Source organism: Lepidochelys kempii, chromosome 1, assembly GCF_965140285.1.
Source record: "Lepidochelys kempii isolate rLepKem1 chromosome 1, rLepKem1.hap1, whole genome shotgun sequence".
Classification (NCBI taxonomy): Eukaryota; Metazoa; Chordata; order Testudines; family Cheloniidae; genus Lepidochelys; species Lepidochelys kempii.
The window spans coordinates 71,535,883-71,680,061 of record NC_136380.1 but is presented as its reverse complement, the minus strand read 5'-3'; the positions used below and the strand labels follow the sequence as shown (position 1 = coordinate 71,680,061).

General features: G+C 40.4%; 1 protein-coding gene across 1 annotated transcript; it reads right to left on the bottom strand.

Annotated features, from left to right (window-relative positions):
* Nucleotides 1-24,746: 24,746 nt before the first annotated feature.
* Nucleotides 24,747-117,334, bottom strand: LOC140913172 (uncharacterized). The gene is made up of 4 exons (XM_078853666.1): nucleotides 116,581-117,334; nucleotides 115,472-115,993; nucleotides 28,188-28,386; nucleotides 24,747-24,816 (listed from the first exon to the last, which is right to left on the bottom strand). Exons 1-4 carry the CDS (start codon nucleotides 117,161-117,163, stop codon nucleotides 24,747-24,749), a joined length of 1,374 nt encoding a protein of 457 aa, XP_078709792.1. The 5' UTR covers nucleotides 117,164-117,334.
* Between the last annotated feature and the right edge of the window lie 26,845 nt (nucleotides 117,335-144,179).

Sequence of the window (144,179 nt, the reverse complement as noted above, 5' to 3'; positions counted from 1 at the left end):
GTGTCCTTTAGTTTACTGATTATTTTTTCCCCCAACATCTTGATTTTGTGCTGAGTGCTAATATCTTCCTTCTTTTTACCCTCTCCTTTTGCTATTCATTTAATCCCCTCCTGATTACTTTTGGCAGCCTGTCCCCAAGAATATTACCCCCCCCCTTCTTCTGAGGTAGAGGCTACACAAACTATACAGCCCTGTCTCCCGCATAGAAGAGGAACGGTGAAGGTTTTGGAGAAAGAGTTTTGATATTTCCTTTCTCCCATCCCATGTCAGATCTCCAAGGACTTGAAGGAGACTCCATTGCTTCCAGGCCTAGGAATTGGAGTAGAAACATTTCTGTGATCAACACTTGTTTTTCCTGGGCTCACACAGAGATATCACTCTCAGGGGACTGACCCCGTTTTCACTACTGGGTTCAAGGAGAAAGGAAAATGAAACTTTTAGTAAGGGGACAATTACTTATGAATGCCCTGTTTTGAATTTTCTTCAAAAATCCTCTGTTTAGTACTCTACTTTCCTTCTCAGATGACTTCATAAACCTCCCTTGTAACAAATTTTGTTTGGGGTTTTAATTTATTTTTAGTGAAAAATGATAATTTTATCATAATAATATATGATAAAATTAATTCACCTTGATAGTGAGAAAATTCCAGTTAAGTCTCTCTCCCCCCACCCTGGGCACTTCTCACTTTTTGATGCTAGAATCTGGGCCAGTTGCTGCTGCTTGTAAATTTTTTGGTGGTGCAGTTCTAGAATACCAAACTCCTGTGAAGACCCAGTATGGAACATGGGGTTTCTATGGTGCACTGTGCAGTTAAATTGAAAAAGGGCAGGAATAGGCTCAATAACTCTCCATGATAGTGGTGAGAGTGGAAGGATATCCTCACTGGAAAAATGATCTTGGTGGATGGAAGACACACAGTCTGATACAATCCAAAAAAGGACTGATGCAGAGGAGTGCTATGGAGCCTTTTGCCAAGAAAAGTCCTGCAAGTGGGGTGAAGTTACCAAGATTCCCTTGAGGAATGTTGTTAATGTCAGAAAGGAAGGAAAAGTCCTCCCACAGCAAAATATATGGGTCAAGAAGGAAGGGTCACAGAAGAACAAAGGACTTGATTTATTTGGATAAACCTTAGATAAGCATCTGGTACAAAATCCTAGGCCCATTGACGTCAATAGGAATGTTGCCACTGATTTCAATGGAACCATAAGTTCACCCCTGAACTTTATTAATATTTATCCAAAAGTGAACTAAATAACCCAACCTTTCAACACATTGGAAACTCCATCCCATCTCTCATTCTTAAATATTTCTAATATGCTTGGTTCATGGAGGGATAGCCTCCTTTTTCTGGGCTTATGGGCACAGATACCCTCAATTGAAACCCTAATTTTATAGTTATGTGTGACACACAGACATGCACATGAGGTGTCTTCTTTAGTAGAATGAAAGAAAAATAGCATAGGCATTCAATGGCCATTTCTAGTGCCGTTTAAACTAACTGGTCACATACCTTGAGGGAACATGACTGCAAACTAAAAACAAACACAAAGACTAACTATATGGGTATACACCATTGTTGTGATTGATTTCAGCTGCCTTAAAATTGTAAGTAGTTAATTTTAGTTCTTTTGTCTAACATTGGCTTCATTAAAAACTCAGTGTTTGTAGATTCTACTATTATATATTTTATCACCACATAGTCACGGGTTTTTAATATATGTAATCGTACAACCACATAGCAGAGAAAATGAGATTATTCAAATATATTTCTCCACCTCAGAAAAATTCACATGAATATTACATATATACCGACAACCACATAGTAAAAATAATGAGATTCCTACTCACACTATGGATAATAAGACAAAAACTATATTCTACATGATTACATTTCTGAAGTAATTGTGAAGGACAAAGGAGACTATGGCTGTCTAATAATGAGGGTGCAGAAGATTCACTGTTAAATCATTCAATAGTAGCCCCTACAATGTACCATCAAACTGCATGAAGAGAAATTGAGATATTCCCCATTATATTTTCTTACTACCCTAATGAAAATACATGGAGAAAAGAGCTTTAATGGCAATGTTCATTTCAGCAGTAACTACAGTATTCTTACTATAACTATTGGAAAGAGAAAAAATCAGGACTAAATCATGAATGCCCCTGTTAACCAAGGTAAGATATTATTGTCTCGAGGTTGGTGTGGGGCATACTGTGAATTTATTGCATCTCTAGAAGTGAATTTATTATTAATTACATAATTTATAATAAGCCTTTGTGAGGGACTGAGTTTGGAAGCATCATTGGATCACCCAATAACTGTTATTGGGTCTGCTCTATCTCTGAAGAAATACTCTTCCCATAGAGTATTGTGTATAAGGTGAATCACCTCACGTCACTCCTTTCTTTCCCCTTCTCCCACCCAGCAACTGACCTCAGCAGTAAAGCTGGGCAAAATGTTCCAGTCAAGAATATTTTTTCCAGAAAATGCTCCCTGTTTGGCGTGATTGAAGCTATTCACAAATTTGGGCCAAATTCAGCGAGTAGTTATGACAGAATAAAACATGAGGGATCTTTTTAACGTTAAAATTTGTATTTTGACACTTCTAAAATAACCTTTTCAGCATTTCATTTTAGAAAAAAAACCTTTTGAATTGACATTCCATTCTGAAAATGTAAATTTGAATCCACATTTCATTTTTTTTAAATGGCTTCTCAAATCGACATTGAAAACATTTCATTCGACCCAAATGATTTTGGGGGAGAAAGGAGAGGTTCCGTTAAGGCAAGAAAAGCTGAAAAAAAATCAGTTTAGATTTGAAACTCACCAACTTCCACCACAACCCCCCAGTTTGGTCACTGAACCAAAAAAATCAATTATTCACTCAGATATATGCAGCAGCTGTATAGGTATACTATTCACTTATTCTTGCAAGTGGATTTGTTAAGTGACAAGGTGGCAAAGAGAATAAAGGTATCATCAAATGGAGGAATCATAAGAAAAGCAAAAGTGTTGTTGCTATCTGGCTGCCAACATACACACATTGAAAGAGCTATTTGGTCCGTCTTCATGTTTTTCATTCTTCTCCTTTTTCTTCCCCGTATCCCATCAGTTTGTTTTCGTGTCTTAAATGCCACCCAGGTATGCACACAACAGAATGAAGAAGGATAAATAGTATGAGGAGCCATGAAAACTGGAAAACATGGGATGAGTAAGTCAGAGTGTAGTATGCAGCCACTGTTCACCACTGACATTATTTAGTGTTTAATGTATACATCCATAAAAAAAATGCAAAGAGAAAGTAATGTATACAGAAATGTTTTGGATATAAACTGGAATAGCCACATTTCCTCAGCATATGAACTGCATCTCTAATCTGGTTTAGGCATCTCTCCCTTTCTCACTTGCAAGCAAACTAACATTGCATATAAAGTAACTAAGTGTTAAGAGGGACATAGATTATATTTTGATTCAAATACATAAAATATTAAATGTAGATCTTAACATGGAAATCAAACTTTAATCTTAACTCTAGTTGAGCTCCCACCTTCTGTTATGAAAATCATATTAAAGCAAACACTTGATTCCAAATGCTATAATTAGGGTTGCAAAATAGTTTAAATTGTAACTCTGGGTTCACATTGTCCAAACTTTCCAAAAACTTGTGTTAGTGGATGAAACAGTCTATGCTTTGTCTCTGTCCAGAATAATTTTTTTGTGTGGTAAGTCTGGGCAAAATCTGGTCAGCTCTTGAAGTTTGAAGTTTTTCTCCATGCTACAACATTCTAACCATAGTTGTGACAGGACTACCCAAAGCCATGACAAAGCAAGCACAAAGTATAGAAAGCAAAACCTTTAGCACAACCCTTTTCAATTTTGGTTTCAATTCTCTTCTGTGGGAAGGGTATGTGTGACTATAATCATGGGACTACATTCCCCATCCTGTACTGCAAGACAGAGGTTGTCTGGAAGAGACAGCATTTTGCTAGATCACTCACCACTAGAGGAGAGAGGAAATTACATCTCATTGTCCTCTTTGAATTTTGGTTTTGACCAATAAATGGGTCAGCAATGCAGGTTTCTTATGCATTCCAGTCTATTTCCTTAAGAGTATTTCCTCCTCCTCAGTGACCCTGTCATGTGTCTCCCAGAGGCAACCCTGGAATAGGAAATTCCCCTCACAAGATTTATAGAACCAGTAGATTCCATTTCACAGAATAACGAGTGGTTCATACATTAGTAGCCTGTACTAATAGTCCTTTCTTCTACCAATGTATTGAACTCAACAGGACCTTTCATGTGAATATGGGTTACCATTAGGAAACCCTAAAAAGAAGTAATTAATGGCATTAAGGAATAGTTACTGAGGGACAAATTTAAACCAGCAAAACCATACATAGAGGAGAAAGTAGTAGAGAAAGAAAAACAGAATTGAAATAACAAAATGGAAACAATAAAAAATAGTTTGGGAACTACAAATCCCAGGAATTCTATTATGTATTTTTGAGCTCTACCTACTGACTATTTGCATATGTTTTCTCTTACATCTCTCTTCGTATTCTGAAACCAAGTAATTTCAGCTATCTAGTTTTTAAAATAACTGGGGGAAGTTCACAGCTCTGTGGTGTGTTTTCACTTACAGTGCCTTCCTCCTGCTGTTTCTACCCAGATTTCTGTGTCAAAACATTTTCTGATAGTATCTTGACCAACCCACATAGGTTGACAGCTTGTAAGGGGGCTTGACTGTCTACCTCTACAAAATGCAAACCTATAGCATTCCCACTGGAAACATTCAAGATACAATTTTCAAATGAGTATAACACATACGTCAAAATCAAACTTTTTCAACCACACCAAAAGCTTCTTTTCTCATTCAGGCCAGTCTATGAATCCCTTATTCATATTGCAGAGAAATTATTCAACCAGTTGGTACTCAGGTAAGTAACTACTCACCTGTATAAGTAAGAAGTTAAAAATCTGGCCCTAGGAAAGACAATTTACATGACAAGTTTTGAACTTCAGCCCTGTCTCTGGGGATGTTCTAAACCAGTTACTAAAAAACTGAGAAAATAATGCTCGTTATATGGAAAGGTTTTCTGAAGGCCTGATTTATATAGCTCCAAAGAAGGAAGATGATCAGTGGAACTGGAAACAGAGGACCAATGCATGGACTGTTACTGATGGGACCAGTGGATCAGGGAATACAGGGAGTTAGGCTGGAAGCAATGCCCAGGGTGTAGTACATTTCTATTTGCTCAACTTAAGCTGCATTCAGCCTCACTCCTTGCAAATTAAACGATGGCAGAATCTGAGCTGTGAGTTCTCTGAAATGCAGCAGCTGGCAGCGTCAGCCATGGTACTTGGTCTGTAGATTTTTGCAGATATAAACCTAGCCCTGTGATGGATCCAGTGGAGGGAGAAGTCTGAACTGTACACAGACCTGGCCATGCAGGGGGATGACAACAGCAGGAAAGTAAAAACTTTCTATTATACTTCATTGGGGAACAAGGGACAGAGTCTGCATGACTCTGAAGTCCCAAGCCTCAAAGCAGTCCTAGGAGCCTTGGGAACCTATTGCTCCTCCAAACAGAACAAATCTGTGGAGTGACACAGATTTTTCACCACAGGCCAATATGAAGGGGAAGGAATAAACTCCTATGTTACTGCCTTATGCACACTGGCTACTATATACAATTTTGGGGACTTGACAGAGTCCCTTATTCAGGATAGCATAGTCTGCAGCACCTGGAGAGTGGCTGCTCTGGGAAGGTGATCTCACATTAGATAAATGCTTAGACACAGGGCATGGAGCAGAAGCCTCAAGAAAAAAGATGAAAGTCCTCGGAGGCACAATACAATTAGAAGGAGCCAATAGGCACCAGACAAGACAAGTGTTAACCCTGGTGCCTGCAGTGCTCAGTAAATGGTCCCTGATGCAAGTCAGGCAATGGAGAGAGGTAGAAGGAAGATCTTGACCTTGACGCTGAGTTGTTTTGGGGTACAAGGGATAAAGATCGAGCCAGTCCTGTGGGAGTCAGTAACCTTTCTGAGCCATCCATCACCCAGAATGAGGCAGAGACGAGCACCAATGATGGAGTGGTATGCTGGCACTGAGTAGACTGGTGCCGGAAGTGGTGTTGACCCTGAAGTCAGCGGCAGTACAGAAGGAGCTGATGGTGCCAAAATGGAGGGTGGTGAGAGCCATCCTGGTAACAACAGTGGTTCCAAATGCAACAGTGCCGAGGAGTTTACTGGTGCCCAGGAGGTCTCTTGCACCAAGCCTAGTACCAGCCCAGCTTCCACAGACTGTGGAAGGGGAACATCAGGTTGCAGTGCTGACAGACCCAAAGGTTCAGAGGCCTGTCCAGCCAACAGGGCTATAAGCCACGCAGCCCTGGCAAAGTCTTGGACCAAAGGAGAGGTCAGGATGGAAAGGCAAAGGGTGTCTGTAGCCACCTGGTGTGCTGCCAACATGGGGTAACAGTCGGTGTCAGCATCACCCTCATCTGTACCGGACTCAAGGGATGTGCTGGGGCCAGAACCAGAGTCAACTATAGAAAGTCTCTAAATTCCCTACTCGGTAATAGGGAGCAGGTAGAGGTACCCTTGCCATCCTGAGCTCCAGCACTAACCCCATGCTGGTCCACACTCTTCCTGGGGGGAAGTAGAAGAGTACCCACAAGACCAGGAGTGGTCTCAATTGCACTTATGCAACATTTTCTTCGGCACACTGGATGGGGAACAGTTCCTACATCTCTTCGGAGCGGCATGTGCTCCAGAATACAAAGCAGCAGCACTTTCAGATCCCAAAGGCAATCTCTAATCTGACAAGGGCATTGGTGCCAAAACAGGCCGTATGACCTGTTGGAGCAGGTGTGGCTTTAGTGACGGTCCCTAGCCACCTGAGTCCATTTTGTGAATGATCTACAGATCGAACACCACTCCTTGATGGGGGCCTCACCCAAGCACAGCAAACACCGCATGTGGGATCATTGTTGGGGATCACTCCCCCACACAACAGACAATGCTTAAACCCCAATGAGGGCATCAGAGGGGAACACTTCATAAATACAACTAACACTATATCTAACACTACGGGTGCCGCTAACTATATACAACTAGAAAAAATACACGAAAATAGTGAGAGGTTTTGAGGTTTAGAGCACACAGAGCTCTGACTTCAGCCAGAGGCAGTAAGAAGGAACTGAGGGGGGAGGAGAGGTCCAGGTGGTGCCACCTCATGGGAGAGGCTATGATCACAAGGCACAAGTGTTGCTCCTCTACAGGTACTGCTATGCAAAATTCTCTGGCTCCAGTATGCTGGGCATGCATACACCAAAGTGTAATACATGCATCTACTCGAAGAAGAAGCCAAAATACTGGTAGAATCAGAACCATATTTTCAAATGAAAGAAATGCTGAATGTGCAGGATGGAATGATATTTTGAGGACAGAGGGCTGTTGTCCTTACCTCATTATATAAGGATGGCATGCAAGACATACATGCCTTACACCTGGCCATTGACAGCTAATTTAGATGGGCCTGAGAGTGTTTACTGGCTGGAAATGAACATACAACTCCACTCCTTGATAGAAAGGTGTGACACATGCCAGTAATGCGATAACTGCCAGCAGAAAAAAGACTGTTAACCCCATGAGCTGCCCACCAAACCATAGGAAAAAGTCTAAGAGGACTACTTATTGTCAAGGAAAATCAGTACTTGCTTTCAGTGGATAACTAATTTAATTTTTAGGAGGTTGATCCCCTACCTGATAAAAGAAGCAAGTCAGTGATTGGGAACCTGAAGGCTCACTTTGCAAGATAGGATTTCTGGTCATTGTATTCAGTGACAGCAGGCCCCAATTTGTCTTGCAAGAATTCAAGGAATTTTCTTCCAAATGGGAGTTTGACCACCACACCTCCTCCTCACCATACCCACAGAATAATGGAAAGGTGGAATCAGTGGTGAAACACATGAGACTGTTACATAAGGCTTTTTATTCTGATTCAGACCTTGATGCGTATTAGCATTTTTGATACACAGGAATACCACATCACAGGTGTCCAATCACACTTCAGTGCAGGCACTGAAGGCATGAAGGACAAAAACCCTGTTATCCACAAGGGGAGATAAGTCAGCCGTGGACCTACCAGCTTTGGAGACAGGTGCTCCAGTGAGGATCCAGCTATCAGAAAGACATCAGAAGGAGTGGACTAAAGCAGTTGTGAGGGATGCAATGGCACCTAGGTCATATGAGGTGACTATGCAAGATATACAAGTGATCCAAAAGAACAGGAGCCACTTTCGAGCCAGCAGACACAACATCCAGAATGAGTATACAGAGATCATCAGAGAATGGAGGGACTGAGAATAAGCCAGAGGCCAACTCCACTGGGAAGAAGGAAACTCCACAGAGTTGGAGATGGTATCAGGGAGATAGAGATTGGTCTCCTCAAAAGTCAACCATATTCTTGTCAGCAAGTTAAGGAAGTATGGGCTCGATGAATGCACTATAAGGTGGGTAGAAAGCTGGCTAGATTGTCGGGCTCAACGGGTAGTGATCAATGGCTCCATGTCTAGTTGGCAGCCGGTGTCAAGTGGAGTGCCCCAAGGGTCGGTCCTGGGGCTGGTTTTGTTCAATATCTTCATAAATGATCTGGAGGATAGTGTGGATTGCACTCTCAGCAAATTTGTGGATGATACTAAACTGGGAGGAGTGGTAGATACGCTGGAGGGGAGGGATAGGATACAGAAGGACCTAGACAAATTGGAGGATTGGGCCAAAAGAAATCTGATGAGGTTCAATAAGGATAAGTGCAGGGTCCTGCACTTAGGATGGAAGAATCCAATGCACCACTACAGATTAGGGACCGAATGGCTAGGCAGCAGTTCTGCGGAAAAGGACCTAGGGGTGACAGTGGACGAGAAGCTGGATATGAGTCAGCAGTGTGCCCTTGTTGCCAAGAAGGCCAATGGCATTTTGGGATGTATAAGTAGGGGCATAGCGAGCAGATCGAGGGACGTGATCGTTCCCCTCTATTCGACATTGGTGAGGCTTCATCTGGAGTACTGTGTCCAGTTTTGGGCCCCACACTACAAGAAGGATGTGGATAAATTGGAGAGAGTCCAGCGAAGGGCAACAAAAATGATTAAGGGTCTGGAACACATGACTTATGAGGAGAGGCTGAGGGAGCTGGGATTGTTTAGCCTGCAGAAGAGAAGAATGAGGGGGGATTTGATAGCTGCTTTCAACTACCTGAAAGGGGGTTCCAAAGAGGATGGCTCTAGACTGTTCTCAATGGTAGCAGATGACAGAATGAGGAGTAATGGTCTCAAGTTGCAGTGGGGGAGGTTTAGATTGGATATTAGGAAAAACTTTTTCACTATGAGGGTGGTGAAACACTGGAATGCGTTACCTAGGGAGGTGGTAGAATCTCCTTACTTAGAGGTTTTTAAGGTCAGGCTTGACAAAGCCCTGGCTGGGATAATTTAACTGGGAATTGGTCCTGCTTCAAGCAGGGGGTTGGACTAGATGACCTTCTGGGGTCCCTTCCAACCCTGATATTCTATGATTCTATGATTCAACACGCTAAGAGTGACCTAACTATCTCCAACTCAGCTATGTGGTAGCAACCTGTAGCTGAAGGGACACAATGTGGGAGTCTGAATATCAACTGGGTCTCAATTATTTGTTTGTAATGTTTATAACAATATGTTTGTAAAATAGAGAAGATGTATCATGATCAGTGGAACTGGAGACAGAAGGCTCAAGTTCCCTGGAAGGACTGTTATTGCTGGATGTGATAGTGTATACAAACTCCACACTGGAGAGCAAGGGGTTAAGGAACAGCTTTGGGCCCGGTGGCCCCACCCAGCCACACTTGTAAAGCCTGCACAAGCTGGAGCATGGCTTTAAAGTGGGGAGCAGAGCAGCTCAGAGTTAGATAGTGGATGGAAGCAGAGGCTGCTCTGAAGTCTGAGACCTGACAGCACAGACTGGTGCAAACTTACCAAGGATAGGCAGGTTATTGTGCATGCGGGTCAGATACTTGATTGGAGTGATTTACTCCAGGAAGCTAAAGGAGACTGAAGTAGGAATTGGTTGGGGGTGCAGCATCTTAGTACCCCAAGTTGTTGAGTATAGCTGTCCACCATTGAGCCCTGAACTGAAACCTGGCAGAGAGGATGTGCCTGGTATCCCCTACTCTGAAAGGATGTTATTACCCCATGAGTCTTCACCTAGGTGTGAATCCAGCTGGAAAAGTCTTTGATTGTTCAAGCGCCCAGTCCCCCACTTCCCCCCAAATATCCCTGTGCTAAAGGAGAGGATAGGAAACATTTGAGACCGGGGTGCTGAAGAACCAGACTGTGCTTTTAAAGGGAGATGCCCTGCCAATCCTTGCCTAACCACTGTTCATTGTTGGTGGTTTTGCACCTATAATGGGACATTTAAAAAAAAACAACAGGAAATGTGGGGAGTTAGGGTGGAAGCAACAGAGCCACATGGAGAAAGCAGTGCACAGGGTTTAATAAAGTTTCACTCACTCGGCTTAAACTGTATTCAGGTTCACTCCTTGCAAATGAGACAATGGACACAGCTTTCATTTTCTTTCACCTGCAACTTCAACTGATAGTAAAAATTATTCATGTGAATAAGGTCTGCAAGACTGTGCATTTGTTTATTTATTTTCCAAGGAGTGCCTGGGGAATGAAAATATTAAAAAGCTTATTTTAGGTGTTTAGTTATCAAAAATCTTTGTTGTTAACTGCCGTTCCACCGTGCATTATAGGAGGTCAGGCTGCCATATGCAGAACCATGCAGACAGCTTAACACTTCCACTTACCAATTATTTCTATTCCTAGCTTGTTTGAAGACTTTTTAGGTAGTCACAACGAGTTGGAGAGAGTGGAGTTTGCATTAATCAAACTGTCAACTATCAGGAAATCTCAAAGTTGCTTTATGAAAAATTCATTACAGTGAATCTTAGTAGTATAAAATTATTTCATGTTTTCTACCCTGAAATCTGTACCTGTTATGAAACATTACACCAGACTTTGATTCAGTTTTCATAATTGTGGTCAAAATAGATCTCATGACAGGGCTCATTTTTAGACTTGCCAGGAATTAATTGCTTTCAGAACAATGTATCCTGCTATTCTGGAATCTGGACCAAAAGTTCCCATTGTTCCCATTTTCCAGCTAGCTCTGCTTGTCTTAAAGTCTCAGTTTATAAACATCCAAGGAAAGGAGAGTATTTAATCCTGGCTCCCCTTAAGTCAATGGTAACGGTCATATTGATTTTTATAGGGCCAAGGTTTTACCTGAGGTATCTGATTATTCTGTTTCTTACACTGGGGTAAATAAGCAGTGGCTCCATTAAAGTCAATCAAATGTCACCAGTATAAATCAGCTGTAAGTAATAATTAGGCCCACAATTTTCTGGAACTGGTCCATTTCCAAATCCATGAGGTGAGGAGAAAGTAATTGGTCATAGATGGAAATGATCTGAATGTAACCAGTAATGTCACAAATGTATTTCAAACACTATAGGCAAACTAAACTTAAACACTTACCATTAGAAGTCAGGAAAAAAATGTCTTTGCTGGTTACATTCAGTTATTTTTTCCCCTGTATATTCACATTGTCTTCAGTTTCCTCTATAGCATCTCATGGGTGTAGAGACTGCAAGCTTTGCTATGAGCTCATGGCCATCAACTTCACCGTTACTCATTTCATTTTCATCTTTTGATAGCAGAAAGACAAGTGTAACATCCTTTGCAAATGTCACATAATTAGTTTTCCCAAATCAAATTCACTACAAGGTTGTTCCACTGAGATAAGTTTATGATGTATATGACCCAAGGGCTCTACAGTGGCTTTAGGTGTTTTATACAACTTAGTCTGGATCACCCTAATCATGTTACAAGAGGTATAGACTGATGTATAAGAGACAATATGTTTTTCGGACTGACAATAATTAACATTAAGCTTATAATACTGTCTACTCTAGCTCTTCTGTCATCTCTAACTAATTATATCAAATCAATATGATTTCAACCACTTTTAAAGATAGGCAGCTCTCTTGGTTAAGATTGATCATAGTTAATGTTTCTGGGAATAATATAAGAATTACTCAGGGAAAACCATTTGTTATACTAATTAGGTCAACCAACTCCACAGAATCTACAGTTACCTAATGTGAAACACAGATATACAGTGAGAAGGGATATCATAGTAATATTCTATAAAACAACAATATAACAACACAGATTTAGCACTTGACTTCTTTCCTGATCATTTTGGCAGTATTTTATTTCTTGCTTAGCTTTGTCACTTTGAATTAGAATGATATGAAGCCACTTCAGCAGTCAACTATCATAGTACATTGTTTGTGTATTAGTCAGGAAGAAAAGCTTTTAGTTAGTTAGTGCTGGATTCTAGGACAGGGGCTAAGATGCAATCATTTGTCTTTTTGTTTAATGCAAAATAAAAATGAATTTGTGTACATCATCCACCAGTTTTATGGCACCTTTTATCTGAAAGATTTTAAATAAACCCTTGAAGAAGATTGGTTGAAGAGAGTATCTTCATTTAAAACACAACATACTCAAAAGTCTACAGAATCTGAAAAGAATAAATCTAAGAATAAAAGCACTGATTAGCGCTCTTTGAGCATGGTACTGAGCATGTGCTACCATTTTAGGCTTTTGTGCCTCGCTCATAAACAAAGTATTTGAGCACCTAGCACAAAGATCTTAGAACTAATGTAAATTAATGAATGAATTTTTAGATTTTAAGGCCGGGGGAGCCATTATGATCATCTAGTCTGACCTGCTTAACACAGGGCATAACTGCTGATTGAACTAGAGCATCTCTTTCAGAAAGACATAAAATATTGTTTTAAACATCTCACTTGATATAAGATAATAATATTCTATATGTAGTACACACTGGCACCCACTGGGAGCCACTTGAAAACAGTGGATCAGCTTATTTATGAGGCAGTTCTGCACTCAGTCTCAGTATCTTTGCTCAGCACTGGAGAGTTCTGAGTAGAAAATCATTGAGTAGAGCTGATCAGGAAATTTTTGACAAAAAAAAATTGTTTGTTAGAAAACGACTTTCAGGTTCTGAAAATATTTGAAATTTTGACTTTTTGTGTCCATTTAGGATGGGGTTTTTTTGCAATCTTGGACAAACAGACTTCTCAGCATTTAGTTCTGGCCTCAGTGCATTCACGGTAAAAATCTCTCTCCTACAACTCTGTCTGCTAGCAGCATCACTTATTGTGAAGAAAACAGACCATATTCTCTGGTCTGACCAACCAATCCGTGGGCCCCCGATTCTGGCTCTGGTCTGGGAGAAGTCGGGTCTCCAGCAAGAGTTGGACCAGTCCCCAAATCACTTTAACTTATATCCAGCATTCAGGAATTACCAGAGCCCAGAAATGACCTATCCATGCCCCATTTTTTGCTCTGGAGCATCTATATGTTGGAGACTAAGGAGGGGCTATCCAGATATCTGGTTAATCAGACTTTTAGGCTGTTCTGTGCCATCTCAGCAGAGGCCAGAATCTGACTCACCTTACCTCTGTCTATAAGAGTACTCTTTGAAAGAAGGACAATGGGAAAAAAAGATGTGTCTTATCTACATGCAGAAATTTACTGGCATATCTAGACTGATATAATTATCCCACTCTTACGAGCGAAGGTTAAAATTTCCCAAAGCACTTAAATTCCATTGTCAGATGTGCCTAAGGGCTTGTCTCCACAGGAAAAGTTAATGGTATAAATATACTGCTATAGTTATACTGATGTAATTCTTGTTCTAGTTAAGCTTACATTGCTTTCAAAGTGATTAAAGCCGAATTGTAAAAATTTACTATTACTCCAGAATAAGAATGCCTACATGGAGAGTTATGCTGGTATAACTATAGCCGTATAATTATAACAGTATAGTTATGCTAATACATTACTCCGTGTAAATCAATCCTGTCACTTAAGAGCAAAGGGTACATTTTTTGAAAGTACCCCAGTGACTTAAAAGCCTCAGTTCCATTTTTAAACATCTCACTGACAGTCAATGGCTTATAGAGGTTTTAATGTTTTTACCAATATATTAGAAGCAGAAGTATCTGTTTTGGGAAAAAACCCAAACCAAAACACCTAAATCACAGTTATAATGGTGACTGACAATGCTACGACTACTAGTACTAATAATGATGCATAGAATAATTTTCTCAAGTGATCTCAAAACTTGCGCTCCGAAAAAAAAAATGTAGGTAGTTTTAATTGATGCTAGCAACTTACGCTAGACAGCTACTGGCACTGCTGTCAGAAGAGAAGCTCTTTAAATCTAACCATAGATCACAAATATGGAGGTATGGAAGGGGTTAAGGTAAAACCAGCAAAAACAAACAAGTTATACAGGATGTTGAGGTACAACTTTCCCTAACAGACAGTTTCATGTGAATGATGTAAAATGCTGTCTAACACTCATTAGATCAACAATGACAGTTACTTTTGTCCAAGATGAATCAATCCTAGACAGGGAAGGAATTGCATTTCTAGGTATATTAATCTCTAACTGCTTGGATCAGTCATGACTACTCAGACTTTTCTCAGATGATCAGCCATAGAGTTCAAGGTAGATAATAGGGCTTACTGAACAGTTTAACTAGAAATATGTTTCCTTAAAGCGCTGAAAACAAATGAAAAATGTTTTATCTATTGCTGTTAAAGATAAATGCTTTGGGCCAGATCCTCAGCTGGTATAAACTGCCTTAGCTCTGTTTTCAATGGAACTATGCCAAATTACATCAGCCTACAATCTTTGCGTACATGTCCACTAAAACAGATACTTTTTTTTTTTTTTTTGGTAAAGGTGTTTTGTGATGCTGTCTTCAACCATCTAATCATTTAGCCGTTCTGGCTTGGTCTTATTGCACTGACAAGAGTATTTTATAAAATGTGCTGCCTCTGGGGACCAGTTTTCACTTATAATTCATTGACATTTTTTGTAAGACAGTAGTAGCTAACATTAAAGACTATTGTCAGGATATTTATGCATTAAATCACCAAGGTTTGAATACTGTGGGCTAAAATGTCTGGAAAATGTTATCCATTAAGTAAAGGTAACCACTAAAAAATTAATTGAAATTACCAACATTGTTTTTCCAGAAGTTTAGTAAAATAACAGTTGGAAACAAATTCAGGGGAAAAGCCTCCAAGGCCAGGATCTTTGATGTGGTTTCAACTGAAAGCAAATTATAAAAGATACTTTGTAAATACTAAAAAGTGAAATCACACTTCCCTGCTGTACTTCATGGACAGAAATCTCATCAGAGCCCAGTCCGATCATGGGTTCATTTCTCGTGCTGATGGGCCATATCCTTAGCTAGTATATATCTTCATCCAAGACACTGGAGCTATATCTGAGGAACTGTCCCTCTATCTTTTGCACATATGAAACAGTTACGCTGATATACAGCAAGTACTAAACTAGTTTTGTGTCATTCTCAAATAAAATAAATTATTTCAGTTGAACTTCCACTAAAAATAAATGTATTGAAAGTAGAAAAGCAGGTAAATATTTCAGCAGTTGTCTATATAGCTGCAACTTTAATTATATAAGTTCTCACAGATTTTTTTTTAATTGTTTCCTTTTACACTGATTAAGTGCTAGCATCCTCTTTATAGCATTTATATGTTATGATGAAAGTCTCACATCAAATTTCAGTCTGCCTGTGTCTAGAATAGAACAGAAATAAGAAAAAAAGGTGATGCATATTTACTAGTTCCAGATAAATAATTTGTTAACCCTGTTTACTTTAATATATAATCAATTAATTGTAGTATATAAGGGACACAGAAACATCTTATCTGTGTATGATAAAACACAAAGATCTAGGTATTCCTTTCCCTTTCCTCACAGCAAGAATATCTTGCTATTGGAAAAGAATACTTAGCTATCTGTTTTGATTCCAAGTACTAGTTGAATTAAAGTTGTGCCAATATACAAAATAATGAATGGCACAGAAAAGATTGACTGGGAACTTCTGTTGCCCTTACCTCATTACACAAAAACAAGGAAAGATGAAAGATGGGAAGCTCAAAACCAGTAAAAGGGCAAAAAAACCCAAATCTACAGTGCGATAAAACTGTACAAATTGCCACAGTACAAAAATGTATCAGTTTTCAAAAAGGGATTGGACATTTATATGGATAAAGAATATCCACAGTAATCATAATTAAGGCCAAGATTTTGTCATGGATATTTTTAGTAAAATTGGGCAATAAATAAAAATTCTCGGAAGCCTGTGTCCTGTCTGTGACTTTTACTAAAATTATCTGTGACAAAATGGGGAGCTGCAGAGTCCCCACACTACCCGCAGCCACTGGGCAGCTGCAGGGACACTGGTTTGGAGTTCCGGAGTCCCCCCCAACCTGCGATGGCTGGGAGCTCATGGGAGTCCCCACTGCCTTGGGCGTCGGGGTACCCCACAGCACCCAGCAACCATGAGCTAAAGTCACGGGGGTCTCTGGAAGTCATGGATTCCATAACTTCCACAACCTCCATGACAAAATTGTAGCCTTAATCATAACTCATGATAACACATTTTTGTGCTTCAGGGTTTAAGTCAATCTCTATCAGAAATAAGGATGAATCCCAATGTGAAGGCAGATTATTCCATATCTGCCTACTGCAGGATTCCTACCGCTTCCTGTGAAGCATCTGGTACTGGTCACCATCAGAGACATGATACCGGACTAGTTGGATCTCAGGTCTGACCCCATATGGCAATTATAATGTTCCTGTGCCAACTGCTTCCACAATATTTCATGGCAGATTATTCTGCAGACATTTTAATAATTGTGTGAAAAACACTGGGAAAAATATCACTGAAAATAAGGAGTATTTAGTACATTTAGAGTGGTTACAGAGTCACTACTATTGTTACCAATCCATAAGGGATACTGCTGTGCTTTCTATAAACATTACATCTGGTAACATCATACGAAAGTTATGTCCCCAGTTTATGTAGTAGTGAGTTTTGCCAGGACTGTAACATAATCCCTCTTAGTATACCTGTCCAATGTAGTGCTTTCAGTGCATCTAAGGCTACTGTGATAATTTTCTATGCCTGTAGGCATAAATATGTATGTACTGGACAGCTCATTTTTTTGTTGAAAAAAAACAGCCTGCCTTTCTTATGGTCATTGATGGCCTCCTTGATTCATGTTAAAATAGCTTCTCAGAAGCCAGAGTTATTACTGAGAACAACATTGAACTCTAAGCAAGTCAAGCAGACGCAATCAGTTAGCCAACTGTTTGGAAGGCATTTTTCTAAGGTGTTGGCACTGGAAGTCAATTCTCTTCTAAATTTAAACAGAAAAACATTATATGAAAATTATGGGATATATTAATAAAAGAACATTCATAGGTCAGATTATTTCAGCATTTTTTAAAACAATGTGTGAATCATGGTATGGATTCCAAATGCAATTCCTTGTGAAAAATTGCTGATTTTTGTGAAACCCTGATCATTGGGTAAAGCTTCAGGATATGGATTTCATTTCCAGCAAACAAATACAGACATAAATAAAAGCTAATGTTTAACCATGAAGTCCTTAATCTCATAGCCAGGAACTGGAAAAATACTTGGGGTCTTTGGTTAGTGAATTGGAAACAAAGATAATTTTACAACCATTTTCTTGCCTCTAGTCGTTTTATATGTCTATTCAATAATGTTTTAAATCAGTTAAACATGACAAGTTTAGCATACTTATTGTGTCAAATCTAGACAGTTTATTGTATAGTTACAAGAATTGCCCTTACTTTCTTCAAGTTGATTATTCAAAATTATTATATATTTTCACCAGCTGAATTATGTGTAAGCTATCCTGAAACTTCAGTTTAATATTGATCAGAAGAATTCTGAGTATAAAATCATAGAAATATAGGACTGGAAGAGACCGTGATGGGTCATCTAGTCCATTGCCCTGCTCTGATGAAAGATTAAGTATTACCTAGACCAGTGGTTCCCAAACTTGTTCTGCTGCTTGTGCAGTACGTCCCTCGGCCCGCGTCACTTCCAGCAGCTCCCATTGGCCTGGAGCAGCGAACTGCGGCAGGGAAACAAACCATCCCGGCCCGGCAGAGGCTTTCCCTTCACAAGTGGAGGGAGCCAAGCTTGGGAACCACTGACAGGTGTTTGTCTAACCTGTTCTTAAAAACCTCCAAAGGTGGAGATTCCACAAACTCCTTAGGTAATTTCTTCCAGTGCTTAACTATCCTTACAGTTACAAAGTTTTTTTTTTCCTGATGTCTAAACTAAATCTCCCTTGCTGCAACTCAAGCCCATTACTTCTTGTCCTATACTCCATGGTTAAGTAGAAAAATGTATCACCCTTCACTTTATAACAATCTGTTATATACTTAATGACAGTTATCATGTCCTGCTTCAGTCTTCTCTTCTCCATACTGAACAAACCCAGTTTTTAATCTTTCCTCATAGGTCATGTTTTCTAGAGCTTTATTCATTTTGTTGCTATCCCTCTGAATCGTCTCCAATTTGTCCACATCTTTCCTGAAGTATAGTGTCCAAAACTGGACACAATGCTCCTGTTGTGACCTTATCAACTCTAAGTAGAATGGAAGAATTACTTCTTGTCTCTTGCTTACAACACTCCTACTAATACAACTCAGAATGATGTTTGTGATTTTTGCAACAATATTCCACTGTTGACTCATATTTAGTTTGTGATCCACTATAACCCTCAGATCTTTTTCTGCAGTACTCCTTCCAAGGTAATCATTTTCCATTTTGTATTTGTGCAATTGATTATTCCTTCCTAAATGTAGTACTTTGCATTTGTCCTTATTGAATTTCATCCTATTTATTTCAGGCCATTTCTCTGGTTTGTTAAGATCACTTTGTTATCACCTACAAACTTTATAATTGTACTCTCTATGCCATTATCCAAATAATGTATGATGATATTGAATAGAACCAGACTCGGGACAGATATGCCTTTCCACCTTGACTGCGAACCATTGATAACTGCTCTCTGAGTATGGTTGTGTAACCCACCTTATAGTAGGTTAATGTAGGCTATATTTCCCTAATTTGCTTATGAGATGGTCAAGTGAGACAGTATCAGAAACCTTGCTAAAGTCAAGATGTCACATCTTCTGTTTCCATTCCTCCATCCACAAGGCTTGTTATGAATATTAGATTGGTTTGACATGATTTCTTTTTTATAAATCCATGCTGACTCTTGCTTATCACCTTATTATCTTCTAGGTACTTACAAATTGATTGTTTGATTATTTGCTTTATTATCTTTCCAGATACCAAAGTTAAGCTGACTGGTCTATAATTCCTTAGGTTATCTTTATTCCTCTTTCTATAGATAGATACTATATTTTCCCTTTTCAGTCCTCTGGGATCTCTCCAATCCTCCACAAATTCTCAAAGATCATGATTAATGGTGAAGATATCTCTTCAGCCAATTATTTAAGTATTCTAGGGTGTATTTCATCAGGCCTTGCTGACTCAAAGACATCTAACTTGCCTAAGTAATTCTTATTTTTTTCTTTACCTATTTTAAGCTTAGATCCTACACCATTTGATCCTATTAGTTGTCCAATCACTACTAAACTTTTTGGTGAAAACTGAAACAAAAAAGGCATTTAGCACTTTGGTCATTGCTGCATTTTCTGTTATTGTCTTTCCCTTTGTACAACAAAAAAGAAAGTAAAAGAAGCAAATTTAAGTCTGATAGACAAATGAAGGATAACACTTGTGTTTGCTTGTGTATGTTTTTCGTTATACTACAGGAAAAGCCTTTTGTAAGGAAAGAAATTGCTTAATGTTACACATTGATAACACTATCTCTATAAAAAAAATGAGTTGAGACGTATGCTTACCTCATGCATTTCTCTCTGAAAGGTAGAGCATTTAATGCATGATCAGTTTTCTACATTGTTATGAGATACTGCTAGAGATTGCAATGCGGAGTCTTCTGATTAGTTTACCTGTGATGTTTCAGAGTATTTGTAGATATATGTGCATGCAGTGTAAATCTATGAATCAACCTTAAAAAGAGACATATGTCTTGTTTAAACATATTTTAGAGAATTGAAGAACTCCGTAATACAGTGATAAATTTAGAAGTTGCATTTTCCTCATGTTTGAAATTTTGGTCCCCTTGAAATCAGTGGTAAACTTCTTGACTTCTGTAGGGTCAGGGCTTACCTCTGTTAAACTGAATAAATAAGAATGCTTCAGTTTCACTGCAGTCTACCTCTCTTGGATTCTCCACCCTCTACTTGTTAGTGGCAGAAAATATGACAGTAACCTATTGCAAAATAATAGAGTGTGGAATATGATATAAAATAGTTTTTTTTTCTTGAATAATGAAATAATTTAGATTGAAATGTTTTGGTCTCACTTACACGAATATAAATGGATAAATACCACAAACAGAAGATGCTCTGCCATGTTTCTCAGCTCCAAATGATGGAAAGTATCTCTGTGCATATGTCTTGCAAGCCCAGCTCTATTGGACAGCTGGTGCTGGCCACAAGTGCCTCTAAAGTTGAGTGTGCTGGCCATTGAGGAGATTTGCACCTGAATTCTATGGAGTCTGTACATTATCTTCAAGCTTCCTTCTGATGATGACACCCTTGTTGGAGTTTGACAATGCAAACACAACTTGCCCTCACCAGCCTTGAATCTCCCTATGTCAAAGAGACATGTTCACCCCTAATGTGCTTTGCTATATATAGTCCTTTGTTTCATGTAACCCAAAATACTTTGCTAACAAAAAGAATAATTTGATATTCAGACCAAGAACTCAGTCCTCCTCTCCTTCAGTCCTCCTCTCCTTCAGTAGCTCACAAAAGCTTATGCTCAAATACATTTGTTAGTCTCTAAGGTGCCACAAGTACTCCTGTTTTTTTTTCTGCCAGAAAGTTGCCGCAGTTCTGCCTTCTGCCCTCTAAAGGTCACTATGCTGCTAGAACCGTACAGCCTCAGCAGAAAATAACTTTAGCTGGAAAGGTTTCAGAGTAGCAGCCATGTTAGTCTGTATCCACAAAAACAGTGAGGAGTCTGGTGGCACCTTAAATACTAACAGATTTATTTGGGCATAAGCTTTCATGAGTAAAGTGGGGGGGGGTTTACCCACAAAAGCTTATGCCCAAATACATCTGGTAGTCTTTAAGATGCCACAGGACTCCTCGTTGTTTTCATTTGTCTGGAAAGTTGCTGAAGTTCCACCTTTTGCCAACCACAGTGTGCTGTGGTGATAGAACAGAACAGCAGCTCCCACATAGCTAGGGAAGAGAAAGAGTCTGCCTTCTTCACAGCACCTGTTGGGTCAGGTCAAGAGACAGGGGATATGAGGAGACCGACTGTGGGGCTGCTGAGAGGTCAGGCAGGGGCTCAAAATGGCTAGTGAGGGAAGGCAGACTGGAGTAGTAGCTGAATGGGAGTGGAGGCACAGGGCTATGGAGGGAGATAAGTTCAGGGCTACGTAAGGACAGGGGGTGGCTGAATGGGGGCACAGAGACACATGTGGATGGGGGAGGGGGTGCAGGGCCACATGGAGATGGGGTAGTCTGAGTGGGGATGGAGGGTCACATGTGGAAGGGGGGGTACAAGGATTCATGGGGATGTAGGGACACATGGGGACAGGCACATATGTGCCTGACTGAATGGGAGAGGCTAGGGATCAGCCAGGGTCTGCATTGGGGATGCTCCCTAACAATCCCTCTCCTCCGCTCCAAAAAAACCTCTTCCGTACTTTTCAGACCCATACCCAACAACCCTCCATGTTCACACCCAGGCTCCTTCCCAGCAATTTACATCTCTCTCCCTCAGCTCCTCTGTTACCCCTGATGCCCCAAACCTTTGCACTGCTTCTGAAGAGTGCAGGAAATATGGTTCTGTATTGTAGTTTAAATGAATTATTACTCAGAATTCTGTATTAATATGCCTAGTAAGGAATCTATTTGTCAACAAACATTTCCTGAATCTTTTTTGTTGTCTGTATTGTTACAGACATACTTGCTGACAGGTATTTTGAAATAAATGACCAAAAATAATGGAAACTGGTGTGATTATATTGTGTTATTTTGACAAATAAAATTAACACAATACTGGCTGCAGGGGCTGGGGGGAGCCGGGCCCCCATCCCTCCTGCCCTCCCAGTCCCCCTGTAATTGCCCTCCCACCTGAAGTCAGCTCCCCTCTCCCCCGCAAATATCCCATGCCTGCTATGCCACTCTCCTAAAGCCTAGATTTAGGAAACTATCTCTGAGAAGGGTAAGTCTTGGCACACACCCCTCAGCTTGGCACCTCCCATTGGCTATTATAGATAAGGCAATACCTATGTTGCTGCCATTTCTGAATCCCATTCTGAAGCCTCTCTCTCCCCCCATTCATTGTATAGGGAGCATAGGCACTGAACTCAAGCTTTGTGCATCCCAATGATTTTCTAGGTGCCTAAATGTTAGATGTGATCATCATTATCACCATGCTCAAGTTTCTTTGTGAATCTAGCCCTTAAGAGCCAAAATGTCTTTGACAATTGGCTCCTAAATCCCTTTTTAAATATAGGCTCCTAAGTTAGTTAGTCATTGCAATGTTGATCACAGCAAAGCATAAATACCTTTTTAAAATCTGGCCTTAAGTATTTCTGCCTCGCTTCCTCATTTGTAAAATGGAAATAAAAATACTTCCCTACTTTTAAAGGATTTATCCCCCAACATTGTGATGATTGTAAAGAGCTTGGCTACTATGTTAAAAGGAGCCATATAAGTTCTTATGACAGATGCCATATCCAGGTTTCACAAAGAGCAGAATGCTAATAAATCTCAATACATGTTGTATGACAAATTGTTAATAAATGAAGATAAATAATATTTGCAGCAGTAGTGTTCACTCATTTATTTTAATTATGTGTGCTCCTGGTTGTTCAGTTAAAAAAATTGCTGCTCAGCAAAATAATTCTCTGCTCATGACATAAAATGGCTTGCTCATGTCCCCAAACATTGAGCAACCATTCAACCAAATCCTGATACCCTAGTAGATATTTATATTTCATTTAAACATAAATATATATCCCCAAGGAAGCTAAGAATAGAGGTCTCAATACTTGGAGGGGTGGAAATACTCAGAATTATGCATTTGTTCATCCTACAAAGCCCATTCTTGTCAATGGGAAGAGTTTTGTTGACTTCAATGGGTTTTGGATTAGGTTTTTTAATGATGTTTTTCATACTGTATATGCACATTCTAGTCCTTACACCTTTTTCCACACTGAGGTACCTACACAGGCCCATGAACAGTCTGACTCTTTATGTTAAGCAATCATAATATCTTTTAACTTTCCCCAAATTGTTTCCTCTTTTCGTCAATCACTAACATTAAACACAAACAACATATGAGCTAAGAATAAAACTGTGTGTGTGTCTGGGGGCAGAGGAAGGAAACATCCTTTCCTCATTTTTTCTTTATCTAATGAAAAGCAATAGACTGATAGTTATTCTTGATACATGCTTCAGATATCAGGAAGGAAAAAAAATCATGAGCTATCATGGGATAGAACTGTGTTACCTATTTGCAATACCAGGACAGCATTTCACTGTTAATAGTATAGGTAATTTTTAGTGATGAATCTGATTTTCCCAAATTGATGAGGAAATGGCTGATTATATTTAGCTTCCATATTTAGTAAATATTAATGTAAATCGTTTGCAATGATGAATTGCTAACATAGTGCATTGAGTATGCAATCAAATACTAAATACATTATTCACTCGTTCACCTCAAACACACACACAAAAGAAAAATTATACTGACATTCTTGGGATCTGATTTAATGTCCATCCATTTTCATGGCAGAGTATGGATCAGATTGTAATGCTCCACCAGAAAGGGCCCAATGTTGAGGGCCCAATGTTGTTAGCTGTGCAATGTGAGGTGCACTGCTAACAGTTGAGTGCTCCCATGATCTCACAGAACTGGGTTCGATGGCAGGGAACATTAGGGGGAAGAAGGCGGAAGGAAAACATTCTAAAAAGTAGTTTTGCTTTGTATTTTTATAATCTTATTCATATCATAATATCTTTTTGTATTCACACTGCACTATTCTATCAACAACATAGCAGGGGGAAACATTTTAATAGGACCCATACAAACAATAAAAGTGAGATTTTTTCTGAGCATGATTGTGAATTTAGAAACCCTCCTCTATTTAATCTGAATGGAAATTAAGTGTCCAAATCCCTTAAATGGCTTTGAAAATCATACCCTAAATGTCCACTTAGAGTTTACTGTGCCTTCATCTGAATGGTCTCATGCTGTCCACTATCAATGAAAGGAACTTGCCACTGATTTGATCCATCATTGCAGTTCCTTTGTTCCTATGAATAATGTACCTAGCGACTCTACACTTAGGACTAATTGACTGGCAATATTCCTTACTGCAGCAATCCAGCTTTGCTTGCTGTCTGGAAAAAAAATCCTTAAACAAAGAATCTGAGCTTTGAGTGATTATTCAAATTTATATTTTGTGACTGGAGTAAAGTAAAGATATCAGGGCTCCTTCATCTCTTTGTTTGCTAAGAAGATAATTATGATCATGATGATACATACACCAGAAAAAAATTATTTGGCCCTGAATTATGTTTATCTTAATATCCAATTCTTAGGGTATTGCAATTTTGCTACTCATCTATCCTTCCTATTGGCACCATTATAGTGAGATAATCACTCACTGTTGCTAAAGAAATCCAACTGTGATAAGCAGAAAGAAGTGTAATTATACAGAATTCATGTGTTGCAATTAGTTATTCTACCACAGATAGCAAATACCAATTACAATGGTTTTTCATTTTACTTTTAAAACCTCTCCAAGTCCCCCCAGCTCCCTTCTGGCTCCACTCTATTAGCATCATTAATATACAATCCACTGAAAGACTAATGTCTCTTCTGCTACTTCTATCTTGGATTTAGTACATCTAGGCAACTACAGAACAGGCCTCAAATATGTTTAACTAACCTTTTTTCTAGGGACCATTGATATAGTTCTTAGATCTTGGTCACCAGGAGACTGATCCAATTGAATGATTTCCATTGACTTCAGTGAACATTGGCTTGGTCCCAGTTAGTTCTGTTCAAATTGAACTGGAGCTTTTGGGGTCGATTTTTCTGTTCTGTCCCTGAACAAAAAAATCATTATTTGCTACATTAATGTTATCAGTGTTGTATTGGTCAAACTGGGAAGACACTTCTAAGTGTGGTGCCACAGGGGTCTGTTTTGGGTTCAGTATTATACAATATTTTCATTAATGACTTGGATGATGGAATTGAGATTATGCTTATACAATCTGGAGATGACACCAAGCCAGGAGGAGTTGCAAACCCTTTGTAGGGGAGGACTGGAATTCAAAATTACCTTGATACATTGTCTAAAATCAGTAAGATAAAATACAGTAAAGACAAAGTACTACACTTAGGAAGGAAAGATAAAATGCATAAATATAAAATGGAGAATAAATAGGTAGACAGAAGAACTACAGAAAATAATCTGGGGTTCACAAATTGACATTGAGTCAAGAATGTGTCATTCTGGGACGTATTAACTGGACTGTCATAAGTAAGACCCAGGAGGTAATTTTTTCTGCTATACTCAGCACTAGTGAGGCCTCAGCAGGAGCACTGTAATCAGTTTTGGGCATCATACTTTCAGAAAGATGTGGACAAATTGGATACACTCTGCAGGAGAAGAAAAAAATGATAAAAGGCTTAGAAACTATGACCTTTGAGGAAAGGTTGAAAAAATTGGGCACGTTTAATCTAGAGAAGAGAAGACTGAGTGGGGACTTGCTACAATCTTCAAATATGTAAAGGACTGTTATAAAGGGAACAGTGATCAATTGTTCTTAATGCCCAGTGAGAGTAGGACAAGATGTAATTATTGTAGCTTGCAGCAAGGGCGATTTAGGTTAGATATTAGGGAAAAAATTCTAGCTATAAGGATAGTTAAGCACTGGAACAGGTCCACCTAAGGACGTTGTAGTATCTCTTTCCACAAGAACAGATTAATCAAAGGTATGCCAGGGATGGTATAGCTGCAGCAGTGCAAGAAAGTCACTAGATGACCTCTTGAGGTTCCTTCCGACCCTACATTTTTTATGTTATCTATATATAATCTACTCCAATTTTAATGTGTCCTATTCAGTGCTTACTATAGCTAATAAGGTACCCATAATTAAATATGATTTTCATAAGTAAAAAACAAATGAAATGCTAGTCTTATCTTTTATTTACTGCCCATTAAATATCAAGAACAATAAGGGTATTAATGTAACTAAAATATAAATCAGACAATGAGCTGTTTTTTATTAAATTGATTGTTTATTTTTTTTTCAAAGAAGACTGGGAAAAATGTTTTTTTCTAAGGTTTTTGTTTGTTTTGGTTTTTAATGTAGTGAATTTTTAGTTGATATTCTGTAATGCTTGCTGTTTCCTTGATTAAGTATTTATGATCTCACATATTTAAATTAGGGGCTGATCAATGGGAGTTGTTGGGCTCTCTGAACTTTTGAAAATCTTGACACTCAGATAGATGCCTAAATATGGATTTAGGAGTCTACCTTCAGGTACCTATTTAAAATAAAATGGCCTTGGCTTGCACCACCAATCAAAAGAACACTGTCAACAAAAATGTAAGTAAAATTCAAGAGTAGTATTCAAGAATGAAACCAGTAACTAAAAAGCTGATATTCCAAGAACGAAAAAACATTCAAAAATTAATAGCACCATGCAACAAATGCTACACCTCCTTACATTTTCCTCAAAAAGGGACAAATTGCAAAGACATAATTAATCTGTGGTCATGTTCCGACCACATAAGATGTGACAGCACCATCCCTGAATGACTGTCCAAGATTATTACTAACACTGGTCCTGACTGAGGAAAGCACTTAAGTATGTGCTGCCGTCTATCCCTATTCAGGACAGCACTTAGGCACATATTTAAAATTAGGAACATATGTAAGTGCTGTTCAGACTAGGGATAATTTCCTAAACTGCGACCACCAAGAGAATGAATAAATGAAATGTGTGAGGGTGCACAGAGATACCAAGGGGACAAAGGACATTAACTCCATTACTTGACAGAATGAGAATTTACATCAGGTTGAGACTGTAGAGCATTAATTCCACTGATTTGTGGGAACAAGAACAGGGTTCACTTGTTATATACTACAATTCTTCTTCCAGGTGAGGATATCTGATCTCATTTGTAGCTCAGGATTTCAATCCAAAGAATGTTCAACCTCAAGTAACTTCACAGTTATTGAAACTCATAATGTAAATATTGAAAACAATATGGCACTTAAAAACACTAGCATTTTCCAGCTCAACAATTAAACTAAGAATAATATACATCTGTGCTCACAGCCTCAAAAGGTTAATGTGAATGAAAAGGTGGAATAGTTTATAGAAACATCGCTGGCATATCTGGATGTGCTGTATGATTACTAAGCAGACACCATTGTGATGGGTGCAGTATAAACATGAGATTAAATCCATGTTCTCTCAATGTGAATGGCTAAATTCCCATTGACAACAAGTGGGTCCAGGATTTCAGCCCTGGGAAGAGAGAAATCTTTCATTTGTACATGTAACCCTTCTGTTCAGTCATTCAGAGCAGCAATAAGGGCTAGCTGGGCTCAGTCTATCTACCTTCCCTCTTGACAAATACCCAAACTGCTGAGCCCCAAGCTACAAACCTGGCAAATTAAACACACCTTTAAAAGGCAGAACTTCTCTACTAAACAAGCATTCTGAGACTGTACAAACACAGAAATCTTCATTTGGGGAAAGGGAACATAGTGATGAAGTTGGGAAAACACAGCAGCAGAATATATATTCAAAAGAAAAAAAGAGCAAGACACATCTATCTTCAAGTAACTTTGACAGTAGTCTAACTCTCTTCCCACCTTGTGATGAGAATGTCCCATGAGTAATAGTGCCTTAGCCACACCACCTCACCTATACACCAAACACCACTCACAGTTTAGATAAATGAATAGCAGTCATCCAGGTGTCTTTGTGCAGGTCTGTCTCCATCTCTAAAGGAGTTGCTTGCCTGGACTCACCTGAAGATGTCACCATCTAACCTAGTTAGTAATTCAAATGTACTAAGATGCTGCATAGGCCAGATCTCATCAGAGTCCACTGCATCATCTCTTGCCATAAAATCCTCTGCACCATTTCTTGCAGCAAAATCCTCATTCCATGTTATCTCTCTCAGAAAAATCCTCTCCGGAGGGGAGCCAAAAACACTTATGACTGGAGCTGGGCAGTGGACAGAACTTCTGTTTCACAAAGGATTTTGAGACTTTGAAATTTGGCTTCCTTCCGTATCTGAACAAAAGTTGAAAATTGTGGAAAATCTCTGTAAAGGAAAATTCTGAAAACCCTTTTTATTTCAGGTTGATCAAAATATTTCATTTCAACAAAACTAAATGGTTTATTTCAAATTTGACTTTTTATTTCATTTATTTTTATTTTATATTGTAAATACAAAAGAAAAAAAAGTTATTTCAAAAGAAGAAAATCAAAATGTTTCATTCCAAAGATATCAAAATGGGTAGTTTAGATATATGTTGGAATTTTTCCCCTTTTTTTGCTCTGAAACTAGATTTTGGTGAAATAAATATGATTTTGCAATACTTTTCAGTTCTGACAGAATTACATATTTCAGTGGAATATGGCTCCATCAAAGTTTTTCATCTCAGCTCTACTTGGGAGCTTTGAGCAGAGTCCTGGCAACTTGGAAATGGGCTTTCTGCCACAATATAATGGGCTTTCTCTCCACTCTCTGAGTCTCTCTGGGAGCTCACTATACCTCAAAAATCCAAATGTATGTACAGTTATAGTGACTCCCCAGCAGAGATAGTAGAGAGAGTTCCATTTTGTGGTAAATATTTTAAAAGGTATGTATCCAAATGTGTTTACATAATAAATAGGGCAGATTTTCTGAAGTGCTCAGCACCCACCAGATTGCATAAAGTATCAAAATAAGTGGGCAGATTTTCCATAGTGCTTAGCACCCAGAACCTCCCTGTGAAAGTGAAGAAAGGGGCGCACTGCTAAGCACATTGAAAAATCTCTGCACCTCATTTAGAGCAGAGCAGAACTCTTTTGGAAATCTGGGTCCAGTTGTGAGTGCTGAGCACTTTGGAAAATGTGTCCCATAATATACAGTGCTTTTGAAATACATATGGATAAATAAACACACATTTACTATTATTATTGGGTCTAATACAGTTATATATTTATGGAATACAATTCAGGAAATTAAGATATAACAAATTAGCCTGGAAATTTAAAGTTACATCTCAGGCTTTATTCTTAAACTGAACATACATCACAGTAGCATACAGAGATGAAAACAGCAGGCCGTTTTAAAGAGCCTTTCCCCCTCCCCGCACCTCCTTCCCAATGTTGCCTGTCTCTGGGAAACAGAGTAACACCAAAGTAACTGGAAAAGAACAGGATGACCTACTATAGAGTGTAGCTGGCCAATTGTATTTGCTGCTGTAATTAATTTATATTCAAATAAAGTTATAATGAAATAGATGGTAATGTGAATGAATTTGGCTTTTGGCTTAAGGCTAGGTGAAATTGTTCTTGGAAATTAGATACATGCATGAAGAGTTATCATAATAGCCAAATGTATCTTCACATCTGTCTCTTGTTGCATTATATTTGCTTGTTAAGATACACAGACAGTATTGATGTTGAATATCCTATGGTTTGGGTTAAGTGGTTAGTTACTGGAATTTACTTCAAAGAATTAAAAGAAAAATCTTTAGTGGAAGTTGATTGATTTTTAAACAAATATGTACTCAAGACACTGGAGTAGCTCCCTCCCGTTAAACACATACTTAAGCAATGTAAATACAAGTGATGGGATAAACTCATAAGATTTAGATTTGGGGGAATTGTTCAAGATGGTTCAGTTCTTATTTTATTCAAACTGGTTCACCCATTCCTTTTCAGGAAATATTTGGAATTAATTACATAGATAGTATGTTTAGACATATTAATAGACATGCTATTATTGACTACTAAGCATTGGATGGGAAATGGATTATGAAAATCCAGGGCAATACGGCATTCCACTCCTACTACTGTAGGTATAGTGCAGTGATGGCAGTGGCAGACAATTGCAAGCAATTCCTGATGGTTTCATTTTCCAACCCAGAGACTAAGATTCTACTTGCGATGGGCTGATCTTCTTTTCTGAATGGGAAGAAATAAAGAGAAGAGGAGTGGAGGAGTGTTGGAAATAATAACGGAACAGAAGACAGACAGAGGCAAGTGGTAGAGAAATGGCAAAGCCAAACTGATAGATTTCAGCTGAGCTAGTGTCAATTTATGTAAGAGCCATGTGAGTGATCCAACTGTCACATACAGATATGAGCCACAGGAATACTGCATTTGGGAGAATAGTACAAGTGAAAGAGTCCATGGTGCAAGTCAAAGTGTGGTTCTACAGCTGGTAGAAAGATGTCTCTTGTTGCTGTACTCTGCTGTTTCTTAAAGGAAGATGCCTTGTGGGGTTTGAATGGTGTGGCTTGTGGTTCTCCATGGTGACATATGTAAAATATTATTTCAACAATATCACACTGAACATTTTCTCCATGATATCTTAATCATTGGGTAGTTGAAGCAAAATAGTGTTTCACTTTTGTGCTTGGAAGTAAAAAAGCTATTCGCCACACCTTGATTTCAGGCATCACAAAGCACAGTTTTACTGTGTTATTAAAATACCCACAATATTAACAATAATGACTAAAATGCTGTTCAAGAATGCTTCAATGGGATTTACAACTTAATGAATATCTTTAGCATTGACTAAAACTAACTTCTGTGATGTAGTGGTGCAATGTCTAAATAGAATAATATACAGTTTTCTATAACGCATTTAAGTTCTTCAGCATGTACATTGTGTACGTGACCAATAAGATTTGCTTTGTGATTAAAAAAAAATCACATTAACCTTCTAATGCATCCTTTGCTTCAATAACCTATTACCACTTCCTCCTATTCTTCATGTGATAAAAGATCTGCAGGCTGACACTCTTCAGGGATTTCATTTAAACATTTTTGTGCCAAATTCATCCTGTTTGTAAACCCATGGAAGTCAATGGTGTTAGACCCTGAATAGATTTGATCCTTTGTGTTTAATAGAGCATATATTGTGACAATTGTCCAGAATATCAAGTTATCTTACACTGTAGTGTGCCTACAATATGTGTAATAACAAAAACATTTGAAAAATTCTGCACTGTGCACCTCAGTCATGTAAAGGGGAACATTTAAATACTATCAGTACTTTTTTACCCCGTCTGTGCTCAGTCCTGTTTTTTTCCAATCACGTACCTTTACTTTGAGCCTCCCTGGGTTTATGTTCAGTCAGCTATTAGATTTGTTCCTTCTCACAATATTAAGGCCATTGATTGTGTTTAGGATTGCTGCTATGAATTGTCGTCTTCTTACTAATCATGAGACTAGCTTATCCTCTTTCTTATCCTTCTATGAGTCTATTGATTATTATATTGATCTTTCTATTCATTGTGTGTTTGCTCTTTTATACTAGTTTGCACCATTAACAGAATGTGTATTTTCTTCCTTGTTCCCTAAGGTTTGCTCCAGAGTTAAGCATTAGAAAGAAGCAATGTGTTTATCATAAAATAAACCTTCTAAACTTTGCTCTGTGATAAGCAATTGATCCCCAGTAATGAGTGGTTTATGTTTACCTGATAAAAGAAAAGGAGAGATTGGACTAGAGGAAAAGAGAAAGTGTGGAAGTCAATAATGAAGGAGAGTTGAAAAAAGACAGATACCAGAACAGTTTTAATATAAACAAATATTTTAAACAACAGTTAAGACCAAGGATCGGCAACCTTTGGCACACAGCCCACCAAGGTAAGCCCCCTGGCAGGCTGGGCCTGTTTGTTTACCTTCAGTGTCCACAGATTTGGCCAATCGCAGCTCCCATTGGCTGTGATTCGCCGCTCTAGGCCAATGGGGGCTGTGGGAAGCAAATCCCTTGGCCCGTGTCTGTTAATGTGTTTCTGTGTTAGTTTGTTGTGTGCTTGTTTCCTTGCAGATTATCGTGTGGTCTATTTTCAAAATTATATCATGAGCCTAGTTAGTAATCTCTTAGCTCTAGCCTGCTGTCCTCTGATCCCTAACCCCTTTAAGATACCTTAACAAGGGGTCCGGGTGAATAGGGGTTTAAAAAGCCAGTTTCTAAGTGACCAGAGGAGCTGGTAAATAGGGAAATATTGCAAGGGAGTTTAGAGTAAGAGAACAGAAGAACATAAGAATGGCCATACTGGGTCAGTCCAAATATCCATCTAGTCCAGTATCCAACAATGGCCACTGCCAGGTGCTCCGGAGGGAATGAACAGAACAGGTAATCATCAAGTGATCCATTCCCTGCAGCTCATTCCCACAGAGGCTAGGGACACCATCCCTGACCATCCTAGCTAATAGCCATTGGTGGACCTATCCTCCATGAATTTATCTATCTCTTTTTTTTAACCTTTTATTGTCTTGGCCTTCAGAAAATTATCTGACAATGAGTTCCACAGGTTGACTGTGGATTTTGTGAAGAAATACTTTCTTTAAAAAAAACAACAACCTGCTGCCTATTAATTTCATTTGGTGACCCCTAGTTCTTGTGTTTTGAGAAGGAGTGAATAACAATTCCTTATGTACTTTCTCCACACCAGTCATGATTTATAGACCTCAATCATATCACCCCTTAGTCGTCTCTTTTCCAAGCTGAAAAGTCCAATTATTAATCTCTCCTCATACAGAACCCATTTCATACCCCTAATCATTTCCATTGCCCATTTCTTAACCTTTTCCAATTCCAATATAACATGGAGCAAAGCACCAAGACCCCCAGTAGACTCCTCACTCAACCTAGATGATCAGATGGCATCAGTGGAAAAGAAAATGCCTTCTACTACCTCTAGCTTGCTAGGAAACTTTGCTCCTTCTTCACGTATGAAGAGCGTGAGAGACAAATATAGCTAACAAACATACTCTAAACTTAGGCCAATGACTTCCTGAGTGTAAGGGACTGCGGAAGATTTTGTTACGGCCTAGCTAGGGAACTTCTGCTTTCTCGAGGCCGGCCAGTCACTGTAGGACATGGGGAACCAATTCTAACTGGTTTCGGCTGGTTCTGTCTGCCCTGTGCAGGGAGTGGAAAGCCCATGTTGGGAAGTACCTTATTATAAATTCATGAGCTGATTGTGTGTACTGTTTATTAGGGTTCAGAGTAACAGCCGTGTTAGTCTGTATTCGCAAAAAGAAAAGGAGTTCTTGTGGCACCTTAGAGACTAACCAATTTATTTGAGCATAAGCTTTTGTGAGCTACAGCTCACTTCATTGGATGCATCACATTCATTGGAGCAGGTGGCATTCAGTGCAAACAGTTCATGGTCCTCAGACACACAATACAAGCTCTTGAAGCCAGAGTGACTGAACTGGAAGAACTAAGGGACACTGGGAGGTATAAAAAGGAGACTTTCATGGATAGAACAGTGTGGTCCTACCCGCAGTCTGACAGCCTCTGTGCTGTTAAGGAAGAGGAAAGTCTCAGGAAATAAGAGCATCAAGCTGGAGCCAAGAAAACAATCCCATAGTTGGGACCCTCCTTCCAGATGATGTCATGGAATCCTCTCACATTCATGATATCCTTGTCCTGGGGAAGGAATCCCACTTAGTAGGAAGAACAAGGTAATAGTAAATGGGGGATTCAATTATTAGAAATATATATATAGTTGCATTTGTGATGACTGGAGGAACCACATTGTGAATTGCCTGCTGGATGCAAAGGTTGTGGAGCTTACTTGCCATCTAGACCAATATATGTGCAGAGCTGGGGAGGAGCCAGTGGTTATGGTACATTTAGGTACCACAGAGATAGGGAAAGGTCAGAAGGAGGTTCTGGAGGCCAAATGTGGCTGCTAAGTAGGAGACTGAAGTCCAGGACCTCCAGGGTAGCATTCTCAGAAATACTTCCAGTTCCATATCTAGGGCCAGAAAGACAGGCAGAACTGCAGGGTCTCAGTGCATGGATAAGATGATCATGTAAGGAGGAGGGTTTTAGGTTTATTAGGAAATCGGGAATCTTTTGGTAAAGGAGGAGCCTATACAGGAAGAATGGATTCCACCTAAACCAAAATGGAACCAGACTACTGGCATGAAATATTTAAAAAGTCTGTAGATAATTTTTTAAACTAAGGGTGAGGGGCAAATTGACAGGTGCATCAGATCACACAGTTTGAGCAGAGACATCCCTATTAAAGGTGGAAATCTATATCCTAGTAAAGATATAGTAAAGAGTAAAATTAAAGTAAAAATCTGAAATGAATCTAATTATGAGTAGAAATTCCAATACTATGATCTGATAAAGATCAATTGATGCCTCCTGGAAAACTTGGCAGTAAGTAACAGTCTACTGCGAAAGAAATTGACTTCTTTATAATAGATTCTCTGTTTGTTTCTTCCCTTATTTCTTATTGTTAGGAGCATTTGTATTAAAACAGTACCTCTAGATTTGCTTCTGCTCCCACTGAAGACAAAGAGAAAACTTCCAAATGACAGGACTGAGTCTTTTGTCTCTTCAAAGTTCAGCTATTCCCCCTGCTTATTCTTTGCCCTACATAACAACCCACTCATTGTGACATCATAATCCTCTTTAGTATATCTATAAACAGCGAAATATTTGCCATGCTAAGAAAGACAAAATATTTTATTCATCACTATGCCATTTTCAAAAATAACATAAAAATGCACAAAGAAATAAGTATCCTACCACAGTGACTTTCAAACTTTCCAATCTACTGTACCCCTTTCAGGACTCTGATCTGTCTTGTGTACCCCAAGTTACACCTCACTTAAAAACTACTTGATTACAAAATCAGACATAAAAATACAAGTATTACAGCACACTATTACTGAAAAATTGCTTACTTTCTATTTTTTACCATATAATTATGAAATAAATCAAGTGGAATATAAATACAGTACAGTACTTACATTTCAGTGTATAGTATATAGAGCAGTAGAATCAAGTCTTTGTATGAAATTGTAGTTTGGTCTGACTTAATTAGTACTTTTTATGTAGTCTGTTGTAAAACTAGGCAAATATCTAGATGAGTTGATCATACCCTCCTGGAAGACCTCTGCATTCCCCAGGGTTATGCGTACCCCTAGTTGAGAACCATGGCCCTATCATATACTGGCAGAGCTATTTCTAACCAGGAATATATTACAATGTTTTTTTTATTTCAAAAGAGGCATCTAAAATGCTTAATGTGAGATACAAAGTTCATATATATAGGAAAGTGGTACTATGTCAAAGATGAGAAAATGTCAAATAATTTCCCTCCTACTTCTATCCTTCTGCCGTAAAATTATGGATACATAAAAACAAGCTTTTTTTTCCCTCTAGTTAAAATCACTCACTATTTTATAAACACAGCAAGTCACTCCAGGGCATGAATTGTGTTATATTAATTCATTCCTAGGTACATTGATGGCACTCAACCTTCAGCCTCATGCTTAGCAACACAGTAGGTGTGAAATATTATAATACAATTCACACCCTGTCATATCTTATTGCTTAATTAGAGGTGTTTATGATCTTGTTATTCATACTTTGTCAGTAAGAGACAACTTAAAAAGAAACAAGGGAGCATTATAAGAAAACTGGCATCATAACAGCACAAGCAGACTGCTCAAATAGTGGATCACTTCAGACTGGGAACGAGTAACAAAGGAGAATAACCACTTAACTAGCAAAGCAGAAATACAGTGTTCATATAAATAATTGGAAAGAGACTTAGCATTAAGCTTTTTTTTATTTTCCTGTGTCAGGAAGATAGCATAAAAGACAGGAAGGAACAAACAGTTCCTCAGATTCTCTATCTTGACTTTTAGGAACATATGTTGTTTCACACAATAATAAATAATGACTACAATATACTTGAGAGTTATACAGCAGAATAGATAAAAATGGCAAGTTTTGGCAACTCTGTGGTCTTCTCTTTCAGTAGGATAATGGAGTCTTCTTAAATCCTTCTACTGTATCATATAGTGTGGCTATATTACAATGGTGAAAGATGAGGAATAGGAACATGAACATCAGCAGACTGACTACAGTACAATAAATTATTGGCTTGTTAAACTACATAAAAGTTGTTAACAATCTGACTTTTAGAAGATATACAGGAAGCTCCCCAGATTCCATCTTGAAAGCACAACTGTGCTGGATTTTTCAGTCCTTCTAAGATAAAACCTTTAAGCGCTTAGCTTTTACTTTTCTTTTCCATGTTTTGTTTCTTTATGTTCTCTGTAAGTGCAGAAGTATATTAGGACTAGTTAATATCTAGGAACTGGAAGTAGAACTTAAGAAATGGGCAGCAATTATTCTACACAAATAGTATGCCTAGGATTATCAACAAAGATTTCAGGGGGAAGTAAAAACAAATTTCCAATTTCTAGTTATTTAATTCACCTTACACAGGTTCTGTTTTGTGTTATACATCATAAAAAAATCTCTAAATATCCTTGTACCTTTTGTATCTCCATTAGCAATGCCAAACAAGAATAATTGTTATAGCCCTGAATGTAAAAATCAATGGTGAAGACAGAAGAGTAAGAAAAGGCAAAGAGTGCAAGTAGGAAATTAAAAATAAAGCATCTGCAAAATTAAGCCATCCAGCAAAGTCCAAGAATGGACAAAGTGAGCTGGCAAACTTGGCAACTGAACATTAAGATAAGAATATCAGAGAAAGGATAAATAAAGATAAGGGTAAACAAAGTGTAAAGGGTAAACAGGATAAACCACATAACACAGTGCTATCAAAGATGAAGCAAAGCAAGCTAACACCAGTGTGGAAGGAGAGAACACAAATAACAACACAAAAAGCTGTAAAATGTGGACCTATAGCATCCAAAGCCACAGACACTCAGAGCAGATGCATCATTTACTACAACTGACTGCAGATTTAGGTGGGCTATATGTGCTGTACTAAATGTTGTTTGTAGTATTGTTAGTAGTAAGCCACTTAATAGGAGTCATCACCACGTATTTTTGACAGGTTTTCATGCACTTTTTTGCCATATGTCCCACCCTCCAGTTCTGTATTTGTACCAGTTCACGTTTGGCACTTTCAGCCATTTGGGAAAAAAAACTTTTTTTTCTTTTTCATGGGGCATGTTGTATGTGTTTTTACATGTGACGAGTTGGGTTGTATTTTTTTTCCTGATGAATGTTGTGTGTGTGTTTTTACATGTAAGACTGGGTTTTGAGAGAAAAAATAAAGAAAGAGAGAGAAATTAAATAAGAGAGAAGAAAATAAAGGTAAGTTATTAAAGAAAAGAGGAAAAATAAAGAACAGAGAAAATTAAGAATAGAGATAAGGATGTTACAGAAAGAATCCTTTGTTAGGCCAAGAGAGAGAAAAAAATAAAGAAAAGAGGAAAATAAACAAAAGAGTTTTAGAAAAAATAAAAAGGTTTATTTTGAAATAAAGAACAGAGATGAGGCTGTTACAGAGAGAGAAAGAAGCAGAGAGAGAGAGGGAGAAAGATTTTAAAGCACCTGGCAGAAAGAGAGTCTTTGTGACTGACCTCATGGCAAAGAGATTTTAAAGCACCAATAAAACCTGTGGTACTGAGCACGTGGCAGAGAGAGCAAAGCAGCTTACCCTAATGGCTGTAGTGAAATGATAGCTATTCTGGACTGCAAGCCTTGGAAGCAAACCATGCCCTCTATTGGACCAGTCAGAAGAAGAATTCATGTTCCTGAACCAATCATATTATCCCAAGAGGCATAGCTTTTGATTGGTGGTTGGTTTGAACAAACAAACAAATCACACGCCAGGTATTTTTTAAAAAGCATTAGCTATTTTTAAAAATTTAAACCAAGGAAACTTTTACCAAAAAATAATGTAGATTTAGGTTTGTACCTTTCAACGTGATGGAAAATTATATCAAGCACCTTTTTTTCATTTAATTAATGTTTTACAGGAAATTAGCAATTCAGATGTAAGCTCTGAACATGCCACTAAGAAAACAGAATTTTACAAGAGGCACCCCTTCTAACTGTTTGAAAATATAAGATAAAGACTGAACCTGCTCACCCTTGTTATCTGAAGAAACAGTCCCTTTTCTTAATTCTTTTGCTAACATACAGTTTTTAAGCTTCACATGAAAAAACAACACTGTGACTGAGATGTAAAGATCTGTTTTGTAGTGAAATAAAAGATTCAGCACCCTATCCGTTTAAAAATGTTTAATAAAAGCCATTCTACTTATAAACTGTAAAGAATGCCTGGGTATAATATAAAAAAAAATCATCAACTGAGGAGGATTTATAATACAATGTTATTTTAAATATGTTTCAATAAAAATAGCATGCTTTTACAGCCTAAGGAGATGCCAAGTTTACTTACTTTTCCACAATGTGACACAAAGATTTTAATCTATAAGATTCAAACCCAGTTTACAGCAATATAAATTGTGAAGTAAATTCAATATTACCCAATTGACCATAATAATAATAATTTAAAAACAACCAGACAAAAATGGCTTTACTTGTAAATAGTAAAGAAAGTTTTAAAATTTAGGGTAACTAATTCATGATTTTTACAATAAAAAAATTAAAGGACAAAAGCCATGGCTTTGTGGCTACATAAAGTTCAGATATAGCCTCCGACAGGGTTATCTGAAGAAACAGAAACCCCTCCCTTCCTGATTTTTTTCTCACTTTAAAACTTTCATGTTCTATTGTTAAACATAAAGTGTTTAATCATATCAAACAAAGGGTTTTTTTTAAAAAAGTTTGAAAATGAAAACTGAAACTAACACTAAAGTGAGCCTGTGCACTAGGGAGGGGAGAGTGATCAAATATTTAGAGGCATAGAACATCACATTCTTCAACCCTACATTAAAAAACGTCCTACACACACACACACATACACACACACTCACTCATTATTTTTCACATGGCTAAAATGAAACACTATATAACCTAAGTAAAAGTTGCAGGTAGAGACTCTGAAATTGCAAGGGATTATTCTACCGTGGAATAGGCAGCTAAACAATTTATAAATTCAGGTTCTCCACTGCTTTTCGCACTCTCTTGTGATAATGTGATGATGGTGCTGTGGAAGTGTCCTGAACAACAGGAACAGTCGGTGCTAAGAAATCCACTGGATCTGGTACCAAAATTTCTCCCAACAAGTCATTGAAATTAGGACTTGCAATGGAAAAAGCTTCAGTCAGAGGAACAGGAAGTCCCATTAGAATATCTCAGACTCTGTTACCTATTGAGGCTACAATTGGTCCAACTGTCATGTTCATAAAACACAGTTGGATAGTGTTACCAGCAACAGAATAGGATCATTAATTTTACAGTTTTTCCAGGTACTCATTTCACAACAGAACAATTACAACAGTAGTTGTAATTCTACTATAAGTCTCAGACTTGAAAAGAATAATTAAACATCTAACATCATCAATCAATTTGCATAGCTTGGGATTTGGCTACATGTGAGGCAATATCAGGCCAAAGTTATGCAAAGATCGCTTCAAGAAAAGAGCTGCAGGTGACTCTTTGGTAGTAGCATGTGATGTATTCCTGTAGACAAGCAATAAATTGTCCAGTTTCTCCTGATGACTCAAAATAGACCTTTCGGATTTAAGGCACAATTCAGTGCTTGTACAAAGCATTCTGTTAATCTATTTTTAGCAGGATAGTATAGAGCAGAGATGAATTCCACTTGAAGCCAGGGGCCCCTGAAATTATTCAGAGCAGAATTGAGGTATATTGTCACTCACTAACAGTAGCAATAAACCAAATTGGCTAAACAAGGTACGAAGATGTCCAATGATCTAGGTAGCTGTTAGTAGAAGTCATTCTGAAAACGTCTGGCCATTTTGAATGGGAGTCGACAATGACTAAGAACATATAATCTTCTAATAATCTGGCAAAGTCCATGCAACCAAGGGTGTAGATAAGCTGAGTAAGGATTTTGCTGAATATGCTGACATGTAATACAGCACTTTGCCTTCCTCTCAATATATTTGTCAATCCCTGGCCACCAGACATGATTCTGGGCTATGGCTTTCTTCTGCACAATGCCAAAATGACCTTCATGAAGAGTTTTCAAAACCTGAGATTGAAGTGATTTTGGAATGATCACTCACATTCCCATAAGATGCAAACATGATTCACACACAATTGACATTAGCACACAATGTATACATGAGGAATTCTTTTGATCCAACTTTGTACCCTGTAGTACCATTCCATTCAGAAGAGAAAGCACATCATCCTTAGCGGTTTCTTTGTTGATGCCTGTTCTAGTGATGGGTAACCTATCTATTAAAATGAGATAGAACATTTTATCTGAAATTTCCTTGGGTTGACAGGAGCTTGGGAATGGCAGGTGCAGAAGCCTATTAGCATTGCTGTGTTGAGTCCCTTATGGAATAGAATAGTAAAAGAATGAGCTGAAAGTAGTAACACTTGTTGCACATGAGCAGCAGCTAATGACAGAATACCATGTTTTGGATCAAAAATTGAAATTACTAGGTGATGATCAATCAGGAAGGTAAAATATCTACCCTGTAGATCGGTATGGAATTTTTGAATTCTGAAGACGATGCTGAGAACTTCTCACTCTATTTTTGCATAGTTCTTCTCAGATATAGTGAGTGTTCATGATGCAAAGGCAATTAGTTTCTCCATGCCATTAGGAAAAATGTGGGAAAGAACTGCACCCACTCTATATAGTGAAGCATTACAAGACAATTGCAATGGTAAGAAAGAATCAAAGTGCGTAACCATTTCTGCTAACATCAACAGTTTGAAGATGAGGACTGATAGGTCAGACACAGAGTGATCTCTCTAAGAAAAGTGTTCACCCACAGGTGATAGGGTGTTTTGGTCTTTCATCATTTTCCTGTGTGAGTTCATTCAAGAGCATAGTGATTGTCTGTTTTTACCTACATAGTTGTTCTTGGGTTTTGTCCCTTTGTTCTGTCCTGATATGTAAACTGAGAGCACTCTGGGGAAGGTATTGTCTTTTCTAGACTTTTTTTTTCTTTATGGCACCTGAAAGACTCATCCTATGTGATAACTATAAAATAAATAAGAAATAATCATCATTATCTCAGCAGTCCAGAAGAGGAGCATTATCCAGTTTGTCGTCCATATAGCTTTCCTTCATCATAATTAGAAAAAATGAACTCCGAAGTATCCAAAAATGAAATAGCCTAAAATCTGTCTCTATCAAAGCTAATATAATTAAAAATATATATATAAGACCATATACACATCACAGTGGTTCAAATCCTTGAAGGCTGGCAAACACTGCAACAGCAGCAGATAAATTAAAGCACCAAGTCCAATGAGACAAAACTTAGTGGAACATCACATTTTTGTGTCTCCTGGAAATTTATAGATTTAATTTCTCTTTTTCACTGGATTCCCCCTTTTGCTTTATAGTACTCACTGATTACCTTTGATTGTTATTACCACATCACTCCTTAGTACTCTTTCTTCACTCATTTCAAACCCACTCTCCATTTGCTCCCTTTCTTCATCTTCTCCCTATCTTTGGAATGAAATTATTTCTTTCCAAACTCTTTGCCACTTTAAATTCCACTTTAACATTTCCCTTTTTTCTGCTGCTCAGGGTGCTTCTTAGGAAAGTCAGGAAACCTGGTGAAAAATACTGGCCTCACTGAAGTCAATGGCAAAACTTCCATGAACATCAATGATGTCAGCATTTATCCCTGGATTCTGCCACAGATTCTCTCTGTGACCTTACAACAACCACTTCAAACAAAATGTTCCAATGTGGGGTATTTGATTAGCTTTTATACTCGAAACAAATTAATGGTAACATGGAAGTGTCTAGTCTCAGATGTTAAACTTCCAGCTACATGGGACAAAACCTAAAGCCTCATCAGATCTTACTCAGTAAAGAGGACCTTGGGAGAGCCATAAAGACAAAGACTACTGCCAAGAAAGACTAGGAACAATATAACCTACAAACTAGCTGGGACTAGTTGGCAGCAGACACTCACACCTTGTCTCTCATCTTCTTAGCAGCTATTTCTCGTTAGTATGGTCAGGTAGTATACATGTAAAACATGATGGTGTGCATCTGAACACTGCAATGAGACTTGTCACAGGAGTTCTGAAATTAACTATGACATTCTGGCTTCCTCCTCTCACCCATATTTTACCACCATACCACCGAAGAGAAACAGCAATAATACAACCATGTGATAACAAACCCATCTGGAATACTGTGTAGAGTTCTCATCATCCATGTTAAGAAAAGATGAATTCAAATTGGAACAGGTGCAGAGAAGGGCTACTAGGATGATCTGGGGAATGAAGAGCCTATTTTATGAGAAAAAACTGCTTGGCTTACTGAGCTCTCTATAAATACGTAGGGAGGATAACACAAGGAAGAGAGAACTATTTAAGTTAAAGAAAAAAGGTTGGCATCAGAATAAATGGGTATAAACTGACCATGAGTAAATTTAGACTGGAAATTAGAAGAAAGTTGCTACCCCTCAGAGGAGTAAGGTTCTAGAATAGTCTTTTGATAGTTTAAAAGTGGGAGCAAGAAATCTATTTTTTTTTAATATGGAGCGTAAAAAAAATGAATAGGATTGTCTGATGGAGTCAGCTTAATTAGAAAGGGTCTGGATTTGGTGACCTAGGAAGACCTTTCTGGTCCTATTTTCTTATTCCTTATTTCCAGTAGCCAACTGGATTGGGAGATTCCTTACAACCAATGGTAAGTAACTCCACTGAAGTCTATGGAGATCTTGGAGACCATGTAGATTAATGCCATATAAATGAATATGTCAGATCCATTGTCTGAGGAATGAGGATTTTAAAATGAGCTGGTCAAATAATGGAGACATATGTTCACAAATATTTAGTCAGTGGGGAAAAAAATCCACCAAAATTTGCAATGAACATTATTGGATTACAATGTCCTCCATTTTCTTGCTGGACATACCACTCAAGGTAACAATGCTATGTGATTTTTTCATAGCTTTAATTTTAGATGAACCTTTGTGAATAAAAAGGTTAGTCCCAATTGAATGTTTTCTTGCTCTTGAGACTTTTCATACAATAAAGTCTTTACTCTCTAGTGCAGTTTTTCTTGTTTTTTTGTGTTTTGAAATATGAAAACAATTAAATATGATGTCATGGTTGGTTGATGGATTGGATTCTACCATCACTTCAAGATATGAGTGTTCAGCTAGTGTTGATTTGATTTATGAGTTTATTTGTTTTATGGCTTCTCACATGGGAAGCAAGTCCAATCCTGGATTTGCAAATTCAATCATATTTATAATAGTATTAAAAATAAAATCTGTGTTATTCATATTAATTATGAAAATGTTGAAATAAAGAAGGTCATTTTATAGAATCTTGTATGTGTTTCTTTTAGAATCTCTTCATACTGAGCTCTATAACTTGCATTTCAACACTTTTCTGATTTATTAGAATTTAGACCTTTGTAGATGAGAAAGTTCAAGCATATTTTTTTCATATTTCTTTTGATCTAATAAGTTAAGTGGTCTCTGAGGAGCTGTCTGTAGTATTTTAATAACTAGACGTAAAAATCATTGGAAGAAACTTTACAAGTTCAGTCATGTCTACAATTTAGACCTTAAATTATTAACATTCTCAAACATCGCAATATTGCCAGGCATCCCAACACTGCAATATTACTGACATTAAACTTTCCTACTTGCTTATGTGCATTGCATTTTTTTCCTACCACAGGTATATTTGGTTTATGTTAAGTTTTGTAAATTAGTGGTCAGTACTAACAATTTTTTGTGCATCCTAATCACATAGAGTTTTGAACAAAATCCTTTCAACCATGACAATATTTTAAAATAAATAAAAGCATGCACAGACCAGACCTTCACTCTACGAAACATAATAGAACAATGCTTAGAATGGCAATGGCAACTATATATAAATTTCATAGACTGAGAAAAACAACAAGGAGTCCGGTGGCACCTTAAATACTAACAGATTTATTTGAGCATAAGCTTTCATGGGTAAAAACCTCACTTCTTCAGATAGACTTTGATAGCATTCACAGAACCAGCCTATGGCACATTCTGCAGACACATGGAATCCCTTTCCATATAATCAACATAATCAAAAGTTTTTATTTATTGTAGTGTTGATCACAGCGAGCTCAATTTTGAAGTCAAAACAGGAGTACGTCAGGGGTGTCTCATGTCTGCGATCCTCTTCAATATTGTCATTGACTAGGTAACGCAGCTGTCATAAATATAAAGGGAAGGGTAAACACCTTTAAATCCCTCCTGGCCAGAAGAAAAACCCTTTCACCTGTAAAGGGTTAAGAAGCTAAGACAACCTTGCTGGCACCTGACCAAAAGGACCAACGAGGAGACAAGATACTTTCAAAGCTGGAGGAGGGGGAATAAAGGCTTCTCTCTGCCTGTGTGTTGCTTTTGCCGGGACCAGCGCAGGAATGCAGGTCAGAACTCCTGTAAAAAGTCAGTAAGCAATCTAGTTAGATATGCATTAGATTCTGTTTTGTTTAAATGGCTGATAAAATAAGTTGTGCTGAATGGAATGTATATTCCTGTTTTTGTGTCTTTTTGTAACTTAAGGTTTTGCCTACAGGGATTCTCTATGTTTTGAATCCGATTACCCTGTAAGGTATTTACCATCCTGATTTTACAGATGTGATTCTTTTACTTTTTCTTTAACTAAAATTCTTCTTTTAAGAACCTGATTGCTTTTTCATTGTTCTTAAGATCCAAGGGTTTGGTCTGTGTTCACCTATGCAAATTGGTGAGGATTTTTATCAAGCATTTCCCAGGAAAGGGGGTGTAGGGCTTGGGGGGATTTTGAGGGGAAAGACGTTTCCAAGTGGACTCTTTCCCTGTTATATTTGTTAGATGCTTGGTGGTGGCAGCAAAAAAGTCCAGGGACAAAAGGTAAAATAATCTGTACCTTGGGGAAGTTTTAACCTAAGCTGGTAAAAATAAGCTTAGGGTTTTTTTCATGCAGGTCCCCACATCTGTACCCTAGAGTTCAGAGTGGGGAAGGAACCTTGACAGCAGCGTACAACAGAAGACATGCCAAGAAGCATTAAATGGACACCTTCTCATCCCTTGAAGACCTGGATTTCAGAGATGATCTCGCTTTCCTATCACATACCCAACACCATATACAAGAAAAAACAACTCGACTCAACACATTCAGCCAGCAAATTGGACTGAAAATCAAACACAGTAAGACAGATATCATGACCTTTAAGATTGCCTCACCGTCACCAGTACGGATAGAGGATTATGTTCTCACCAATATAGAAACATTCACATACTTGGGCAGCAGCATCAGCCAGGATGGTGGAACAAGCCAGGACATTCAGAACAAAATTAATGAAGGCAGGAGCACCTTCATGAGCTTAAATACAGTCTGGAAATCATCAACATACAAAACCAAAACCAAACTCAAGATTTATCAGAGCTGTGTACTTTCAACATTCCTTTATAGTGAAAAAGACTGGGGAATGAGAAAGTATGACATGTCCAAACTGTCTTCATTTCATATAAACTGCCTCAGAAAAATCCTCCATATCTTTTGACCCAGAACAATCTCAAACCAAGATCTATTGGCACAGTACAACCAAGAGGATATGAGCACCATTGATGCCAGGAGGTGATGGAGATTGATTGGTCATGTGATTTGGATGGAAACTGATTCAATCACCAGAGTGGCAATAAGATGGACACCTGCAGGCAAGCAAAAATGAGGCCGCCCGAAAACAACATGGCAAAGAGCTGTGGAAGCCAAGCTGAAAAACATGGGGCACAGCTGGGGAACCATTGAAAGACTTGCCTGAAACACACAGGAGTGGAGAAGCTTTGTTACTACCCGAAATGCCAGAGGCGTAATAGAAACATGATGATGATGAACATATTTATACGCATGACTTAGTTAGTCCTTTCATCACCAAAAGCCAAGATAGTACTCAAGTTCTGGTAGTAGATGATTTTTCCATATCTTTATATGATATTGTAGCAAGTGGGCACGAGCTGGAAGCTAAGTATGAAGTTTTAATACTAACTCAGTTTCTTTTTGTTGGTTTAAGACAGTAACGTTTTACGTTAGTTCATATTTGCTGTTTTGAGAATGCCTTAGAGGAAAATGGAAATACAAGAATCTGTAAAGGTTCCTTTGTTGCAGGTAGGTGTAGGGCCATGTGTCATGTTGCTTCCTATGTCAGCTTGTTCTTGTTAAATGAAAATTAAAGGGGAAAGAAAGTGGGTTAAAACAGTGAGATACATGGGTTTGATTCTAACCTTTATCCATGGTTGGGAAGCTAAAACAATCAAGATATCGGTAGGCAAATCTTATCCCTTACCTCGTAGCGGTGGAATGTGCTGCATGACTAGCACAGTTCATAATCAGAAATGGCAAAGGGAATGAATTGGATATGTTTCCCAAGTGGATAAGTATCTAAGCATGTGAAAACTTGGGGCTTAGATGGGTCATGCCTCTATCTAATCCTTCCGCATGGCTGATAGAGCTGACTGTATATGTGCCAGAGAGGATAAATTGCACTCTCCTTATATACAGAGTGCCTTACGTGCTGAAGAACAGAGAGGCAGAATTCTCAAAGAGTACACCTGCAGCAGTGTGATTATACCTTGAAACTTCTCTTTTTCATCCAGCTCCAGCCTTTTGAGCAAATTTATTCTACAGTGGATGTGAATGGTAGTTCCTCCATAATTTGTAAAATTACTTCAATTTTAACAAAAATCTACTTTTATGTGTTCATAATTCACTACAGGCTGAAACTTCACAATAAAGTTTAATCATGTGAGATGATACCTTAAGGGCTCATATATGCATCTTATTTACAGCAGTATGAAACCAGAATTGGGCCTAAGTGCCCATTATTCTATTTTGAATAAAATTACCCCCCAGTCAAATAAATAAATAAATACATAAATAATTAGAAGCTAGAGTAGGATTTTTTTCTCAAAAACTTATTTGTACTTTAAACTTTAGAATCAAGTTTGCTGTTTAAAACTAAATTTTGCAAACAATAAACCACAAAAGGATTAGGTATTTTTGTTATTTAAAAGAAATATATATTATACATGTAATATATATTACTAATTTTGAAGAAAATGTTATTTTTAAATGTAGTCGCTGAGAAATGAAACTTTATAAATTATCTCCCACTGTATGCATTTATGTTTTCCCCCCAAAAGCTCTATTTTTTATGACAAAAATCTCAGTCCCACTCCCAGAATGCAATTCGGAACTATTATACAGTCATTTAAACTAAATAATCAATTCTGGGGCCAGGAAGCATAGAGGAGAATTGAACCAGCACAGATATCTGTCAAATCTCGCTGGTAAAGACAGAAGTGGGAATGGAGCTTATAGTGTTCACCGAAACAGGAGCTAAAATTAAAAGTGGACCAAATATCTCAGTCTCAGGTTCGCCTCCTACCTGTATCTGTCTCCAGGGACTTATATTTCCACATAAAACTCAAACAAAATAAAAGTACAACACAATTTACTAAAGGGGTGGCAAGGACTCCCAGAATAAACAAGGTAAAACATACAGCAACCAGGCAGATACTAAAACAAGGCAGGCTGTAACAATAGGGGGACTATGCACACAAACAAAGTGACGATCACAATACCATCTCTAGCAGCTTGATTTACTGATGTTTTCTCCTTCTTAGGGTGGCACAACAAAACAGGACTGCTGGATCCCTTAGATGGAAGTAGGACCTTGAGGCAGGATCAGATGAGCATCCTTTCAGGTAAGCTGTTAAATCTCTCCCACTCCCTATACCTGTGTCATCATGCGTGCAGTAAGCAATTCTACAGAAGATGGTTCAGATGCATGTAAGTGAGTATATCCACTATTCCAAGTAACCCTTGTGGGATGAATGGCCTACCCTCAATTACCTGTTTCGTCTCAACCAGACGCTACCACTCAGATGGGCAGCCCCTATCTGATCTGAACACCTCCTTATATAGACACTAGGTCACTAGGCAGATTAGATGATTGACAGCCACTGTCTTTCCCCGCTAACCAGAAAAAGGCACCAAACTGGAACAAGGAGGGGACAAAAAGAGCTCACAAAAAAAATGGACTCCTAGCTGTCCTTTAGATGATCCAAGATGGCCTTAGGATTTTTACCTCTATACTAGGACCTATCCCTTTCAATTCAAGATTCTGGAAACCAGAATATGCAGATCCTGGGCAGCTGGACATGAACTTTATGCATGGCTGGAGTGGGAAACTACAGCCTTCTCTAGAAGTATCTCTCCAAAATGGAAAAAAAATCCACAGAAGCTGCTGAAAGCAATACCTACAACTCCTTGGCATTTTATATCCAACACTGTCCGCAGCTGCTTCAATGCATTTTTGTCTATGCCACTATGGAGAATGAGGGAAATAGCTGTATTATTTTCTATAAATATCATGTGCATCAAGGTTCCTTGTTAAAAGAGTGGGGGGAATTGTTTATTTTGCCATTCAGGTCAGCAAGGTTTACTTTTTCCAGGCCATTATCTAGGGTCAAAGGGAATATTAAAATCTTAAATGCATATCTACTCTGCACTCTAATCCCAAGCTCTGAATCAGATTTGAGCCAAAGGCCGCCTCCTGTCCACACACAAATCAGCATGACTTGGTCAGCAAGCACTCAGGACCTGGATCCTAATACTCTGCTGGAGGGGGTGTGTCAGGGTTCCTTCCCCACTCTGAACTCTAGGGTACAGATGTGGGGACCCGCATGAAAGACCCCGTAAACTTATTTCTACCATCTTAGGTTAAAACTTCCCCAAGGCACAAAATCTTTGCCCTTTGATTAGGTAAAACGCTGCCACCACCAAGTATTTTAGACAAAGAACAGGGAAACGACCAGTTGGAGTTCCTATTTCCCCAAAATATCCCCCCAAGCCCCTTTCCTGGGGAGGCTTGAGCATAAACAAGATGAGCACAAATCCCCAAGACCCAAAAAAACCAATCAGAACTTTATTAGAAGAACAAAAAAAAAAAAGAGAACAACTCTGAAAGATCAGAATGGAAGATAATCGTACAGGCTGTCAGATTCAAAATATAGAGAATCCCTCTAGGCAAAACCTTAAGTTACAAAAAGACACAAAAACAGGAATACACATTCCCTCCAGCACAGCAAACTTACAAGCCAAAAAAAAAAAAAAAACAAAGAAAACATAACACATTTTCTAGCTAGATTACTTACTAACTCTATAGGAGTTGGATTGCTTGCTTTCTTGATCTGTCCTAGGCAGAGGCATCACACAGACAGACAAGGACTTTCTCTTCCTCCCCCCCCCCGCCACCCGTCTCCCCCCGATTTGGTCATTTTGGGTCAGGTGCCAGCCAGGTTACTTGAGCTCCTTAACCCTTTACAGGTGAAAGGATTTTGCCTCTGGCCAGGAGGGATTTTATAGCACTGTATACAGAAAGATGGTTACCCTTCCCTCCATATTTATGACAGAGTGTGTCAGAGACCAAGTCCCACTGTGAGTCAGGTCCAAGCCCTGTCATTTTGCAGTTTGGTTGCAGGTCAAGCTGAAGATTCGAGTCAGAAGGTCTGTGTGGAGATCAAGTCCCAGAATGTCTGAGACCTTGAGAAAGGTGAAGGAATCCAGGCCTGTCACATGAGTGGTCTATTTGAGAGGCACAAAAAAGGATGTACAGTGCAGCTCATTCTGTAACTGTGATAGTCACCAGTGGCAATGTGTCTCCTGACTGAGCTATGCTGCTGTATTGGAGAGAGATGAAAGGAAGGAAATAGGAGCAATACATAGAATCATAGAACCATAGGGTTAGCAGAGATTGCAAGGGAGCTCTTAGCGCAGATATGGATTTCCACATGGCTCTTGCGGCATCAATGTAGTTAATAGCTCACTACCACTGTTTTCTCTGCTACCCTATCCAAGCAGCTGCAGATCACTTCCCCCAGGATGGGATAAAGAGCATTTCTCAGATAAATTATCCCCTGTTTTGAGTTATTCCTGAGGAAAGTATGATAGAATCCCTCATATGTAATGTACTTACCCAGAAAGGTCATCTCATATACAACTTCTGGGTTTTAGTGCAGTTCCACTGTTTATCTAATTTGCCAGCTGGATGAGGCATAGGTAGACTAGCCCAAATTCACATGGACTGAGTCATTTGTTCAAAAGTGATTATAAAACAGGATTCTCGTATCTCCAAGTTCTTTTCTCCAAGCTCCTCTGAGCAGTGCAGCTTCAATAATTTATTGAATGGTCAAGAGTTTCTGTTGTGACCAAGATCTGTTGAGTTCAGCAGGGCCAAAAGGAAACTGATGCTGGTTCCTTCATTCTCTACTTAACTCTGCCCCAGACCTAACATAAGTTAGAGACGTTAGGAATGGTTAGTCCCTAATCCTCACTGTGCTGGGGCTCTGGAGGAGGGGTGTCATAGGACCTGACTAAGTCAGTTCTATGTCTGTTAGGGACTGATTCCCTGCTGGGGAGATATAATTATTTCTTCTTTCTTTATGTGCCTTAATGGCACAGAGGGAGCACATCAGATCAGTGATTCTGCTCCTAAAGATATTTTAAAATAAGCAAGTTTAAATTAATATAAAAACATAGGTGGAAATTGATACAACAAAAAACTATATGAATGATTTAAAATTGAGTGAACCCAATAAAAGCAATCACATGAAATTAAACCCCAACTCCTGGTGGACTGAATATCCCAAGGCATGGACAATGAGACACAGAGCCTTTCAAATCTAGGCTGTTGATTCAGAATAATATACTATATATCTCACCAGAGACTTCATTTCTTGGGTGAGGAGATGATGTCTTCCAAAGTGTTTCTCAAAATATTTATATTTTTGTAATATGCAGTAGGTTTCGTAGATGATTTTCCAATAAAATGGATTATTGAAAACCTGAAATAAAAGCCTCCAATGACCTCTGTAAGTTTCATGAACAAAAGTCTATTGTATGTCCGCACTGTATGTGAGATTTATGTATGTACCTATCATTAGCTTTGCCTGAAAGTCATAGATGCTTATTGTCAGAATTCAAATAAAAATGCTCACCTTAACATCTGAGGATCATATTCTGTAACCCTTATTCCTTTTGTGTAGCACCTCACTTAGGAAGTACTTCCAGTGATACAAGTGGGACTATGTGTTGAAGACTGGTCCTATTCAACACAAACAAAGCTGGCAAAATCTGGACCCTAAAGGAGTGGGAGAGCTTTTGAGCTTCCTAGCTTATCCATTTAACTATCTCTTTCCACAACTTTCTTTAGCTTCTAGTCAAGAATTTCCTCTTAAAATAATTTCTTTGCACAGCATATAAAAAGACTATGCTGCCCCTCTGAAGTTGTCTGGAAACCTCCTTGGGGCTGTTTTTTTCTCATTTGTTTGTATATGCCGAAGTACAAGGCTGCTACTTAAACAGTAATAGTATCAAAAGTATACTCTTCACAAGAGGACTGAAAAAAGGTCCATCTTGAGCCTTCTGTTCCTTTTAGCTATCATCCTGATGATGTACTACTCCAAGGCACAGAAGTGATCAGAGCTGTCACTGATTATGCATCAATGGCATACATCATTATAATACATCTACTCTATGGATGTGCCATTATAATACATCTTCACTGCAACAGCTGGCAAAAAAAATACCTCAGGGAGACATATTTAAGAAAAAAAGTCAGATGGAGAAGATGCTGGCAGAAGATTAAAGATACTGTAGAAATGGGTAAAATTGTACCTACTGGTTTTTAGAAATAGACTCAAACCAAACCCCCAGGTCCAAACAGCCCACCTGTGTGGGCTGAAATAACAGAATGTGGATTTTGATTATTTTTATGTCCTCTCTCTAAGGAGCCAAATCAAAACCATGATTTTGAACAAACCACAGACTTGAGAGGGGTGGTTAAATCATAATCCCAATATCTGATGAAATCCTCTCTCTAGTTATTTCATTTGGTTAAAAATGCAAAGGGGTTGCAGGAAGTGAGAGGGTGATCTTGTGTTTAAGGTAGTTGTCAAGGTTTCTTCCCCACTCTGAACTCTAGGGTACAGATGTGGGGACCTGCATGAAAGACCCACTAAGCTTATTCTTACCAGCTTAGGTTAAAATTTCGCCAAGGCACAGATTTCTTTCTTGCCTTGGGAACCAGCTTAGGTTAAAAAACCTGATACACTGCCACCACCAAGAGATTTAAACAAAGAACAGGGAAAGAGACAATGTGAGACTTCTTCCCCACAAAATATCCCCCCAAGCCCTACACCCTATTTCCTGGGGAAGGCTTGATAATAATATCCTCACCAATTGGTACAGGTGAACACAGACCCAAATGCTTGGATCTTAAGAACAATGAAAAATTAATCAGGTTCTTAAAAGAAAAATTTTATTTAAAGAAAAGGTAAAAGAATCACCTGTGCAAAATCAGGATGGTAAATACTTTACAGGGTAATCAGATGCAAAACATAGAGAATCCCTCTAGGCAAAACCTTAAGTTACAAAAAGACACAAAAAACAGAAATACACATTCCCTCCAGCACAGCGAATTTTACAAGCCAAAAAACAAAAGAAAATTTAAGACATTTTCTAGCTAGATTATTTACTAACTTTACAGGAGTTGGAAGGCTTGCATCCTTGATCTGTTCCCAGCAAAGGTATTACACAGGCAGACAAAATCCCTCCCCCCACTCCAGATTTGAAAGAATCTTATCCCCTCATTGGTCATTTTGGGTCAGGTGCCAGCGAGGTTACTTTAGCTTCTTAACCCTTTACAGGTGAAAGGATTTTGCCTCTGGCCAGGAGGGATTTTATAGCCCTGTCTACAGAAAGGTGGTTACCCTTCTCTTTATATTTATGACCATAGTTGACTGCCATACAAGAGAAGTCCATTCTCCGTCTTGTCCTACCAGAGATTTTCTATGTGTTTCTGAGCTAGTCATTTTAAGCAAAAGTTTTATAGGTAGCCTTTTGTTGTGTATTCCTCATTTTCTGAGTTCCAAATTGACACCTAAGGCTTGGCACTGCAGAAATTCTGAGCATTCATGTCAGTAACTGAAGTCAGTGGATGTTGCACAGAATGTCTGGTAGTTAGGCTGTGCAGTCTAGAAGAATGAGCATCTGGCACTCCTGAGTTCCAGTCCTGGATGTGCCACTGGCTATGTCTGTCTGTGAGGAAGTCTCTGCATTTCTGTCTCAGTTTCCCAACTAGTAAATACTTTTTCACTGCAGACAGAATTCATTTATTAATATTTGTATAGTGCTTTGAACCTGTATAAAATATAGCACTATAAAATGCTAAGTATTCTGAAAAATCAGACCATACATGTCAAGATGGACACCCGAAATTAGCGGACAATGGACAATTTTTTATCTTAATCCCTGTATGTCTCAATTCCCAAGGTGTAAAATGGGAGTAATAATACTTTCCTATCTTCTAGACTTGTTGTGAAGATATATTTGTTAATGTTTGTCAGACACACTCATATACTACGGTGATCTGCACAACAGAAAAGTCCATGAGGAAATTAATATTTCCAAATTCAGAGTATGGTTTGAATAGTGTGCAGTAAAATAAGGTCTAGGGCCATACACTGAGTGATGTGGATGTAAAGAAATATTTAACAATTGTCTCATTCAGTCCTGTGCACTTAACAAGGCAAGAGTCCCGTGGAAAGAATGGTATGTGATCATGTAAGTAATGACTGTACCATGAAGTGTATGCATGAAAGGCTGATTTAAGGTTATCTGGCCAACCTATTATTAGCATTTCCTAAATCTTCAGTACTTCACTTTGCAACTTTAATACACTGTTTTTATCTATACTCTTTTGTATATAATATGTACATAGATCTCTATCTTTTAGTGCTGGGAAATTATTTTGCCAGAGCTAAGTATGATTATTTTGCCAGTTCTTTAGTAAATATATTTCTTCCACCTCATGTCTACCAGGAGAGAGTATTTTTCCCCTTGGCATCTGGGGCAGACATTGAGGGAAACTTGTGTAATTTAAAATGGACAGAACTGTCAGCCAGTGCCATCTACTTATTGTGCTTCTGTTTAGCTCTCATGATATGCATAGTGGCCACAGGCTCTGAATGCAGATGCTACAAAAATGTATATTTCATCACTTATTGCTGGAGGGTGAATCAAGCCTACTACAAGTAGTTACCTATACAAGAGGTTCCTTAGAGTTTCATGAGTATTAAACTGCTATTAGGCCCTTTAAACACTATAGCAGCTACAGCAGCAAAGGCCAAGTTCCACAGGATGTAAAAAAAGGACCGTCTGTGACTCCATGACATCGTGTTTTAGGAGTTCACACTTGTTACTGGGTTGCAGAAATCTAATTATAGAACATATAACCAATTTGGGGTTTCTGTCCTGTTTTATTGACAGTCTGCCCTGAGATTGGCACACATTGTCATGAGCAACTCCAGACAGCGTAACAGGGGTTATTCACAGATGATGGTATTACTTTGTGTAAGGATTTCAGGATGATGCTCATATTCAGTATAAAGTTCTTCCCAATAGAGAAGTATCCCTGAATGATTTCAGCATTTATTATATCAACCAGCTGGTTGGTTGGTCACATGTTATTGCCCAAATTTTATCTATAGTACATTTTACTGCTTGTGCCTGTAAATTTGTTACATAATCATCTTTTAGGTCCTGTGCACAACAGATGGAAAATACAGCCACTGATGTGTGAATGGGAGTTAGGCACACTAGCCAAGTATCAGAGTAGCAGCCGTGTTAGTCTGTATCCACAAAAAGAAAAGGAGTACTTGTAGCACCTTAGAGACTAACAAATTTATTTGAGCATAAGCTTTCGTGAGCTACAGCTCACTTCATTGGATGCATGCAGTGGAAAATACAATAGGGAGATTTTATATACACAGAGAACATGAAACAATGGTGTTACCATACACACTGTAACAAGAGTGATCAGGTAAGGTGAGCTATTACCAGCAGGAGAGAAAAAGAAAAAAAAAAAAACTTTTGTAGTGATAATCAAGGTGGGCCATTTCCAGCAGTTGACAAGACCGTGTGAGGAACAGTAGGGGGGAAAAATAAACATTGGGAAATAGTTTTACTTTGTGTAATGACACATCCACTCCCAGTCTTTATTCAAGCCTAATTTAATGGTGTCCAGTTTTCAAATTAATTCCAATTCAGCAGTCTCTCCTTGGAGTCTGTTTTTGAAGTTTTTTTGTTGTAATATTGTGACTTTTAATTGCATGTGAATTATAATATTTCCTTGTATAATGTTATTAACACAAGTTTTTTTGTTGTAATATTGTGACTGTAATCGAGTGACCAGAGAGATTGAAGTGTTCGCTGACTGGTTTTTGAATGTTATAATTCTTGATGTCTGATTTGTTGATCTACAACCTATCCTGAAGGACAACTCATCACTCTCACAGATCTTGGGAGACAGGCCAGTCCTTGCTTACAGACGGCCCCGCAACCTGAACCAAATACTCACCAGCAACCACACACCACACAACAAAAACACTAGCCCAGGAACCTATCCTTGCAACAAAGCCCGTTGCCAACTGTGTCCACATATCTATTCAGGGGACACCATCATAGGGCCTAATCACATCAGCCACACTATCAGAGGCTCGTTCACCTGCACATCCAACAATGTGATATATACCATCATGTGCCAGCAATGCCCCTCTGCCATGTACTTTGGCCAAATTGGATAGTCTCTATGGAAAAGAATAAATGGTGTGTGCTGTAGCTCACGAAAGCTTATGCTCAAATAAATTTGTTAGTCTCTAAGGTGCCACAAGTACTCCTTTTCTTTCTACTCGCCAAGTACTGCAGGATGTAAAACTAAGTCTGCTTCACAAACTAAAGCATTCTGTAACATTGCTAAATGCTAGGCCACAACTTTTACTGCAAGAGTTTTGAGGCAATTATACAAACAAATTCAACCTCTATAGTAAACACAGGTGAGGTTTTTTATACTCTCCTAATCTAGAGACTATAACAAAACATTTGTTGTTTTCCTGTCTTTCTCCAGAAGAAAGGAATCATTTGCAAGTATAATTGTTTTTTTTTTTTTAGTTGTGTCTTTTGACAGCACTGTAGTCACTTTAAAAAATGCTGGTGGTGTACTAGATACTAGATATACCTGTAGTACTAATTTCATCTAAGAGCACCAGGAAAAGTATAGTGCAGTGTGTTTACACTGTCTGCCCGAAGCGCAGTGGATGGCCACATTAGCACCTCTTGCATTGTGATAGCTATCCCAGCGTGCAAGAGGCTGCAGCACGCTTTTCAAATGGGGCGGGGGGTGGAGTGTGACAGGGAGTGTGTTGTGTATATATGTGGGGGAGACAGTGTGTTTTGGGAGGCAAAGAGTGTGTCAGCATGCTGTCTTGTAAGTTCAGATGGCAGCAGACCTCCCCCGCCTCTCTCTCTCTCTCTCACACACACACACACACAAATGCCTGCCTTGGCAGCAGCAGCAGCATTCCACTGTAATGGTTTGTTTTGTCCCGGAGCTGATAAGCAACCGGCTGTCAGAAACGGAGCTTTGAAAGGGGATATCCCCATGCCTGCAGCCGAGTTCAAATCAATTACCAGAGTGGCCACTTGACTTCAGGGGATTACAGGACATTTCTGGAGGCCAATCACAATGCAGTAATGCCACACGTCATCCACACTTTCACCCAGGCATTTCCACTAGGGTGCAGCCAGCTTTATGCTTCTCGTGGATGTGGATTACTAGGAGCACTCCAGCTGCAGAGTCCAGGTGTTCTAAGTGCCTTTCCAGTATGGACACCTCAGGAGTTAGGGCACCTGGGGCTGATTTAATGCGCTCTAACTTGCCAGTGTAGCCAAGCTCTTAGAAGTTGACCATCATGCTATTTGTATTTGGAAAGTTCCCCACCTGTGCAATTAGAGATTAGATTTAATCTGTAGTCTCAATAGATCACTTTCATTTGTAATTTTTTAGTAAACTAGTAGTAATAGTTTTTATTATCTTAGTGTTGAAAACTGTAGTTCAGAAATATATAATTATTACATCTGAAACATACCACTATGAGAGAATGTACCCGTCCACTCCCTACACACGGTTGTAATAATCTTTGTACAAATATGCCTTACGAGGTGTCATCTGCAAACTCATGACATTAGAATCATAGACTTTAAGGTCAGAAGGGACCATTATGATCATCTAGTCTGATCTCCTGCACAACACAGGCCACAGAAACTTGCGCACCCACTCCTGTAACAAACCCCTAACCTATGTCTAAGCTATTGAAGTCCTCAAATCGTGGTTTAAAGACTTCAAGGTTCAGAGAATCCTCCAGCAGGTGACCCATGCCCCACACCGTAGAGGAAGGTGAAAACCCCCCAGGACCTCTGCCTATCTGCCGTGGAGGAAAATTCCTGCCCGACCCCAAATACGGCGATGAGCTAAACCCGAGCATGTGGGCAAGACTCACCAGCCAGACACCCAGGAAATAATTCTCTGTCGTAACTCAGATCCCACCCCATCTAACATCCCATCACAGGCCATTGGGCATATCTACCGCTAATAGTTGCTGGTGAGTATTATTTAGATAAAATATGTGTGGCAACATTGCATGTGAATTATAATATTTCCTTGTATAATGTTATTAACACATGTTTCAAACCACAGCAGAAGTTGGCAAGCAGGTGTGTCTCAAACAAAGGAATGTGTGCCTTTGGAAGGGTAGACAAAGTAAATTCAAACAGGTGAGAAAAAGCAGCAAGGAACATCCTTCTCCATAGACTTTTTGCCTCCAGAATATCAGCTTGAAATATTTTTCAAGAGGGGATTGACACTATAAAAAGGAGGGACAAACACCCCCAGGCATGCCCTCCTTCTTCTCTCTCTGTCCATTGATTTATTGCACCAGAAGGGATAACGAAAGCCGTCACTGAACTGGCCTAAGAAATTTTGTCAGTAAGACTCCCTAGAGCATGTGGTGAGAAAAACTTTGCTTTGAATTTAACATAGTTTGTTAAGTTAAGCAGCAGTTGTATTTTATCTTTAGTATTCTTGTCACAATTTCTGACTTTTATGCCACATTACTTTTACTCATTCAAAAACTCTCTCTTTATAGTTACTCAACTTGTTTTTATTGTTTTATCAAATCCAGTATGTTTAAATTGAAGTGCCTTTGAAATTCCATTTGGGGTAACAAAGTGTGTGCATATTATTTCTATTAAATAAATACAGATTTTATATGAATTTGTAAAGAAGTCAGCCACAGTTTTATTACTGTTGAGTTACTCAATCTGTTCTGTACCACAGAAATGTGGCTGACCAACAGAAGAGGACCAGTGCTAGATCTCCTTGTAACTGCAGAAAACCCTATTTGTCACATATCCAAAGAGGCCAAAGGTAGGCATGCAATAACCATTCTATTCATTTCCAGGCTCAAATACAAGAAAAACCTCTTGAAACAAAATCACTTAAGTGCATCCTCATAATCTGTGAGTCTAGAGATAAGAATCCAGCTGCTCTACAAAGCTTCAGACACCAAAGGCTTCCCAGAAGCTCTGACTACTATATTTTATGGTGATGAAGCTAAGGAGTAGAGCTGGATAAACTTTTTTTAACTAAAAGTTTGTTCACAACCAAAAATACAGTTTCACTTCTACCAAAACTATTGCAAATGCATGTAAAGTTCACAGAACAGTATGAACTTAACCAAAAACGTCAAAATATTTTGCTAAGGTTGAAATGAAAGGTATTGTTTCTACTAAAACAATGTTATATATTTCAGGCATTTTGACAACAGAAAGCAAAGGATTCACAAAACAGCAGTGTCAGCAGCAGGAGAGGGTGGAACTGCTGCCGCCACCACCACCTCTCTCATAAGCATCAGTCCAGCAGTGAGGGCGCTCCAATGTGACATTTTCGGCCACTCCTTGCCACTGTAATTGACCCAAGGGGAACAGAACTGCAGAGACAGAGTCAATCAGACCTGCAGAGGGAACCATGGGGTCTGTAACCTAGGACCTGGATCTATGTGGAATCATACAGTTGTCCCACTGTCATGTCCAGGTCCTGGGTTACAGTCCCTATGGTTTCCTCAGAAGGTCTGATTGACTCAGACCCTGCAGTTCTGTTCCCCTTGGGTCAAAAATGTCTGAAAGATAAAACATTTTTTTAGTCATTCCATTGACATCAGTGAAGCTACATCAACGTACATCAGCTAAGGATCTGGATCACAGTAATCCCTCCCCGATAAATCCCACTTGTGTATCAGCAAGTAACGTATGTAGATATTTAGGAGCATAAAAAAGGCTGGATCATTTCACATCTGCAAGATTTCTACTCCTGAACTGAAATACCTGGGCTATTGCCTTAAAATTATATTTTGCACTTTGACTAAATACAATGTGAAGGATCTCAGCCCTGCTTTGGAATCAGAAGAAACATATAGTTAAGTAACTCTTGCATGCAATTCAGAACGTGTCTGTTACCAAATAACAGTGGAATAATACAAAGAACTTAAAAAAATATCATGGGTAGATAAAGCTATTCAGATGTGAATAACACATTATCATCAAGTGAATAACAGAATGGAATATCATTTATCATTGTCAGTAACTGACAATTCATGCACAATGCAAAAGACTGTTGATGACTGAATAATTTTGAATAATTTTCAAATATAACTTTACAAACTGCCTTAACAATCCCGTTATATTTATGTTAATAATGTAACACTTTATTTTGCTTTCCCACTGCCTTTGCACAAGTTTTGTCTCATTTCCTCATTATTTTTTAATTTTCAAAATAAAAAATAACAATGTAAATAATTCGCAAATGCCTGGTAAAATCCTTTGAGATGGATTTTACCTTGTGCAGAATGCTTCCTATATAGTACTGAATGGTTTCAATTTCCAGAGAATCCAATGGATGTTCTAGGTACTCAGCACCTTCTTAACAAGGTACTGAGTACCTCATTCACCTCACATAGAGCTTTATTCCTATCAAGAGAGAGCATATTTATTTTAGATTTGTTCTTGTGTTAACGAGAGTAGCACATCCTAATTCTGTTTATAAAAATAGTAATCTCTAAAACCAGGTGCAACTAACTAAAAACTGCAAATTACAAAAATATAAATTCAGCAGCTCTAAGGTTGATTGGGTTACTGTTAGGATTACTATTATAAACACTGTTTTCTGGGATATATAATTGAACTATAAATGTTTTACAAACATAAAATTCACGTACATACAACATACAAAGCTTTAGCCCCAGAGATAACTTCCTTTCCAAATGTGATCAATTTCATGGAGTTAGAGTTGCAAAATTACCCAGAATCCCTCCCATTGGAGTTCATGTTTTAGGATGCTTTTAGTGTATCTTTAATTCAGGATGCACAAAGAGAAAAGCATTAATAGAAATTGAAAGCATTTCAATAATTTTAGTGACAAGTTCTGTCATCAGTTATGCACACATAAGTCCAGTTCAATTCAATGACAGATACATGCATGTATCTGCAAAATGATTTGGCCCTTATTGTTAGCTGGAAGGTGAGAGGAAGCAAAAGAATAACCCACAAACAGATACAGAGGATTAAAAATCTAGTTGCTAAATAAACACCCTCCGTGTTTTAAAAATAAATATTTAGGCTCCTTTCTTTGAATTATGTCGGATTCCCACTCTGTAGGAAACCCTAGAGCACCTATCATTGGCCACTGTCTGAAGACAGGACACTGGGCTAGATGAACCTTTGGTCTGACACAGTATGGCCATTCTTACGTTCTAGTATAAACTGACCCAAGGACCTCCTATTCTACCTCCAGCTTCTGGGCACTGATGCAGTAGGTATGGCCAGGGAAAAGGAGGTATTTTTCCTATACCCTTGAAAACCCCAGTTGCTGGAAGACTCCCATGAAATAGCATTGTCCAAAATTATATCAGGAACTCACCACCAGTTTGGATGGCCCCAAGACTGAAGGTGTATAAAGGTGACAGATTTATCTGTATAAAGTAATTACAGACTTCATAAAATATAACATAGAAGAAAATATACTTTCAGTCTAGATTTCTTTAAAATAGACTAAGGAAATCCAGAGACATAAAACAAAACAAGAGCATAGCACACCCTTACAACATCTCCCTCAGAGAGAAAGCAAAGCGTGTCCTTCAGTCTGCCTGTCCTTTGATCTTGAATCTTCTGAAAACTAAAGGTACAGTATGCACCCCCCAAAAAAGTCAGTTACATACACTACAAAAATCAGAAATTTAGTCTCTAGGACTGATTCCTGGGTTTGATTTAAGGTCATTAAACTGACATTTACAGAGTTACTGTATCTTGAACAATAGATATTGTTGGGGTATGACTAAGTTTGATTTCTATATGCATATACTTATCATGAAAGCTTTTTAGAAAAAATATGATTACAGAACTGACCAGTAGCCCCGATCTTTTGTAGTTTTTGCTGCATAGACCATTTGTGAATAATTTCTGCTATTTAGACCTTTTATGCCTGGAAACGTCTTCCTCCTCAAAGATATCCAGTCATCTCATTGCCAATATGCTGTCTTCTTGCTTCAATTCTGTTTCTCTATTGTAAAGTTCTGCCACATTTATGAGATTTAATGACTGAAAGCAAAGCAAGAAGAAAAATACCTTTTCATCTTAGGTTGGGTGGTTAGATGAGGAGCAGAACAGAATAAAGGGAAGACAAAGTTATCGTTGCATTTAATGATTTGGAAAATCAACTGGCCTCTAAAGAGCAAACCAGAAGGTTAAGAAAGAACGTAAGTTGTAGCACGTGAAATATCTTTTTAAATGTATTTGTGAACTTTTCTTTTTAAATTATGGGAATGGAATTGCTCTGGTTTCATACATATCACAAGATAAATTGCATTTTAAAAGAAAAAAAGGTCTTTGTGGAAAAGACTTTTCATTAAAAATATCTTTGTAAAGAAAACTTAGGAACAAAATATTTATTTTCAGTGTGTTAGAAATCAGACATCTTTGGAGTACACGAGAAGATGTCAACAACAGTAGTGACCACATTTAAAAAGTTTCTTTGGTTTTGCAAGATTATATTACTTTGAGAGATATTCTCTTTTCTTAAAATAGGCAATGCCAGTTAAGCAGGCATTTGTCTTTACTGCCGGATCCTATATCCATTGAAGTCAATGTCAAAACCTTCATTGACCTCAAATGTGTAGAATCGAGCCCTTTATTCCTTGTAGAGCTGATCAGCTTTCACAAACTGGTAGAACTTTTAAGTGAACTCAGTCACTACCTTTGATTTAATATTTAAAATGGAAATCAGCTCACAGTTTTAGAGTATAGTGACTGCAATATGTTGACTCTGTATGTAGTGTTGTAGCTGTGTTGGTCCCAGGATACTAGGGAGACAAGGTGGTGAGGTAATACCTTTTATTGGAGCAACTTCTGTTGGTGAAAGAAAGAAGCTTTTGAACTTACACAGAGCTCTTCTTCAGGTCTGGGAAATGTAATCAAAGTGTTACAGCTAAATAGAAGGTGAGACAGATTGTTTAGCATGGGTAGTTAACACATATTTTAAGGGACCTTTCAAGGTGAAGTGTCCCATTAACACTCTGGCAGCGATAGGGGAAAAATAAGAGGAGGAGCAGGTGGGTGGGATGGGGGTTGTTAGTAGTATATAGATTGTTATAATAAGCCATAAATCCAGTGTCCCTAGGTTTTGACAGATCATTCTCCTTGAATATGGTTACACTGAGTTAAGGGGACTAGTTATAGATTATTGTATTGGAGCTTAGCTCTAAAAGAATTTAACATGGAAATCTCCATTATCAAAGGGAAAGAAAATGTAGTGGTGGATGCCTTATCGAGAATAAGGAGACTGTGGAATGTATTCAGGAGTGTTGGTGACACCACTTCCTACACCAGTCTTGTATTGAGGATGAGATTCTGGCAGACCAGGTGCCAGGTTTTGCCAAGGCTTTAGGTGTCAGCCAAGCACTGACTAATGGATTTCTGGACACCAGTCCATTTCACCTGTGTATTAGTATGATTAAGATGGGTATTGAACTTAGAACAATGTGTTTAGTGATTAGACTTTATTAAATGTTTGTAAGTTTCTGCATGCATTAATCTCTCTTATAATATCTTTATCACATGCTATAAGGTAGTATTTAAGTTTTTTGCTTTATGACTGTAAAAAATGTTTGCTCTGAAACCATGAACCTGTCAGGAGGGATTGTCTGTGGCTCATCAAGAAGGCCTATCAAAACTAACTTAGTCACTGTGGGACATCACTGTGCAAAGACTTTGTTCATTGCCCCTCACAACCATGAAGAGTCTATGTGCAAAAGGTCTCATCCCATCAGCTTGAATTCTGGAAAAAGGAAATAAAAATAGGCTGACAAGAATTTTTTTCATCTTTTTTTGCTGTTTGGACTTTTACAAGGCTGGAGCTAATGAAACATAAGCAGAATTCCTCATGGTCAACTTGGGTTAGCCTTAAAAGACATTCAGAGCTCACACACTACAATTCTGTGATCTTTTAAAACCATAGATCAGTGGTTATTAACCTGGGGCCTGTGGGTCATTTGCGGCCCAATCAGCACACAGCTGTGGCCCATGTTACATCCTCAGAGCCAAACTTTTAGTATATATATTGTATGGGTGCAGCCCACATAACACAGAGAGAGCTGCACACAGCCCACAAAGGTAAACAGGTTGAGAATGACCGCCATAGACTGTAACTCATTAGTGTATACATGTTTGCCTGCTTTGACCTTGTAATAACTCTCTCATTTCTTTTCTTGGTTAATAAATCCTTAGTTAGTTTACTTACTGTAGGATTGGTTAAACGTGTTGGTTTAAGTGTGAGGTCTAAAGTACAAATTGACCTGCGGTAAGTGATTGATCTATTGCAGCAGTTCCCAAACTTGGTTTGCAGCTCATTCAGGGTAAGCTCCTGGTGGGCCATGAGACACTTTGTTTACCTGAGCGTCTGCAGGTATGGCCGCTCACAGCTCCCAGTGGCCACGGTTCACCCACTGCTTCCTGCAGCTCCCATTGGCTGGGAAGGGTGAACCGCGGCCACTGGGAGCTGCGAGTGGCCATACTTGCGGACGCTCAGGTAAACAAAGCGTCTCGCAGCCCACCAGGGGCTTACCCTGAACGAGCCGCAAACCAAGTTTTGGAACCCCTAGTCTATTGGGACTGGGAGCAACCTGAATATTTGTTGATTTTGATGTAAAGCAATCATCTATCACTAAATCCAGCTTGCAAGATAGACTGGAATGTCAAGTCTGTGACTCCATGGTAAGACTGTTATAGTGCTTCAGAAGTTAACACTTGTTAACTGTAACACTTTGTTACAGAATTGGTGAAATCTAAGTATAGGACATACAGTCAGTTCAGGGTCTCTGCCTTGCTTCTTCACAGTCCACCATGAGGTTAGCATTCGCTGTTGTGAGCCACTCCAGACAGCATGACATTTGGCATAGTCGGATTTATGGCTTATAACACCCCCTTCCCCCAGTTGCCTATCCCACCGCCTGTTTCTTTCCCGCTATGACAGGAGGAGTGTTAATGAGTCACTTCACCTTGAATGGTCACTGGAAATATGTGTTAGCTACTTATGCTAAGCAATCTGTTCCACCTCTTACTTAGTTGTGACATTCTGAGTACATTCCCAGACCGGGAACAGCTCTGTGTGAGCTTGAAAGCCTGTTGCTTTCACAAACAGAAGTTAGTCCAATAAAAAAATATTATCTCACCCACCTTACCTCTCTAATACATTGATTCTTTCAAAAATGTTTCAAATCATTAACATAGAGATAAACCCTGAAATCCTTGTCTCAAGTAAAGCAAAACAAAGTGTTACATTAGTAATAAATAAAATTTGAAGTCTACAGTAGTTTCATATGAGCAAAGACAATGAAAATGGAGTAAAGAGTTCAGAATTTAGCCCATAATTATGAAAATTTGTGAGATAGATGTACAGTGAAAACATCTGAATTTGGAACAGCAGATTAAAGAAGTAGCAGGTTAGCACTTAAATTGTCAAAGAACAAATTCTCTGAACAAATCCATTTAATGTCTCACACCCTGTGTCATAAATATAAAGGGAAGGGTAAACTCCTTTAAAATCCCTCCTGGCCAGAGGAAAAATCCTCTCACCGGTAAAGGATTAAGAAGCTAAAGGTAACCTCTCTGGCACCTAACCAAAATGACCAATGAGGAGACAAGATACTTTCAAAAGCTGGGAGGAGGGAAAAAAACAAAGGGTCGGTGTTTGTCTGTATGATGCTTTTGCCAGGGTCAGAACAGGAATGGAATCTTAGAACTTAGTAAGTAATCTAGCTAGGTATGCATTAGATTATGATTTCTTTAAATGGCTGAGAAAATAGCTGTGCTGAATAGAATGAATATTCCTGTCTGTGTGGTTTTTTTGTAACTTAAGGTTTTGCCTAGAGGGATTCTCTATGTTTTGAATCTAATTACCCTGTAAGGTATTTACCATCCTGATTTTACAGAGATGATTCTTTTTTACTTCTATTAAAATTCTTCTTGTAAGGAAACTGAATGCTTTTTCATTGTTCTATGATCCAAGGGTTTGGGTCTGTGGTCACCTATGCAAATTGGTGAGGATTTTTACCAAATCTTCCCCAGGAAGTGGGGTGCAAGGGTTGGGAGGATTTTGGGGGGAAAGACGTGTCCAAACTATGTTTTTTTCAGGAAACCAGATAAAGTTTGGTGGTGGCAGTGGAAGTCCAAGGGTAAAATAGTTTGTAGCTTGAGGAAGTTTTAACCTAAGGTGGTAAAAGTAAGCTTAGGAGGTTTTCATGCAGGTCCCCACATCTGTACCCTAGAGTTCAGAGTGGGGAAGGAACTTGACACCCTGTATGTTGTTTATGAATATAAAACTGTGTATCAGTCCTTGTTACATAAATGATTTGCATCCTGTTATACTTTATTTTGAGAGACAGCATGTTCACAGGAATGAATAGGGGACCAGAATATCTGAGAAAAGCTGGTCGGGAAGTGTTTTTTATTCCAACAAAAATAAATTGATGAAAAGAAAACAAATGGTTTGTTTTTGTTAAAGTATTTCTTAAAAGTTTGGGGGTTCTCCCTAAAAACAGAAACAAATATTTTGAGATGAAAAACATTTTTTTAAATGGCCACAATTTTGTATTTTCTTAACACATACTGTCAAGGTTCCTCCCCCACTCTGAACTTTAGGGTACAGATGTGGGGACCTGCATGAAAAAACCTCCTAAGCTTATCCTTACCAGCTTAGGTCAAAACTTCCCCAAGGTACAAAATATTACACCCGTTATCCTTGGACTGGCTGCTACCACCACCAAACTAATACTGGTTACTGGGGAAGAGCTGTTTGGATGCGTCCTTCCCCCCAAAATACTTCCCAAAACCCTGCACCCCACTTCCTGGACAAGGTTTGGTAAAAAGCCTCACCAATTTGCCTAGGTGACTACAGACCCAAACCCTTGGATCTGAGAACAATGAAAAAGCATTCAGTTTCTTACAAGAAGACTTTTAATAAAAATAGAAGTAAATAGAAATGAAGAAATCCCCCCTGTAAAATCAGGATGGTAGATATCTTACAGGGTAATTAGATTCAAAAACATAGAGAACCCCTCTAGGCAAAACCTTAAGTTACAAAAAAGATACACAGACAGAAATAGTTATTCTATTCAGCACAATTCTTTTCTCAGCCATTTAAAGAAATCATAATCTAACACATACCTAGCTAGATTACTTACTAAAAGTTCTAAGGCTCCATTCCTGGTCTATCCCTGGCAGAAACCAGCATACAGACAGACACAGACCCTTTGTTTCTCTCCCTCCTCCCAGCTTTTGAAAGTATCTTGTCTCCTCATTGGTCATTTTGGTCAGGTGCCAGCGAGGTTACCTTTAGCTTCTTAACCCTTTACAGGTGAGAGGAGCTTTCCCCTGGCCAGGAGGGTTTTCAAAGGGGTTCCCTTTATATTTATGACACGCCCCCCAAATCTCAGCAAGGTGAAACACTGGCTGGGATTTCTTCCTGGAGCTCTAGGAAAACAGAGTTAATAAGACACATGCATCTCTAAATATACTACCAAGTACATAAAGACTAACAATATTTTCCACATCTCAAGGACGATTTTAACCAGTTGATTCTGGGAAACTTTCACGGGAGAGTGCATCAGCAACTTTGTTAGAAGCTCCTAAGATGTGTTGGATGTCGAAATCAAAATCTTGGAGAGCTAAACTCCACCGAAGAAGTTTTTTGTTAGTTTCCTTGATGGTGTGAAGCCACTTCAGTGCAGCATGGTCGGTTTGCAGGTGGAAACGCCGTCCCCAAACATATGGGCGTAGCTTTTCCAGAGCATAGACAATGGCGTAACATTCTTTTTCAGTGACTGACCAGTTGCTAACCCTCTCAGACAGTTTTTTGCTGAGAAACACTACAGGGTGGAATTCTTGATCAGGTCCTTTCTGCATTAAAACTGCTCCCACACCACGCTCGGATGCATCTGTGGTTACTAGGAACGGTTTGTCAAAGTCTGGGGCCCTTAGTACAGGGTCAGACATGAGTGTCGCTTTAAGCTTGTTAAAGGCCTTCTGACACTTTCCGGTCCACTGAACAGCATTTGGCCGTTTCTTTTTTGTTAGGTCTGTCAGTGGGGCAGCGATTTGGCTGTAGTGCGGTACAAATCGTCTGTAATAACCGGCCAAGCCTAAGAAGGATTGAACCTGTTTCTTTGATTTTGGGACAGGCCACTTTTGGATAGCATCCACTTTGGCCTGTAGGGGGCTGATAGTTCCTTGACCCACCTGGTGTCCAAGGTAAGTCACTCTGTTTAGGCCTATTTGACACTTCTTAGCCTTAACAGTTAGTCCTGCCTCCCTTATGCGCTCAAGGACTTTCTGTAGATGTTCCAGGTAGTCTGCCCAGGAATCTGAAAATATGGCCACGTCGTCAAGGTAGGCGACTGCATATTCTCCTAATCACGCTAGGAGACCATCTACAAGTCTTTGGAAAGTGGCGGGTGTATTTCGCAGCCCGAAAGGGAGTACATTAAATTCATACAGCCCGAGATGTGTGATGAAGGCTGACCTTTCCTTGGCAGATTCATCTACCGGTACCTGCCAGTACCCCTTGGTTAAGTCCAAGGTAGAGATGAACTGGGCCCGTCCCAGTTTCTCTAATAGTTCATCTGTGCGTGGCATTGGATAGTTGTCTGGGCGAGTTACAGCATTTAGCTTACGGTAGTCCACGCAAAAACGTATTTCCCCATCTGGTTTGGGAACTAGAACCACTGGAGATGCCCATGCACTTTCAGAGGGGCGGATTACACCCATCTGTAACATATCCTGGATCTCCCGTTCTATAGCAGTTTTAGCTTGAGGAGACACCCGGTAAGGTTGAATCCTAATTGGGTGAGCATTACCTGTGTCAATGGAGTGGTATGCCCGTTCAGTCAGCCCTGGGGTGGCTGAGAACGTTGGCGCGTAGCTAGTGCACAGCTCCTGGACCTGCTGTCGCTGCATACGCCCAAGGGTCATGGAGAGGTTCACCTCTTCCACACCACCAGCACATTTCCCTTCGTAGTAAACACCTTCAGGCCACTCAGCGTCGTCTCCTCCCTGGGCTGTAAACTGACAAACCTTTAATTCTCTGGAATAAAAGGGCTTTAGAGAATTAATATGGTACACCTTAGGCTTTCGGTTGGAGGTGGGGAATGTTATGAGATAATTAACAGCTCCCAGGCGCTCCTGGACCATGAGTGGCCCTTCCCACAATGCTTCCATTTTATGGGCCTGGAGCGCCTTTAAGACCATGACCTGGTCTCCTACTTTGAAGGAACGCTCTCTGGCATGTTTATCATACCAGGCTTTTTGCTCTTTTTGAGCATCCTGTAAGTGTTCTCTAGCAAGGGCTAAAGAGGTTTGGAGGGTGTTTTGTAGGTTGGTTACAAAGTCCAGAATGTTAGTTCCTGGAGAAGGTGTAAATCCCTCCCATTGCTGCTTCACCAACTGCAATGGCCCCTTAACCTCACGGCCATATACAAGTTCAAATGGGGAAAACCCTAAACTGGGATGTGGTACAGCTCTGTAGGTAAAGAGCAACTGCTGCAATACTAGGTCCCAATCATTGGAGTGCTCATTTACGAATTTACGTATCATGGCCCCCAAAGTTCCATTAAACTTCTCCACCATGCCATTTGTTTGATGATGGTAAGGAGTGGCAACCAAGTGATTTACCCCATGAGCTTCCCAAAGGTTTTTCATAGTTCCTGCCAGGAAATTAGTCCCTGCATCTGTGAGGATGTCGGAGGGCCAACCTACCCTGGCAAAAATGTCTGCTAGTGCCTGGCACACACTTTTAGCCCTGGTGTTGCTTAGAGCTACTGCTTCCGGCCATCGGGTGGCAAAATCCATGAAAGTCAGTATGTACTGCTTTCCTCTGGGTGTCTTTTTCGGAAAAGGACCCAGAATATCCACAGCTACTCGCTGAAATGGAACTTCAATGATGGGGAGTGGTTGTAAAGGGGCTTTGACCTGGTCTTGGGGTTTTCCCACTCTTTGGCACACCTCACAAGACTGGGCATAGGTAGAAACATCCTTGCCCATTCCCTCCCAGTGGAATGACCCCCCCAAACGGTCTTTGGTCCTGTTCACCCCAGCATGGCCACTAGGGTGATCATGGGCTAAGCTCAAGAGCTTGGCCCGGTATTTAGTTGGAACTACCAACTGTCTCTGAGGATGCCAGTCTTCCTGGTGTCCACCAGAAAGCGTTTCCTTGTATAAAAGTCCTCTTTCTACAACAAACCTGGATCGATTAGAAGAGCTGAGAGGCGGTGGGTTGCTCCGTGCCGCCGTCCAAGCTCTCTGGAGGCTTTCATCGGCTTCCTGTTCGGTCTGGAACTGTTCCCTTGATGCTGGAGACATCAGTTCCTCATTGGATTGTGGACCTAGGCTTGGTCCCTCTGGAAGCGATATAGAGGATGGAGCTGTTTCTGTTGACTGTGAACCGCTCTCCGCTGGTGCACTATGTTGGGATTCAGGCTCCGGCTGAGCCTCTTGGGTCGGGTTATCGGCTGCTGCCAGTTCAGGTTCGGTGGGGCCCTCTGGTGTTGAGGTTGCAAGTACTGGATTCAGTGCTGACACGGGGTCTGGTGTTGGTTGTTCGGCTGGTTCTGGTTCTGGGACTGGTTCCGTCTGGCTCTCTGGGACTGGATCCACTACTGCTCTTGCAGACATTGGCCTGGGGTCTGGTTCCATCACCTCTGACCGGGTCCTGATAGAAGTTTCCGGAACAGAGCTAGGCCTCACGGCTTGTTTAGCCTGGCTGCGGGTGACCGTTCCCACCCTCTTGGCCTGCTTCACGTGATTGGCCAAGTCTTCCCCCAACAGCATGGGGATGGGATAATCATCATAGACTGCAAAAGTCCACATTCCTGACCAGCCCTTGTACTGGACAGGCAACTTGGCTGTAGGCAATTTGAAAGAGTTGGACTTGAAGGGTTGAATCGTCACTTGGATCTCTGGGTTGATTAAATTGGGGTCCACTAAGGAAGCATGGATAGCTGACACTTGTGCTCTGGTGTCCCTCCACGCGGTGACCTTCTTCCCGCCCACACTCACAGTTTCCCTCCGCTCCAAGGGTATCTGGGAGGTATCTGGGCCTGTGGACCTCTGGTGTGATTCCGGTGCAATGAACTGTAATCTGTTGGGGTTCTTGGGGCAGTTGGCCTTTACATGCCCCAGCTCGTTACATTTAAAACATCGTCCAGCTGACGGGTCACTGGGGCGAGGTGGGTTGCTGGAGAACAGGGTGGTGGGACGATAAGGGGTCTGGAGGGTTCTTTGGGAGGTAGGTGGGGCTTTGGGCGGCCCCCGGTAATAGGGTGTGGTCTGGGGTGGTCCCTTCTGGTCTCCGCTCCAACTGCGACCAGTTTTCTTCTTCTCTGCCACCTCCACCCATCTGGCTCCAATCTCTCCTGCCTCAATTATAGTTTTGGGTTTCCCATCTAGGATGTATCTTTCTATTTCCTCAGGAACACCCTATAAGAATTGTTCCATTTGCGTTAGGAAGGGCAAATTTACTGGAGATTCAACACTTGCTCCTGATATCCAGGCATCCCAATGTTTCACAATGTGGTAGGCATGTCGGGTAAATGACATGTCTGGTTTCCACCTTAGGGCTCGGAGCCTCCGACGAGACTGCTCGGGTGTTATCCCCATTCTGACTCTCGCCTTGGATTTAAACAGTTCATACTTGTTCATGTGTTCTTTAGGCATTTCAGCTGCCACCTCAGCTAAGGGTCCACTGAGCTGCGGCCTCAGCTCTACCATGTATTGGTCAGTAGAGATGTTGTACCCAAGGCAGGCCCTTTCGAAGTTTTCTAAGAAGGCCTCAGTATCATCACCTGCCTTGTAGGTGGGGAACTTTCTGGGATGGGAAGTGGTACCTGGAGAAGGATTGCTAGGGTTTGTTGGTATATTCTGTTGGGCCTTTATCCTCTCCATCTCCTCCACATTCTTCCTCTCTTTTTCCTTTTCCTTCTCCTTCTCCACATGCTTCCTCTCTTTTTCCTTCTCCTCCTCCACACGCTTCCTCTCTTTTTCCTTCTCCTCCTCCACACGCTTCCTTGCCTCCATTTCCCTCTTGTGGGCAGCCTCCTGTACCTCCTTCTCCAGCTGCATGAGTTCTATCTGTCTTTCATGTTCCCTTTGTTTTTCCTCAGCCTGAAATTTGGCTAATTCCAGCTGTAGTCGAGCTGAGGATTTGGTCATTCTAACCTCTCTGTTTTTAACTAACTTTACACCCGAGGTTTAGAAATAAACAAACAAAACTTGGCTGTAAAATTTTGCTGTGCTGGAATAGAATACCTATTCTCTGATAGTGATTGTCAGCCTACAGAAAAAGACAATTCCCTTGTCTCTGCTCTGGGCCCAAATTAAAGCAAAAAACCTCCAACTACTTGGAAACCTGCTTACCCAGCCCAAAGAAAAAGCAAATGGGTAGAACACACACCCCCTATTTACTTTTAGGAAGAAAAGAAAAAAAACCTCTGGGTTGGAAGACTGTGAATTTCCCTGCAGGAGTTAAGTACCCTGCCTCCAGGCAAAGAAAACCTGCAATTCACAAGATAATCCCCTTTTGTCTCTGCTTGGCCACAAAGCAGAGAGAAACCAAGCTGCTTTCAGTTTCAAAGCTGCTTTCTGGACTTCCTAAAAATTCCTTTTTAAAATCTGTATTTCTAGTTCAAAAAATCTCAACTGGATCTCAAAATGATTTCAGGTTAATCCCACCACTGTGCCACCATGTCAAGGTTCCTCCCCCACTCTGAACTCTAGGGTACAGATGTGGGGACCTGCATGAAAAAACCTCCTAAGCTTATCCTTACCAGCTTAGGTCAAAACTTCCCCAAGGTACAAAATATTCCACCCGTTATCCTTGGACTGGCCGCTACCACCACCAAACTAATACTGGTTACTGGGGAAGAGCTGTTTGGACGCGTCGTTCCCCCCAAAATACTTCCCAAAACCCTGCACCCCACTTCCTGGACAAGGTTTGGTAAAAAGCCTCACCAATTTGCCTAGGCGACTACAGACCCAAACCCTTGGATCTGAGAACAATGAAAAAGCATTCAGTGTTTTACAAGAAGACTTTTAATAAAAAATAGAAGTAAATAGAAATAAAGAAATCCCCCCTGTAAAATCAGGATGGTTGATATCTTACAGGGTAATTAGATTCAAAAACATAGAGAACCCCTCTAGGCAAAACCTTAAGTTACAAAAAAGATACACAGACAGAAATAGTTATTCTATTCAGCACAATTCTTTTCTCAGCCATTTAAAGAAATCATAATCTAACACATACCTAGCTAGATTACTTACTAAAAGTTCTAAGGCTCCATTCCTGGTCTATCCCTGGCAGAAACCAGCATACAGACAGACACAGACCCTTTGTTTCTCTCCCTCCTCCCAGCTTTTGAAAGTATCTTGTCTCCTCATTGGTCATTTTGGTCAGGTGCCAGCGAGGTTACCTTTAGCTTCTTAACCCTTTACAGGTGAGAGGAGCTTTCCCCTGGCCAGGAGGATTTTCAAAGGGGTTTACCCTTCCCTTTATATTTATGACACATGCCCTCAAAAGAAAAATCAAAAATGGACATTTCTATGGAAATGTTTGTTTTCACAACAAAAAGAAAATGTTGAAAAAACTGTTCTGAATGATAAAATATAATTCAGTTCTAATTCCCAGTTCTAATCCAAACTCTTTGTTTGATCTGGTTTCTATCCTTTGGCAAATTATATACCCAAACTTTGCATCAATTCCTGCTCTGTCATAGACACAGACATGGGCATAGATATAGAAATACAGAGATGGATAAACAGAGAAATAGATAGGGATAGAGATAGAAAGATAGAAGTGTTGTGAGACTTAGTGTTTCAAAAGTAAACCTAACAGCTCCAGGAAATAGCTTTTCACCTTGGTAAATTGCCCCTGACTGGTGGGACACCCTCCCCACAAACTTGTTCAACTTTGGTACTGCTCTTTATATAGCCCTCCAGCTTTTATGTGTCTGGTAACATTTCCAAGTTCTCTGTGTAAATGGATGAGGAGATGTGGATGTGTGAATGGGTGAGGAAGAGAAGAATGAGGTAAATTTAAAAAGAGAAGCATGGCACTGAAAGATCGGGATTTGAAGGAGGGAAGTAAGAGAAGAAAGAACAGAAAATACAGGAGAAGAGATAGAGAACATAATGTAGGGAACAAAGGACAGACAAATAAGGGAGTGAAGGGAGAGATAAGGAGAAGATGAAACTAGAGACTGTGAACGCAATACAGGCAAAGATAAACACTAGCCTGCTATTTAAAAAGTGTGAAATTGAAATAAAGCCAAAAAGGGAAAGAACGATAGAACAGAGAGAGGATGTAAGTTACATTAATAAAAGTACACTAAATAGGAAGTTAATTGACAAGTCCCCAATCCAGCATTTGATAGCATGTGTGCCTGACTCCACACACTACATATTTCAGGATTGCTACCTATGGGAGTACACAATAAACATGTATAAATTTAAATTTCAGAGGCATAGCCTTGGAAAAGTTTGGATATTTTTTACCCTGCTAGTAGCCCTAGTCTTTCCCATTAATAGATTTTAGGTATATTTTTCAAGCCTTAATTACTTACAACCTATAAATACCTAATAGATACCATGTTGGCTTGTGCTCCATAAAACACTGAAGGAACAAAGACATCATTGCTTATGAAAAATAGAAAGTTAAAAGAAAGTAAATACCATTTTAAATGCATTGGGATAATTTTACTAGCAAGACTTATGAAGAAAGCAAAGAGTTAAGAAGAATAAATTATTTAAATGGCTTTTAAATTTTCTTAAATGCATCCTCACCATCCTCAATATTATTATTTCTAATTATTATTTTAAATGCATTTTTCTATTTAAAATAAGAAGACTTGTTTATTTAAGACAGTTTCAAAAATGCATTTAACATAGACTACAGCTCTCATCTTCAGGATAAAAGAGAGAAAATAAGACTAGAATTTGTTTGTTCTTTGTGTACTGTATTTATCCTGGACTAACAAGACAATACAAACAGATAATTTGTAATGAAAGATAACACGCTGCCATTTTAAAGACAGAACACTTTGATAGTAAGTTATAACCAGAGAATCATAAGGATTTACAGAATGGCTCTTATTTCTTCTGAGGACCTGATGTTATTTTCAGTGGCATGCATTTTATATACATGACTAACAAGCTTAAATGCTTCATACTTGTAAGATTTTGCTTAATCTTTCTTTAGTATTTGTTTATAGAGATTGCATAAGTTTTGTTTGTTCTGGACTTTTTAATGAATACTGTACATGATCTAAAATTTAATGTAGTCAGCATAAGGTTTTCTGAACATATTTACTTATTGTGGGAAAACATACAGAATGCAGAGCCTCTGAAATTCTCTGTCATTTCTGATCTAGATTTTTCAGCAGAGATGTCTGCATATTTTCAAACAGATGAAAAGAGATTTCCTAAACAAAATATATCTTGGAATCCTTGAGGGATAAATATTTTGCATTTTTTTATTCAAAGCCAAATCAAGCCTTCCAAATGGAGGACCAGAAGATTCCTAGTAGAGTTCACCTAGTCATCTAGCTGAGGATCCTTGCACCTCCTCACAGCAAGCAAAGTCATGTTACTTTTAAATCCCAAGTCTGGACACATCTGCCAAGGTCTACTATATGTATGCAGTGGTCTAGAACATCCTATTTTACTCCCCAGGCTGTCCTAGTCTCCACAGAGGCAGAGGCTTCTCAGGCCCATATTTGTTCCTTGCCCATTCCTCAACCAACTCCCTCCCTTTTAAAAGTAATTAAGTAGTGAGGAAAGTGAGCCTGCACAAAACCCCTTTTCTTGGACAAAGATAAAGTCATGAAGTATGACTTTATTGTGACCCTAGCTCCAGATTATAGGCCCACACCTCTTCAAATGCACAGGGATCACATGCAGGGGCTTCCCTGTGATACAATTTGAGATGCAAATATGGGTTTCAACTCCTTTCATTCTCTTTATAGGGAAAAAAGAAAGAATGGTTTACTTCTTAGTCCTTACTAAAAACTGTATAATTGATTTTCAATTTGATGATTGGACTGAAAAATCAAAAAGGTTGCAGGTGTACACAAATCTTATTTTTTTCAGTTTCTCACCAAAATGAAAACACACACATACACAAAATTCATTTTGAGGTTGAAAACATTTAATTTATTCAAAATGATTTGTTTGTTTGCATTTAGTTTAGCTTCTGGATATGTTTTACCTTTTTATTTATTTGTTTAATATAAACCCAGCTAAATTTTGAATTAAATGAAATTTTGAAATAAAAATGTTTCATTTTGGAAATGTCATTTTGACTTGTTAATTTTTTTCCAACCAAACTATTTGCTGAAATTTGAAAATAGTTTCAGTGAATCCCAAACTTCAATTTTCGTGAATAAATTATACATCTGGAAAATTTCACCCTGCTCTAGTCTTTACTAAGGCAAAATTCCCATTGACTTTGAGCGTTTAATTTCACTCCATGATACCCATCCGTGACTGATCCACTTACCAGTGTCCAAGACGCAGTTTGTCTTATATCAAAGCAGAATTTAAGAAGGGTGGTAGAGGAAATAATTCATTAAATGGTAAGGAAAATGTACACTTACCTGGACAGATATTGTGAAAGCTTTTAATAAGCAGGCCCAACATTTAAATACAGAATACTGAATAAATACTCAGAGCATGAGGATGTAGAATATTCTCAAAGAATGGCCACCATTAAAAAGTCCAAAATGACTAACAATTACTACTTTGTAGTAACATACATATGGCAGTCATTTCTGAGTGTTATTGTAGAGAAGTGCTGTGGTATTTCAGATAAGGTGATTGCCAATAGTTACTTCAGACAGCTGACTTATGTCTGCTCCCCCCTACATCCCCCATTTTTCATGTAAATATAGTACAGACACTACAGGATAGGCATAACAAAAATTACAGTTAAATAGATATTTCTATTTAAGTCTGAAACATTATGGGCCCTGTCATTCCCTCTCATTGAAAATCTTACAGGAGGGTGAAATGTATAATGGAAATTCCACATAGGACCTGTGAGAGCTCCTAATATAGCTCCTCATTAAAGAGCCTTCCATTGGTTTGAGTAGAAACTGGATGTGGCGCATAAGAAACCCTGTAGAGTTTCTAATGCACTATCCATTTCAGCTCAACAGAGGCATTTAGCAGAATGGATATTTTGAGTTCTACAAAGAAACACCCAATATTAGGGCATCTTCACAGGGAGCCAGATATTTAATTTTGTAATCCCATCACCCACACATGCTGAAAGCATGGCTCATTTAGGAACTTCACTCACATAGAAAGACTGCCACCATCTAGGAAGGGAGGACTGATGCCTTTGTAGTTCTACCTCTTTTATGCTTATTAACCAGTTATGACCATTATTTCTGCTGTTTCCATAGCCTCTGCATCTTGCAGAGGCCACAACTCAATGCAGAAAATTTACCTACATGAAATCTACAGTACAATCTTAACACTGAGTTAGCACAGCACCTCACATTCATCAGTGGGATTTATGATTTTACACTGAGACTGTCATATTTTACCTAAGAAAATAAAAGACACCCAACAAAGTAAAGTTTAATTCTTGAGAAATGTATGGAGATTTTTCAGGAAATTAATAATTCCTTACATTTAATTCCAGTCTGGTAAAATATTTTGTCTTTGTTGGTGTGAAATTATTTCATGTTAAGTTGTGAAAACTAGAGTACACGTTAATTCTCTCACCACTAATGGAATATTATATTTTCAGATAGTTATTTGAGTTTACTAACCATTACTACAGTAAGAGTGAAGAAATACATGCTTTAATAACAAAAAGTTGCTTCTTGCTTATTTTTAAAACTCATGGTTCCAAAGCTATTTAAAGATGCAAATTATTGTAGCAAAGCATCATGGGGCCATAAAGATTTATAAGCTGTTAAATGATCTTCAGGGCAGTTGCAAATAACATGTAACACCTGGCACAGACAGTATGTCTAATGATAATACAAATCCTTTATGGTACATTAACACCTTCAGAAATGAATAATGTCCTAAGATCAACTCCACAAAAAGTTACAGATGAGGGTCAACACATAATGTAATTGCACCGAATAACATCAGCAAATAGAATTTATCTAAATCCTTTATGCAGGCTCTGTTACCATTAATATTTCCCAATGAACAAAATATAAGGTGTGTCTGTGATGGATGATATTTATTTCCTTTAGGATCTGGACTATTTTGCTATTTATCAGAATTAGAGCTATTATGCATCCTATTCCTCATTATGTGCCTAATTAATTTGCTGTATTAAAAATTCATCTTACTTTGTTCAGATCAGGCAAGCCAAAACCTTTTAATTTCATTGTGCTCAAAAGATTAATTTTCTCAGCTACTGTAAGGACTAATAATTCATTCATATTATCTGAATCAATCAGAAAATCACATTTTTTTCCTTGCAAATTTGTTTCAGAGCTAAAGGGATCATTTGATCATTTATTTTTCTGTAATTTTAAAATATTTAAATTATACTAATGGTGCTAAACTATACCAAGTCATCTGAACTTTTGAAACATGTATTGGAAACACACAATTTCTTTCTGGTGAATTCAAGACAGGAAAATGTCCTTTCTCCTCCTGCTTGTTGTCAGGATGTGACAGATTTGCATTACCAATCTGCCTGGGGTGTCAGTTGATCAGGCTGATGCCGCAGGATCTTTGGGGAGGAGATACGGAACACATCACGTGTCTAAGTTTTAAAGCTTTATTAATAAAATAATAAAATAACAGCGGAGAGTGATGGGTGCTCCCCACATCACTCAGAGGAAGGAAGGAAGCATTAGTGCCCCAAGCCCTAACCCACTTTCATACTCACACACATACTACCCAAGGCTGGTCAGACCTGGGTGTAACATAAGAGGAAGGGCGGGGGGGGGGGAGGGGTGGACGGGAGTTCTTGTCCTAGGCCCAGGTCATCCAAGGTCCCCTGCAAATCTCCGAGTTGCTTCACCTGTCAGGAGGGTTTTAAGTCCTGGGATCCTTGGGCGTGGGTAATCCACTCAGGGACCTCTGCTTCTCATGCTCTTTGTGGCAGTCCAAACCGGCTTGCTGTGGCATCCTCGGTTTCTCAAAACATCCCTGCTCCAGAGACTTTGTGTTTCCTTCTATTGGCCTTCGCTGTCGCAGTCTCATTTGTTCTCACTGTTCTCACTGCTATCTCTGCAGCTCTGCTCAGCTTAGTTTTCCTCTTCTCATGGCTGAGCTGCCGATGATTTGTTGTCGAGGCCATGACCTTGGGCCAGGGCCAGCATCTTATCTTCACACAGAGCTAGCTGAAGTGTTGAGTTAAGCCATTCTCTGCTTTTTCTTCTTTCTCCCCTCTCCCATCCCCCCTGGCCTCTCGTATTCTGAAAAGGAAACTTCCACTCTCCACTCACACACCTTTGATCCTCCCCAAAATGCTTTGCGATGCTTGCAACAGTGTTAGCCACATACAGTGCTGATCTGCCTGCCCCAGAGACTCCCTGAGGGAGGGGGCCATTGGGGTGTGACAAGGACACTAAGAGGAAATACATTTCAAAATAAAAGATGATTCTTGCTGTATTTCTGACAAAAAACAGAATCAATCAAAGAGTGTTAGAGAAGTAAAGTTTTATTCATTGTCCACATTAAAGGGGTCATCTCTATCTGGGCCAATAGACACAAGAAAAGTTATACTGCATCTTAATTTAAAAAAGCGTATGACGCGTGGTGTGGCTATGTAGTTTTATTGAGAGTAGATTCTAATATATTGACAAATATGATCATTTACACAGAACTCACTGGTAAGCAGTCAAAATAATTGACAGCATTCCAGCAGCTCTAATAGAGTATGGATAATTTCAAGTATAGATGGGAAGATTTCCTTTTTAACAAGTGAAGAAAATAACTCACTCATAATATGTAGTTTATCATTTTGGATAATTTATTCATAAAATAGTAGCTAAGGCTAACTTGTAACCAACAAAACTAGTTGAATTTATGTCATTGTGTGGAGCTGCCTCATTGCTATCTCACAACGATGATGGTGTCTTAGCATTATGAATTCTAGTAAACATATAGCTTCAATCCTCACATTTAGAGATACATTTCAAACCTTCCAAAATATTTGGAGGAGGTCAATTCCATTGTTTTCATTCAATCCACTATGATGATAGGGAACAGTTGCAAAATTGAGATCTAGAATATAATATCTCACAAAATTCAGGGTTATTTGTACCTGGAATTTTGCTTTTTGCCTTTTTGCACTGACAAAAGTGTGTACATTTAAAGTCGGCAGAAAGCTTCCTGTAGCAAGAAGAGCTGCAGCCACTAGAGACAGGAAGGAAGCCACCTGACCTCATATCAACGCAAAAAGGAGAGCAGACTTCTTGACACTGTTCCTGCTACTACGCACTGGTCTGCGCGGCTGTTGGCTGTAGTGAGCCAAGTTGCCTTAATCCAGTCCTGCCTACCTGCTAGTTAATTGTTAGCAGTGCTGGTCAGTAGTTTTCCCATGGAACATTTTTCTGTCAGAAAAGGATGACACATTAAACTGAAATCTTTCATGGGAATGTATCAATTTTGATTAAATATTGTTTAAAAATAAAAATTAAGCATTTTAATACGGTAGAAACATTCCATTTCAATCTTATAAGAATAGAACATTCCATTTTTCATTCTGAAATGACTTTTCAAGTAGAAACTTAATATGTTTATTTTATTATATTTCATGTTATTATTATACTAATTGAAATACATATTAAAAACCAATTACGAATTTGAATACCAATTACAAATGACCACTGAGAACACCAATTCGTAAAGAAAGTACCATTTATGAAACAAATTACAATACCAACAACCGTTAGAACACCAATTATATTTTATTGTATATTATCATTTAAAAATGATTAACATTTAATTGAAAATATAAAATAAAATACAAAAATAATATTAAAACAAAACTAAAAAATAAAGTATTTCTATTTTTTAAACAATTGTATTGCACAGGAAATGTCCAAATGTCAAATGTTCATTCTAATTTGGAATGAAAAAAAGTTCAAAATGCCAGAATTGCCCACAGAACAGAAATTCAACCAGCTCTAATTGTTATTAAATTCAGAGGTTAGAGGAATGCTCAAAGTCATATAGGAAGTGTGTGATATAGTTTTACCCACATACACCAAACTTTTCTTCAGCTGTTGGTCCTGCTCCATAGCCTTAAACAAAAAGGATAAGAAGCATACTCTGGGCCTGAGTCTTTGCTCATATTCATTAGCGTAAATCAGGCATATTACCACTGATATCAGGGAATCAGGTTACTGAAATCCATGCACAAATTTTTTAAATTAGGGGTGTCAAGCGATTAAAAAATTATTTGCAATTAATTGCACTGTTAAAAAATAATAGAATACCATTTATTTAAATATTTTTGGATGTTTTCTACATTTTTAAATATACTGATTTCAATTAGAACACAGAATACAAGGTGTATAATACTCACTTAATATTTATTTTTGATTACTAGTATTTGCACTGTAAAAAAATAGTATTTTTCAATTCACCTAATATGAGTACTGTAGTGCAATCTCTTTATCATGAAAGTTGAATTTACAAATGTAGAATTATGTACAAAAAAACTTGCATTCAAAAATAAAACAATGTAAAATTTTAGAGCCTGGAAGTCCGCTCCGTCCTACTTCTTGTTCAGCCAATCACTCAGACAAACAAGTTTGCTTACATTTGCAGGAGATAATGCTACCCACTTCTTGTTTACAATGTCACCTGAAAGTGAGAACAGGTGTTCTCATGGCACTGTTGCAGTTGGCATTGCAATGGTTCCAGATGCACTAAAGATTCATATTTCCCTTCATGCTTCAACCACCATTCCAGAAGACATGCGTCCATGCTGATAACACGTTCTGCTCGATAACAATCCAAAGCAGTGAGAACAGATGCATGTTCATTTTCTTTATATGAGTCAGATGCCACCAGCAGAAGGCTGATTTTCTTTTTTGGTGACTTGGGTTCTGTAGTTTTCACATTGGAGTGTTGTTCTTTAAGACTTCTGAAAGCAAGCTCCACACCTCGTTCCTCTCAGATTTTGGAAGGCACTTCAGATTCTTAAACCTTGGGTCAAGTGCTGTAGCTATCTTTAGAAAACTTACATTGGTACTTTATTTTTGTTTTGTGAAATGTGCAGTGAAAGTGTTCTTAAAATGAACAAGGTGTAATGGGTCATAAGGAGACTTCTATAACAGGCAAATGCCTGTTCTCACTTGCTGGTGATATTGTAAATAAGAAGAGGGCAACATTATCTCCCTTAAATGTAAGCAAACTTGTTTGTCTTAGCCATTGGCTGAACAAGAAGTAGGACTGAGAGGACTTGTAGGCTCTGAACTTTTACATTGTTTTGTTTTTGAGTGAAGTCATGTAACAAAGAATTCTCTGTAGTATCTGGCTCGTGAATCTTGCCCATATGCTCAGGGTTTAGCTAATCACCATATTTGGGGTCGGGAAGGTTTTTTGCCTTCCTCTGTAGCATGGAGCATGGGTCACTTCCTGTAGGATTCTCTGCTCCTTTAAGTCTTTAAACCATGATTTGAGGACTTCAATAGCTCAGACATAGGCGAGAGGCTTTTCACAGGAATGGGTGTGTGAGATTCTGTGGCCTGCGTTGTGCAGGAGGTCGGACTAGATGATCATAATGGTACCTTCTGACCTTAGTATCTATGAATCTATAAACAAAAAACCCCTACATTTGTAAGTTGCACTTTCAGGACAAAGATTTTGCACTACAGTACTTGTATGAAGTGAATTAAAAATACTATTTTTTGTTTATCATTTTACAGTGCAAACATTTGTAAGCAAAAATAATATAAACTTTGATTTCAATTACAACACCGAATACAATATATATGAAAATGTAGAAAAACATCCAAAATATTTCATAAATTTCAATTAGTCGTGCTTAATTTTTTTTAGTTAATTGCGTGAGTTAACTGCAATTAATCGACAGCCCTAGTTTAAACTAGAGAAGAATAAAACCTTTTCTGTCTTCACAGATCAAGACAAAGATGAAAAAATTCTATTCCCATCCTCAAAAGTAAATTTTCTGTTGCAGAAGTTTGCAAAATGCTATCCATTTCTCTATGACACAATGTAAAAGTAGCATTCTGGGGACATACAGAATATTCAGAACAAGATCAAGTATCACTGCTTTCGTGTACACACAAAAATCATTTCAAAGCATTTGTTTTCTTTGCTTTCATTACAAAATATGTCTGTACAATAAAAAAAGTTGCAAAAGAAGAGATCCATGCCTGATGTTGATGCTAATGTTATGTATTTCTAATATACTGAAGAATGGTTCTGCAACAGTTCATCCAAGTGAAAACAGTTTCCATGTAATCTGATGAAGATTGTTTGAGTTATATGCTGTGTAAATGCTAGCTATACAAGCTACACTTGCCTATGACATTCTGGATATGAATTTTTAGGGAATGGTTAGTACCTTTTGTAGTAGATAAACCATTTTTTACTAAGAATGTGCTCTGGTGACCTGGCTATTGTTACAGAAGTTATAAAAATATCATGACAAAATATATCTTAGCATAAAAATAATTATTTTGTTTTGTAGCTAAAATTTTTAGTTCATCTTTAATTCTTCTTGGAGATATTTTTAAAAATCGTCTGCTTCTCATTAAGGGGTGAATTCTGCCCCGTCATCCCTGTTTCAGTGGAATCAGTGTGTTTCCACTCTGCAAGGGATGGGGTAGGATTTAAAGGCCATACAGAGAGATTTTCCCTCAACCAAGCTCCTTAGGAAGGTGGAGTGGAACAAGAGCTGTATATTCTGTTGCTATGGCTCTTCCATCTTGTAGAGCTTTAGACAAAAGGAGACTAGTCAGGATTATACTTGATAAAACAATTAATTTCACATTGTGTCTGGAGAGGGCAGAATTTCTTCTCCTGTCCCATTTTGGAGGTCCCAAACTCAGTTACTAGAGAGGATTTCTCCTACAGTGTATGAATCCTTTGCATCATCCTCTTATAACATCCTATTTTTGACAATACTTGAAGCCATTCTTGATAAACTTTACTTCTTTACACAGCACTTCTTCTGTGTAATCAGCTTATGTCGTTTTCTTCCTAATACTGTCTTAAATCTTGAAGATCATATTTCTTCAAACCAAAAAGCATCTATAAATCATTATACAAACAGTGTCTTCCCCATCATCTTCCCCAGTGTTTGTAATATTATAACTCAAAAGTGTTTTATCCCTGGGCAATCTAATTCAGGAGCATCATGCCAATCAACACTATTCTAGAAGGAGCTGTTCTTAAGTGGCTTTTATGCTGTTTTATGCTGGACTAAGAATGGCTGATATGACTGGATGGGTCCTTGCCCTGTTAAAAACGTAGGCCTCCGCTTAACAGGTCATGAATGAACATCCTCAACTTGGAAAGGTTACAACATGTCATTAGATATGCCCTAGCCAGTGACTGCCTTGCAAAACTTGGATTTGGTAACTGACACAACAAAACCTAACCCTCAAAGCTCCATTATAAGCTGTCATACAATATTCATTCCATGTTTGTTCAATCAGGCCATTTTGTATTTTCTGTAATTCTAGCCACAAGCTAGCACATGCATTTCCATAAATCTTTGATTTTCGCTTCTTGTCTGAAAATTGCATAGTCTTCTTGCAGTCTCCTCCACCATTGCATAAACAATTCTTAGAAACATTATGATCTGACTGGGCATGTAATTTTTTATGAACAAAGCACTAAATATTAATTGTTTGGTTGGCTTAGTTGTATTATGATGCTTAAATCAATTATAATTGCATTGTGGCATACAGTAACACACTAGAGTGCAACTGACACAAAATTGCAGGGAGAAGTTTTATTTTGCTTTTAATATCAGATATTTACTAGTGGGTATATGTTTGTGTGTGTGTTGGGGGGTGACCAATGTGGTGTTTTGGGTTTTTTTTTTTTAGTTTCTTCCCCTCTAGAATAAGCCATTTATATGTACTCTACTGAAAGCAATGGCTACATTTTTCCGAGCTCTATATTCAACCAAAAATGACATATATGACTGCATATGAAATTTCACTTGACACATATTTTATGTATAAACAGCCCTGGTAATAGTCTCAAATGAATATAATGGTTTAGTCTACACCTTTACTATTCCTCTCCAGAGCCTTGTTTACAGTTCGGTTCAATCGGCAATTAGGCTCTTTGGTATGATGGATCTATTTTCTGACTAAAAGTCCATAACAGCAGTGCAGAGTGAAGAGAGACTATGTCTGATGTGTGTCAGGAAGGCTTGCCAGTGCACACATTTGTCAGGCTTGGTGATAAAGATAAAAACTTATGATTCTACAGCAATATTAAAATCCACCTGAATAATGACAAATTGCAATGATATGGATGCCGAATGAGGTAGTTACAACTGACAAGAAAGTGATAGTAGCTTTATGGAGGCATGTAGCGAGAGAGGCAAATAATTCCTTTAAGTGGAAGCAACTATCAATAATGTAGGGAATGACAGAAGGCAGCAGATTGCAGTGCTTAGGTTTGTGGGAACAATTTTTAGACATTTAATTTATGACAATGAAGCTCACTGTACACATTTCTAAGAGTAGACCATAAAATTAAAAGTTATTAAAGCTGAAAAATTATGATTACATGCCATCATACCTTCTACTGAAGCTTTTGAACAATTCACAGCTATTTTTTTGCCTAATATCCCATAAGCACTGACAGAACAAAAACAGTTAAATCCAGTTTGTGAAAACTTTACATCAGTTTCTTCAGTGGGTTCATTGTTTTCATAATATATTTTATAGAACTGAATAAAAAAAAACCCAAAACCAAAAACACTCCAACCCAAAAAGAAAAAAGTCTCACAAAATGTATATTGGCAATTCTCCAGTTGTGAGGAAATGCATAGGACAGAGTTAACAAACAGAAAATGAAACATTTACACAAGGCAATGAAAAATGTATGCGTTTCATTATATATCCTATTATATCAGCTGTGTTGTGTGTATTTTGTATATTTTGATTCCTTTATTCCTCTCATTTACTGTTCCACAGATTTCTTCCATTGGCAGAATTCCTGGATAACTTCATTAACTGTCTGTTCAGGCAAAAGCCTCTCTTTGGATGAAATCACTTGTTCTTCAGTGCACATTAATCACATCAGTTAAAGGCATGGTTGTGTCTTTTTTGGAGGAAAGAGTAAAAATGACTGCATCATAACTAAGGTGGGGCAGAGTTTGTCTGGGGCTTACCCAGGAAGGACAGCTCTGCTTTATGGTGTGGGGGGGAAAGAAGGAGAGAAACTCCTGTATAAAAGGTGCTCGGTGGTCAGCTTTGCAGCAATCACAGACCCCCTCTCTCCCCCCACCCCCCATTCTCATAGCCCACCTTAACCCTCTTATGAGGGTGGTGGATGGTAAGGTCCAAGCCATGGGTTGGCTGGCGGACCTGGATGGAAACAAATGTGAACAATTTCCTGGCCTGGACTTGGTGGAAGCCTAATCTCGGCAGTGATCACTTCACTGGAAAAGCAGGCATAGGCCGAGCAGGTGTATCTCTATGATGACCTGTTTTCTCCCTAATGAAAATACCTCTGGTGTCTGGATGTTTTTCTCCAACTAATTTTCTGCTATGAAGATTAAGAAGGTTCCTCAGTGGCCACTTGCTTTAAAGGGAATGTGTGTGTGGTTGCAGATACTTCCAGGAGTAGGAACCTAGTAGAAGAGGGCAGATAGGCTGAGATCCATGTCCAGAAACCACTCAAGTAAGTAAGGAGGAGTCAAGTAGCCCATTACCATAAAGGCTAAGAAGGAATACCGGATGGGTCAAATGAGGTAAAGCCACTGCACCCATGTGAAGGATAGGAGATCAAAGTTCTTACTCAGAGAGTAAAGACCTGTGTTGTGTGGGGGAGCTGATAACCTCTTCCAGCAATGCTGAAGATGGGACCAGATGCTTAACACAATATTAACAACAAGGGGGAAGGAAAATAAGCCAGAATAGGGAAAGAATCTGGTAAAGAATACTTGGATAAGTCATTTATATTCAAATTGCCAGGATCTGATGAAATTCACTGTAGTACACTTAAGAAACTCACTGACACAATTTTGGAACCATTAGCAATTATCTTCCAGAACTCCATAAAATTGGAGAAGGGCAAATATAACACCTATCTTCAAAAAGGAGAACAAAGAGGACCAGGGAAATTATAGCCCAGTCAGCTAACTTTGAAACTTGGTAAGCTATTTTAACAAACTATTAGACACCCAGTTTGAAGCACCCAGAGGATAATAGAGTTATAACCAGTGATGAGCTGCCAAAATCTTAACAATCGATTCCCTATAAAATATTCTGATTTAAGGGATGTGCCCCAGCATGTATTTTTTGTACCAACAGGATTGCCATATGTCTGTATTTTCCTGGGAGGAACTTCTAAATTTAAAAATTTAAGAACCAAAAAGCCTGACCTGTTCGGGAAAATACAGATGTATGTTAACCCTGCCTAAAATTATTTTCTAAAAAGATAGGCCTGAACTAGAAATGAGCTCCGTTTCACATGTGTGGGTCCCCGCCACTCCCTGGGCGTGTGCTAGGATGACCAGATGTGCCAATTTTATAGGGACAGTCCCAATTTTGGGGTCTTTTTCTTATATAGGCTCCTATTACCCCACCACCCTCTGTCCTGATTTTTCACACTTGCTGTCTGGTCACCCTAGGGTGTGCACGTGTGGGTCCCAGCTGCTCCCTGCCCCCCTCATTGAAGCAGGTGTGCAGGGTTACTGCCCTGGGAACTGCAGGGCACCAGTGGACGTGGGGTCAGCTGCAGACAGGAGGGTGCGGGGTTGGCTGGAGGCAAGGGTGTGCGGGGCTGGCTGTGGGCAAAGCAGGGTGTGCGGAGCTGGCTGGAGACAGGAGAGTGCGGGGTTGGCTGGAGGCAAGGGGGTGTGGGGCTGGCTGGAGACAGGACAGGAGCTGACTGGAGGTAGGGGCTGGCTGCGGGCAGGGCAGGGGGGTGCAGGGCTGGCTGGAGGCAGGGACTGGCTGTGGGTAGGGGGTGCATGTGGGCAGGGGGTTGGGCAGGGGCTGGCTGGGGGCAGGGAGTGCAGGGGTGGCTTGAGACAGGGGCTGGTTGTGGCCAGGGGGTGCGGGGGTGGCTGGAAGCAGGGGCTGGCTGCAGGCAGGAGGTGCAGGGGGTGGCTGCAGGCAGGGGGTGCAGCAGGGGCTGGCTGTGGGCAGGGTGGTGGGTGCTCACGGGGAGAGCGGCTCGGAGCAGCCTGAGCAGCAGGACACAGCCCAGGCTCAGCAGAGCAGCCGGGGACCCACCAGGCAGCAGCGGGAGCCCCAGGACCAGGGGTCGGGGGATCAGCAGCAGCATCAGGGCTCGTGCCCAGGACCAGGCAGCAGCCCACATGGCTCCCACAGCGCAGTGCCCCCGGCGGCTGGAGGAGGAATTACATCACTTCCTGGCCAGAGCCCATCAAAAGCCTCAGCACCCCCTGCAGGGAAGTTCTGGTGGAGCCAGTTCTAAAACTGCTTCAACACGAACCGGCTCCAGCTCACCACTGGTTATAACAAAGGCTGCAAATTCTATGGATTCTATGACTTTCCGTGACCTCCATGACTTCTGAAGTGGCCTGTGGCCTGGCTCGGGGCACCTCAGGCAGCACCTGTGCCAGTCAAACTGGTCGCTATTGGGGCAGTCTCGGGCCACCACACCCCTCCCCCAGCAGCAGAGTTTGGGATTGGGATGGGGTAGGGGGTTGGGCGACCAGATAGGGTGAGGCAGGCTCTCAGCAGTGCTTACCTGGGGGGCTTCTCAGAAGTGACACTATCCCCCTCACTCAGCTGCTAGGCATAGGCATGGCCAGGCAACTCTGAGGGCTGCCTGCGCCCAGAGTGCTGGCTTTGCATCTCCCATTGGCCTGGAACCTGCCTCACCCCATCCCGTGCCCCAACCCCCTGCCCTCTCCCACACCCTGCTGCTGCTGAGGGAGGCGATACGAAGCCAGGTAGGGAGCCCTGCCAACCCCTCCCCCCAGCACGAGTGAGGGTCCCAGGCCGATGCCCGTAGCCCCCAGTATCAGGACCATACACCACTGCCTGATGCCCCCCACTAAGCAGCAGGGCCGCCTTCCCACAGTATGCGGGGCTCCTGGGCAGCCCCCACCCAGTTTTATTCAATGGTATTTTTAGTAGAGGTATAGACAGGTCACAGTCCATGAATTTTTGTTGACTGCCTGTGACCTGTCCGTGACTTTTACTAAAAGTATCCGAGACTAAAATGGAGCCTTAGTTATGAGTAATAGCCAGCATGGATTTTGTCAAGTACAAATCATGCCAAACCAACCTAATTTCATTCTTTGATAGGGTTATTGGCCTAGTAGATAGTGGGAGTAGGAAACATGATATACTTTGATTTTAGTTATCTTTATGACACAATCCCACATGACATTCTCATAAACAAACTAGAAAAATGCAGTCTACATTAAATTAGCATAAGGTGTATGCATAATAAGTTTAAAGACTATATTCAAAAAGTAGTTATCTATGGTTCATCATCAAACTGGGAGAATTTATCTAATGAGGTCCCGGAGAGGTGTGTTCTGGGTTCAGTAGTATTCAATATTTTCATTATATATATGGATAATGAAGTAGAGAGTACACTTATAAAATCTGTAGATGACATCCAAGCTAGTAAGGGTTACAAGCACTTGGGAGGATAGGATTAAAATTCAAAGTGACCTTGATATATTGGAGAACTGGTCTGAATCTATAAGATGAAATTCAATAAAGATAAGGGCAAAGTACTATACTTGGGGGAAAAAAATCAAATGCACTGATACAAAATGGGGATAGTAGTAGTGAAGGAAAGGACCTGGGGGTTACAGTGGATGACAAATTGAATATGAGCCAACAATGTGATACAGTTGCAAAAAAGACTAATATCATTCTGGGATATATTCATAGGACCGTTGCATGTAAGACACAGAGGGTAATCATCCTGCTGTACTTGGCACATGTGAAGATTCAGCTGGAGTATTATGCCCAGTTTTGGCACCACAGTTTAAAAAAAACGATGTGGACAAATTGGAGTGAGTCCAGAGGAGTAACAAAAATGATAAAAGATTTAAAGGAAAAGTTAAAAACTGGACACGTTGCGTCCCGAGAAAAGAGGGCAGAGAGGATCTGGTAACTGTCCTCAAATATGTTAAGGGCTATTGCAAAGAAGACAGTGATCAATTTGTTCTCTATGTCCACTGAAGGTAGGACAAAAAGTAATGGGCTTAATCTGCAGCAGAGGAGATATAGGTTAGAAATTAGCAAACAACTTCCTAACTATAAGGATAGTTAAATACCGGAACAGGCTTCCAAAGGCGGTTGTGGAATCCACATCATTGCAGGTTTCTAAAAACAGGTAAGCATGTATCAGGGATGATCTAGGTATACATATGTCAAGGTTCCTTCCCCACTCTGAACTCTAGGGTACAGATGTGGGGACCTGCATGAAAAAAACCCTAAGCTTATTTTTTACCATCTTAGGTTAAGACTTCCCCAAGGTACAAACTATTTTACCTTTTGCCCCTGGACTTTATTGCTGCCACCAGCAAGTGTCTAACAAATATATAACACGGAAAGACCCCGCTTAGAAATGTCTTTCCCCCCCAAATCCTACACCCCCTTTCCCGGGGAAGGCTTTATAAAAATCCTCACCAATTGGCACAAGTGAACACAGACCCAGACCCTTGGATCTTAAGAACAATGAAAAAGCAATCAGGTTCTTAAAAGAAGAATTTTAATTGAAGAAAAAGTAAAAGAGTCATCTCTGTAAAATCAGGATGGTAAATACCTTACAGGGTAATCAGATTCAAAACATAGAGAATCCCTCTAGGCAAAACCTTAAGTTACAAAAAGAAACAAAACCATTCAGCACAACTTATTTTATCAGCCATTTAAACAAAACAGAATCTAACACATATCTAACTAGATTGCTTATCAGCCCTTTACAGGAGTTCTGACCTGCATTCCTGCTCTGGTCCCGGCAAAAAAAAAATAAAACAAAACACACAGACTGAGAAAACCTTTGTTTCTCCTCCCCCCCCACAAGCTTTGAAAGTATCTTGTCTCCTCATTGGTCATTTTGGTCAGGTGCCAGCGAGGTTATCCTAGCTTCTTAACCCTTTACAGGTGAAATGGTTTTTCCTCTAGCCAGGAGGGATTTAAAGGTGTTTACCCTTCCCTTTATATTTATGACACGCCTCCCAAATCACAGATAGGGTGAAACGCTGGCTGTGATTTCTTCCTGGATCTCTAGGAGAAAACAGAGTTAATAAGACACACGCACCGCTAAATATACTACCAAGTATATAAAGACTAACAATATTTTTCACATTTCAAGGACAATTTTAACTAGTTGATTCTGGGAAACTTTCATGGGAGAATGCATCAGCCATTTTGTTAGAAGCTCCTGAGATATGTTGGATGTCGAAATCAAAATCTTGGAAAGCTAAATTCTACCAAATAAGTTTTTTTGTTATTTCCCGTGGCGGTATGAAGCCACTGTAGTGTAGCATGGTCGGTTTGTGGAAACTCCGTCCCCAAACGTATGGGCGTAGCTTTTCCAGAGCGTAGACAATAGCGTAACATTCTTTTTCACTGACTGACCAGTTGCTTTCCCTCTCAGACAGCTTCTTGTTGAGAAACACTACAGGGTGGAATCCTTGATCTGGTCCTTCCTGCATTAAAACTGCTCCCGCACCACGCTCAGATGCATCTGTGGTTACTAGAACGGTTTGTCAAAGTCTGGGGCCCTTAGTACAGGGTCAGACATGAGTGTCGCTTTAAGCTGGTTAAAGCCTTCTGACACTTTTCAGTCCATTTGGCTGTTTCTTTTTGGTTAGGTCTGTCAGTGGGGTGGCAATTTGGCTGTATTGCAGTACAAATTGCCTGTAATATCCGGCCAAGCCTAAGAAGGATTGGACCTGTTTCTTTGATTTTGGGACAGGCCACTTTTGGATAGCATCCACTTTAGCCTGTAAGGGGTTGATAGTTCCTTGACCCACCTGGTGTCCAAGGTAAGTCACTCTGTTTAGGCCTATTTGACACTTCTTAGCCTTAACAGTTAGTCCTGCCTCCCTTATGCGCTCAAAGACTTTTTGTAGATGTTCCAGGTGTTCTACCCAGGAATCCGAAAATATGGCCACATTGTCAAGGTAGGGGGCTGCATATTCTCCTAATCCCGCTAGGAGACCATCTACAAGTCTTTGGAAAGTGGCGGGTGCATTTCGCAGCCCGAAAGGGAGTACATTAAATTCATACAGCCCGAGATGTGTGATGAAGGCTGACCTTTCCTTGGCGGATTCATCTAGTGGTACCTGCCAGTATCCCTTGGTTAAGTCCAAGGTAGAGATGAATTGAGCCAGTCCCAGTTTCACTAATAGTTCATCTGTGTGTGGCATTGGATAGTTGTCTGGGCGAGTTACAGCATTTAGCTTATGGTAGTCCACGCAAAAACGTATTTCCCCAGCTGGTTTGGGAACTAGAACCATTGGAGATGCCCATGTACTGCCAGAGGGGCAGATTACATCCATCTGTAGCATATCCTGGATCTCCCATTCTATAGCAGTTTTATCTTAAGGAGACACCCGGTAAGGTTGGACTTTAATTGGGTGAGCATTACTTGTGTCAATGGAGTGGTATGCCCGTTCAGTCAGTCCTGGGGTGGCTGAGAACATTGGCGCGTAGCTAGTGCACAGCTCCTTGATCTGCTGTCTCTGCATACGCCCAATGGTCAAGGAGAGGTTCACCTCTTCCACACCACCAGCACATTTCCCTTTGTAGTAGACAACTTCAGGACACTCAGCGTCATCTCCTCCCTGGGCTGTAAACTGACAAACCTTTCATTCTCTGGAATAGAAGGGCTTTAGAGAATTAATATGGTACACCTTAGGCTTTCGGTTGGAGGTGGGGAATGCTAGGAGATAATTAACAGCTCCCAGGCGCTCCTGGACTCCATGGCCCTTCCCATGACGCTTCCATTTTAAAGGCGCTCCAGGCCCATAAGACCATGATGTGGTCCCCTACTTTGACAGAACACTCTCTGGCATATTAATCATACCAGGCTTTTTGATCTTTTTGAGCATCCTTTAGGTTTTCTTTAGCAAGGGTTAAAGAGGTTTGAAGGTGTTTTGTAGGTTGGTTACAAAGTCCAGAATGTTAGTTCCTGGAGAAGGTGTAAACTCCTCCCATTGCTGCTCCCATTCACCAACTGTAATGGCCCCTTAACCTCACGGCCATATACAAGTTCAAATGGTGAAAACCCTAAACTGGGATGTGGTACAGCTCTGTAAGCAAAGAGCAACTGCTGCAACACCAGGTCCCAATCATTGGAGTGCTCATTTACGAATTTACATATTATGGCCCCCAAAGTCCCATTAAATTTCTCCACCAGGCCATTTGTTTGATGATGGTAAGGGGTGGCAACCAAGTGATTCACCCCATGAGCTTCCCAAAGGCTTTCCATAGTTCCTGCCAGGAAATTAGTTCCTGCATCTGTGAGGATGTTGGAGGGCCAACCTACCCTGGCAAAAATGTCTGCTAGTGCCTGGCACACATTTTTAGCCCTGGTCTTGCTGCAAAGTATTTTCCATCCTGATTTTACAGAGATGATTTTTACCTTTCTTTTAAGAACCTGGTTGATTTTCCCATTATTCCAAGACCCAGGGGTTTGGGTCTTTGATCATTTTGTAACCAATTGGTTAGGATATTATTCTCAAGCCTCCCCAGGAAAGGAGGCGTAAGGGCTTGGGGGGATTGCTGAGGGAAGAGGAACTCCAAGTTGTCCTTTTCCGTGGTTCTTTGTTAAATTACTTGGTGGTGGCCTCATACCTCAGTCCAAGCATAAATAGAGATTTGTGCCTTGGGAAAGTTTTTAACTTAAACTGGTAGAAATAAGCTTAGGGGGTCTTTCATGCAGATCCCCACGTCTGTACCCTAGAGTTCTGAGTGGGGAGAGAACCCTGACACAGAGTGAAACCAAACAACAAAACTGGGAAAGCAAAATGAGATGGTAAGTGCAGTGGGGAAGTCACTGAAGGTATGGGGATAAACAAGAGGTTTAAAATAATGCTACAGTTTCTATTGCAAAGTGCAGCAGGGCCTGCAGACTTGCTAGATGAGGAAGAACTTCTTGCAGAGGTGGGAAGGTGAGGATAAAAGGTTATGGAAAACATTGGACAGCAGACATGATCACTGGCCTTGATGGACAACTCTGAAAACTGCCTCTGCAGCTGCTGAACAGGACATAACCCAGAAGTGAAGGATTGCACACCTGAAAGTGCAAAGAGAATTGAAAGAAAAAATCAATGTTTTTATTTTCTTCAGTTCTGAAAAAAAATTAAATACATGCCCTGGTAAAATTAAAGCATACCATATGTAGCAAAAAATGTGTGTGCATAAGACATATTCTGTGCAACACATATGTTATAAATCCCCTTTGGTAAGCAAATTGAAGAAAACAAGGGCTCGTGTTGTGAAGGAATCGTAGATACGTAATTATGGGGCAGCTGATGTTTCCTGGTAACAATTTCTTCTTTCTCTAGGGAACAGGGAGAATCTTCACTTAATGATTCTCACTCTTCTGTATATGGTTTGTTACCTGCTTCGCACATAGTCATACCTCTTACATTAGTTTTCTTGGTAATAAATCACAGTATAGCATAGTAGGTGATTACAGCAGCTGCAGAAAAACATCCACTGATGGGTATTATATATTAAAAATAATACTGTTATTTTTCATTGTTTACATTTATAACTAGGAAGAAAAAAGTTCTAACGGGGCATATTTTTGTGTATCACAATGACATCTTGAATGCTCTGTAAAATGTACATAACAAAGAGTTTTTTTTTGTTTTTAATAAGAAACATTTTCCAGCTCTGTGTCCCAGCAAAAATATTGCTTTCCAGAAGATTTCTTCTTCTGGATCCTCAAGGACTTTCCAGACACCTGAGAAACCAAAATTAAACCTAATTAGGCTGCTATGCAACCACATTAATCTTACAGCTGCTATAAAAAATGGTCAAGCTGCTACAGGTAACAGACACTGCAATGATACTACACCTGCATCTTAAATAAAAAGGCACAAAATCAAAATATTTAATTTAGCTTCATGACAGTAAAGGTGCTTGTTAGGGGGCTTATTCCTTCACCCACTTACTTCCCTGGTCCTTCACGCATGAACAGAGAGCAACAATACCCGAAGTCCAAAGGTGCAAACAATTCGATGTTTATTGGGGTGAACTTCCAGCAAGCATGATTTCAGTTTCCTTCCTAAGTATCCTCCTTCCCAGCTCTGACACCACAGAGCCTTACACCTGTGTCCCTGTTCCCATTCCTACCCTTAGCCAAACATGATTCCAACTTCCTTACTCCCATTCCCTGTTCCCATTTCCCCCTTTAGCAAAACATGATTCCAATTTTCTTACCCCCATTCCCTGTTCCCATCTCCCTTACCCACATGCCCATGCCCACGCCCACCCCCACCCGCCCACTTCCTCATTGACTACAGATTATATAGTAAAACTTGAGTTCTGCTTAGCTATACCTTAACCAATCATTTTCCTGAAATTTAACTAACCAATCCTAACATATTGTAACATGATTATGTAACCAATTATATCCCACCACCTTAATTAGTTTACACCCAGCAAAATTAATTATACAGCAGACAGGAACAATCACAGAACCAGACAGAGATTATACAGACAAACAATAGCAAAGTGGAAGCTATAATGACAAGACAATACAGAAGTGAGGGTTTCACATCCCAGAGTGAGTTCTTGCCAGACAGGATGCTATCAAACTAAGTTTCCTTTTACATTTTCTAGGCACTTCCCTTTCTCTGGAGGTGATAGGAATACAATCCTGTCCTGATAGTGCCTAACAGCCCAATAGCACCTTATTTCAATGTGACTAGTTTGGAATGTGAGGATGTGAAAGTTCGCTTCCCAGCTTATGGCTGCCTCCGCTGCTTAGCCAAAGGCCTGAGCCTAAGCACAGGGCCACAAACTGTCACAGTAAGAGAAGGCCCTTACACCAGCAGATAGTGATTTTGATTCTTTCTTTTATACCTCTATAATTAGCCAGGTGATAAGAATACACCTAAATTCTTAGAGTATAGGCCTTTACAGACAGGCCTGAATATCTATATCCTAACAGTGCTTAATGCCTCTGTGGGCTTTATCTTCTTGTGACAGTCACTTTTATTAATAACCATTCACTATTAATTTACAGAGCAGCCAAAAATGTGCTAGGCACAGTCATATAAAAAGACAGAATCCTTGGCCCAAGAAGCTTACTGTCTAATTAGACAATTTACAGATCTGGAAACACCAGGGAAGGATATACCTATTTTGTGGAGAAGGGAAGAGCCATTTGACCCATCGCTTATCATTTTTTTTTTTACCCTTGACTCCATATTTAGCTGTCATGGCCTGGTTATAGGGTGTGATAGTAAACTTGGGTTAGTAATTTAGCCTTTGCCTTTATTTATTTATTTTATGCATAATGTTACCTACTTTAATATTTTCATGCTTTGCATCTGTTTTTTATTCACTTTTAACCTGTGCTCTTTATTGGTAATGAACCCTACCCAACTCTATTATAAATCTCTTTAACACTATTCTTTTCTCTTTTGCTTTTTATTCCCAGTGGACATTTATCTTGTCCAATTTTATAAAACAATTTTAACTCTTATGTATATATTTAAGATTATTTTTAATCTCTGTTTACTTTTTTTCCCAATTATTTGTAATTTACTGAAAACCTGGAAGACTCTCTTCCAACTTCAAGACATCCCTTCTTATCATCACCAGTTCAAGATAGCCCTCTACAACCCTACCCTCAGAAGATGACTCTCCTTCCCACCCAGACTCTCCACTCCCATCCAACAGAAATCAGTGCTGATTAAAGCAATCCATTCAAGTCGGCACCCAATCAACAGCTGTGTTAACTTGCTATTGTGCTACACCTTCACAAGACAGGATCTTGCTTCATGACCTTGGACAGCTGCTAGCTGGAAAAGCCCTAAAACCAGGCTAGGTTGGTAGATGAGACAGGGAATAAGAGGGGGACATAGAGCCTTGATAGAGATGGCCCTCACATCCCTGTTGCCAGCTTCCATAATTTTATCACAAATCCTGTATTTCTTCCGCTGCAGGCCTCAGGCTCGTCGAGTCATGTGGAGAAGACAGAATCTTAGTTTTCATTAAAAAAAAAGTAAATAAATTTCTAGTCCCAGCAGTTGCAGAGAAATGATTGAAAACAATAACATCTTAGAAACCAATAGGCAGAGAAGAAAAAAATCCAACTTTAAACAAAAATGTTGTCCGGAGAAGTCATCTGGCCCATAGAAGAGTAAGGAGGCATGAGGCACTTGTACCACAACTCCAATGAGACACCACTTTCCCAATTGAAATGTTTTGATTTGGGGCAAAAAGCTACTTTTTTTTTTTTGGTTTGTTTTCAGGTGTTCATTCTCTCAGTGAAAAGGCAAACTTTGCTGTGGAAAACACACTTTCCGTTAAATAATTTGTTTAGTTAAAAACAGACATTTTGGTTGAAAACCAGTTATGACAGAAAATTTTGGAGCAGCCCTAGTGAACACCCCTCCAAGTGTATATCTACACTGCAATTAATCCTTGTTGGCTGGCCTATATCAGCTGGCTCGGGCTATGGGGCAGTTTAACTGTGGTGTAGACATTTGGGCTTGGGCTGGAGCCTGGACTCTGGGATCCTCCCCCCTTGTGGGGTCTCAGATCCTGAGTTCCAGCCCCAGCCTGAATGCCTACCCTGCATTTATTTAGTGCCATAGACCAAGCCCCACGAGGATAAGTCAGCTAACAGAAGACCGTCATGCTGGGTGTTAAATTGCAATGTAGACATACCCCAAATTGTCACCTTTGTCCCCCACCCCCCAGCCTGCCGCAACAGTAATTCATCCTCCTAACACAACAGCAAGCACCTTGGCTCTGAAAGTATGTGAGATCAGGCTTGGGAAGGTCCTGGGATTTGATGAGGAGAGGTGGAAGCAACTGAATAGAAAGGATCTAATTGCAGGTAACTTCTCTTGGAGGTTACTGTTCAAACAAACTATCGGCCAATTTGCAGATGAGAGTTCCCTTTTAAATTTCAACCTCTGCAAGATGTACACAGCTATGTTCTAACCTGCTCTTTTGTATGTTCCAAGCAGCCATTAGTGTTTGGTAACCTGACCAGTTTTATTGAAACTCATGGGAATTCATGCAGTTCAGGCATTTCAAGACTGGCTCATTTCCCTCTCTAAATTAGTCACAGAGAGCAACAAATACTAAATGAGGTGATGGGTGAACATACAGGACAATCTTTCATGCCAAACAAACATATTGCATCATATGATATTGAAAAAAATACATTTTGTTTGTTAAAAACTTTAAATGCTAACAAGAAACAAGTGACCAGCATACTTAAAGTTTCTTTTCCACTATGTTCCAAGTTATAGACACTATCTTAAACTTTTATTGTAGACCTTAAAATTTTAGTACTTGCTGTCCCTAGTGGATCTACAAGACACAACAACAGTTAGTGGTTTATTAAATCTGCCATTTACTGTAAGGGAAAGTTAATTTCCACATTGGTTTTTGGCCCCATATATCCCTGTACATAAAGTAGTGGCGATGTTTATTATTTCATTGTCTGTAAAATGAAACAAGATTTGTACTCCAATTCCTAAAAGTGTTTCAGATTAAATTCAATAAAATGTCCATCTTAATTAATACACACAAATGAATAAAGTTATCTATATTTACTGAAACTGATAGGAAATTATGCATACCACCTTAAAGCAAGTAAAAGCAAATGTCTCTGTCTCTTGAACTGTGTGCTGCATACTTGAGACAGGTGAAATTAGATTTTTTAAAAATGTATTTTTTGTGTTTTGTTGCTCCACAAAAATTTGTCAAGAGACCACTTACCTGTATAAATGTCAGCTCCTGGGAAACATCAGTCTTTCCCTAGAGTTCTGGGAAATTAGGGAATCTATTTCTCTATAGATATTTGTCATTCAAGGACAAACTATATTTGTCCAGGAAGGGAAGGGCTCTTTTCAAAGGAATTCCAGACCACAGTTGACTCTCAAAATCCCACATATCTCTTTCACAACAGCTGCTTGGTTCACCAGGGTAACAGCTTTTAATGTAGGTAGAGCCCCTAGCAGAATACCATTTATTGCAGTGGTCTTTACGTTCCATTAGCCTTATTTATGCTTAATAAAACTGTTTTGCCAGGCCAAGCTTTGAATACAAATTTCTAGTTTCCAGTGCAGTGACTCTATATTTTGCATCTGAAGAAGTGGGTTTTTTACCCATGAAAGCTTATGCCCAAATAAATCTGTTAGTCTTTAAGGTGCCAACAGACTCCTCATTGTTTTTATATTTTTTTCTACCTTCCCAGGATCCGCCATGCTGCATTTACTTTAAATGCAAATAGAGCCACTGCTCTTTTCACAACAGGTTGAATTGCACAGCTTTACTTGGCCGCATAAGAGAGTAAAGATTTCCCACTTCCTACTTTGATTTGAACCATTCAGACTGCTACTCTAGCTACAATGCCAGGGAGCAGGGCTCCAATCTGTGAGCAAATGGCTTGAGGGCATGCCTATACTGCAATGTAAACCTGGGATTAGCAGAACTGAGGATAGCAGATCCTAGGTTTATTAAACTCACTCGTTTGTAACCACAAGTTAGAAATGATTGAACCTTGGGTCCCAACCTGGTGCTCCAGCATCTACACTGCATTATCTGCGCCTGAGTCCAACCACCCATATCCCAGACTTTCTAGTGCCCTCCCAAAATGTGGACACTCTAGCCCTTTGTTCCTGGTGCAGCATGGCAAAACTTGATTGTCCAGTAAACATAACAGTACAGAGGACAAAGAACATTGGCCAGTAGGACTATGGGGTATTTTTCATTGACTCCCAGAGCACAAGTCCAGTGGGCTCACATCTATATAGCAAAACAATTGGGCTTGAACGGTGGGTCCCAGCTTGACTCAGTCTCGGACCCTCCACCCGCCTGGCATCCTAGGATCCTGGGTCTGAATCCTGGCATAATGTTATTTGTGTGTAGACAGCAGTTTAAACCTGGACAGTGTTGTGTAGACATATCCTGAGAGGCAGCAGAAGTGGGTAAGGAGTGGGATGAGCTCTAGCTCTCTACCTAGAATCAATGACTGAGCTCTCAGAAAAAAAGCAAGGTTCTCTACAGAAAGACATGCAGTTACTTATACATTCCTAAAGCAAGGGAGGAGCCTCAGAGGAACTGTGATTATGCTATTATTCTGCTTCTGGGGAGGTGTAGTTATACAGGACAGATTGCAAACTTACAATGTAGCTCATTATAAGGGAGTCCATACTTGTTTTTCATGTTGAAGAAATTGCCCGGTCATTTTCACAGCTCCTGTGATTTCCCCTGTAATAACTACCACCACTTACTTAACAGCAACACTGGATGAACTTCAGTATGTTTATATTTGCATCCAAATGTCCAAATGTTTACCCAAACTTAACGGAATCTCCTGTCTGAAAAGCAGGCTGAAAAATCCCATGAGATTTCCAGGATTTCCCATTTCCATACAGTTATCAAGCCATATGCATTTAAAGGCAAGTTGCTTTTGGGGAGAATGGAGGCAGTGCTTTGTCCATGTCTGCTATCACTCTGATGAAATTAAGAAGTGAATATGGCATGAAAAATAAAGTAATAATAATGAAGTTTGAACATCAAATACAAGTTTTTTGGTTGAACACAGATTGTTGTGATTTGCTTACATGATGTAGCTGAAGCAGATGTCTGTACCCTACAGTCATTCTTTCCTCAAAGAATCAAGAAAGTAGTAATGAGTACCTGCTCCTCTTCTCCAAAAGCCTTCACTTGCATGGTTCCTTCAAGGACTTATCTTGCCTCTTCTTCTTCAATATCTAGATGAGACTACTTGGAGAGGTGAAGAAACATCATAGGCTTTGGTGTCAACAATAGTTGGATGACACCCAGCTATGTATCACATTTTTGCATATGCAAAAACTAGTATATGTTTAGGAGAGCAGCACCTGGATGAAGAGCTGCTCCCGCAAAGTTAACTTGTGCGAGAACACTGCAGTGCTGATTAGAAAGGGGGAAATGCAATTAAGAACTAGTTAGCCTGGGTAGTGTCTGTCCATTCATCCAGGTGTCTGCCTTAAACAACAGTTTTAAATGGTTACATTGTCCAGGTATGATCAGTGGTGAAAAAGCTTTCTTCCACCTCCAGGAACAAAAGTCAGTAGTTAATGACTGTATTTTTCTAACAGAAAACTGAAAATGTAATTGTCATCTCAGCTTATAGTTTGGGGAAAGGGAAAACAATTATTTATAAAGGAAAGTTATGTCCATCATATGGCCATATCAACTTTTGACAATAAAAATGAGGGTGGTGATTATAGGGTCCACCAAAGCAAAGGGGCTGGGTAGCAGTTTGCAATTCCTGGTCCTCTTCCTTTCTTTCATCCTTCATTGTCTTTATCATTCTACACCTCCTTTGTCTTCCAGTCCTTCCTTCTCCCCACTCTATTCTTTAGCTCTCTTTTAGCTCCAGGTTGGACATGTTGCCTGCCTTCTTTTTACATCTTTCCATTTGCCCTTGGTACTTCGTTCTTCCCATATCATAGAAATAACAAAATGTGGCCCTTACTTACACTCATTCAACCCCAAAGAAAGCTTGGGTGAATGTGTGTACATAAATGTAGAATGTATTCCATATTCTGAAATGGGAATCAGTTCTTTGAGCCGACTGTGATTGCATTAATATTTCAGTGACTTATAGAGAAAAAAACACACATTTGATTTCTATTTTTAAAATGCTTGCATTATTTTAATTCAAAGCTAATAACAATTTAAAATTCTTTGTTAAAAAGCTCTATGTTGTGCTATGTATTACTGCTTCCATTGAACATTTTGTGACAACCCTTCAAATAATTACATTGTCAGCAGCTAATAACATCAAACATGGTATTTGCTGTTTGCCGTAATTGCCTCAGCAGGAAAAAAAAAGTATCAATATTGCTATCTGGAGTTCAGTGCACTTTCCATTCATTGCACTCTTACTTTGATTTTCTAATATATTACTTTGAAATCTATGAAGCAGCAGCTGAGGCACTCATTACTTTTGACTACAAATGGCTGCAGAATTGATGGGAAAGCTGATTTAGACAGCACATTCAATAAAATGCCCCTTTTAAGATGTCTTAATGACAGACCTCAGTGACGAAAAATCCATGTGTCTTCCTGTATAATATAAAAACCAAATTTTGTTTTGCAGTTTAAGTTCCCAGGGATAGAAATAGAATGGTAGACTATATGCAGGTCTCCAACATAAATCAAATCGACTATGAAAATATCTGTACTTTTTGCTGCAGTATGTCTCTGAATTATTTGAATACTAATATTAAAGGTGTTCCTGAATGTCAGTCAATAAAGTCAAAAAGAGATACAGATATAGTCAAGTTCTAAAAATAAAATGTGAAAATATGAAGACAGAAATACAAAGGCACACACTACATATAGCCAACAGAGAAACTAAAATAAAGAGGAGCAGTACTTCAAAAATAATAAATATTTAAGTAAATATTAACACATGAAAAGAAGGCAATATTCATTGCAAAAGTTAGTTTACAAAACTGATTCAAATATTGGTTTTAGCTTGTTTGGACAATAGTCCCCTCCCCTTAGGCATTTAAGAATATTGGACCCAAAGGACTCAGTTCTTCATTTTCTGGACCTATCACATATCACTCTACACATAAACCTGATAAATTGCCCATAAATGAACACAAGGCCCGTACCTAAGATGGTAAAACATGATGGCCCCTCAAGGCCACTACTACCAGGGATAGAGGCAGTCATTGCTCATATAGTAAATGATTCCTACATTCAATTAATACTTAGGACTAAATTCACAAAAGGACCTAGGACCTAACTGACACTATAGGCACCTAAATCCCATAATCAGGCCCCATTGGAATTCCCCTCAAACCCTGTAAGCACCTAAATGTGGTTCCCAAATTTGTACAGTAAAAGTTGCCTAATCACCTATATTTCTGCCTTTGACTTTGCACACTGCATCCCTGTGTCAGGTGTGCAGATGCCTAAGTCCTAGAGCGATTCACAAACTGTCTGAAGGCAGGCATTCTTCCACCTAAATTGCATGGGGACCCAATCTAGTAAGTGTGCTCAGACCTTGCGTGGATCAGATTCATATAGACAAGTTTACACAAAATGGCTGGGGCAGAAAAAGGGGAATTAGATAATGAAAGAATCATTGGGCTACAGAGAGAAAGAGCAAGAATAAGAATGACTCTTCAACAGGAAAGATTAAGAGATACCCACTGCAGAACATCCCTAGTCCAGTGGTTGGGGGGGAAGGGTCTGAATCAGGGGTCTCCCTATATAGGCCCTATATAGACTTAACATGGTGTCACAGACAGTTCCTTTGGACATTTCGATCTATCTTCCTACCTTGGCAATCTTGATTCTGTGAAAGACAGTCACTTTACAATAAAAATCACAAAATATCCAGGTTATTCCCAGTCCCAAAGGACTGGTCACTTTCCCCAGGACAATTTGCATTTTAGATCTCATACCTAAGACAATGCTAGTAGCCAGTCCTGTAGTAAATTAACTAAGGGTTTTATCAATGAAGAAAAAGACATGAGAGGGTTTTTTTCTTCTTCCTGTTTTTCCTGTTTGGTGAGTTATATAAAACATTTTACAGTTCTAGAGCAAACACTTAAATATTACTTTACACCAACGGATAATGAGATATTAAAAGTAGGATTAATACATGCAGCATCCTACAAGCAATTCCATAAAGTCTAAACACTAAATACATTCTTATAACACTAATATCTGTTTTAACTACACTATTCACAAGTAAGACAGACTGGTTTGTAAGTGTTCAGTGAGGCCTGGGACCTTGAATGAGCTGGCACCTGGACTGCCAGCATCACAAAAGAGAGTTTGCAGCTGAGTATTCCCAGCTGAGTATTGCAGTCCAGATTCAGGTGCCTATATGTGAGACAAGGGGAAGGGCTTCTGTTTGGGAACTCTCACTGGTTAGCTTAGGAAAGGAGTCTTCTACCATCTGGCTTTTGTAAATCATTCTCAGGTGCCTAACTCTCCCCCTTCATTGTTTAGGGCAGGGATCAGCAACCTTTGGCACGTGGCCCACTGTGGTAAGCCCCCTGGCGGGCCGGGCTGGTTTGTTTACCTGCCGCGTCCGCAGGTTCAGCCAATCGCAGCTCCCACTGACCGCGGTTTGCCGTGCCAGGCCAATGGTGGATGAACTCAGGCTTTGTGTATCCAGGCACCTAAGTTTCTTTGTGAATCTATCCCTAAGTGTATATTAATTTTCACCCTATTATCCACTGGGACAGCAGAAAAAAATAATTTATTTCTCATATCAGTAGTGGATAGTAGGGATCAATCCTATGTTCCATTGTTAAAAATAAATTTTGCAACAGTAGGTGGTTCAACTTTTTGTTTTATGTTTTGTTTTGGTTTCAAAAATTCCAATTAAAGGGGGAATATTAAGAGAGACTCTTTCAGCATTTATGTGTTTCCATGATAAATTACAGTACACATAACCTGTATTTATGAAATGTGATGCATTATAGTATATTGATTTTCAATTCCATAATAGCATTTGTTATATCTCATGTCCTGCCTGGGAGGGGTAGAGAGAAGAGTTGAAAAATTATTCACTGTGGTCTAAATCTGATCAATAGTAGCAAACAAGAGAGTTAGGAGGGTTTTTTTTAATGTGGAAAACATCTCAAATATATTTAAATCCCATCCTACAGTCTACTCTTCATGGGCAACCTCTTATACTCACATGGAGTCCTACTAGAGTGAATGGGACTCCGCCAGAATAGAATCAAACCAACGGATCAGGATCATCAGTGTGTACACATCATTTTACATTATGTATTTCATTTTACATCTAATTATTCTTCATTATTTGTTAAGTGTTAACAGTATGATTGGCACTATGTAAGAGCATATACAAAATTACACCAATCCTGCAAAAACTTACATGTGCTGAAATTTGCATATTGGGAGTAGCCCCCACAGAATTCAGTGGAACTAATCATATATATACATTAAGCATGTGTATATGTGTTAGGAGTATACAGCTTAAATGTTGATCTAGCAAAGGGGAGAAATCACATATGTTTGTGATTGGCACCATGTGGTCTTTAAATAATATGTACAGAAAAAGGATGTTTTCAAAAACACATTGGGAATTAATAGGACTTTTTCTCTTAAATCACGTAGGCACTCAATCCCACTGAAAATTTTACATACACAAACATAAATAACTAACATATAGTTAAAAATTAATTATATCTACATGTTGAGTGTATCTTTGCAATTTAAAATGTTCTATCACAACAACAAAAGAAAAAAAAATATTGAGTTTGTTTTTATTGTTTATTTTGCCTGCATATTGTCTGCATGTAGATCATTAAAACTTTGATATAATAAATTAAATCCAGGGAACGATACCTTCCAAAAATATTTAATAATTCCAAACTTGTAATAGTCTAATGAAACCTCAAATACTATTTTGCAGGATTCAGAAAGACCATATCCACAATTATTAGGATTCTTTACCAAAACAAAAGTTACCTAACTATTTTTTTTTAACTTGATAACACCGTAGAAAATGTACATGTGGATGACGTATGCATATGATTTTAATAATTCAGTTCTCAAATAAAGTTATTCTAATTTGCTTACAGCCCAGTCTTTCATTATGAAGGAAAATATCATATGAACATTTTTAACTGACAGCCCAGATTTATAGTGGTAGAAATATATATATATATATATATATATATATATACACACACACACACACATATACATACACACATTTATAGTGGTAGAAATATATATATATATATATATATATATATATATATATACACACACACATATACATCCCAAAGAATGTATAGTTATATATTATGCATATATATGTATATAGAAAAAGAGTACTTGTGGCACCTTAGAGACTAACCAATTTATTTGAGCATAAGCATCCGATGCAGTGAGCTGTAGCTCACGAAAGCTCATGCTCAAATAAATTAATTAGTCGCTAAGGTGCCACAAGTACTCCTTTTCTTTTTGTGAATACAGACTAACACGGCTTTTACTCTGAAACCTGATATATGTATATGTACATTATGTTTAATAAGTGAATTAAGTGAATAATTTTGGCATTTTTTAGACATTGAAATTATAATTGGAGAAGTATTTTGTGATTTGAAGTCTACTGTCAGAATAACCTGTGATGAGTGATCTTTAATACCTAAAAAATGTTTTAAAAGTACCCTTAAGATCTCCCTGTAGAAGCTGAAGTATGGAGGCAGGAAGCTCAGCTCCTGGAGAAAGGACTTGAGGTTGTTGATTGTAAGTTACCCTTTCCTGCTAAAGCAAAAGCCAGCTTTGAAGTTGTAGAAAACTACATCAAGCTCTCTTTGGCTGGCAGGAGGGCTGCCTTCTAGGGTCGGTAAGGTAGAGAAGTATTATTATCATATAAGGGGACTCCAAAAATTGTACCATCACACAGGGAATCTGGGTTTAGTTAAGCTTCATTGTTTCTGACTCCCTGAGGCACAGAAAACCTGGAATTGCTTTTGAATGAATTCCCCTGAATGATACGGTGATGAGTTCCCAAGAGTCATCTATTTGGTTAGAGGGAGACTGTTACAGAGTGTATAATCCCCACACTGACGGGGAAGGGTCTTCAGAGGCTCTCTGTGCTAAAATTAGCCCCACCCCTCAGGCCCTGTCAATCATACATGGTAGGGAGGAGGGCTTTAAAAGGAAGAAACTGCAGTACATAAGAGAAGGGAGTGACTAGAGTAGTTCATGGAATATCAGGAGGAAACCTCATGCCAGAAACCTCCCAGCTGTGCCAGGAGTCCAGCAAACCCCAGGGGTAAACCCAATAGAGAGGGGATGACTTGGCTACCCAGTCATAAGAACGGTAACAAAGCTACTACCTAGGCTTCCTGAAGTAAGGTGGGCTTCAGACTTGGGTTGTTGGTGTTTTTTGGTTTTGGGGTTTTTTTGGCCTTGTTATTGACCCCAGGAGGGGCTTGGTTTGTGTTGAACTTTTGTTTTTCCCCCACCCAGAAATAATGTAAGCAGGCTCAAAAGGGCAAGGCCAACACCAGAACAAAGAGGCTGTGGCCTGTACTAAGCCAACCCCATGATGGAAATTGGGCACAGTGCGGGCCCCAGCCAAGCTAGGGAGACACCCCAGAGACTGTTTCCACAGAAAGACAATGAAATAACTATTCAGGAGAAAGTAAACATGGAAGATAGGGAACTATGGGATGACCATAAATATGGATTCATAATTGGTTTATGTTTTTTTCCTTCTCCCAAAACCAGTCATTATAGTCATACTGCTGTTTTTTTTATAGTTAAAAAAGTTCTTTGTTTTGTTTTGTTTTTTTGTCTACTTAACTTTATAAACTTTTGCTGGGTTAAGAGCAAAATACTAAAACCCATTTCCAGAAATACTAGAACAGTTGTTTTTCCTCATTAAACATCAGAACCTACACCCACTTCTAAGAGAGCAGAAAAAAACAAACAAACAAAAAAAAACAACAGTAGTGATGTTCTTTCACAGAAGTCTATTTCTTTGAATTTGGAAGATACATTCAACATAGCATATCCACCAAACCATACTGTAAAACTAACTGTTAGGGTCCAGTCTTACAAAGTGCCAAGTACCTTCATGAAGACAGCAGATGGCACTCTCAGTGAAGTCAATGATACCTTGCAGGACTGGGTCTTTGGTTAGTTAAGGCCCAGTTAGCATTGAAAAGTAACTCTGTAAACACCGCATTATGGAATTGTATGTGCATTGCCTCTCAATGCCTTTTGTATCAAATTTGCGCCATTTACAACGAAAGTGAAAGTGTTTCTAACTGCCAGCTCTGCTAACACATTTGAGATATCTAACTTGAACACCATCACCTGTAATAAAGGGCTTGTGTACAGGACTAGTTAGGGTGTGGCAAGCTAGTGTACTATAGATTCACACTCCAGCTTACAGTGCAACAACCTGCTATGCAGACTAGTCCAAAGATTCTGCAGACCTAAATCTACAAATGAATTTGCAACCCCCTTGTTTACAAATTCTAGGTGAGATCCTGGCCCCAGTGAAGTCAACAGCAAAACTCCCTCTGTTTAATTGTCACCCTCTGTCCTCAGTTAAACCTGTGTGGCACCATTGTCTTCAATTTGGCCTTGCAATCAAATCTTGGTTTACAATTATGTTAATTAAATTACTTAATATCAAAATTAATATATGTTGCTTAGCTAAGCTATGTAACTTTTAGGGCAAAATTCTCATCTCCAATTCCTCATCTCTATTGTAATATGTCCATATTTTAGTAGTAGTGATTCTTCCATCAAAATGAATGGAAGTTCACCAGGAAGAATACATGAGATATAAATAAGAGTTCTAAAATGCAAATAGGAGATCGGTATTGGATCAGAGGAAAGAATTTAGGTCTAATTTCTAATATCAATTTCAAGTGGGTGTTCCGTATGTACAGTCTCTTTTTGATGTTGTACATCAATAATGAAGAGAAGTTTATCACACAATAGGTTGTCATTTTGTACTATTAAAATAAAACTGTAATGTACTTCTTCACCAAATGTCTTTCACCAATCACTTCTATAATGGTCATGATAAATTTGTGATTTTCTTTTTGAAGAATTCTCTGATTTATATTTGAACACTTTTAGATGGTCTTGCATAAAAGGATTTTTCAAATGTATAACCTTACTAATTCACCTTCTTATTCTCCCAAGAAGATCGTAAGTTAGTTATGTAGAAAACAGTTCTGCTTAAAAGATACATTCAGATAATAACTGGGAGAAGAAACTGATTGAAATTAAATATTAAGTGAGTTGTATTAAAAAGGTATCTACAGCTGGTATAATTAAAAACTTGACATAACAAAGCTGTGGTATTTTACTTTATCACAGTAGTTCCATACACTGAAAACAGGAATTATCACAATGTGGCATTTAACTACCAGAGTGTTTTGTTGTGTTTTTAAATGGTGCTCAACTTAGACAGTTTGTTATGGCTTATTTTAGTTAGCTATTTATATAATTTAGAATTTATTAGACATTTAAAAATACATTAACTACTTTACCCACCATGTACAGCATTGCCTAACTCAAACATGTTGATAATTGAGATGTTGGAAGACGAATGAAAGGTTCCTCAACTGAAGCTTGCTTAGAAGTAGAACTTAGATTAATTACAAAAAAACAAAAACAAAACAAAAAAAAAAAACACATCAAAAAGAATTAGCCCAATACTCAAGGATGTGCTGGCCGCCGTGTCCCACAGCTCCCATTGGCCTGCAATGGTGAACCGTGACCAGTGGAAGCTGCAATCGGCCAAACCTGCAGATGCTGCAGGTAAAGAAACCATCCCGGCCCACCAGTGGATTTCCCTGATGGGCCGCGTGCCAAAGGTTGCCAATCCCTGCTCTAGAAAATCAACAATTATGTTCAGATCAGAGAGGGGAAAATTTAATAGAAGAGGCAGGGTTTTCAAGAGAGAGCACAAAGAGAGAAGGGATTGCTAGAAAAGGACTGAATGAGAAGTGAGAACTTTTTTTGACATAGAGAGGAGGTGACAAAAGGATGGGAGGCAGATAAATAAAATAAAGACCACAAAAGGGTCAAACTATAAATCATTTTCTGCTGTCCAAACTAAAAATAACTTTCAAAGAGTGAATAAGGCAATGAGGGCCAATATGCAAGTATGGTTTTAAAGATTAATAGTAGCAAGCAGTAAAAGACTTTTAAAATGTAAGAAGTTCAGTGAGGGAGAAGATAGAGACAATTATAAAAATGCAGAAGGAAGCCACAGTACAAATAATTAGCATTAAACTTCAGACTGTAAAGAATATTTTAATCCACAAATAAAGGGCTATTCAAGTATATTCACAGAAGACAGAAAGGAAGAGAGTCCAACTAACTAACAGTGGTAGTGGTGATGAAGTAAAAGTGGGGGACAAGAAAAATGACAGATCTAGCAAATACAGATCACAAAAAGGAGGAAGAAGAAAGATAACTGCCAAAGACAGTGACAATATTTCCTGTTTGGTAGGAAGTTACTGGATAGCAATAATAGCATTTAGGATGGTTGTGGAACCGTTCAACTTACATAAGGCTTAAAAAGCTCAGCTCCCGAACATATACGTGTTTGAGCTTAAATGGGAACTAAACATGGAAATATGTGAAGTAATAAATGTAATGTATAGCTATACTTTGATAAAATGTACTAAAAATGATAATGTAGCAAACCTGCCATATCGTTTCTTAAAAGCAATAAGCAATTACAGTCCAGAGCTTTTCATTCAAAAGTAGTTAAATATTAGTATCAACTTTTGGTATTCAGTGAAGGGAACTCTATAATTTGATTGGAGACAAAAACTATAGAGTGATGGGAGGGAAGTCTTGTATAATAACTTGACTGAATTCTTTAAAGAGAGTGCTTTAAAACACCCTGGAAGTCACATAGTTACATTTTCAAAGTGGAAATGCTCATTTTTAAACTGACTGTGGGCCTGTGCGCCAAGGTAACCATAGTCATATCAAATATATTTTAACATTGCTGTCACAAAACCAAATAAATAGTAAGTGGTGATAAAAGGAAATTTCCCTTTCTAAACTCAGGTAGCTAGTCGGGTAGAAGAGATACATTGACACTGGACAGATGCAATATATTGTAACAAGGAGCAGCACTGACTTAAGGAAAATTTATTTGGAAGAATGGAGGTTAAATAAAATGAGATGACTAAAAGGTGTCAAAATAGCAATATTCAAAACTATGAATAAATTTGATCAAGTGGAACATCATAAATCTGTTTATACAAATTTAAATAAATGAAGTTATACCAATTTTCACCACTTGAGGATCTGGCCCATACAATATTGTGTTATAGCTACTATGTTAGATATGGCATAAATATGAAACGATGAAGATCCAGGTCTTGTTGACCAAAACAGGCCAAGGAAATCCCTCAGGAATTCACTCAACTTGCTTGATATTGTACTTCATGAAATCAAATAACCAACTCTGGAAAAATGTGTACTAACAATTACCTACAAACATCATGATTAAGAATATGATTGTATGCATAGCTTAAACTTGTTAAAGGTGATGTTAGGGGTGTCTATTATATGACAGCAACAACCTGAACAATATAAATAGAAATGCAATCTTATTTTTAATAAATATTAATATTTTTTGCATTATTTTTGCCATTTTCACCTTTCCAGTATGTGAGGATATAGACCATATATAGATGCTTAACTACCTATCATCCTAATGCACCTAATGCTTTGGTCTAACTGAAGTCTTTGGGCTCCCTGATAGGGGTATCTGGATGAAATTTAGTGACCTTTGATATACACAATGTCAGATTAGCTGATTTAATGGCCCCTTCTGGCTTTTCAAGTCTATGAAATCTATGAAACTGTTATACTGATACAAACATCAAACAATTGTTCCCTCACTAATCTACACATGCCTATCTATTTTTAATCCAGTTTTCTCTTCAGTTCTGCTCAGCCCTGTCTCTCAGCTCCCCATAGCCTGGCTTTCCTTTCTACCCCAAGGACTGATGATTATTCTATTTTCCATGTCCTGCATCTTCCTTGTTGCTCAGTCCCCACCTCTTCACCATTTTCTTCATTTCTCCATTCCATGTTCCATTCTACGAAGTACCAGCTATTCTAGAAGTTACCAAAATGGAATAACACATCAGATTCCACTAAAAAAAATCAAAGCGACTGGAGCTGGCATGGTGACATTATGGTGCCTGAGAATTCCCTTACCAAGAGGGAATCCTTAAAGCGTCTAGTTGAATGTTGTGGCTGTTTTGCTCCACTAAGACATCACAGGAGAATCTAACCCTATGTGTGGAGTGCCCCATGCACCACTTTTATAATCTTTTATTTATTGTACATGGGTGATTTGGGAAAATGGATTGAAAACAGTAAGATTTCCTGTTGGTATGAAAACTGGAGTCAGAGCAAAAGGTGAGGAACAATACAATCAGATTCAAAGGGATTTGGACTATGTATGTAATTGGGATAACAGGTGGCAAATGTAGCTCAGTGTAGACAAATATAAAAATAAATAACTAGTTTGACAACAAGTCATCATGCCAGGGAATATGTGCTAACTGGAACAGTCATCCAGCAGACTGATCAGTGAAAGGATTTGGGATTGTTATTGTAGAAAAATCTTTCAAGTCATTACCAGTCCATAACGGCACTAAAATAGTCAAATGGGATACTACTGTGGATTGCAATAATGAAGGAAAAAACAAAGGGTAATACTCTTACTATCCATGTACTTCTATGGCTCTCCTGTTGTAGCTGAGTGCCTCACAATTCTTAATTTATCACCAGAACACTCCCATGAGGTGAGGAAGTATCCCCACTTTAAAGATGAGGAACTAAGGCAAAGGTTAGATTGAGTGACTTGCCTAAGGTCACAGAGGACATCTATGACTGAGACAGGAACTAAACCTATGTCTCTAAGGGTATGTCTACACTACGAAATTAGGTCGAATTTATAGAAGTCGGTTTTTTTGAAATCGGTTTTATATATTCGAGTGTGTGTGTCCCCACAGAAAATGCTCTAAGTGCATTAAGTGCATTAACTCGGCGGAGCGCTTCCACAGTACCGAGGCAAGCGTCGACTTCCGGAGCGTTGCACTGTGGGTAGCTATCCCACAGTTCCCGCAGTCTCTGCTGCCCATTGGAATTCTGGGTTGATATCCCAATGCCTGATGGGGCTAAAACATTGTCGCGGGTGGTTCTCGGTACATATCGTCAGGACCCCGTTCCCACCCTCCCTCCCCCCGTGAAAGCAGGGGCAGACAATCATTTCGCGCCTTTTTTCCTGAGTTACCTGTGCAGACGCCATACCACGGCAAGCATGGAGCCCGCTCAGGTAACCGTCACCCTATGTCTCCTGGGTGCTGGCAGACGCGGTACGGCTTTGCTGCACAGTAGCAGCAACCCATTGCCTTCTGGCAGCAGACGGTGCAATACAACTGGTAGTCGTCCTCGTCGTGTCCGAGGTGCTCCTGGCCACGTCGGCTGGGAGCGCCTGGGCAGACATGGGCGCAGGGACTAAATTTGGAGTGACTTGACCAGGTCATTCTCTTTAGTCCTGCAGTCCTATTGAACCGTCTTATGGTGAGCGGGCAGGCGATACGGACTGCTAGCAGTCGTACTGTACCATCTTCTGCCAGGCAGGCAAGAGATGAGGATTGCTAGCAGTCGTATTGTACCATCTTATGCCAGGCAGGCAAGAGATGAAGATGGCTAGCAGTCGTACTGTACCATCTTCTGCCAAGCAGCCATGAGATGTGGATGGCATGCAGTCCTTCTGCACCGTCTGCTGCCAGCCAAAGATGTAAAGGATAGATGGAGTGGGTCAGAACAAGAAATAGACCAGATTTGTTTTGGACTCATTTTCCTCCTCCCCTGTCTAGATCACACTGCAGTCAGTCACAGAGAAGGCACAGCGAGGTTAATCTAGCCATGTATCAATCAGAGGCCAGGCTAACCTCCTTGTTCCAATAACAACGATAACTTTGGTGCACCATTTCTTATTGGAACCCTCCGTGCAGTCCTGCCTGAAATACTCCTTGATGTACAGGCACACCCTTTGTTGATTTTAGCTCCCTGAAGCCAACCCTGTAAGCCGTGTCGTCAGTCGCCCCTCCCTCCGTCAGAGCAACGGCAGACAATCGTTCCGCGCCTTTTTTCTGTGCGGACGCCATACCAAGGCAAGCATGGAGGCCGCTGAGCTCATTTTGGCAATTAGGAGCACATCAACCACCACACGCATTATCCAGCAGTATATGCAGCACCAGAACATGGCAACGCGATACCGGGCGAGGAGGCGACGTCAGCGCGGTCCCGTGAGTGATCAGGACATGGGCACAGATTTCTCTGAAAGCATGGGCCCTGCCAATGCATGCATCATGGTGCTAATGGGGCAGGTTCATGCTGTGGAACGCCGATTCTGGGCTCGGGAAACAAGCACAGACTGGTGGGACCGCATAGTGTTGCAGGTCTGGGACGATTCCCAGTGGCTGCGAAACTTTCGCATGCGTAAGGGCACTTTCATGGAACTTTGTGACTTGCTTTCCCCTGCCCTGAAGCGCATGAATACCAGGATGAGAGCAGCCCTCACAGTTGAGAAGCGAGTGGCGATAGCCCTGTGGAAGCTTGCAACGCCAGACAGCTACCGGTCAGTTGGGAATCAATTTGGAGTGGGCAAATCTACTGTGGGGGCTGCTGTGATGCAAGTAGCTCACGCAATCAAAGATCTGCTGATATCAAGGATAGTGACCCTGGGAAATGTGCAGGTCATAGTGGATGGCTTTGCTGCAATGGGATTCCCTAACTGTGGTGGGGCTATAGACGGAACCCATATCCCTATCTTGGCACCAGAGCACCAAGCCGGCGAGTACATAAACCGCAAGGGGTACTTTTCAATAGTGCTGCAAGCTCTGGTGGATCACAAGGGACGTTTCACCAACATCAACGTGGGATGGCCGGGAAAGGTGCATGATGCTCGCATCTTCAGGAACTCTGGTCTGTTTCAAAAGCTGCAGGAAGGGACTTTCTTCCCAGACCAGAAAATAACTGTTGGGGATGTTGAAATGCCTATATGTATCCTTGGGGACCCAGCCTACCCCTTAATGCCATGGCTCATGAAGCCGTACACAGGCAGCCTGGACAGTGGTCAGGAGCTGTTCAACTACAGGCTGAGCAAGTGCAGAATGGTGGTAGAATGTGCATTTGGACGTTTAAAGGCGCGCTGGCGCAGTTTACTGACTCGCTTAGACCTCAGCGAAACCAATATTCCCACTGTTATTACTGCTTGCTGTGTGCTCCACAATATCTGTGAGAGTAAGGGGGAGACGTTTATGGTGGGGTGGGAGGCTGAGGCAAATCGCCTAGCTGCTGGTTATGCGCAGCCAGACACCAGGGCGGTTAGAAGAGCACAGGAGGGCGCGGTACGCATCAGAGAAGCTTTGAAAACCAGTTTCATGACTGGCCAGGCTACAGTGTGAAAGTTCTGTTTGTTTCTCCTTGATGAAACCCCCCGCCCCTTGCTTCACTCTACTTCCCTGTAAGCTAACCACCCTCCCCTCCTCCCTTTAATCACCGCTTGCAGAGGCAATAAAGTCATTGCTGCTTCACAGTCATGCATTCATTATTCATTCATCACACAAATAGGGAGATGACTACCAAGGTATCCCAGGAGGGGTGGTGGAGGAGGGAAGGAAAATGCCACACAGCACTTTAAGCACAGCACTTTAAAAGTTTACAACTTTAAAATTTATTGAATGACAGCCTTCTTTTTTTTGGGCAATCCTCTGTGGTGGAGTGGCTGGTTGGCCGGGGCCCCCCCACCGCGTTCTTGGGCGTCTGGGTGTGGAGGCTATGGAACTTGGGGAGGAGGGCGGTTGGTTACAGAGGGGCAGCAGTGGCAGTCTGTGCTCCAGCTGCCTTTGCTGCAGCTCAACCATACACTGGAGCATTCTGGTTTGGTCCTGCAGCAGCCTCAGCATTGAATCCTGCCTCCTCTCATCACGCTGCCGCCACATTTGAGCTTCAGCCCTGTCTTCAGCCCGCCACTTACTCTCTTCAGCCCACCACTTACTCTCTTCAGCCCGCCACCTCTCCTCCCAGTCATTTTGTGCTTTCCTGCACTCTGACATTATTTGCCTCCACGCATTCGTCTGTGCTCTGTCAGTGTGGGAGGACAGCATGAGCTCGGAGAACATTTCATCGCGAGTGCGTTTTTTTTTCTTTCTAAGCTTCACTAGCCTCTGGGAAGGAGAAGATCCTGTGATCATTGAAACACATGCAGCTGGTGGAGAAAAAAAAAGGGACAGCGGTATTTAAAAAGACACATTTTATAAAACAGTCGCTACACTCTTTCAGGGTAAACCTTGCTGTTAACATTACATACATAGCACATGTGCTTTCGTTACAAGGTCGCATTTTGCCTCCTCCCACCGCGTGACTACCCCCTCAACCTTCCCCCCTCCCTGTGGCTAACAGCGGGGAACATTTCTGTTCAGCCACAGGCAAACAGCCCAGCAGGAATGGGCTATACTGAGTGTCCCTGAAGAAAAGCACCCTATTTCCACCAGGTGACCATAAATTATATCTCACTCTCCTGAGGATAACACAGAGAGAGAAAGAACGGATTTTGGTTGAATGCCAGCAAACATACACTGCAATGCTTTGTTCTACAGTGATTCCCGAGTATGTGTTACTGGCCTGGAGTGATAAAGTGTCCTACCATGAAGGACGAAATAAGGCTGCCCTCCCCAGAAACCTTTTGCAAAGGCTTTAGGACTACATCTAGGAGAACCGCAAATGCCAGGGCAAAGTAATCCTTTCACATGCTTGCTTTTAAACCATGTATAGCATTTTAAAAGGTACACTCACCAGAGGTCCCTTCTCCGCCTGCTGGGTCCAGGAGGCAGCCTTGGGTGGGTTCGGGGGGTACTGGCTCCAGGTCTAGGGTGAGAAACAGTTCCTGGCTGTCGGGAAAACCGGTTTCTCCGCTTGCTTGCTGTGAGCTATCTACAACCTCCTCCTCATCATCATCTTCTTCGTCCCCAAAACCTGCTTCCGTATTGCCTCCATCTCCATTGAAGGAGTCAAACAACACGGCTGGGGTAGTGGTGGCTGAACCCCCTAAAATGGCATGCAGCTCATCATAGAAGCGGCATGTTTGGGGCTCTGACCCAGAGCGGCTGTTCGCCTCTCTGGTTTTCTGGTAGGCTTGCCTCAGCTCCTTCAGTTTCACGCGGCACTGCTTCGGGTCCCTGTTATGGCCTCTGTCCTTCATGCCCTGGGAGATTTTCACAAAGGTTTTGGCATTTCGAAAACTGGAACGGAGTTCTGATAGCACGGATTCCTCTCCCCAAACAGCGATCAGATCCCGTACCTCCCGTTCGGTCCATGCTGGAGCTCTTTTGCGATTCTGGGACTCCATCATGGTCACCTGTGCTGATGAGCTCTGCATGGTCACCTGCAGCTTGCCACGCTGGCCAAACAGGAAATGAGATTCAAAAGTTTGCGGTTCTTTTCCTGTCTACCTGGCCAGTGCATCTGAGTTGAGAGTGCTGTCCAGAGCGGTCAGAATGGAGCACTCTGGGATAGCTCCCGGAGGCCAATACCATCGAATTGTGTCCACAGTACCCCAAATTCGAGCTGGGAACGTCGATTTAAGCGCTAATCCACTTGTCAGGGGGGGAGTAAGGAAATCGATTTTAAGAGCCCTTTAAGTTGAAATAAAGGGCTTCACTGTGTGGACGGGTGCAGGTTTAAATCGATTTAACATTGCTAAATTCGACCTAAAGTCCTAGTGTAGACCAGGGCTAAGACCTAATGTAGTGCTCTCACCACAAGACCATCCTGCCAACCCTCACTATTTGTGGCTCTTACAAAAGTCTGTCTAGAACACTTTTTAGACTATTCATTGTCATGGCATAGGGGAACATAAATTGCTTTAAAGAGAGTGCAATGTAGTGTTGGACAGAAGATACTGGGTCTCAGCTTCAAGAAGCTCATTCAAAAGATGGAGGGGAACTAGTATAGATAGTCTCTTCTAATTCTTAAATTGTTTTATTTTCCATCTAAGATCTTCTAACCAAATCACATAATTAGGCTAAATTCATTCCTGGTGTCACTCAATTTTACTGGAGATACACTCAGCAGGTTAAATTTGCCATAATAATTTTCAATTAGTCTTTCAATTTCACATTTCAAATCTGGCATAATTTCAATTTTAATAATTTAAACTGTAATGTCAATTTGGAATAAATTTTCCCATTTATTCTTTCCCATTACTTTTTCAATTCCTTAACACCTTCATTTCATTTGCCCTGAGAAATATATCAAGAATTGTAGTATTAAATTCTCTCTTGGGAATATCTATTCATTTCTCATTCAAACAAATCAATTATTTGAAAATTTACTGACAATGATTTCATTGTGATTGGTAGTTTCACTTATGTTTTCATGTTATAATGACTTATATCATTTGTAAACTCATGTAAAGGCACAATCTGCTCTGCACAATTTCATAGCCTCTCATGGTTTAACATGGGAGAATATGCAGACCTTTCACTTTTTATAGTAATTTAAAAGAGACAAACAGAAATTTAAATAACAATGTTCACACTTCCTAAATATATGAAGCAAATGCTTCCATGTGTTATATACACAAAAATCATGAACTGGAGAAGATGTGTAATCAGCAATTTTATTACAAAGGTAGACAGATGGAATATTTTTTTTCCATCTCAGGGCCTGTGTCTCTATACTGTACTTTGTGGACTGGCAGGGGAACTCAGGCCCACCATGAATTGTGGCCCAGGAACACTGTAGTCTGAAACACAAACTCCTGAGGTCTGTCTATTGGGACCCATTGCTTCCCTGGCTTCTTCTTACCTCATCTGCCTCTAGGCCTTTCCAGGTTCACTCCTCCACAGATCCAAAACAAAAATAGATCTATTATGGGGTACACGGCAAATGTGAAGATCCCGTGCTAGACACAGCTGCCCCAGGAAGACTCTAGCATCTAACAATCTCAGGATAGCACTTGTCCCCAGCCTTCCTTCAGGGGTTAGCAGATGCAGTCTAACTCCTGGTCAGCCGCTCCTGAGCTGAGCTTTTTATCTTTTAACTTCTCCCTTTAGTCTTGGCACCTCTGGAAGGTGTAACAGAGAAGAGCTGATAATGCCCACAAGCTCCCATATAGCTCTTCCTTTTCATTTTGGGGTCTGTATAACCAAGAATACTGTAGAGTTATCTATACCATGATCATGTGTGAAATAAAGGTGTGATAGACAGGAGTGCTGTTAAGAAATTGCAAGATCATTTTTTTCCCTAGTCACCTGACTTGGGTCAGAGGTACAAATATTAATGTTAACATAATCACAAAAAGGAGGTTCAGGGGTGAAGTTTGGAGGAGATTATTTGAAAATCCTCAGAGACAAAAGGAATACTCAGCCTCTGACTGGACGTTTGCCAGTAACTACTCTCTCTGAATCTCAATGGCTTTCTGATCACACTATCGCTTCATGTTCTCAAAATACTTATTTTTGCTTTGGCCTGTTCAGCTGCTAAGGTTGTTTTGTGACCAATAGCCTCTGTTTGCTGCTTCTAGTGTTCAGCAAGGCACTAAGGACATAAATTAATAAATGACACAGGGTTTTTGAAGTGTTAATTACAACTGAATACATATTAAAAATGTTAAGCACCATTTAGATTTTGCATGTCTCATGCTAATGCTAAATTCCATTTACCTTTTCTACGAGTAATACCTCATTATCTTCAAAGAGACTAACTTGCCTGAGCAGGGTTGGGCCTGAATCAGTTTCCATTGGTAGATCTCTGTAAATACAGAAGTCAACAGAGAGGGAGAAAAATTGAACAAGAACATTTCTTTTTTTTTCAAATGCTATATTTTTTCTATGAAGAAGAATCAAATTTATTTACAGATTAAATCAAATGAAAAGAATACAACCCTGACAGTGAACAGGTAATCCTAGTTTGTTGTGAGTTGTTAGTTATCTAAAAGATTACTTTCTAACAAACACTGTTATAACAAACCTTTCCAAATGAACTTTGAAGCCCCTAATTTATTGTACAGAAGCAAAACCAATATATAACAGATGGAAAGAAAAGCATTGCCCTATAAAGCCAAGGGAAGAAAAAAATATAAAATATCAGAAATATTGGTGGAATGACTAAAGACCACTCAAACCACCAAACTCATCCCCTTTTAGCACTCCATGTCTCCTAGGATGCCATCTAATTGCTGCAAGAATGGTTCCAATGTTTTTGCCTCAACAACCCTGCTTCATAGGCCATTCCACATTTTTATGGGTCTCTGCATGATCAAATGTTTCTTGACATCTGTTTTCTTTTTTCCCCCAAATCCATTTGTGACCCATTGTTTTATTGACACTGTAGCACTGAAAATAGCAACACGATCTTAAAGTCTTCATAGCTTGCTTTTTATTTTTAAATGAAACTTAGTTTTGAAAAGCACTTCCTTACTACCTTTGTTGAATGTTATAGAACATTTTATTCGTTTATTTTAATCTTGTTGCTCTAGCTCATTAATTATTTTCTCTCTTATTGGTCAGTCTTCATAATTATATCTCCAAGATACTTCTGAATGCATAGTAAACTAGGCTCACGGAGGCTTTACAGACATCTTAAAAATCTTTTTTGAACTCTATAAACTGTTTTATGAATCTATAATTCTGATACTGAGAGTGACTATGGGCAAACAAGTGTTTCTACCAACTAGAATAGGATCGTTGAGAAATGTTTAAAATTAAGAATATGACACATTATTATCTAACAAAATACAGTAAGAATGAACATGGTATGAATAAGGAAACTGAAGTAAAGCCGTTGTGGCAAATGTAACTTTCATTACAGTAACAACAGAAAGCAAGAGAACAAGGATTTCCGCAGGAGCTGCTGCTAATGCATTATGGATGGCTTGTTAGGGGGCATATTCCTTCACCCACTTACTTCCCTGGTCCTTCTTGCATGAACAGAGAGCAACAATACCCAAAGTCCAAAGGTGCAAACAATTTGATGTTTATTGAGGTGAACTTCCAGCAAGCATGATTCCAGTTTCCTTCCTTAGTGTCCCCCTTCCCAGCTCTGACACCACAGAGCCTTACCTGTGGCCCCGTTCCCATTCCCTCCTTAGCAAAGCATGATTCCAATTCCCCACCCCCATTCCCTGTTCTCATTTCCCCCCCCTTACTTCCTGATTGGCTGCAGACTATATAGTAAAACTTGAGTTCTGCTTAGCTATACCTTAACCTATCATTTTACTGAAATTTAAACTAACCAATCCTAACATATTGTAACATGAATATTTAACCAATTATATCCCACCACCTTAATTAGTTTACACCCATCAAAATTAATTATAAAGCAGACAGAAACAATCACAGAACCAGACAGACACCATGCAAATAAACAATAGCAAAGTGGGAACTATAATGACAAAACAATACAGAAGTGAGGATTTCACAACTACATCTATTGATAAGTGAGTTCTTGCCAGACAGGATGGTATCAAACTAGTTCTTGCCAGACAGGATGGTATCAAACTAAGTTTCCTTTTACATCTTCTAGACACTTCCCTTTCTCTGGAGGGGATAGGCATTATCAGGACAGGGTTGTATTCCTAACAGCCCAATAGCACCTTATTTCAATGTGACTAGTTTGGAACGTGAGGAGGAGACTGGTCGCTTCCCAGCTTATGACTGCCTCTGCTGCTTAGCCAAAAGCCTTAGCCTAAGAACAGAGCCTCAGACTGTCACAGTAAGAGAAGGCCCTTACACCAGCAGACAGTGATTTTGATTCTCTCTTTTATACTTCCATAACTAGCTAAGTGATAAGAATACACCTAAATTAGAGTATAGGCCTTTACAGACAGGCCTGAATATCTATATCCTAACATGTCTTTGGACAGAACACTGGATTTTTGGATCTAAAAGCAAGCCACAGATTTTGCAAAAAGATCAGATTCTATGGAACTCAGGGCATGATTTTGAGAGATACTGAACACTTGCAGCTTCCACTGTCAGTGCAGTATTCCTGAATTTCTGTTAAAATCAGTGTTATGTTTACAGCGTACAAACAGGGAAGTGAGAGTAGTTTATATTTAATTCTTTCTGGACAACTGAAATGTAACACCACTTTATTTTTTTAAAATACAAAACTTTTAACACACAAGAACTAAAACCAAAGAGACAAAGAATACTGCTTCCTGGAACACATCATACCATCTCACTCAAGGCTGGCTCTCTGAGGACTGCCTCCAGTTCTTAAAGACACAGATTTCACAGTTTCCTGTAGAGCACCCAAGCCTGCAACCAGGATCAGGAGACCCCTTACAAATTAAAGTGATAGCTTCTCATTTTAACACAGTTTTCAACACATCTCACTCAGAACATGCCTATTACAATATGGAGACATCCCAGAGGGCAAACAGAGGGTCTGAATCCCAAAGAATAAGCAATTGAATCAACTGATTACATACAATATTATTGTACTATAAAAGTGCATTGATTAAAGTCTTTTATGAAAGACATGCTGGTCGTGAATATCATTGTGTGGCATAGGTATAAAGAGATCTGTATGTGTGCTAGAATATATTCATACAATATGCTGTGCAGAGAGTTGATAAACCAGCCTGATTTAAACAAAGAGATGTAGATTTACCTGTCTAGGTCAATCTTTGAAAGCCAGAGGACACTGAAAGTATATTTATATATGTCAAGGTTCCTTCCCCACTCTGAACTCTAGGATACAGATGTGGGGACCTGCATGAAAGACCCCTTAAGCTTATTCTTACCAGCTTAGGTTAAAATCTTCCCCAAGGTACAAACCACCAAGCGATTTAAACAAAGAACAGGGAAAGATCCCACTTGGAGAAGCCTTCCCCCAAAATATCCCCCCAGGCCCTACACCCCAGGAAGGCTTGATAATAATATCCTCACTAATTGGCACACAGGTGAACAGAGACCCAAATCCTTAAATCTTAAGAACAATGAAAAATTAATCAGGTTCTTAAAAGAAAAAAATTATTTAAAGAAAAGGTAAAAGAATCACCTGTGCAAAATCAGGATGGTAAATACAGGGTAATCAGATGCAAAAGATAGAGAACCCCTCAAGGCAAAACCTTAAGTTACAAAAAGACACAAAAACAGAAATACACATTCCCTCCAGCACAGTGAATTTTACAAGCCAAAAAACAAAAGGAAATCTAACACATTTTCTAACTAGATTACTTACTAACTTTACAGGAGTTAGAAGGCTTGCATCCTTGATCTGTTCCCGGCAAAGGTATCACACAGACAGACAAACTTTTTCGCCCCTCCAGATTTGAAAGTATCTTGTTCCCTCATTGGTCATTTTGGTCAGGTGCCAGCGAGGTTACCTTAGCTTCTTAACCCTTTACAGGTGAAAGGATTTTGCCTCTGGCCAGGAGGGATTTTATAGCACTGTATACAGAAAGGTGGCTACCCTTCCCTTTATATTTATGATAATATATAAAGCAAACAAAGCAATCAAGCTAGCAAGCAGCAGCTTGGTGAGCACACCAAGTGGGGACAGAGTCTGCCTCGCCACAAAGTCTTCCTGGCTCTTGAGACAAAGAAAATGCACTTTGGAAAATATAAAGGCGATCAAACGGACATTTTAGTTAACTAGTGTTGTGGAAAATGAGTTACACCATTTCTTTAGTTTAAACAGTTTGAGTTTTTTTTATTGAATACAAGCATGCAGGGAGAAGGAGACAGAGATGGTTACACACAGGTGCCACCCTGTTTGTTTTGTTTTGTTTTTTGCCCTGCCCCTATAGTACCAGACTTATATAGGTTTAAATTTAAGCCAAATGATACATTTTTTTTTACCACTCAAGCATTTTTAATAAAGCCTTATAAGGAATTAATGGAAGGGCAGTTTTATAGCTAGCACAGTGCTGACATACCATGTTATTTTCAAGATCTTATTAATGTAAGGGGACTGTTGCCCCCTTACTAATATTCATTGGGGGTGTTTTGGTTGGCCAGTACTAAAAGGGGAAGGGTCTATGGGAAATCAGGACCCTGAGACTCATAGTCCCTAGGAACAATGGGGAGAAGCCACTGATCCAGGTCAGCCTGAATGACAGGGCGGGCAGGCTAATCAGGGAGTCAGGAGCTCAGGGAGGTCCCGTCCTCTGTGTGAGCTGGATTTGCCTGGGTCAGACAGAGTGGGGCCGAGCTAAGGAAAAAACAGGGGCCTGAGCTGAGCTGGGGAGCAGAGCTGTGCCAGATCCAGAGAGAGCAGACCCTGTCCTGGGAGCAGAGCTGTAGCCCCAAAGCCAGAGGCACAACCCAGAGAGAGCAGACTCGCCCTGGGAAGAAAGCTGCAGTAACCAGAGCCAGAGGGGCCAGAAAGGCAGCCCAGGAAGCAGGTCAGTGCTGGGAGCAGAGTCACAGAAGCAGCCTGCAGAGCAGACCTGTCCTGGGAGCAGAGCTGTAGCAACCAGAGGGGCCAAAGAAGCAGCCTAGGGAGCTGGAGGCAGAGCAGCAGTGGCAGCAGCGCTGAGACAGAGTGGTGGAGCTGGGGCTGGAGCAGTCTGGAGCTGGGTGTGGTGAGCAGCTGGGGAGAGCGAGGGGGACCCTGGGCAGCAGGCCCAGCACAGGGAGATGCCTCAGCCAAGAGGCTCTGCAGGCCAGGCTTGGATCGTAACCCCGACAGGGCGGGGGGGCGGGGGGCGACACTGGGCAGAAGGATATAGATATTCAGGCCTGCCTGTAAAGGCCTGTAATTTAAGAATTTAGGTGTATTCTTATCACTTGGCTAGTTAGAGGTATAAAAGAAAGAATCAAAATCACTGTCTGCCAATGTAAAGTCCTTCTCTTACTGTGACAGTCTGGGGCCCTGTTCTTAGGCTAAGGCCTTTGGCTAAGCAACAGAGGCAGCCATAAGCTGGGAAGCGACCGGTCACATCCTCACATTCCAAAGTAGTCACATGGAAAGAAGGTGCTATTGGGCTGTTAGGAATACAATCCTGTCCTGTTAGTGCCTATCAGCTCCAGAGAAAGGGAAGTGCCTAGAAAATGTAAAAGAAAACTTAGTTTGATAGCATCCTGTCTGGCAAGAACTCACTTATCAATACTGGGATGTGAAATCCTCACTTCTGTATTGTCTTGCCATTATAGTTCCCACTTTGCTATTGTTTGTCTGTATAATCTCTGTCTGGTTCTGTGATTGTTCCTGTCTGCTGTATAATTAATTTTGCTGGGTGTAAACTAATTAAGGTGGTGGGATATAACTGGTTACATAATCATGTTACAATATGTTAGGATTGGTTAGTTAAATTTTAGTAGAATGATTGGTTAAGGTATAGCTAAGAATATTACTATATAAATTAGGGGCAAACAGGAAGTAAGTTTGGATTCAGAAATAAGGAAAAGAAACTTGTATTTAAGCTTGCTGGAAGTTCACCCCAATAAACATCGAATTGTTTGCACCTTCGGACTTCGGGTATTGTTGCTCTCTGTTCATGTGAGAAGGACCAGGGAAGTGGGAGAGTGAAGGAATAAGCTCTCTAACACCACTTAGAGCCTGAAAGCGTAAGGTCACCACCAGAGCAAGTGTCCAACCCACAGCATCCCTGCATCACAGCCAGGGCCTGAGAAGAAGGCCTGGGACTTACAAGGAACAGACTGTGATCTGCCCTGACTTTCCAGAGACGTTGTTTGTGATGTTCCCTGCCGCAGAGCGGGTTGATGTGTTTCCTTTTACCTTTCTCATTTTCTCTTATTCTTTTTAAAATTAATTGTTGATTACATAACTTGCATTTGCTTTAACTTGTATGTAATGGTCAGTGGGTCAGATACAGAGGGACCTAGACAAATTGGAGGATTTGGCCAAAAGAAATCTGATGAGGTTCAACAAGGATAAGTGCAAGGTCCTGCACTTAGGACGGAAGAATCCAATGCACCGCTACAGACTAGGGACCGAATGGCTAGGCAGCAGTTCTGCGGAAAAGGACCTAGGGGTGACAGTGGACGAGAAGCTGGATATGAGTCAACAGTGTGCCCTTGTTGCCAAGAAGGCCAATGGCATTTTGGGATGTATAAGTAGGGGCATAGCCAGCAGATCGAGGGACGTGATCGTTCCCCTCTATTTGACATTGGTGAGGCCTCATCTGGAGTACTGTGTCCAGTTTTGGGCCCCACACTACAAGAAGGATGTGGAAAAATTGGAGAGAGTCCAGCGAAGGGCAACAAAAATGATTAGGGGTCTGGAACACATGACTTATGAGGAGAGGCTGAGGGAACTGGGATTGTTTAGCCTGCAGAAGAGAAGAATGAGGGGGGATTTGATAGCTGCTTTCAACTACCGGAGAGGTGGTTCCAAAAAGGATGGTTCTAGACTATTCTTAGTGGTAGAAGATGACAGGACAAGGAGTAATGGTCTCAAGTTGCAGTGGGGGAGGTTGAGGTTGGATATTAGGAAAAACTTTTTCACTAGGAGGGTGGTGAAACACTGGAATGCGTTACCTAGGGAGGTGGTAGAATCTCCTTCCTTAGAAGTTTTTAAGGTCAGGCTTGAAAAAGCCCTGGCTGGGATGACTTAATTGAGGATTGGTCCTGCGTTGAGCAGGGGGTTGGACTAGATGACCTCCTGAGGTCCCTTCCAACCCTGATATTCTATGATTCTATGATAAGTGCCCAGTGCAGAGAGAGTACCCTGGAGTTGGGACACCCTAGCCCCTGTCCTAGGTGACCACAGCAGGGTTGGGGTTCGAGCCCCCCAGGAATCCTGGGCCCAGCCTTGTTGGGGTTACGAGGCGTCTGCCAGCCAGGAGAGTGGAAGGGGAGTCCTTAAGGGCAGGGAGTCCACTGGGTAAAGGAAATGGGAGCAAGGACTCAGATTCTTTCGCAAGCCCACTTCATGGGGTAGTGCAGAAGCCAGGAAAGTTCCCCACAATAGCGGGACTATTCCCAGGCTTACATAATTATCTGTGGTTTGCTGTGGCAGCGTTTTGAGTAGGGACTTTTGCAGGGTGGAGGGTGCATATAATGGACAGCTAGGGACTCTTCCGGAGGTCCTTTTGTTTTTTTTTTAGTTAGAGATGGGCTTAGTCCATTATTTGGGTCAAGTGCCACAGCCTAGCATATGTAAATGCTTTAGCTTAAGCCAAGTCTTACAGGATACAGGCCTGTAGCCCTCTTGCATTTCAGCTTTTGCACATAGTGCATAGATTTTTGCCGCAGAATGGGATGGAGTTAGTTTTAACAGCAAGGTTAACAGCAATTTTGCTCACACCAGGAAACAAAGGGAACAATACTCTTTGATTCCGTGAACATTGTGTCCCCTTGCCTAGAGGGCTGGAGATACTGATAACTAGATGTGAGTAAGATAACTGCTTAGGCAAAGAAAGTTTTACTCACAAGAAAGTGTTTTATTTGTAACCATACCTATCTCTTTTTCTCTTGCTTAGTATCACTTACATCTCTGCTCTTTGTTAATAAACTTAGTCTTGTTTTATTACAAATCCATCTCAAAAAGAAAAGGAGTACTTGTGGCACCTTAGAGACTAACCAATTTATTTGAGCATAAGCTTTCGTGAGCTACAGCTCACTTCACCGGATACATACTGTGGAAAGTACATAAGATCTTTTTATACACACAAACCATGAAAAAATGGGTGTTTACCACTACAAAAGGTTTTCTCTCCCCCCACCCCACTCTCCTGCTGGTAATAGCTTGTCTAATGTGATCACTCTCCTTAAAATGTGTATGATAATCAAGGTGGGCCATTTCCAGCACAAATCCAGGGTTTAACTAGAACGTCTGGAGGGGGCGGGGGATAGGACAAAACAAGGGGAAATAGGTTACCTTACATAATGACTTAGCCACTCCCAGTCTCTCTTCAAGCCTAAGTTAATTGTATCCAATTTGCAAATTAATTCCAATTCAACAGTCTATCGCTGGAGTCTGGATTTGAAGTTTTTCTGTTGTAATATCACAACTTTCATGTCTCTAAGTAAGTACTCCTTTTCTTTTTGCGAATACAGACTAACATGGCTGTTACTCTGAAACCTGTCATTATGCAAGGCACTGCATTTAGCCATATGGAGTGGAAATCTATCAACTGCATGAAAAAACTTGTACAGATACAGACAGACATCATCTTCCTTTCCAAATGCAAACAGATGGACATTGTACCAAAAGGACTGAAGCTAAAAAATCCATTACAATCTACATACCACACAGACTATGCTGGCAGCTTGTGCCACACGCTCTCAAAGAAACTGCGGAACCACCTGATCAACATCCTCTACAGCAAACAGGGAAAGATAAAGAATGAGCTCTCAAAAATGGATACTCTCATAAAAAAAACAACCTTCCACACAAATTTCCTCATGGCTGGACTTTACTAAAACTAGACAAACCATTTACAATGCACACTTTGCTTCTCTACAAAAGAAAAAGGACACTAAACTTTCTAAATTACTAAATGCCACAAGGGGCCACAGCAATGGTTCCCTCAACCCACCCAGCAATATTGTTAACCTATCCAACTATACTCTCAGCCCAGCAGAAGCAGCTGTCCTATCTCGGGGCCTCTCCTTCTGCCCCTCCACGCCCACGAACATGATACAGTTCTGTGGTGATCTAGAATCCTATTTTCGACGTCTCCGACTCAAGGAATATTTCCAACACACCTCTGAACAACATACTAATCCACAGAGACCTCCCTACCAACACTACAAAAAGAAGGATTCTAGGTGGACTCCTCCTGAAGGTCGAGACAGCAGACTGGACTTCTACATAGAGTGCTTCCACCGATGTGCACGGTCTGAAATTGTGGAAAAGCAGCATCACTTGCCCCACAACCTCAGCCGTGCGGAACACAATGCCATCCACAGCCTCAGAAACAACTCTGACATCATAATCAAAAAGGCTGACAAAGGAGGTGCTGTTGTCATCATGAATAGGTCAGAATATGAACAAGAGGCTGCTCGGCAGCTCTCCAACACCACTTTCTACAAGCCATTACCCTCTGATCCCATTGAGAGTTACCAAAAGAAACTACAGCATTTGCTCAAGAAACTCCCTGAAAAAGCACAAGATCAAATCCGCACAGACACACCCCTGGAACCCCGAGCAGGGGTATTCTATCTGCTACCCAAGATCCATAAACCTGGAAATCCTGGGCGCCCCATCATCTCAGGCATTGGCATCCTGACAGCAGGATTGTCTGTCTATGTAGACTCCCTCCTCAGGCCCTACGCTACCAGCACTCCCAGCTACCTTCGAGACACCACTGTCTTCCTGAGGAAACTACAATCCATCGGTGATCTTCCTGATAACACCATCCTGAACACTATGGATGTAGAAGCCCTCTACACCAACAATCCACACAAAGATGGACTACAAGCCGTCAAGAACACTATCCCCGATAATGTCACGGCTAACCTGGTGGCTGAACTTTGTGACTTTGTCCTTACCCATAACTATTTTACATTTGGAGACAATGTATACCTTCAAATCAGTGGCACTGCTATGGGTACCCGCATGGCCCCACAGTATGCAAACATTTTTATGGCTGACTTAGAACAACGCTTCCTCAGCTCTCACCCCCTAATGCCCCTACTCTACTTGTGCTATATTGATGACATCATCATCTGAACCCATGGAAAAGAAGCACTTGAGGAATTCCACCATGATTTCAACAGTCTCCATCCCACCATCAACCTCAGCCTGGTCCAGTCCACACAAGAGATCCACTTCCTGGACACTACAGTGGTAATAAACGGTGGTCACATAAACACCACCCTATACCGGAAACCTACTGACCATTATTCCTACCTACATGCCTCCAGCTTTCACCCTGACCACACCACATGATCCATCGTCTAAAGCCAAGCTCTGTGATACAACCGCATTTGCTCAAACCCCTCAGACAGAGACAAACACCTACAAGATCTCTATCAAGCATTTTTACAACTACAATACCCACCTGCGGAAGTGAAGAAACAGATTGATAGAGCCAGAAGAGTTCCCAGAAGTCATCTACTACGGGACAGGCCTAACAAAGAAAATAACAGAACGCCACTAGCCGTCACCTTCAGCCCCCAACTAAAACCCCTCCAACACATTATTAAGGATCTACCACCTATCCTGAAGGATAGGACCTGAAGGACCCAACACTCTCACAAATCTTGGGAGACAGGCCAGTCCTTGCCTACAAACAGCCCCCCAACCTGAAGCAAATACTCACCAGCAACCACATACCACACAACAGAACCACTAACCCAGAAACCAATCCTTGCAACAAAGCCCGTTGCCAACTGTGCCCACATATCTATTCAGCGGACACCATCACAGGGCATAATAACATCAGCCACACTATCAGAGACTCGTTCACCTGCACATCCACCAATGTGATATATGCCATCATGTGCCAGCAATGCCCCTCTGCCATGTACTTTGGTCAAACTGGACAGTCTCTACATAAAAGAATAAATGGACACAAATCAGATGTCAAGAATTATAACATTCAAAAACCAGTCGGAGAACACTTCAATCTCTCTGGTCGCACGATTACAGACATGAAAGAAAAACTTCAAATCCAGACTCCAGCGAGAGACTGTTGAATTGGAATTCATTTGCAAATTGGATACAATTAACTTAGGCTTGAATAGACTGGGAGTGGCTAAGTAATTATGCAAGGTAACCTATTTCCCCTTGTTTTTTCCTACCCCCCCCCCCCAGACATTCTTGTTAAACCCTGGATTTGTGCTGGAAATGGCCCACCTTGATTATCATACATATTGTAAGGAGAGTGATCACTTTAGATAAGCTATTACCAGCAGGAGAGTGGGGTGGGGGGAGAGAAAACCTTTTGTAGTGGTAAACACCCATTTTTTCATGGTTTGTGTGTATAAAAAGATCTTCTGTGCTTTCCACAGTATGCATCCGATGAAGTGAGCTGTAGCTCACAAAAGCTTATGCTCAAATAAATTGGTTAGTTGCTAAGGTGCCACAAGTACTCCTTTTCTTTTTGCGAATACAGACTAACACGCTGTTACTCTGAAATCCATCTCAGTGTTGTCTATTTAAGAGAAGTTTGAGTCTTCAGCTAAACTAACAGATGATATGTGCTCTGTCTCTTTGGAGGCAGCAAATAATAATAATTTTGGAAAGTGTCCAGTGAGAGGGACTAGACGCTACAGGGAGATGCCTCGGAAGAACTTGGAACTGGGGTTCACTGATTGTACCTTAAATGCTAGGTTCAGACTGGCAGAGACTTGAAAAGTTTGCTGGCAAGGCAGATAGGCTGGTGCGTCATGAAGATGACACATAGCTTAGCAACACCAAAGCGCTCACTGTGGCTAAGGCAGATTGGTAACAGTGGAAAAGTTCTGGGTGTCCTGAGCAGGACATCACATCCCCAAACCTGCAAACAGGAACAAAGAAAACATCACACTTGGAATTTTCTTACTACACACAATAAAGAGGAAACAATACACTTAAAGAAATCATTTTAATACCTCATCTTACCGTCTTTAAAAAAAACCTGACACTACCCTAGCCTACTGATCTTTTGCAAACAATACTCTCTCTCCACCTACCAGAAAAACCAGTAATGTAAAGCAAGCCTATAAGCTTTGTGAACACATTCTGTCTAAGTTTTTCTTCTTGACTAAAATGTTGCTAGCCCATTCATTGGCTCTAGATTCAGCCTCTTGGAGAAATATGTTTTCCTATTCATTGAGACAGTTTATACTGTCAGAAAGTATGGGATATTTTTTCTCTCTCTCTGACAAGCCCTCTTGAAACTTAAAAGCCTGTGGAAAAATCCTGTTATGAAAATTATCACTTTTCTTCAGAAGAGACAAAAGCCTCTGTTTTTAACAGTGGCCATGCTTTCGCTCCTCATGCTTCTTTTAGGTGACCTGCCAAGCTTAAACCTTTGAATTACTGCATTTTCAAATACAACTGAGAAAGTCCCTTTGAAGTCTGATGAGGAGAGTACTGGGAGAATCTTTTGCAATGTTTCTTTTATAGATTTCTCTTTGGATAATTGATCCATATTCACAAAACGGAATCCCCCTGTTGTCACAGTTCATGCAGTGCTTGCCATTAATTGTGTGTCATCTTTCCTAGAATTCGAAACCATCTCTTCCAGACGGAGCATGTTGCATGATTATTATTTTCTAGCTTGACAAAGATTTGTGGAACCTACTGTGGACCAAACTCAGTGACATCCCTGAAAATGAGAGCACAATGTATAAGGGGATTCAATTCTGTAATGCTTTGAAAATGAAGTCTATTTAACTGCTTTCAATGATTATATTGTTGTAATGCAGTTTATTTTTTGTAAATTAAAAAAAATATGGATGGAATTTTTGAAAACACCCAATTCCCATTGATTTTCAATGAAAGCACAGTTATTTACTTCCTTTGGTACTTCTGAAAATCTCACCGTTAATCTTTGTGGATATTATGAGTTTTGCTTTGTTTTCAAACAACATATAAACCCTCAAGGTCTCTTAGACATGGCAGCTTCAGGGTGGAATACATTGTACACACTGAATGGAGGTGGGGATTGTGGGAAGCAGCGGCCAGCACATCCCTCAGCCCTCACCGTTCCCGCAGCCCCAGTTGGCCTGGAAGGGTGAACCACAGCCAGTGGGAGCTGCAATCACCCGAACCTGCAGATGCTGCAGGTAAATAAACTGTCCCAGCCTGCCAGCAGATTTCCCTGATGGGCTGCGTGCCAAAGGATGCCGATCCCTGTTCTAGGATATTACTGTCTGATAAAACATGATCCTTGCAGAACAACCGTAAAGAGCAAATTAAATGATAAAGATCACTTTGGCATTTAGTTTTGTTTATTATCCAAAACTCCAACATATGAGGAGGAAGATTAGATTGTTGCCATTGTATATTAAATTCAAATGTTAAATTCCCAACATTATGACCGTACTTGTATCTTACATTGTGCTTCAGTGATCCATGTAAGCTGTTGACATGTTACCTTTGTATGAGGAAACAATTTATTTGGGGCCATTTTAACAGAATCTTGTTAACACATCTAGTTCTCATGCTCCAGTTAAGCGGGGATAAAATTGTGTGATTTCAAACAACAGGTAATCCTAGAGCACCTAGCAAGGAAACAACTTAATTGTTCATTTATCAGTCTTGGTGGGCAGTACAAGTTAGATGGTGAATTGTCATAAGGCGCACATGTACATGTAAGCAGAGTCAGGATGAGGTCTACCCTGACATCATCCTGGTGGCGAGTTGTGGCAGGTTGTGGAAAAGAACTTCAGGGGCTGATCTCATTTGCATAGGAACACCCACCCCACCTAGATGATCACTTCGGCTGCTGTAGAAGCCCCAGTTTCTCTGTTATTGGGGCAGGAAGAATAAACTGTTATTATCCTGATTATGTGAATCAAGGACAGTGGAACTGTACTTGGCCTTTTGTTATGAAGGAGGGACTCGCCACCAACTAAGCAGAACTCACTAGGCAAGGGTCATGGGTCCAAAACCCAGTGAATTGAGAGAGGCTGGGGACAGTTATTAATACCTGGTTGTGTGGGCCCCAAATGCCAATTGCACCCCCCTCTTCTTTCCCCCCACCCCCCACTGTGGAATATCAGAGCTAATTTTGATTCCATTAGCAGTCTAGTTACACGCTGCTGAGCTGAATTCACTTTGGGTCAATGGTGCACCAGCACTGAGGCTCCCCTACTACAAGCTGAAATCACTAAAGAGCTGAAATTACTAAAAGCTGAAATCACTGAGTGCTGTGTTAAGTAGTGTTGGGGGGGGGCTGAAGATATATTGTGGAGCAAGTCACGGGATGGCTGGTGGAGCTGAGCGGCTGGCAGAGCAGAGCGATTCGTGGAACACTGGTGGAGCAGAGTGGAGTGGAGCCCCACGGAGAGGCGGGGCGGTCGGCTTTGGACCACGTAAGGTGCCCATTAACCCCCTCCCATTTCCACCCAGGCTGGGAGGTAAAACTCTGCAGATAAACTTTCGAACTCTGGGGCTGCACTGACCGGGGACAGAGACCTTTGGGTTATTGGACTTTTGGGACTTCGGGTGACTTTTGGGTTACTGGACTCAAGAACCAAAGGGAAAGGACATGGCCCAATTTGATTGGGGAGGGTTTTTGCTCATGGGTTGTGTTATGAATCCTGTTGGTGGTGTTACCCAACATAATGCCACATTGTTTGTCTCTGTTATTAAAAGGCTTTTGCTACACTCAGACTCTGTACTTGTGAGAGGGGAAGTATTGCCTCTTAGAGGCACCCAAGGGGGGTGGTATTTATTTGTTTCAGGTCACGGGCTGGGGGCTCGAGCAAGTTTTGCATTGTGTTATTGGAATGGAACCCCTAGATACTGAACCTGGCCCTTGTTGCTGCCAACTCTGACAGGCAGAAGGGTTACATACATGTAAATCAGGAAAAAAAAAGTAGCAAAATAGACTGGGACTGTAATCCGCAATAAAGAGCGACTTCTGGCAGAGACATACTTATTGCAAGGTTTCCACTGAATTGGTGTAAATATTGCTGTCTTTACACTCATAGTATAGTGCTGATGGCAAAGGATTGGCAAGATGATTGAACCCTAAGATTAAAAAAATATATATAAAGTACATTTAGCTCGCTAAATATTCAAACTACCAGGCTAGTTGAACGTAAGAATGGCTATACTGGCTCGATCAAAGGTCCATCTAGCCCAGTAGCCTGTCTTACAAGTGGCCAATGCCACATGCTTCCGAGGGAATGAACAGAATACATCATCGTCAAGTGATCTGTTGCCCATTCCCAGCTTTGGCAAGCAGAGGCTAGGGACACCATTTCTGCGCATCCTGGTTAATAGCCATTGATGAACGTATCCTCCATTAATTTATCTAGTTATTTTTTGAACCCTGTTAGACACTGTGGGGGGTTAGCAGTGGCCCCTTGTCCTCTGGGTCAGTGCGAGGCTACTCCGCCTCACTACGTCATAGGGTGTTGCTCATGTTTGGGAAATTAGCTGAGTCACTCTCAGCCTGTAGCTCTGGTCGGCAGTCCAGGTAAAGAAAAAGGCAGTTAGGGTCTCTTGTCCATAATCAGTGCAGTGGCTTGGACCTGTATTCAGGGGCGAGTGGCAAATAAACTGTTAGTAAGCCAAGCCCTTAGTCGGGCCAGGGTGGTACAGAGTCTGGGTCTCAGGCCTGCATACAGGGCCGAGTAGCAAACAAATTGTTCAGAGTCCAGGCCCTTAGTCAGCGTGGGGCAACAAGTCCTTCAGACTCAGGCCATGATAGAGCACCAGAACACAGACTAGGGCAGGGTAGAGCACCCAAACACAGTCTAGGGGAACTTAGTTAGGGTTAGAGCCTAGTGTCCTCACTCGGCTTTTGGTAGATGGATGCAGATCCTCTGGCTTATGGAGGGGGAGTACTGCCACCCCCAGGGTGGGGTGGCAGGGGTGATGCAGGCCTGCCCAACTCCACCATGTCCCAGCCCAGTGCCCTAACAGTGTCAGAGGGATCCACCACTGGGTCCTCCCACAATATGCTGACCTGGTCGCAGGCCAGCTCTTAACCTGACGGTTGTCTAGTTCCCCTGGGCTACTTCCGATCTCCCCCTTGGGGCATACCTGGGTCTGTAAGGGATCCTCTGCATCATCCGGGTAGAAGGCCGGGGCAGTCCTGGCAATTTCCCCTCAGCTTGGTCACTGTGTGGCTCCGGCAGCAGTGGCCAGTCCTCAGCATCACAGGGGTCCGTGGCAGTCTCCCAGTGTGGGAGATGGCAGGAAGTGACTGGGTCCTTCAGCGGCTGCTGCCCAACTGAGCTTGCAGACCAGCCTTTTGTACTTCCTGTCTCGCTCACTGACTTCCACTGGGAGGGGTGAGCACGGCCTGGCTCCACCCACTGGGACTTTGCGAGTTGTCCTTCCCCTTCTGGGACAGTGTGGGTCCACTCTGCCTCACTACAGACACCAAAACTATTTGCAAATCAAGACAACTTTGCAAATTTTTCTGGTTGGAAAAAAAATGGAAATATTGAAATGGTTCATATCAGCATTTCCATCATAAAACACATTGACTCTGCTTTTCAGAAAGAAATATCATTTCAGAATTTTTCCTCAATTTTGTTTAAAAACATAAAAAAAAATTAAAAACCTCAAAATGAAACATTTATTTTCTGGTTCAACTGAAGCAAGACTTGGACATTTTTTCCACTGAAATTTCAAACAAACTGTAGTTTATGATTTTTTTATTCTGCCACCGAACTGAAAAAAAATGATTATTCATTAAGCTTTTGTCAGGAACCCTGAAAACCTGCCTGCCGCTTCCACCAGTTTATACACACTAGCACCTTGTTCTCTACTTGAGGATGGATCAGGCAGTTTAGAGTCCCCCTAGAAGTGAGACCCTATTCCAATGTGCTCCACATTTCAAGATTATCATTTTAAAAGTAGACCATTCTCCAGTTTTTTGGACAGGAAAATCACTTAAGAATTTTCTGAATTCGTAAAACACATACACACACACTCTATATGAATAACATTCAGGTAACTCTGTCTAAGCCAGAGAATGCTGAGAGCACTCAACAACTTTACAGCATCAAGCAAACAGACTAGCAAACACACAGAGAGGCATACCTGGGGATGTAGCTCTGAACTTGGTCTTTAATATAAAAATAGGTATTCAAGTTTGCTAAGGATTTGTAAGAAACAGAGTGCCACCTAAATGGCTTCCTTCTAATAAGATTAATGAGTGCTGAACTTCATTAATTTTAAATATTTGCTCTGAATTAAGAGCTCTGCTCATACGATTTGTTATGCAAAGCTCACTGTAATCCTTAAGATGGAACATTTTTTCTTTACTTTATATTTCTTAGATCTAAGATCCATGTGTATTTTCCTGCCCATAAAACTTTATTTTTTTAGTGCAGTACGTATTTCAGCACCTGCATCAAGATTAATAATTATAATTAAACATGTTGTATACACTATCAAACAACTGCTGGCAAGAATTAGGTAGACTGGCAAAGATTGCAGAGATTTCAGATGTATCAACCATAGCTCATGGAACTAGTTTGTGACTTGATTCTGCAACAAATACTATTCTCAGTGAACCAAACTCTACACTCAACAATACCAGTGTAAATGACTTCAGATGAGTTAGATTTACATCACCGAGAACACAATTTGGCTCAATAACTTTATTCTTTGTTGTTCAGTGTAAGGATATTCTGCAGGGCTGGCTTTTGACTGGCTAGCATGTTAGGATACTGCTTGTCTGTGTGTATGGTAGAAGGTAGGGGTGCCCTTTAAGGGGTAGATTTCATATTAAGCCGACACAGTTGTAACTCACTCCAATGATAGACCAGGAAAGATTAAAATCCAGGCCACATTTCTAGAGAAAACAGAACAACCACCACCCAACTTTTCTAAACTCCCTGCAGGGAGTTCTTTGTGAGATGAAGTCAGAATACTGCTGCTGGCTCCCATTCATGGCTTCCCAGTTGCTGGAACAGTCCCATTCCCCCTCTCCACCTCCCATTCCTCTTAATATTCCAGCAGATTTAATTACCCTTCCTCTTTGGTCCCACCACAAGCCAGGAGCCCCACCAAAGATCATGGAGCCCTATCACTCCTTCCAAGATATCAGGCATGCCCTGTATTCCAACACCCTTCCACTTCTCAGGCACCTGCCTGACCCATTCTCCTCCCTAGCTTTCAGAGCCCTCCCATTCTATCCTGGACATCAGCCTGGATAGGGCCATTGCAGCTCATCCCAGAAATCTGTCCTGCCACACGCAAATAACTGGTCCAGCTTCCTAAACTCATAGTTATGTATGTGCACTGCACACCAGCTTGTGGGGTCTCCTTCTCCTCCATGGCCTATACCAGAGTCTCCTCCTTCCTGCTTCTTGACCCTTCACTGGACAGAGTGATATTCCCCCCAAAGTTCACAGATGGAAGATTTAAACAATTATTAAAACACTAAAATATAGCCATAAGTTAACCACATTTCAGCAGCACTAAATTCTGGCTCATTAAGTCCTGGTCTACACTACAGGGTTAGGTCGAATGTAGCTGTGTTAGGTTGATTTTATAATGAATGCGTCTACACAAGCAACCCCGTTCCGTCAACCTAAAGGGCTCTTAAAATCAACTTCTGTACTCCTCCCTGGCGAGGGGAGTAGCGCTGAAATCAACCTTGCTTGATCAAATTTGGGGTAGTGCGGATGCAAATCAACGTTATTGGCCTCCAGGAGCTTTCCCAGAGTGCTCCAATGTGACCGCTGTGATTCAACTCTGATTCACTAGCCAGGTACACAGAAAAAGCCCCAGGAACTTTTGAATTTCATTTCCTGTTTGGTCAATGTGGCGCACTCAGCAGCACAGGTGACCATGCAGTCCCCCCAGAATCAAAAATGAGCTCCAGCATGGAGAGAATGGGAGACACTGGATCTGATTGCTGTATGGGGAGAAGAATCTGTGCAGGCAGAACTCTGATCAAAAAGAAGAAATGCTAATATATATGCCAAAATCACACAGGGCATGATGGACAGAGGCTATTACAGGGACATACAGCAGTGCCGCATAAAAGTCAAGGAGCTCAGGCAAGCCCACGAAAAGGCAAAGGAGGCAAGCAGTCGCTCTGGGTCAGAGCCCCATACATGCCACTTCAATGATCAGCTGCATGGCATTCTAGGGGGGGACCCTACCACTACTCCACCACTGTCCATGGACACCTGCAAGGAGGGAGTCTCATGCAACATGGAGGAGGATTTTTTGGATGAGGAAGAGGAGGAGGAGAATGCACAGCAGGCAAGCAGTGAATCCATTCTCCCTGGCAGTCAGGACCTTTTCATCACCCTGGAGCCAATACCCTCCCAAGGCAGGATCCCTGACTCTGAAGGCGGAGAAGGCACCTCTGGTGAGTGCACATTTGTAACTACAGTACAGGGTTTAAAAGCAATAGTGTTTAATCTTTGATTTGCCCTGAAGAATTGGGATACATTCGCGGCCAGTACAGCTACTGGAAAATTCTGTTAACGTGTCTGAGGGATGGAGCGGGAATCCTCAATGGTCATCTCCATGAAGCTCTCCTGGAGGTACTCTGAAAGCCTTTGCAGAAGGTTTCTGGGGAGGGCTGCCTTATTTCGTCCTTTAAGGTAGGACACTTTACCATGCCAAGCCAGTAGCAAATAGTCTGAAATCATTGCAGTAGAAAGCATGGCAGTGAATGGTCCTGGATTTTGGTCGCATTCAAGCAACATTCAGTCTTTATCTTTCTGTGTTAGCCTCAGGAGAGTGATATCGTTCATGGTCACCTGGTTGAAATAGGAGAATTTTTGTAAGGGAACAGTAAAAGGACCCCGTTCATGCTGGTTTGTTTGCGCTTGGCTAAAAGGGATCATCCCATAGTACGGTTTTATTCAATATCTTCATAAATGATCTGGAGGATGGTGTGGATTGCACTCTCAGCAAATTTGCGGATGATACTAAACTGGGAGGAGTGGTAGATACGCTGGAGGGGAGGGATAGGATACAGAAGGACCTAGACCAATTGGAAGATTGGGCCAAAAGGAATCTGATGAGGTTCAATAAGGATAAGTGCAGGGTCCTGCACTTAGGACGGAAGAACCCAATGCACAGCTACAGACTAGGGACCGAATGGCTAGGCAGCAGTTCTGCGGAAAAGGACCTAGGGGTGACAGTGGACGAGAAGCTGGATATGAGTCAGCAGTGTGCCCTTGTTGCCAAGAAGGCCAATGGCATTTTGGGATGTATAAGTAGGGGCATAGCGAGCAGATCGAGGGACGTGATCGTTCCCCTCTATTCGACATTGGTGAGGCCTCATCTGGAGTACTGTGTCCAGTTTTGGGCCCCACACTTCAAGAAGGATGTGGATAAATTGGAGAGAGTCCAGCGAAGGGCAACAAAAATGATTAGGGGACTGGAACACATGACTTATGAGGAGAGGCTGAGGGAGCTGGGATTGTTTAGCCTGCAGAAGAGAAGAATGAGGGGGGATTTGATAGCTGCTTTCAACTACCTGAAAGGGGGTTCCAAAGAGGATGGCTCTAGACTGTTCTCAATGGTAGCAGATGACAGAACGAGGAGTAATGGTCTCAAGTTGCAGTGGGGGAGGTTTAGATTGGATATTAGGAAAAACTTTTTCACTAAGAGGGTGGTGAAACACTGGAATGAGTTACCTAGGGAGGTGGTAGAATCTCCTTCCTTAGAGGTTTTTAAGGTCAGGCTTGACAAAGCCCTGGCTGGGATGATTTAACTGGGAATTGGTCCTGCTTTGAGCAGGGGGTTGGACTAGATGACCTTCTGGGGTCCCTTCCAACCCTGATATTCTATGATTCTATGATACGCAGTGGGGGGAGGGGATCATCCCAAATAGCCAGGCAGAGAGGTGGTGTGTGCTGCACATCCACCCAAAAACCACAGTCCCTCCTTTTAAATGGCAAACTCAACTGGAATTGCTTGCTATGGGAAAGGAGGACGCTGCAGTTTGAAACATTCCCACATGTTATGAAAGCATTAGAAGCCAAACCCACGTACCCTTTGGTTTACCATGCTTTCCTGGAAACCAAATTCTGTTGTCCAGCTGTGTGTGATGTGTCACCATACCGGCAGGCACTCAATATAAAAGGCAAAATGTGACCTTGTACCTAAAGCATATGTGCTGTCTGCTGTGAATTGCTTGATCCACTATGAAAGAATCTCCCTTTTGTTCTCAGAAGTGTATCATCTTAAATTTTACTCACCCTTTTTATCCCCCTGCAGGTGCAAATGTTTCTATGCTCCCCCTATCATCTCCATCCCTGAGGTTATTGCAGATTAGAAGGCGAAAAAACCACACTCACGATGACATGTTTTCTGAGCTCATGCAGTCCTCCTGCACTGATAGGGCACAGCTTGATGCAGTCCAGGAAAGCATTAAATGAGCACGATGAAAAGAGGCAGGATGCAATGCTGAGGCTAATGGGGAAGCAAATGGACATGCTCCAGCATCTGGTGGAGCTGCAGGAAAGCCAACAAGACCACAGACCACCGCTGCATCCATTATACAACCGCCTGCCCTTCTCCCCAAGATCCATATCCACCTCACCCAGATGACCAAGAATGCGGGTGTGGGCGGGAGGCAGGCTCCGGGTACCCAGCCACTCCACTCCAGAGGACAGCCCAAGCAAGAGAAGGCTGTCATTCAAAGAGTTTTGATTTGTAGTGTGGCTATAAAAAGCAATGTGCCCTTGTCTTTCCCTCCTCCACCCGGGCTACCTTATCACTTATCTCCCTTTTAAAAAAAAATAATAAAGAAAGAATGCATAGTTTCAAAACAATAGTGACTTTATTTCCTTTGCCAGATGTGATCGAAGGGGGGAGCGTGGTTGGCCTACTGGGAATTAAAATCAACAAAGGGGACGGGTTTGCAGCAAGGAGAAATACACACAACTGTCACACCGTAGCCTGGCCAGTCATGAAACTAGTTTTCAAAGCCTCTCTGATGTGCAGCGTGCCTACCTGTGCTCTTCTAATTGCCTGGTGTGTGGCTGTTCAAACTTGGCAGCCAGGCAATTTGCCTCAACCTCCCACCCTGCCATCAATGTCGCTCCCTTACTCTCACAGATATTATGGAGCACACAACAAGCAATAATAACGATGGGAATATTGGTTGCGCTGAGGTCTAACCTAGTCAGCAAACAGCGCTAGCAAGCTTTTAAATGCCCAAAGGCACGTTCTACCACCATTCTGCACTTGCTCAGCCTATAGTTGAACTGCTCCTTACTACTGTCCAGTCTGCCTGTGTATGGCTTCATGAGCCATGGGAACAAGGGGTAGGCTGGGCATCCAAGGATAACTATTGGCATTTCAACATTGCCAACAGTAATTTTCTGATCTGGGAAATAAGTCCCTTCTTGCAACTGCTCAAACATCCCAGAGTTCCTAAAGATGTGAATGTCATGCACCTTTCCCAGCCATCCCACGCTGATGTCGGTGAAATGTCTCTTGTGATCCACCAGTGCTTGCAGCACCATTGATAAGTACCCCTTGCGGTTTATATACTGGTTGGCAAGGTGGTCCAGTGCCAAGATAGGGATATGTGTTTCGTCTATCGCCCCACGCCAGTTATGGAAATCCATTGCAGCAAAGCCATCCACTATGACCTGCACATTTCCCAGAGTCACTACCCATGATAGCAGAACATCAGTGATTGCATTGGCTACTTGAATCACAGCAGTCCCCTCAGTAGATTAGCCCACTCCAAATTGATTCCCGACTGACTGGTAGCAGACAGGTGTTGCAGGCTTCCACAGGGGTATCCCCACTCATTTCTCAACTGTAAGGGCAGCTCTCATCTTGGTATTCCTGTGCTTCAGGGCAGGGGAAAGTAACTCACAGAGTTCCAGGAAAGCAGCCTTATGCATGAGAAAGTTTCGCAGCCACTGGGAATCATCCCATACTTGCAAGACTATGTGGTCCCACCAGTCTGTGCTTGTTTGCTGGTCCCAGAATTGGTGTTCCACTGTGTCAACCAGCCCCACTGCTGCCATGATGTTCCAATTGCCACATCCCGTGCTTTCAGAAATGTCTGTGTCCATGTCCTCCTCACAATCATCCTCATACTGTCATCTCTTATACTGCAGTATAATGCGCAAGATGTTTACAATGCTCGCAACAGTGAGCTGAGCGGGCTCCATGCTTGCCGTGCTATGGTGTCTGCATGGGTAACCCAGGAAAAAAGGTGCAAAATGATTGTCTGCAGTTGCTTTCATGGAGGGAGGGAGAGAGGGAGGGGAGACTGATGACATGTACCCAAAACCACCGGCGATAATGTTTTTGCCCAGTCAGGCATTGGGAGTTTAACCCAATATTCCAATGGGCAATGGAGACCGCAGGAACTGTGGGATAGCTTCGCACAGTGCACTGCTCTGTGAGTTGAAGGTAGCTACAGTGGTGAAGACGCACTCAGCCGACTTAATGCACTTAGTGGGGACATACACAATCAACAGTACAAAATTGATTTCTAAAAATCGACTTCTATAAACTCGACTTAATTCCATAGTGTAGACATATCCTTAAGACATTTTCTGACCTAACTTTATTGCAGTGTTTGTAATTAAATCTTATAAGGAAATTAAACCCAAACTTGTCTTTCAATTTATATTTAGACTCAAATTTAAATCTAATCCTAACATGTAAACCTAAAACGAGAGAGAGACAGACAGACAGACAGACAGACAGAGTGATCCATTCAATGCTGAGACTCAGCTTATTTGCATTTTCTTTTTTTTAAAATCACAAGGACAAATTCTGCCCTCAGATATGCCCATGTACCTCTTGCTGATGTCAACTGGAGATGCAGACAATTATCCAAGGACAGAGTTTGGTTCCAGGGACCTGTACCAAAGGCCGGATGAGCTCCTTGTTTTGCAGTCCATTTAAGAAGATTAGTTTGGAGGTAAAATTATGCCCCAAATGCCTTATTACATCATATGAAATATCCAATATGAAAATAAATAATTTAAATTGCGGTATTAAGTCTCATAATATTATCACAAGCACTTCAGACAGCATTCAATAAGTTGTTTACACATCCCACACAATACTCCGTTGAACCTCCATAAACTAACTCACAGTAGGAGAAGAGAGGAGAAGGAAGATGTTCCTTCCTGCTCCTGCCTAGGCTCCAGATGAATCCTAGCAATGTTGGTGCTATCTCAGTCGATTTGGCATGATCCAATGGGCACCTCGCTCACAACCAATTTCTGGATTATACTCCAGTGGCTGGGAACTATGGGCATAATGTGTCCTTTACATCCAGCCTTCCCATTGCCTTTACATCTCATTATAATCATCGAGGCCACTTAGATGCCTGGGCATATCTAGGTTCATGGTACAGAAGAGATTCATTTTTTCCTCTCATAAGACACAACAAGAACTTGGTGACATTGTCTTAGATCAATTGCTGTGTGGAGTAGCAATAGGATGTGATCACTTTGTATCTCGAAAAGCTACATAGAAAAAAGAAATAAATTCCTTCTTCTATTTAATACCTTATTCTACAAAGCTTTCACATAAAGGTACTTGTATAAATGGGGGTATCTTATGTAATGTTACCTCCACAGAGGGTTTCACTGTCTGACACACAGTTATTCTTTAATCCTTTTTCTGTTCTCTCATTGATAGTCAAACTGTATGTCCCTGTCTTCCCACCCTCCCCGTATCTTTAATTTGCAATAGACATCAGTATAAAACACAAACAAAAGAAATAAAATGTGCACTATCAGAGATAGGACTGCTGCATGAGGTACTGTATAATGAAGCTAGTCTAAACCACAATGAAAATTCCCTTAATCAGCACCATGGGAGGTATATAAAAACAAGGAAGGTTGAATAAATGTATTCACTATTGTGGAAATGCCCTGAACTATATCAAATAGATGAAG

Bases quoted from the DNA above. Each gene is read 5' to 3' on its own strand.
- LOC140913172 (XM_078853666.1), bottom strand. From the start codon at position 117,163: ATGCAGAGCTCATCAGCACAGGTGACCATGATGGAGTCCCAGAATCGC. The intron at 115,994-116,580 runs GTGAGTGTACCT...TTTCTCCACCAG, and splicing joins AGGCGGAGAAGGGACCTCTG to CTGCATGTGTTTCAATGATC. The intron at 28,387-115,471 runs GTCATTCAATAA...TCCACTGCCCAG, and splicing joins TGCCCAAAAAAAAGAAGGCT to CTCCAGTCATAAGTGTTTTT.